Below are 126,786 nucleotides of genomic sequence, written 5' to 3' on the forward strand. Positions count from 1 at the left end.
CACTTCCTCTCTCCTCACCGTCCAAGGGCCCAAACACTCCTTTCAAGTGAAGCAGCATTTCACTTGCATTTCCCCTAACTTAGTCTACTGCATTCGTTGCTCCCAATGCGGTCTCCTCTACATTGGAGAGACCAAATGCAAACTGGGCGACCGCTTTGCAGAACACCTGCGGTCTGTCCGCAAGAAAGACCCAAACCTCCCTGTCGCTTGCCATTTTAACACGCCACCCTGCTCTCTTGCCCACATGTCTGTCCTTGGCTTGCTGCATTGTTCCAGTGAAGCCCAACGCAAACTGGAGGAACAGCACCTCATCTTCCGACTAGGCACTTTACAGCCTTCAGGGCTGAATATTGAATTCAACAACTTTAGATCTTAAACTCCCTCCCCCAATCCCCACTCCGTTTCTTCCCCCTCCCTTTTGTTTTTTTCAATAATTCATATAGATTTTTCTTTTCCCACCTATTTCCATTATTTTTAAATCTACAACTAATACCTTGTCAATCTTTCCACCCCACCCCCACTAGAGCTGTACCTTGAGTGTCCTGCTATCCATTCTTAATTAGCACATTCTCTTAGATAATATCACCACCTTCAACACCTCTTTGATCCTTTTGTCTGTGACATCTTTTGATTATCTGCTCCTATCACTGCTTGCTTGTCCCTACAACCACCCCACCCTCAACTTCTCTCCCCCCACCCCCTCACCTTAAACCAGCTTATATTTCACCCCTCTCCTAACTACACTCAGTTCTGTTGAAGGGTCATTGGACTCGAAACGTCAACTCTTTTCTTCTCCGCCGATGCTGCCAGACCTGCTGAGTTTTTCCAGGTAATTCTGTTTTTGTTTTTGCTTTGGATTTCCAGCATCCGCAGTAGTTTTTTTGTTTATATTAAAGCGCTGCCCTGTCTGATGCAATCCCGCCCCGTTCTCGCCTCACTTTCTCTGATGCAATCAGCCGTGGCTGGCTTAGCACTGCGCAGGTGCGGGCTCTGACTGACATGCCGCGTCATGCCGAGGGGGCCATTCTATCTAATCAGAGACTCGGAGATGGGGCAGGGGCGGGGCTAGGTCTCGCCCCACCCTCCATTCTTTTCCTTGGTCGACGGCCGGCGAGACGGTCAGAGCCGGAGAGAGTCCGTTGTGGTAGCGTGAGGCTAGAGAGAGACCGTGGTGGTAGCGTGAGGCCGGAGAGAGACCGCGGTGGTAGCGTGAGGCTAGAGAGAGTCCGTGGTGGTAGCGTGAGGTCGGAGAGAGACCGCGGTGGTAGCGTCAGCCCGGTGTTCCTGAGAGCGAGTAAATCAGCAGCCCGGTGGGGACCCAGAAGGTTGTGGAAAGAACTGGAAGCTTTTAAAATGTCATCCGGGGACATCATTCAGGAGTCAGCCAACCTGTCGCTGGGTAAGGAGCAGATCCTCCGCGGAGCTTCGGAGACCCCCCACTCCCGCCCCGCCCTGCCCTGCCCAGCTCAGCTCATCAACCCCCCACTCCCGCCCTGCCCATCAACCCCCCCCCCCCTCACTCCCGCCCTGCACTGCCCATCAACCCCCGGTTGGTGCGGCGTGGGTGCCCCCCTCCCCCGGTTGGTGCGGTGTGGGTGCCCCAGATGGTATATTGTAGGACCAGACAATGCTGAAATGTTCCCCACGCCTGTCAGAGTGGAAAGCACCACCTGGAGTTTTGGTTTTGGTTTCGGTTCCACAGGGCGAACTGGGTGTGAGACCAGATGATAGGGCTGACGCTCGGGCTGTCACCCTCAGCACCAGATGGGATGACAAACACACATTGTGAAGTACATAAAATTATGTACTTTTTGGTCTACTCTATGGTCTAGATAGAGTTGAGGGGTACACTCATCCCACACAAACCAGGGATTGGCACCCACTTACCTGGCACAAACTGGTGTGCCCACCTAGCTGGCACAAACTAGGTGTGCCCACCCAGCCAGCTGAAGCTCGTTGGTGTGGTGTGGATGCCCCACTCACTTAGTGTGGTGTGGATGCCCCCCACCACCTGATTGGTATGGTGTGGGTGTCCCTCACCCCGGTTGGTGTGGTGTGCCTAACAAGAATCTATCTACCTCCGCATTAAAAATATTCAAGACCCCACCTCTAACACCACCTGAGGCAGCGAGTTCCAAAGTCGCACACCTGTCGAGAGAAAAAAATTCTTCTCACCTCTGTCCTAAAAGGACCACCTCTAATTTTAAAACAGTGTACCCTAGCTCTGGATTCATTCAGAAGGGGAAACATTCTTTCCACGTCCACCTTGTCAAGACTGTTCAGGATCTTACATACTTCAATCAAGTCACCCCTCGCTCTTCTCAACTCCAGTAGAAACAAGTCCATTTTATCTAACTTTTCCTCATAAGACAACCCACTCTCTACTGACTAGTTTCAATGTGTTTCCTTTTCCTGCAAAGTTGCAGATGGAAAAATTGCTTAATTTTATTAAATAATCTTAATTAACCTGCGCACTGATGCTGAATTTGGGTTCAGTCATGGCTGGTCAACTCCTGACCTCATTACACCCTTGGTACAAACGCAGACAGGTGAATTCAAGAGATGGATGAGAGTGACTGCCCTTGATATCAAGACATCAAGCTTGATCAAGTGTGTCATGAAGGAGCCCGAGTAAAATTGAAGTCAGTGGGAGCTGGGGGAAAGCTGTTCATTATTTGGAGTCATACCAAGTGCGTAGGGAGGTGGTTGGAGGCCAATAATCTCAGTCCGAGGACATGGCTGGAGGTAGTTCTTCATGGTAGTTCTTCATGGTAGTGTCCTAGGCCCAACCATCTTCAGCTGCTTCATCAGTGACCTTCTTTCCATCGTAAGGTCAGAACTCAGGATGTTTGCTGATGATTGCACAATATTCAGTACCATTTGTAACTCCTCAGACACTGAAGCAGTCCATGTCCAAATACAGCAAGACCTGGTAATATCCAGGCTTGGGCTGACAAGTGGCAAGTAACATTTGCGCCACACAAGTGCCAGGCAATGACCATCTGCAACAGAAAGAATCTAACCATTGCCGCCCCTTAACATTTAACGGCATTATCATGGCTGAATCCCCCACCATCAACATCCTGGGGGTTACCATTGACCAGAAACTGAACTGGATTAGCCATATAAATACTGAGGCTGCAAGAGCAGGTCAGAGGCTAGGAATCCTGTAGCAAGTAACTCCCAAGACTCCCCAAAGACTGTTGGCCATCTACAAGTCAAGAGTGTGATGAATACTCTGCACTTGCCTGTATGAGTGCAGCTCCAACAATTCTCAAGAAGCTCAACACCATCCAGGACAAAGCAGCCCACTTTGTCTGTTTGATTGGCACCCCTTCCACAAACATTCACTCCCTCCACCACTGACGCACAGTAGTAGCAGTGTGTACCATCTACAAGATGCACTGCAGAAACTCATCAAGGCTCCTTAGGCAGCACCATCCAAATCCATGACCACCACCATCTAGAAGGAAAAGGGCAGCAGGTACATGGGAACACTACCACCTGGAAGTTCCCCTCCAAGCCACTCACCATCCTGACTTGGAAATATATCCCTGTTCTTTCACTGCCGCTGGGTCAGAATCCTGGAACTCCCTCCCTAACAGCACTGTGGGTGTATCTACACCACGCGGGCTGTAGCTGTTCAAGAAGGCAGCTCACCACCACCTTCTCAAGGGTAAGTAGGGATGGGCAATCAGTGCTGGCCCAGCAAGTGACGCCCACATCCCATAAATAAAAAATTTGTCTTTGAGAAGGTGAGCTGCCTACTTGAACCACTGCAGTCTATGTGGTGTAGGTACACCCACTGCTGTTGGGGAGGAAGTTCCAATATTTTGACCCAGCAACTGTGAAGGAATGGTGATATTTTTCCAAGTCAGGGTGGTGAGTGTCTAGAAGGGGAACTTCCAGGTGGTGGTGTTCCCATGTATCTGCTGCCTTTGTCCTTCTAGGTAGTAGTGGTTGTGGGTTTGGAAGGTGCTGTTGAGAAGCCTTGGTGAATTCCTGCAGTGCATCTTGTAGATGATACACACTGCTGCTACTGTGTGCATTGGTGGTGAAGGGAGTGAATGTTCCTGGGTGTGGCGCCAATCAAATGGTTGCTTTGTCCTGAATGGTGTCAAGTTTCCTGAGTGTTGTTGGAACTGCACTCATCCAGGCAAATGGAGAGCATTTCATCAAACTCCTGGCTAGTCCAGTTCATTTTCTGGCCAAAGGTAACCTCTAGGATATTGATAGTGGGAGATTCAATGATGGCAGTGCCAGTGAATGCCAAGAGGCGATGGTTAGATTCTCTTATTGTGGATGGCCATTGCCTGGCACTTGCGTGGCACGAATGTTACTTGCCACTTGTCAGCCCAACCTGGACATTGTCCAGGTCTTGCTGCATTTGGACATAGACTGTTTCAATATCTGATGAGTCATGAATGGTGCTGAGCATTGTGCAATCATCAGTGAACACCCCCACTTCTGACCTTATGATGGAAGGAAGGTCATTCATGAAGCAGTTGGAGATGGTTGGGCCTAGGACACTACCCTGAGGAACTCCTGCAGTGATGCCCTGGAACTGAGATGATTTACCACCAACATTCACAACCATCTTTCTTTATGCTAGGTCTGACTCCAACCAATTCACTGGCATTACCATCGCTGAATCATAAGACCATAAGACATAGGAGCAGAAATTAGGCCATTCGGCCCATCGAGTCTGCTCCGCCATTCAATCATGGCTGATAAGTTTCTCAACCCCATTCTCCCACCTTCTCCCTGTAACCTTTGATCCCCTTACCAATCAAGAACCTACCTATCTCGGTCTTAAATACACCTGGCCTCCACAGCCTTCTGTGGCAATGAATTCCATAGATTCAACACTCTCTGGCTAAAGAAGTTTCTCCTCATCTCTGTTCTAAAAGGTCTTCCCTTTACTCTGAGGCTGTGCCCTCGGGTCCTAGTCTCTCCTACTAATGGAAACATCTTCCCCACATCCACTCTATCCAGGCCTTTCAGTATTCTGTAAGTTTCAATCAGATCCCCCCTCATCCTTCTAAACTCCATCGAGTATAGACCCAGAGTCCTCAAACGTACCTCATATGTTAAGCCTTTCATTCCTGGGATCATTCTCGTGAACCTCCTCTGGAACCTCTCCAGGGCCAGCACATCCTTCCTGAGATACGGGGCCCAAAATTGCTCACAATATTCTAAATGTGGTCTGACCAGAGCCTTATAAAGCCTCAGCAGCACATCCCTGCTTTTATATTCTAGTCCTCTCGAAATAAATGCCAACATTGCATTTGCCTTCCTAACTACTGACTCAACCTGCAAGTTAACCTGAAGAGAATGATGGACTAGGACTCCCAAGTCCCTTTGCACTCCAGACTTCTGAATTCTCTCCCCGTTTAGAAAATAGTCTATGCCTCTATTCTTCCTACCAAAGTGCATGACCTCACACTTGCCCACGTTGCATTCCATCTGCCAGTTCTTTGCCCATTCTCCAAATCCTTCTGCAGCCTCCCCGCCTCCTCAATACTATCTGTCCCTCCACCTATCTTTGTATCATTTGCAAACTTAGCCAGGATGCCCTCAGTTCCTTCATCTAGATCATTAATGTATAAAGTGAATCCCCATTATCAACACCCTGAAACTGAACTGGACTAGCCATATAAATGCTGTGGCTACAAGAGAAGATCCGAGGCTGGAAATTCTGCAACACAAAACTCACTTCCTGACTCCCCAAAGCCAGTCCACCATTTGCTAGGTACAAGTCGAGTGTGTGTTGGAATACTCTCCTCTTGCCTGGATGAGTGCAGCTCCAACAGCACTCAAGAATTTCAACCCCATCTAAGACAAAGCAGCCTGCATGATTAGCACTGCATCCACCACCTTAAATGTTCATTCCTTCCACCACTGACACACAGTGGCAGCAGTGTGTAACATCTACAGGATGCACTATAGCAACTTAGCAAGGCTCCTTCGACAGCACTTTTCAAAATGCAACCTCTACCACCTAGAAGGACAAGGGCAGCAGATGCATGGGGACACCAGCACTTGCGAGTTCCCCTCCAAGCCATGCACAATCCTGACTTGGAACTATATCATGTTTCTGCACCAAATGGACACAGCGTTTCAAGAAGGTATCTCACCACCACCTCCTTGAGAGCTGTTAGAGATGGGCAGCAAATGCTGGTCTTGCCAGCGATGCCCACATGCCGTGAAAAAAAATCTTTTACATTTTAAAATTAATAACGACTGCAATTATTTAATGTGATTTTGTTATCTATTCAACGAACCAAGTGTTGGGAAACATCTCGAGGGCGTTTGATTATGAGTTAGTACAGGCTTTTTTTTTAAAGCTCTAAAACAACTTGATAAAGCTGTCATATTTGGATACCCTTCCTTCAGAGGATAGTTATGTTGCAGAAAACATTAAGAAAAGCATAATCAGCATGAATCTGGGCTATAATGTGCAAAGTGTAACTATAATGATGTTCCCAGATGACCACGATCAAGGCATTTATTGTGGCAAAAACCTCAGACAGCCTACATCTATTGACACTATTTATTAAGTTATCACAGAAGTAGAGAACACCAGTGTTAAATTAACAAGCTACCTCAACTGAAAATAGTCAGTTTTATTTTTTATTTATTCTTTCATCTGGTGGCATTGCTGACTAGACTAGTATTTATTGCCCATGCATAATTGCCCTCGAGAAAGTGATGGTGAGCTGCCTTCTTGAAGCGCTGCAGCCCATGTGGTGTAGGTACACCCACAGTATTGTTTATTGAATTAAAAGGCAGAAGCTATCTGGAATGGCTATATGAAAGATTACCCTATTCTTTAAAAAAAGAGAAGGAACTCAAACATTGGATTGGAAATTGAAATGTTGACAGGAATGAAACGTGTTTTCTCTTGTTAAGACTGGGTATATTGTCTGTAGAATACATCCAGTCAGTGGCATGATCATTTAGAACATATGTTAGATTGGTACAATGGATTTAGTTCTGATCTTGGAGAGTCAAAGTAGTATCTCGGGGGTTTAGGTATGTTATTTAATAGTTCTCTCAAAGGACCAGCTAGTAAAGGGATAGTGAGTAACAGAACCATACAGACCAGAGGGAACCTGATTCAATGCTCAATCTGTTTGGTTTAGCTAGTTTCAATATGACTGGCAGCAGAGCGTTGCAGTTGTCTGGGTTTGCATATGAGATAGGGCCACTTGAGCGAAGAACCAAAGCACTGTAAGTACCTGTGAAAATGCATGTCTCTGTGAGAGGAGATCCTTTTAACCCATCAAACCTGCAATTTTAGAACATAATAAACTGATGTGACATGTTGTTTTCAGTTTTGAGTTGCTGGTGAACAATAGCATAACTCTGATTCATACTCTTTCCCTACTCCTATCATAATTATAATGTGATGAAACTTTTTTATAAATCAGCAAAAATGTTACGTACTGAAATACAGCATTTAATTAGACACAGACTTGCATTTACAATTCTCGGTCTGCAGACCTTCTGGAAGTGAAAAGGATCGATGATTTCCAAAGAGAATTCGATAGGCACTTATGGGAAATATACTTGCAGGGCTGTGGGGATAGAGCGGTGAAAAGGGCCTAACTCAATTGCTCTACGGAGTCTTGAACTGGACTCAACAGGCTAAGTAGGTTCCTTCTAGACCATTCTCTAGTGCATTGCAGCAACTCACCCAAGGTTCTTTCAACAGCATCTTTAAACCCCTGACCTCTATCACCTGGAAGAAGGACAAGGTCAGTAGATGCATGGGAACACCAACATTGCAGGCACTCTGCCAAGCCACACAACATCCTGACTTGGAGCCATATTGCTGTTCCTTCACTGTCACTGGGTCAAAGTTCTGGAACGCCCTTCCGAACAGCACTGTAAGCATACCTACACCGCATGGACTGCAGTGGTTCAAGAATGTGGCTCATTAGTACCTTCTCCAGGGCAATTAGATTTGGACGATAGATGCTGGCCTAACCAACAATGCTCATGTTCCGAAAGCAAATAAAAAACAAGTTGTTCCTGAAACATCCATTTCTTGTAGTGTACGTGTATTTTGAGAAAGTAAGCATAGAGGTTTTTTGGTACATTGACTGATTAACTTAGTTGGTTTATATTTGGGTTACAGTAACGATCGTTTATATCTCTTCAGTAAAATGTTTGATTCTTCCACAGCTTAACAGCTGTGGTAAGAAGAAGAGCAACCCAGTTATCATACAGACTTTGTGCTGCCCAGTACCTAGATCCAGGCCATTTCAGGGGTCAGTTCAGAGTCAGCCATATTGCTGTGGGTCTGGAGTCACATGCAGACCAGACTGGATAACAGATGGCTAAGGACAGCCGATTTCCTTCACTAAAGGAGATTGGTGAACCACATGGGCTCTTATGACAATCTTATAGATTCGTGGTAGCCACTACTGAAGCTAACCTTTTTCCTTCATTAATTAATTAATTAATTAATTGGGATTTGAGCGTGTCCTTTGATCATTAGTTCAAGCCTTTGAATTGCTTTAAGTCCAGTAATATAACTACTACGTTACCATATCCATTAACCATATAATCCAGACTGGTTTTAGTGCAGAAATAAAGGAATTTGCATCATTAGTGTTGTATCCCTTTGTTTTTAAATCGGGTGTTTTATGTGGCTGTTAAGAATCTCATGCACAATTGGAGGAAGAATTACTACTTCTCCAGTGTCCTGGCCATTATTTTTCCCTCAATCAACAGCAGCACAAATTGCCTCATTCATTATTCATCTTATTGCTGTTTCTGTGATCTTATTGGGTACAGTGTTGTTGCAAAACTTACATAAAAACAGTTTGAAGTAATTTATGGGACATGAAACACTTGGTGTTACTGAGGATGTTATTGGATACTATATAAATGCAGGCCTTTTTTCAGGTGCATGTTCACAAGGGTATAGGCCTCTGGCATTTCTATCTGCAAAAATAAGATTTTTAACTTTAATATATTACAGATGAATTGTATGTCTCTGGTAATGAAGGAGATGATGCAACTGGAACAGGAACAAAGGACAAACCATTTAAGACAGCCCTTCGGGTAAATTTTCAGTCAGTGATAGCTATTAAAAAAAATTCTTTGTTTTATTGAAAATATCTGTAGCTTGTGAATTGATTCTGTTTCTGCACATTTTTTTAGGCCTTACAAGCAGCAGGGAAGGAACCATTCCCAACTATCTATGTGGATTCCCAAAAGGAAGATGAGGTAATTCCAAGTCTAAAGGTGCTTTCATCAATATTTACATTCAAAATGATCTATCTGATTATTCAAGGTATTGAGGTTAGATCAATAGTAGCATTCATGTCCTGGAAACAAGCAGCATAAAGCTCCATGTTTGATTTCTGGCCTGTAATCTTGATTAGAGCAAGAGTTGGAGGCTGTAGGAAACCTGAAAGCATTTTGCAAATGGTGTATTGGGAAGGTCCAAGGTAATGCATGAGTTGAAGTGAATCAATGGATATATATATATTTATCTTTGAATCTATATGTCTTGTATATCTGCTTCATCTAATTTCTATTCTATTTTCATATGCATAATATGTGTGTTCTGCCCAAGATGGGTCCTTGACTCATTGTCCACTGATGCTTCACCCTGAGCCGTTTCCTTGGCAGCTTTTCTTAGTGGTGATTTGCCATTGCCTTCCACTCTCAGGAGCAAAGAAGGCAAGTCTCATATCTATCTCAGCTGGAATGGCATTCAAACTCGTGCTATTGGCATTATTTTGAACCACACACTAGACGTTTGGCCAACTGAACTAACTGGCCCTCAAAAATGATATATATCTTATGTATATTAAATTGAGATTAACCATTTTTCTTGAGGCACCAGATGATTCCCAATGCTGAGTGAAATGTGACTTAATTATTTCTTTCCAGAGACATTAAAGATTAAGCCAAAGGTGCATTACTGATGCTATTTGACTAACACTACAATAATATGATTTAAGCCATTGCTCCATTTCATATTGGTGATTTAAAATTTAGTGGTGATTAATATGTGAATAGAATCCAATCCCCAACTGTAAACTTAAATTTAAAAAAATCTGACTATTTTAGCACTAGCGAGGATTTGCTTAATTACAGTACAACAAGCTAACATTCAGTATGCAAAATTACAGTGAGCTTAAGTTCACTGTCTATTTGCAATACATTGGTCAACTTCTGATTTTTGAATTACTCCTTGGACAAAGTGTGTATAAAATTATATTACCTCTTTGCTTGGATAGTAAACTGAATGTGACTTTGGGTGTTGTGCTTTCCTCGGTGATGTTCTTGTTTCACCTTTTGACCTATGTTTGTGGTGATTGGTTGCTTTTTTTAGTTGGCATCTTCTCAACTGTATCTAACCTTTTACATAACATCTATTTTACTTTTTGACTGTTATACAGTATTTCTCTGCTTAGAGACTTGCCTCTTAAAATAACTTGGCATGTACAATCTTCACTTCTACTTGGATATAAAATAGCTTAACCTTTCTTCAACTTAATTCAATTCTTGAGCTTTTAAAAATCTTGAGCCTTCTAACCCACACCTTTAAAACTCTAAAACTTATTGAAAACATTCTGATTTAGATGAATTTAGGTAAACCACAGGATACAGACAAGTGCTTACCCTTCCAGGGTAAAAAAATTTCAAAGGAGAGGATTCAGTGGAGGCCCCTCTTTTGTGACATTCCACTTGGATGCAATCAATTCTCTTCCTTTAAAATGGTGGCGCTACTAAAATATACACAGACAAATTGGCCTAGCCAAAATGATTTTTACAACAAAAGTAACTAAAATAAAATTTAAGGGTTCAGGAATCAAAGCAGAAATTCCATGCCATTCCCACTGGTGGTGAAAGATCCGAAACGATTGTGAGTGATAATTGGTTATATGCCTGAAATCAGCTAGTCATTGAGCTGGATTTAATGAGACATCCTTGGCCTCTCCCATCCCCTCCCCAACCTTCTCAGTTAAAAGGTCATGGAGAGCCCACCCGCAATCCCACCAGCTGCCCTGCAGCAATTTGAAGTAGGAAACAGCCGTAATTGCTTCAAGGCAGGACTTCCATCCCTATGGAGGAAGCCCTGCCTTAGAGAGCTACTGGCCAGTTGGATGTCTGTCAGTTCTATAGTTCCAGCACCACCAGGCAGGAGAGTGGCCGCTGGTGCTGGGACTGCAGCCAGAGCTGACACCGAGGAGCCCAGACTCAGAGGTAAGTCTGAGATTTGGCACATCCAGACTGCGGCCCGGGTGAGGGGGGTGGGGGTTCAAGTTTGAGAAGCCGGGACAGAGGGTAAAGGAAGGAGTGGTGGGGTGGGGAGGTGGTGATTGAAACATCCAATAGGCTCAGGGGGGCCTGCAAAGAAAGTACCCCCCCTTTCCCCAGTAGCCTGTACAGCTAAAGCTGCTGACTTCTCACATAGTGTGAGCTGCCAACCCCCCTGCACTTTCCTTCCCTCACCATGGCTAAAATACCTGCAGAGGTGGAATGAGGCTCTTAAGTTTGCCATTAATTGGCCACATATGGGCCCCAGAAAGCACTTGAGTGGGCGAATCACCCAACACCTCCCCTGCCTCTGTAAAGTTTCAGACTGGGTGGGTGAATAAGTGGCAGGAATGCCACTGCTGAATTATACTTGCCCCCGCCTTCAAACCTGCCAGCGGGGGAGTGTAAAATGCAGCCCATTTTGAAGCAATTATAAGTCAAACTGGTGCTGACATACATCAGGAAACCATTGAACTACCAATCAGAGCAAATCATGCTGGCAATTTATAGATCAATTCCAGTATATTGCTTGCAGTTTTGGTCATCCACCTCTGAAAAAGGTAAAAATTAACAAGGATTCATTAACCAAGATGATTCTAGTCTTTAAATGACCAAGTTATAAGAAAGGCTCAAAGGCCTAAACTTATATTTACAGGAGAAACACTCGGGGGGAGGCATGAAAGTAGTCTAAAATCGTTAGCGTTTTTCAGGGTGTAGCAACTATGCTGTTTAATTTGGATAAAGGTTAGAGATTGGAAAAACTTTGTACCTTGGGGTATTTGTTTTGGTTTGCTTGGAAGTAATTAAGTCACTGCAGTTGCAGATTGAGAAGACGAGAAGCAATGGTTGCACTGCTGGAAATTTGTCCTTATACTGTGGTAACATCACTGTATTACTACAATAGTATGTAATCACATGATTGCATTTAACATTTTATTTTTTTTTTAAGCGCTGGGAAGTTATATCAAAATCACAGCTGAAAAACGTTAAAAAGCTCTGGCAACGGGATCAAATGAAGAATGAATCGAAAGAAAAAAGGGAGGTAAGAAAAATCATTATTTTGTGCTCTTCCCACTAGCATCTTTCCTGCATTGGATGCCCAAAATTTCAATTGATTCATGCTTGCCTTTGTATAACATCTTACTTTGTAAAGGTATTTCCCAAGTGCTTTTGAGGTGCCGTGATTTTTGTACAGGCAACTAACAGCCATTCTGTGCATTCAGCAAATAACAGGAACATATTGCAGAGGTAGGGCATGAGAATTGTTAGACAAGGTCCATCCAGTTCACTTTCTCTCATCCTGGCAGTTGCATGATACAATAGTGGAGTTGTCGTAGTATTAAATCTTTTATCAGTTAGTCTACAACAGACCCAGATATGAGATGAGGAAAAGCCCCAATGTAAAACTTAGACAACCATAGGTTCAAAGTCATGTGCTCCTCCCAAGCAGACTACACTTGGCACATCTCATGTGTCAAATTTCTTGCATACTGTTCTCCAAAATATTCAAAACAAGGTTATTTTTAGGGGGAGATAATTGGTTGAAGATGGAATTTGTGGCCAACGTAACTTGTTCAGACTTCAGCCTTTAAAAAAAATTCTAGCATTTACATAACGCTTTTCATAACTGAGGGACATCCAAAAGTGTTTCATGACAAATTAAATACCAACACTCATGTTTCAGATACTGAAGTGTAGTCGCTGTGGCAATGTAGGTAAATGTAATAACCAAATTACACACAGCTACGTTCCACATTCAGCAATGATATGAATGACCAGATAATCCATTTTTACTTGAAGGAAAAATATTGTCCAGGGCGCTAAGGGAATGGTGCCACATAATCTTTGATGTCTGCCTGGGAGAGAGGGCAGATCTTGATTTTAACATCTCACCCCAAAGACTGCAGCTCCGACAGTGCAGCACTGTGCTAGAGTGTCCATCCAGATATTGGCCTTGAGTCTCTGGAGTGGCACTTCATCCCATGATTTTCTGATTGAAGTGCATGGTCTACCACTGAGCCAAGCTTAATGCTAATACTTTTAATTTAGACAGAATATTGTTGAAGGAAAAATATTTAATCAGTGGTTGTGCTCATTTAAATTTAGCTTGTGCCCATAGGATGAAATTTATTGCTTTCATTAACAGCTGTGTGGATTTTAGATAGTGAATTTAGATAATTTGAACTGATGCCTTAATGGGTACGTGTCCACACTGCAAAATTCTCATAATTAAGTATTAATTGGCAGCCTTTTGCCCAGTAGGATGAATAATATGGAAAAAATTCATTAATTGTTTTCTTCTGAAGCTGGTTTTCCCTGCACTTCAGATGATTGTGCAAAAAATTGCTTTTTGTTTTCCAAAAGTCAGTTTTGCTGCAGCCACTACTCAATAAAACCTCTACGAATAATTTGATCTCTTAGAGCTTTTCTTTCTACAATTGAAGTTAGTTTCAACATTTATATTGCACTCCTGGGATTGGAGTGAGGAAAAATTGGAGAAATGCAACACAATGCTATGAGTTCACTTGTCTAGTTTTAGTAAAACACTTTTCTGCATTGTGTCAAGTTGAACAATTATGTTCTAACATTGTTTTGTGAAGACCCATAGAAAACTGTGAAAGTTGCAGCTGTGTTGTCATTAGATCTGTGTTTTAAGTTAAAGAATTCCAAAACTAAAAAATGAGGAGCAGATTATTTTCTTGAATCTGTTAAGTGAGACACAATACTTTGCATAAACAAAAAGTAGGTCTCAATTAACTCGTGTTTAAAGAAAAGATCTAGAATAAGACTCTGAAAAGGTCTTGAACTATCCTAAACATTAGTGTTGGATTGTGTTAATGTGGGTTTAATTTTGCTATACATGCTTCTTAAAGATAACAGTCTAATGCTCTACCCTGTGGCCTTTTCTCTCAATCAGAATTGTGACTTTCTTCACAACTTTACCTACTGTGGCTGCTCTCTAAGCAGGTAGCCATTTTTTTGCCTCACTGGTTTTGCATTTGCCCATCTCCTTTCTGCTAGATCAGAATATATGGCATCAGTGATGTGTTTTCTTTGTAGTTTAAATCCCAACATGATGTTCATTAAACGTTCCTACCCAACTAGTTTCTAACTTTATGAAAAACTTAACAAGACTGCCTTATTTCTGTAGCATAATTTTTGTCTTTCATGAAGATGGTGTGAAGAGGAGATTAAAGTTTTACAGTAACATTGTTGGAAATACTCTGCAATCTGCCCATTTTCCGTAATTTCCACAAGTAAACTAATATGCACAATAAAGAAGCTTTGGAGGTAGTTGCTATCTCAAGTCACAATAACTGTTGAGCAGCAGCTATGATGAATGTACATTATTGACTATGTTCCATGTCATATATCCTCTGTACATCTGGCTTGATGTCTCTCTTTGGTAGGAAAAGTAGGAACATCACCTGCACCTTAGAAAATAAGAAGCTGAATGGGGTAGAAGAGCAAAGAGATTCAGGTGAACAATTCATCAACAGCAACACCGCAGGTTCGCAAAGCAATTAAAAATGCTTTGAGATTGCTTCTTAGGGTTATGAATTCAAAAGATTGAGAGGATGGTAACACAACTGAGAGATTACCTCTATTGGGAAAGATTGAAAAGGCTGGGACCCTTTTCTTTAGAATAGAGAAGACTTTGGGGAAACCGTATAGAGGTCTTAAAAATTATGAATAGTTTGGATTGGGTAGTTCGGGAGAGAATGTTTCCACTTAAGAGAATCGAAGGCTAGGGTCAAATACGGAAATCAGGAGAAATTTCTTTATTCAGAGATTAACATGTGAAACTCGCTACTGAATGAAGTGTTTGAGGCACATAGCTTGGCTGCTTTCAAAAAGAAACTAGTAATGAGAGAAAAGGGAATAGAAAAAAATGCAAGTCTGAGGTGAGGTAGATGGAATGGGAGGAAATGTGTGAAATACAAACATCAGGACAGACGAGTTGGGCTAAACGGATGGTTTTTGTCTTGTATGCCCTGTGTAATATGTAGAACCCTAGAAGCTGGGTTAGGGTGTGGTGGGAATTTTGTGGAATTAATAGTATTTGCTAGCATTTAGAGGAGGAGAACTGTACACATTTTACTTTGTAATGAAATATCTCATTTCAAAATCTGTTTTCTTTTCAATAGCTGGAAGATGCATTGCGGCGGGAGAAGAATCTGGAAGAGGCTAAAAAGATAGCTATTAAACTGGATGTTAGTCTTGGAGAACCACATCAGGTAATTGGCAATACAAATTAAAAATTGACAACTCATCAGCTATAATGTATAATAAGTTAACAATGCATACAATAATTTGAACTAGGCAATACCCCTAGGTAATTTTATAATTGTCTGTGTGCTAGCATGTTGATATGTCATTGGATAAACTTTTTTTTAAGGGTAGGGGTTCTCTCCCACCCCCGATTTCAACTGAACAAAGTACGTAATAAATAAATTGTGTCCTCCAGTGCTTTTCATGTTTCAAGGAAATCAATGTTTATAATTAGAGAATTTAAAGCCTATTCAGCCAAACATTTTAGGAACTAATATAGCACTTGAGTAAACCAATGTAAAATATCAAACTGTCTCTTTATTCATGAGCTGCTCCAGACATGTACGACATAACCAATTTAACTTAAAGGGATTAATTTATCATGAAGGGTTTTTCATAATGGCATTTTTAGAAAATGCAATGAAAAAAGGTAGGGGTATTTTATGGATATTGGAGCATTGGGAGAAATATCTTGGTGGGTGTGGGTTTCACAGTGCTACTAAGAAAAGTCATTCATGATTGTGACAGTAGAACTGGATCTAGATTTTTTACAACACTTAGTCAAGATAGAAGAAAGGCACAAGTGCTTGATGTGGGAGAGGTAAGAGGGAGCAAGGATGGGCATTTAAGAACTTAGGAGCAGGAGTAGGCCTTTTGGCCACTTGAGCCTGCTGTACTAATGCTGTAAGTCCAATAACTTTTATTGATGTTCTGAGTTTCGAGTCAAAATTGGATATGTTTTTTCACTGAATTGTTTAATTTCTTTTTCCTTGCCATGATCATAGATAAAAATCCGAGACACAGAAGCACATAGAGGGCAACGAGTGAAGCTCTTTGGCTGGGTCCACAGGTTACGTAGACAAGGTTTGTGTTCTACCTTTTGGAATAATTTGCATATTAGTTAAGGAAAGGGTTTAGCAGAATAACAGTTGTTGCATTTGTAAGCACACTCTACACTGTTAACTATAAATGTTGTCACCAAAAGGTGTCTTGAGCCAAGTAGCAACTAATTTTGTTTACTTTTTTATCTGGAATATTTGTACTTGAGCTCCAATCATTTCCACTTTGGCTTTAAAGCTTTATTCATTAAAGTGTAGAATTGAAACTTGGTACCTTTTATTGTGTATGCAGTGGTTGAAATCTTATCTATTGTATGGGGAGCTTGTACACTTCAGATCCAAAAAAAGTACCATTTAACTTTTACTATTTTTCTAAAACATAATATAAGCTGTACACTTCTTAGTTCTCCTCTTTCTGTCAGCTAAAGGTTGGGGGAGATTTTTTTTTCTCCATGATATGCCCTATTGTATGTCATAATGGTGGTTCGGCAAATTAGTATTGCTGGTTTTGATCTGCCATTTAAGAAGCTGAGTAGCACATGATTGCTTGATTTTTTTTTTTCCCCTGCCATTTGGTGGGCATGAGTCTAGTTTTTGCTGAATGCTGGGTCAATCAGAATTCCTGATTAACAGTGTCACAAGAGCACCATCACCACGAGGACTGTAGTGGTTCAGGAAGAAGACCCACCATCACCATCTTTAAGTAATTAGGTGTTGGGTAATAAACATTTTCTTTCCAATGTCACCCACATCCCCAATACTTTTTTACATAGCCCTGAGAATAGTTTAGATCAGAGCTTACCAATTGGAGAATTGTGTGAACCCAGTTTACAGTAGGCTTCAAAAGTAAAAGATTATTCTCTTCCTGTGGTAAGAATTCTGTGTCCTTTACACTTTATTGGTTGCCTGTACTACACACCCCCTTGCAATTAAATGATTGCCCGGATTCAAGACGTCTATGTCTTTGCTTTGAAATAAATTGTTGAGAGATCTGGAAAAATAATTTTCTCTTTATTATCAGAAGTTTCAGGCCTTTTCCTCAGTTCCCAATGGTAACATGTCTAAGATAGGTATCTTATGACATGGGGAGATACTCCATGATGTTGTAGGTTGGAATTCCTCCCAATGTAGTGTGGCAGTGCAATATGTATTTTCAAGGGGTTAGAAGTTTGTTACTATGAGCATGCTGTAATTTGATGGCAAAGAAGACCCAAATGTTTCCCATTTCTGTTTTTTTAATAAAATAAGTTTTTATGCAAACGTACAATTAAATATAAAGTCCCATTTTTTGAAAGTCAAATCAGTAGTCTTATTGTTTTTGCACACTTCATCCTGTGTTTACTCCATTTTTCTGTGGCCTTGCATCTTAACCTGTATACTGGGCCTATAAAACAGAAATTATGGTTATGCCATTGACACGTGTGCTTCCTGTGCAAAAACAATCTATTTCCTTTAGTCAGTGTCAGACAAAATCAATTTTATTTCTATTGTTCCTTTAAACTAAGCAGAACAATAAACAAAATAATTCTTTATTGAAAATATAAATATGTATTTATCTTAACAGGGAAGAACTTGATGTTTGTTGTTTTGCGTGATGGCACAGGATTTCTGCAATGTGTCTTCAGTGATGAGCTGGTAACAAATTTTATTTTCAGTTATTCTTGTACAATTTATTAAATGTTCAATCATTGTTCTTTAAAGTGTGGGAACCCCACTGGTGGCCTAGGTTTTTACTACTGCTGCGTTATGAGTATTTAGCACTGATAGCATTGTTTGCATAATGCAGAATTTTGTTGCGTTGAAATGAATTACAGATTCACTTGAGCAATTCCCATCTCTTTCTCTGTTCACATTCAAGTTCTTAGAACAATCTTAAATTCCTGTTTCAATATATATACCCGATTCTAATATCTTCTCTTTCTCTTCAGTGTCAGTGCTACAATGGACTAGTGTTATCGACAGAGAGCTCCATTGCAGTTTATGGAAGCTTGAAAGTTGTGCCAGAAGGCAAAACGGTAAAGACATTTTCAATAAATAGGAGTGTAAGAATGTGGGAATGTAGAAAGGCAAATTAGCCTACCTTGCTCAACTGGAGCCTACGTCCATTTGTTTCAGGTTTCCTGTAGTACAAAGACTTGCTTCATTTTAGTTGATTCAAAGGATGAACTTCAATAAATTTAGTAACCTTCAAATATTAATGACATATTATGGCAAAGGAAAGCTCCAACATGAAGTGACAAAGTGAGTGAAAGAAAAAATGGACCTCAAAATATTTATGCGTACATTGTCTTAGCTGCAAATTATATAAATATTGCACTTAATGGACCATAATGCAAAAATGCTCCATTTTATATAATGAGTGTTTCACCAGTATGGACTTTTTACAGTGTCCCATTATAGAGGGGTGACACAACAGAACCAAAGGAAAGAGTATTCAAAAGCGCAAAAAATAGTTTTGATCTGCGAGATTGAAGAACAGCAAAGGAAGCCAAAGAATATCAAGAGCTGTAAAGAGGGAAAAAAATCAGAATCACAGAAATGTTAGAGTGCAGAAGGAGGCCATTCGGCCCATTGTGTCTGTGCTGGTTCTCCAAATGAGCAGTTCATTCAGTGTCATTCTACCACCTTCTCCCCATAACTCTGCACATTCTTCCTTTTTAGATAGCTGTCTAACTGCCTTTTAAATTCTTCAATTGAACCTGGCTCCACCATACACTTGATAGTGCAGTTCGACCTTAAATGTAAATTCCACCTGCTGCTAAGGTAGGATTTGAACCCATGTTCTCAGAGCACTAGCACCTCTGGATTACTAGCTCAGTGACCTTGCCACAACACCACCATCTCCCCTTAAAGGAAATAAACTTCTGTGGGATAATAAGATTAACACAGTTATTACAATTAAAAGAGGCAGGGTACTCAAAGATAATGTGGGTCCTTTAAAAATGGATGCAGGTAATATTTCAAATGAAAATAAGGAAATGGCAGACTTGTTGACTAATTTTGTAGACCAACGGAAAGCAGTAGTAGAGGAGCACAATGTAAGTGATATTCAAGGGTAACGGAGAAGAGCAGTGGGAAACCAGGAGATTGGGAAGCCTACAAAGACCAACAGAGGACAACTAAAAAAGAAATAAGGAGGGAGAAGATTAAATATGAGGGTAAACTAGCCAGTAATATAAAAGAAGATTGCAAGAGTTTTTTTTAGATATATAAAGGGTAAGAGAGAGGCAAAAGTGGACACTGGGCCGCTGGAAAATGACGCTGGAGAAGTAGTAGTGGAGAACAAAGAAATGGCGGAGGAACTGAATAGGTACTTTGCGTCAGTCTTCAAAGTGGAAGACACGAGTGATATCCCCAAAGTTCAAGAGATCGGGGGGGGCAGAGGTGAGTATGGTGGCCATTACCAAGGAGAAGGTGCTAGGAAAACTGAAAGGTCTGAAGGTGGATAAATCACCTGGACCTGATGGATTACACCCCAGAGTTCTGAAGGAGATAGCTGAAGAGATAGTGGAGGCGTTAGTGGTGATCTTTCAGGAATCACTGGAGTCAGGGAGGGTCCCAGAGGACTGGAAAATCGCTAATGTAATCCCCCTGTTTAAGAAGAGAGTGAGGTAAAAGACAGGAAATTACAGGCTGATTAGCCTGACCTCGGTCGTTGGTAAGATTTTAGAGTCCATTATTAAGGATGAGATTTCAGAATACTTGGAAGTGCATTGTAAAATCAGGCAAAGTCAGCATGATTTCATCAAGGGGAGGTCATGCCTGACAAATCTGTTAGAATTCTTTGAGGAGGTAATGAGTAAGTTAGACAAAGGAGAGCCAATGGATGTTATCTACTTGGACTTCCAGAAGACCTTTGACAAGGTGCCGCACATGAGGCTGCTCAGTAAGATAAGAGCCCATGGTGTTAGATGCAAGGTACTAGCATGGATAGAAGATTGGCAGTCTGGCAGGAGGCAGAGAGTGGGGTTAAGGGGGTCCTTCTCAGGATGGCGGGTGGTGACTAGTGGAGTTCCGCAGGGGTCAGTGTTGGGACCACAACTTTTCACTTTATACATTAATGATCTAGATGAAGGAACTGAGGGCATCCTGGCTAAGTTTGCAGATGATACAAAGATAGGTGGAGGGACAGGTAGTATTGAGGAGGCATAGAGGCTGCAGAAGGATTTGGACAGGTTAGGAGAATGGGCAAAGAAGTGGCAGATGGAATACAACCTGGGGAAGTGTGAGGTCATGCACTTTGATAGGAAGAATAGAGGCATAGACTATTTTTTAAATGGGGAGAGAATTCAGAAGTCTGGAGTGCAAAGGGACTTGGGAGTCCTAGTCCATGATTCTCTTCAGGTTAACTTGCAGGTTGAGTCGGTAGTTAGGAAGGCAAATGCAATGTTGGCATTTATTTCGAGAGGACTAGAATATAAAAGCAGGGATGTACTGCTGAGGCTTTATAAGGCTCTGGTCAGACCACATTTAGAATATTGTGAGCAATTTTGGGCCCTGTATCTCAGGAAGGATGTTCTGGCCCTGGAGAGGTTCCAGAGGAGGTTCACGAGAATGATCCCAGGAATGAAAGGCTTAACATATGAGGAACGTTTGAGGACTCTGGGTCTATACTCGATGGAGTTTAGAAAGATATGGGGGGATCTGATTGAAACTTACAAAATATTGAAAGGCCTGGATAGAGTGGACGTGGGGAAGATGTTTCCATTAGTAGGAGAGACTAGGACCCGAGGGCACAGCCTCAGAGTAAAGGGAAGACCTTTTAGAACAGAGATGAGGAGAAACTTCTTTAGCCAGAGAGTGTTGAATCTATGGAATTCATTGCCACAGAAGGCTGTGGAGGCCAGGTCATTGAGTGTATTTAAGACCGAGATAGATAGGTTCTTGATTGGTAAGGGGATCAAAGGTTACGGGGAGAAGGTGGGAGAATGGGGTTGAGAAACTTATCAGCCATGATTGAATGGCGGAGCAGACTCGATGGACCAAATGGCCTAATTTCTGCTCCTATGTCTTATGGTCTTACTAAAGTTAATGGGAGCAAAAAAAAAACTTGGACAAAATGATGGCTGTAAAGACTGATAAATTCCTTGGAACTAGTCTGGCAGCTCCACCACAGGGCTGTTAGTTGGGGAATTCCAAGATTTTGAGCCAACAACTATGAGGAATGGCAAAATATTTCCAAGTCAAGATGGTCTGCGACTTGGAGGGGAATTTGTAGTTGGTGGTGTTCCCATATTTCTGCCCTTGACCATCCAGGTGGTAGGGATTGTGGGTTTGGGAAGTGTTGTCAAAGAAGCCATGCTGGATCCTTGCAATATATATTGTACTTGTTATTCAATGCAGTTGCGTTGTGTCGGTGATGCAGAGGATTGAAAGTTTGAGGTGGATGAGGTGCTTATCAGCAGTCTGCTTCATCCTGAATGGTGTGAGCTTCTTGGTTGGTGGTGGGATCACCTGGCTCTGTCTGTTCCATGCTACTTTTGCTTTTGACAATGCACGTAATCCTGTGTTGCCTTGACTGGTTGGCACCTCATGTTTCAGTACACCTGGTGCTGCTCGTGGCATGCTCTGCTACACTCTTCATTGAACCAGGGTTGAACCAGCCTGGTTTGATGGTAATAGTAGAATGAAGGATTTGCCTGGCAATGGGATTATGAATTGTGGTTGAATACAACTCTGTTGCTACTGTGCATATTGGAGCTAATTGTTTGGCTGAGAAATGGAGAATTTTAGATAGTCAGTATTTAGTACTTTTACCCCATTTGATGTGTATGATTTCACTTGTCTTTTCCAGGCTCCCGGAGGGCATGAATTGATTTGTGATTACTGGGAACTGATCGGTTTGGCTCCAGCAGGGGGTGCAGATAATTTGCTTAATGAAGAATCTGATGTAGATGTGCAACTGAACAACCGTCACATGATGCTCAGAGGAGAGAGCTTGTCCAAAATCTTCAAAGTGCGCTCTGCTGTGGTGCAGTGCTTTAGGGACCACTACTTTGACAATAGCTACTTTGAAGTACGCTTTTTTTTGTTTCTTCCATGCTTTGTTTGTAATAGTCTAAAGGGTGTAAAATTGAATGTAATCATATTGAATTAAGACACAAATATCTTTGGTGTCACTTTTATGGGGTTCAAAACTTTACTGTGGAAAAACTCCATGAAAAGTGACTATTGAAAGCAGGTCATAGTGTGATTTACTCCTCAAGTACGATATTTTAGAGTAAGTTGAGGTTTTTGTTTGTTGCGTTAATACAATCATTAAGCAGAAAGGATTATTATGTGATCACAAATTATTTAATTCTGGTAATCCAATTACTACCAATTGTTTTGAGTGTTAATTTGAGAAAATAGATAGACTTGAAAATTTATATATTGGCCTAAGTTTTTTTTTGTCTCATTTTGCTTTCCCTTCTTTCTACTGTATACTGTCCCCTTAACTGAGATAGGTAGATGCTACTCGATAGGAAAATTATCAGTTGATAAGTGGGAACTGTCTCGCATCTGTTAAGTTTTTCTCCAAGTAACTCAGTTTGTGGATTTACTCACATTTCACATCCCTTTGTAACATGCACTTTTCTGACTTGTGATCAGAGTTTTAGCTACTATGACCAATATAAACAGTCACAGTGAGCTAACATGTGGAGGACGGTGATGTTTATTTTACCCCATGTACTAATGATTTTGTGAACTTCATAATTGCAGGTCACACCACCTACCCTGGTCCAGACACAGGTTGAGGGAGGTTCTACACTATTTAAATTGAATTATTTTGGTGAAGAGGCCTTCCTGACGCAGTCTTCTCAACTGTATTTGGAGACTTGTATCCCTGCACTTGGAGATGTTTTCTGTATTGCTCAGTCCTACCGTGCTGAACAATCTCGGACACGCAGACACCTTGCAGAGTTAGTACTGTTTCTTCTCTATGTACATTAGCAAGCTAACAGGGACCAACCCTGATTCTCATCTAGAGACTGTGGGATGTAAAACCCAGTAAAGTGATGCAAGTATAATTTATGTAAAGATGGAGCCAGGAACTGAAACTAGTGGCATTTCTGACTGGTGTGTAACATGGGTGAATTACAAAAACTTTATAAACCTTTCTACCACTGTTCTGCACACTTAGAATATTGTCTTACCTAAATGTGAAAATTATTTCACCACAAATCAACGTTATCTATGTAACAATTTGCCCTGTAAGAGATTGACTTTGAATCCTTTATGATTAGACCATAGTAGGTCACTAACAATGTTAATTCATTTTTCAAGTCTATTTATTGCACAAAGTAGTTGCCTGTTGTGGTAAGTGGGTCACTTTGAATTGTTTGCCTAAACCATGCATTTAAAATCATGTAAAGTTAACATGCGGGGAGAAATAAGAATGTCATGAGAATAATATGATTGGTATCCAACAATAATACTTATAAAAAGTGAGCATTCATTTATTTGATTCCAGGCTATGTCATCGAACACATTGCTTAGTGTTTGAAGATGCAACATTAAAATTGGAGGTTTCCCAAGTGCAGAGCCTGACTAATGCCTGAGTCTTTGGGGATGTGCATGCAGTCTTAAAACATGCCAAATCTCACTTGCTTGTTCAGCTTTTCTTAATCTAAGTGAGCACGTTTTTGTGATATCTCATTTTGGCCTTAGGCCAAACATGGATACGAGTCATATAACAGCCCATGAGCTTGAGGTTTAATTCGGTCGAGTCTGGCAGCAAGGAGCACTAGTAAAATTGAAGTTAATGACGTTTGAAGGACATTGCTGCAGGTAATCCTCAGGGCTAGAGATCAAAGTCCAACAGTCTCTCTGTTGTGGTATCTCAGGCAACGATCCTTCCCCAGATCAGTTCGTAATAGCCAGAACATTGCCCAGCTAACCAAACATATATTCACTGGATAGACACTTTAACAGTTGGGAGAACTAGAAATATAGGAGAATTGAATCAATTTTGTTTTGTTAAAATTTCTAGATACTCTCATGTTGAGGCAGAATGTCCATTCATTACTTTCAATGAACTTCTCAACCGCTTGGAAGACCTTGTCTGTGATGTGGCTGAACGCATCCTGAAGTCACCTTATGGGGATCTTGTGCGTGAATTGAACCCAGTAAGTAAACGTTTGTTATATTTTGTGTTGCTAGTACCCTGTATTACAGGGAGCTTTATACTGACATCTGTATAGAAGTAGTAAGCTTTCAAAAAAAAAGTGCATATTAACTTAAAACAATCAGTTTTGAAAAATTATGTTTAAAGCTTCATGTGTTTAGAAAATAATTTAGATGAACTGAAATGATATTCAGTTCATCGTGAAATTCTGTTCTTTTAATCCTTTTCTTTATGTTAATTTTTTTTAAATTAGGATTTCAAGCCTCCTCAACGCCCTTTCAAAAGAATGAACTACACAGATGCCATCATTTGGCTGAAAGAACATAATATTAAGAAAGATGATGGCACTTTCTACGAATTTGGAGAAGTAATTTTTTTTTCTCCAGTTTGATCATTTTTCTACTGCGAGTGGGCAAATGTTTCACAGGGTAGAGATGTTTAGACAATAACTCATTGAAATGCTGTCATACATGTTTTGGAATCCTTATCCAAGAACTGTTGTTGAACTTGAGTTATGAATTTAGTAGCTTCTGCTTGAAATTGCATTCTTATTTAATTTTTCATAATGACACATTTTAATATAGAAAATTTGTGTTTAAAATTTGACTTTACTGAATGGCTCACAAATAGTGTATAATAGTGTAAATAGCTGATAAGATTTTTCATCTAGGTGCTGAATTCAATACATTCCTCTACATTGCTGCTGTAAGCATTTCTTTTGCAAATTGAGTACTCAGGTTTGTAACTTATTAGATTATAATCAACCAAAGATGGAACAAACAGGAATTCAGGATGCAGCATATTGGTGTCTTTTGAGGCCATTAACCTTTACACTCCTGAACTAATGCTTTTGTTACAATTTTATTCCACGCAATGAAAAGTGCAGGAGTGCATGCCAGGAGCAGCGCCAGGCATACCAAAAAATGAGGCGTCAACCTGGTGAGGCTATAACACAGGATTACTTGCGTGCCAAACAGCATAAGCAGCAAGTGATAGACAGGGCTAAGCGATCCCACAACCAACGGATCAGATCTTAGCTCTGCAGTCTTGCCACATCCCGTCGTGGATGGTGGTGAACAATTAAATAATTCACTAGAGGAGGAGGCTCCACAAATATCCCCATCCTCAATGATGGAGGAACCCAGCACACCAGTGCAAAAGATCAGGCTGAAGCAGTTCCAACAATCTTCAGCCAGAAGTGCCGAGTGGATGATCCATCTCTGTCTCCTCCGGAGGTCCCTAGCATCACTGATGCCAGTCTTCAACCAATTCGACTCACCCCATGTGATATCAAGAAACAGTTGAAGGCACTGGATACTTCAAAGGCTATGGGCCCTGACAATATTCCAGCAATAGTACTGAAGGCTTGTGCTCCAGAACTTGCCACACCCCTAGCCAAGCTGTTCCAGTACAGCTACAATACTGGCATCTACCTGGCTATGTGGAAAATTGCCCAGGTATGTCCTATACATAAAAAGCAGGATAAATCCAACCTGGCCAATTACTGCCCCATCAGTCTGCTCTCCATCATCAGTAAAATAATGGAAGGGTCATCAACAGTGCTATCAAGCAGCACTTGCTTAGCAATAACCTGCTTACTGATGCCCAGTTTAGGTTCTGCCAGGGCCACTCAGCTCCTGACCTCATTACAGCCTTGGTTCAAACATGGACAAAAGAGCTAAAACTCCTGAGGTGAGCTGAGCGTGACTGCCCTTGACATCAAGGCAGCATGTGACCAAGTGTGGCATCAAGGAGCCCTAGCTAAACTGGAGTCAATTGGAATCGCGGTGGAAACCTCTCCGCTGGTTGGAACCATACCAAGCACAACGGAAGATGGTTGTGATTGTTGGAAGTCAGTCATCTCAGCTCCAGGATATTATTGCAGGAGTTTCTCAGGGTAGTGTCCTAGGCCGAACCATCTTCAGCTGCTTCATCAATGACCTTCCTTCTATCATAAGGTCAGATGTGGGAATGTTCACTGATGATTGCACAATGTTCAGCACCATTCTCAACTCCTTAGATACTGAAGCAGTCCTTGTCCAAATGCAGCAAGACCTGGACAATATCCAGGCTTGGGCTGACAAGTGGCAAGTAACATTCACACCACCCAAGTGTCAGGCAATGACCATCTCCAACAAGAGAGAATCCAACCATTGCCCCTTGATGTTCAATGGCATTACCATCACTGAATCACCCACTATCAACATCCCGGGGGTTACCATTGACCAGAAAGTGAACTGGACTGGCCATATAAATACTGTGGCTACAAGAGCAGGTCGGAAGCTAGGAATCATGCGATGAGTAATTCACCTCCTGACTCCCCAAAGCCTGTCCACCATCTACAAGGCCCAAGTCAGGAGTGTGATTGAATATTCTCCACTTGCCTGGATAAGTGCAGTTCCCACAAAACTCAAGAAGCTTGACACCATCCAGGACAAAGCAACCTGCTTGATTGGCACCACATCCACAAACATTCACTCCCATCACCACTGACGCACAGTAGCAGCAGTGTGTACCATCTACAAGATGCACTACTGGAATTCATCAAGGCTCCTTAGACAGCACCTTCCAAACCCATGACCACTACCACCTAGAAGGACAAGGGCAGCAGATAGATGGGAGCACCACCACCTGGAAGTTTCCCTCCAAGTCATTCACCATCGTGACTTGGAAATATATCGCCGTTCCTTCACTGTCGTTGGGTCAAAATCCTGGAACTCCCTCCCTAACAGCACTGTGGGTGTATCTGCACCACATGGACTGCAGCAGTTCAAGAAGGCAGCTCACCACCACCACCTCAAGGGCAACTAGGAATGGGCAATAAATGTTAGCCTAGCCAGTGAAGCCCACATGCCGTGAAGGAATAAAAAAATATATAAAACCTGGTAATTTGAGAGCTAGCACAAGGAAATGACCATGCAAGCAACTGGATTGTTGTTTAAAAACCCACTTGGTTCACCAATGTCCTTCAGGGAAGAGAACCTGCCACCTCCATTCAACCTATGTTACTGCATTGTGTGATTGACTCTGGCAAAAGGCAGTAAATACTTCCCAGTCAGTGTGCCCCACATCTTAATATGAAATTGTTTTTAAAAGTACACGGTCTATAGATGGATGGAGCTCTTTTTTTATTTCAAAATTTGTCCTTAAGTTGAGTAGATCACAGCAATTGTACCAATCTCGCAGATTCTAAACAAAAATACCTGGAAAAACTCAGCAGGTCTGACAGCAGCTGCGGAGAGGAACACATTTAACGTTTCGAGTCCGTATGACTCTTCAACAGAACTAAGGAAAAATAGAAAAGAGGTGAAATATAAGCTGGTTTAAGCTGGTGGGACAGGTAGAGCTGGATAGAGGGCCAGTGATAGGTGGGGATAACCAAAAGATGTCATAGACAAAAGGACAAAGAGGTGTTGAAACTGGTGATATTATCTAAGGAATGTGATAATAAAGGTACAGATAGCCCTATGGGGTGGGGGGAAGGGATCGAAATAGGCTAAAAGGCAGAGATAAAACAATGGATGGAAATACATTTAAAAATAATGGAAATAGGTGGGAAAAGAAAAATCTATATAAATTATTGGAAAAAAGGGGGATCAGAAAGGAGGTGGGGATGGAGGAGAGAGTTCATGATCTAAAATTGTTGAACTCAATAGGAAATTTAGTCTACTGCATTCGCTGCTCCCAATGCGGTTTCCTCTACATTGGAGAGACCAAACGCAGACTGAGTGACCGCTTTGCGGAACACCTTCGGTCTGTCCGCAAGCATGACCCAGACCTCCCTGTCGCTTGCCATTTCAACACTGCTCCCTGCTCTCATGCCCACATGTCCGTCCTTGGCCTGCTGCATTGTTCTAGTGAAGCTCAACGCAAACTGGAGGAACAGCACCTCACCTTCCGACTACACTTCCGGACTGAATATTGAGGAACACATTTAACGTTTCGAGTCCGTATGACTCTTCAACAGAACTAAGGAAAAATAGAACAGAGGTGAAATATAAGCTGGTTTAAGATGGGGTGGGACAGGTAGAGCTGGATAGAGGGCCAGTGATAGGTGGAGATAACCAAAAGATGTCATAGACAAAGGGACAAAGAGGTGTTGAAGCTGGTGATATTATCTAAGGAATGTGATGATAAAGGTACAGATAGCCTTAGCGGGGGTGGGGTGGGGGGAGGGGATCGAAATAAGCTAAAAGTTTTTTTAAAGAGTTTTTCCAGGTATTTTTGTTTTTGTTCTGGATTTCCAGAATCTGCAGTTTTTTGCTTTTATCGCAGATTCTAAAGCCCACTTTGGTCTTCCTGAAGTGCAGTTAACTTTTAATGTTTTGATTCCGCCCCCCCCCCCAAAAATGTCCTTCGAGCCCAATAGAATAATGTTCTAACAATCATATGTATCTATGCAAATATCCAAGTCGCTTCAGTAGAAGCATATTCATACTTTGGATGAGCTGAACCCCATCTGGCTTTTTGTCACAGGATATCCCAGAGGCTCCAGAGAGGCTGATGACTGACGCAATCAATGAGCCTATACTCCTGTGTCGTTTTCCTGCTGAGATCAAATCCTTCTACATGCAACGCTGCCCAGAGGATCGCCGGCTGACTGAATCTGTGAGGACACTTTAGATTTTGCAGTGGTATGAAGTTACTGTGGAGCTGTATTTGAAGCCAATCCTAAAATTGCTTGGTTACATGTGTATCTAAACGAGGAATTATATTTAAGATGTTATCATTGCTGTCATTTGTCCACCAATAGTAAAATATTCAGCCTGGAGAAATAGCTCAAGAGTGCTTCACAAGATTGTATGACAAGTCCAAAAGGAAGCCCAAGAAGCAGAATTTGGGAGGGGTAACCAAAGACTTGGTCAGAGATGTGGGCTTTAAGGAAGGTAGCGAGGCCGAGGAGTTTGGAACAGGAATTCCAGCCCGCGGGGCTAGGGTGGATGAAAGCATCACCATTCCTGCAATGCTGAGACAAAGAGGAAGTGGAATGCACAGAGGAAAGAGGTTGGAGAATTTAGGAAGGGTTGTAGGGCTGAAGGAGATTTCAGTGATGCGCAAAGCAAGGTCATGGAGAGATTGAAAACAAGGATGAAAATCTTAAGTTTAAGGCATAGGGGAACAGGGAAGCGATGGGTATTCAAGGATGTCTGATAGGTGAACATGAATGGGTATGGAATGGGATACAGGAAGCAAATTTTTGAATGAGTCAGTTCATAGAAGGTGGATAATTAGATCCTACTAGGAGAGCACTGGCGTAGCTGAGTCTAGAGGAGCCAAAGGCACCAACGAGAGGTTTCAGTGTCTTATGTACGCAGAAGCAGATATTGATATTATAAAAGTGGAGAAGATGTGGGAACTGTTAAGTGAATGTTTGAATGCATTGGTGACATTTTTTATAAGGTGTACAAATTAATTTCTTTGGAAAGCTTTTCATTTGCACGCTTCCATTTTCTTTCTTGAAGGTATTTGTTCAAGCGATGTCAGCTTCCTTCTGTTCACTTTAAGTAGTAATTCTTCATATTTGAAACTAGGCAGTGTGGACATGGCCGTTGAGACTGATCTTGTTCTTACCCACTTGCCATACACGAACACACTCCAGCAAGTGTCACTGTATACCAACAGAATCAGTAAGGGGGAGATGGTGGTGTAGTGGTTTTGTCACTGGACTAGCAATCTAGAGGCTCAGGCAAATGTTCTAGGTGCACAGGTTCAAATCCCACCACATCAGCTGGAATTTGAATTCAGTTGATAAATTTGGAGTATAAAGCTAGTCTCAGTAATGGTGACCATGATGACAGTTATTATCGATTGCTGTGAAAACCTATCTGGCTCACTAATGTCCTGGTTGACTAAGGTCAGAAGTGGGGATGTTCACCAGTGATTAGTGTTGAATCCCATTTGTAACTCATACTGAAGCAGCAAGACCTGGACAACATTCAGGCTTGGGCTAACAAGTGAAAAGCAACATGATATACAAGTGCCAGGCAGTGACCATCTCCAACAAGAGAGAATCTAGCCATCTCCTCTTGATGCTCAGCAATATTGCCATCGCTGAATCCCTCACCATCAATACCCTAGGGGTTGCCATTGACCAGAAACTTAATTGGATCAGCCACATAATTACTGTGAGTACAAGAGCAGGTCAGAATTGTGAATTCAGTGGTGAGTACCTCACCTTCTGACCCCCTAAAGCCTGTCCAACACCAAGCACAAGTCAGGAATGTGATGGAATACTCTCCACTTGCCTGGATGAGTCCAGCAACTGCTTGACACTATTTAATACAAAGTAGCCGTCTTGATTGGCACCCCATCCACCACATTAAACATTCACTCCCTCTACCACAGCACACAGTGGATGCAGTTGTATCATAATATGCACTAGAAATTTTCCAAGGCTCCTTCGATAGCATCTCCCAAACTTGTGACCTCTACACCTAGAAAGAAAGGGCAGCAGATGTGTGGTAACACTACCATCTGCCAGTTCCCCTCCAAGTCTCTCACCATCCTGACTTGGAACTATATCGTCATTTCCTTCACTGTCACTGAGTCAAAATCCTGGAACTAACTCCCTTTGTAACAGCACTGTGGGTGTACCTACAGCACTCGAGCTGAAGCAGTTCAAGAAGGCGGCTCACCACTACCTTCTCAAGGGAAATTAGGGAAGGACAATAAATTGCCAGTAACATCCACATACCTTGAACGAACAAAGTCTTTTTTCAGATTTAAAATGCTGTACTAATAACAAATACTTTTTCTTTAATTTGTGAGGTTGATGTGTTAATGCCAAATGTTGGTGAAATTGTGGGCGGGTCAATGCGTATCTGGGACAGTGATGAGCTGTTGGATGGTTACAAACGTGAAGGTATTGATTCGACTCCATATTACTGGTACACTGACCAGGTAAGTTGGAACAGTATTTGTTAATTTATCGAAAGAAGCTCATAGCCTTTCCGTTTCACAGGGAAATTTAAGGGACTGTCCTTTACATTTCTTGTTTTGGTTAGATACATAACCCTTCTGAGAGTATCTGCAGGCATCTATTTTCTGCACATATGTGCAAGTGGTACTTGTGGAACCTCCCAATGTCTATATTTCTCGATGCAAAGCCTGAGAACCCCTTGGCCTGTTTAGGTTTGTATTACCCAATAAGTATATTTAGCAATCTCAGCCATCATAGGAAAAACAAAAGTCCATTCTCCTGCACTCACCACTCACCTCTCCCCACCCCAAACCAAGGCTTGCTGTGAGATTAAAAGATTTGGTCGGTGTAACTGTGTAATTGTTTATTCCTAACTTTGATAAACGCTTGTAGTGATACACTAATTCTGAATTTTTTAATGTGGACTATTCAGATTCTTCATTTTTAGTGTCTAGATTTTTCTGACATTTTTGTAACATGGAATTTTCACCCTAAAAGTTAATTTGATCTCCCTAATTTTTAGATTTTTTTCCCCAAATTGTTTTTCTTGTCAATTTTCCCTTCCTGTCTCCTGATGTGGGTTCTTTTCTTAGGCCCAGCTTTATGGGAGTAGGTTACCTTTTGATACCTTATATAAAAAAAAGTGGCCATTATTCCAGGCATATTTAATACAGGCAACAGGGTTCTTGCCCGCCAGCTGGTGAGCCAGCGAGAACCATGTGTCGCCTCCTTTGGGAAGGCCCGCCACATTAAGTGCCAATCAGGCACTTCAATCAGACCCACACCCTCCCCCACCTGCCTGGAAATGTGCAAGTAAACATAAAAACGTGACAGGATTTGCTTTGCATTAATTGCTCACTTCAGGACCTCAATTGGCGGCAGGCAGAAAAGCCATTCCTGCGTCTTGCAGCTCCGGACTTGATCAGGGCAGAGGCATGAAAGCAGTGGAACCCCCACCTGGCACCTTTCTGCCAATTAAATGACCCCCTGCCTCCAAATTTACTTCAGAAGCATGCATTAAATTCTGCCAATCATGTGTGATGTGTACACAATGTCAGTTTGGTTCACTTGTCTTTTACTCAGAAAGTTGCAGGTTAAAGCTCCACTCAAGGATTTGAGCTTATAATTCAGCCTAAATCACTAATGCAATACTGAAGGAGTGCTGCACTGTTTGATGAGTGTCTATTTCTGGTTCCTGTAGTGTAAGTGGGTGGTGCTTTTTAGCAATGAGTTCAATGTCCTGGGCAACATTCCATCAGCAAAAATAAATCAATTATTTGCCTCATTGCTGTTTATTGTTAGAAAGGAAAATTTAGCAGCCAATTTGCACACACAAGATACCGCAGACACTTCAACGTAACTCATTTAAGAACTTTAAGATATTGTGATAAGGTGACACATGTATGTAAACCTTTTTTGTTTGCACCATGCCCATTGGTAGCTGAGGGGACGCTACAACCGACATGTGTCCTGTTGCACCGAGTCCGGTGCACTTTTAGAACTGGTCGCTGGACAACAACTAAATACCTGGGCCTTTTTCCAAATCCTGCAACCTAAGAGCACTGAGACTAAATGTGAAAGAAAGTGCACCTTCTGCAACCCTTGGAACTCAGATTCAAACCCCACCCTATTTTCCCTATCACCTTCCTAGCCTTTTTGACTTAATAGGAAAATTAACTTGCATTTCTGTATTGGATCTTGCAGCATCCCAAAACATTTCCCAGCACACGAATTAATTTTGAAGTGTATTTGCTGTTATATTGGCAATCATTGCAACCATAGGTGCTATTTAAATGCAAGTTATTGTTGTAGCTGGCAAGTTCCTACAAGCTTCAAGGAAACAGGGAAACCAGGAGCAGCCATTTGGCCCTTCCAGCCTGCTCCACCATTCAATATGATCATGGCTGATCTTCTATCTCAACGCCATATTCCCGCTTTCTCTCCATACCCCTTGATGCCCCTTTTATCCAAAAATGTATCAGTTTCCTTCTTGAATATACTCGGTGACCTGGCCTCCACAGCCTTCTGTGGTAGAGAATTCCACAGGTTAAACACCCTCTGAGTGAAGAAATTTTCATCATCTTAGTCCCCATATCCTGAGACTGTGGCCCCTGGTTCTAGACTCTGCAACCAGGGGAAACATCCTCTCTGCATCCAGTCTGTCTAGCTCTGTTAGAATTTTATATGTTTCAATCAGATCCCCTCTCATTCTTCTAAACTCTAGTGAATACAGGCCCATTCGAACCAATTCCTCCTCATACGACAGTCCCGCCATCCCCGGTATCCGCCTAGTGAACCTTCGCTGCACTCCCTCTATGGCAAGTACATCCTTTCTGAGGTAGGGAGACCAAAACTGCACGCAATACTCCAGGTGTTGGCTCACCAAGGGCCCTGTATAACCACAGTAAGACATCCCTACTTCTGAACTCAAATCCTCTTGCAATGAAGGCCAACATACCATTTGCCTTCCTAATTGCTTGCTGCACCTGCCTGTTTACTTTTATTGACTGGTGCACAAGGACACCCAGACCCCTTTGTACATCCACATTTCCTAATATATCACCATTTAAATAATACTCTGCCTTTCTGTTTTTCACACCAAAGCGTATAACTTCACATTTATCCACGTTATGCTGCATTTGTCATGTGTTTGCCTGCGCACACAACTTGTCTAAATCACCCTGAAGCTGCCTTGCATCCTTCTCACAACCCCACCCAGTTTTGTGTCATCTGCAAACTTGGAAATATTGCATTTATTTCCCTCATCCAAGTTATTTATATATATCGTGAATAGCTGGGGCCCAAGCATTGATTCCTGCGGTACACCACTAGGAACCACCTGCCACCTGGAAAAAGACCCATTTATTCCCACTCTCTGGTTCCGGTCTGTCAACCAATTCTTAGTCCTTGCCAGTATATTACCCCTAATCCTATGTGCTTTAATTGTGCTCACTGTCCTCTTACGTGGGACCTTATTAAAAGCCACCTTGAAATACAAATACACCACATCCACCAGTTCTCCCTTATGTATTCTACTCGTTACATTCTCAAAAAAACGCCAGTAGATTAGTTAAGCATGATTTCCCTTTCATAAACCCATGCTGACTTTGTCTAATCCTATTAATGCTTTCCAAGTTTTCTGTTACCACATCTTTTATAATAGACTCTAGCATTTTCCCCACTACTGATGTTAGGCTAACTGGTCTGTAATTCTAAAATAAAAGCAAAAGACTGCGGATGCTGGAAATCGAAAACAAAAACAAAAATACCTGGAAAAACTCAGCAGGTCTGGCAGCATCTGTGGAAGGGAGCACAGTTAACGTTTTGAGTCCGCATGACTCTTCAACAGAACTAAGGAAAAATAGAAAAGGGGTGAAATATAAGCTGGTTTAAGGGGGGGAGGGGCAGTAGAGCTGGATAGAGGGCCAGTGATAGGTGGAGATAACCAAAAGATGTCACAGGCGAAAGGACAAAGAGATGTTGAAGGTGGTGATATTATCTAAAGGAATGTGCTGACTAAGGGTAGAAAGCAGGACAAGCAAGGTACAAATAGCCCTAGTGGGGGTGGGGTGGGGTGAAGGAATTGAAAAAGGCTAAAAGATAAAGATAAAACAATGGATGGAAATACATTTAAAAATAATGGGAAAAGAAAAATCTATATAAATTATTGGAAAAAAAACAAAAAGGAGGGGGAAAAAAATCAGAAAGGCGGTGGGGATGGAGGAGAGAGTTCATGATCTAAAATTATTGAACTCTGTAATTCTGTTTTTTTTCTCTCCCTTTTTTAAATAGTGGGATTACATTTGGCCACCCTCTAATTTGTAGGAACTGCTCCAGAGTCTATAGAATTTTGGAAGATGACCACCAATGCAACCAATATTTCCAGGGCCACTTCCTTTAGTACTCTGGGGTGTAGATTATCAGGCCCTGAAGATTTTTCAGCCTTCGACCCCTTTAATTTCTCTAGCACCATTTTTTTTTCACTAATACTGATTTTCTTCAATTCCTCCCTCTCACTAGACCCTTGGTTCCCTAACATTTCTGGGAAATTATTTGTGTCCTCTTTAGTGAAGACAGAGCCAAAATGTGTCAAATTCTTCTGCCATTTCTTTGTTCCCCATTTCTGATTGTAAGGGACCTACATTTGTCTTTGCTAATCTTTTTCTCTTAACATATTTATAGAAGTTTTTACAGTTAGTTTTTATGTTCCTTGCAAGTTTACGCTCATACTCCATTTTCCCTTTCTTGATCAACCTTTTTGTCTACTTTTGCTGAATTCTGAACAGCTCCCAATCCTTAGGCTTGCTGCCTTTTCTGGCAATTTTATGTCTCCTCTTTGGATATAATACTATCCCTAATTTCTTTTGTAAGCCATGGTTGAGCCACCTTTCCTGTTTTATTTTTGCACCAGACTGGAATGATTGTTGCAATTCATGCATATGTTCCTTAAATATTAGCCATTGCCTATCCACTTTTTAGTATTTTAGTATCCTTTTTAGTAAGGTTTCCCAATCCACCATTGCCAACTTGCGCCTCATACCGTCGTAGTTCCCTTGATTTGGATTCAGGATCCTAGTTTCGGATTCAACTTCTTCACTCTCCATCCTAATGAACAATTCTATCATTTTATGGTCGCTCTTCCCCAAGGGACCCCGCACAACAAGATTGTTAATTAATCCTTTCTCATTGCATAATACCCAGTCTTGGATAGCCTGCTCTTTAGTTGGTTCCTCAACATATTGTTCTAAAATACCATCACATACACTCTCCAGGAAATCCTCCACAGTATTATTGCTAGTTTGTTTTGTCCAATCTATATGTAGATTAAAGTCACCCATGACTACAGTTATTCTATGCGTCTCTAATTTCCTGCTTAATGCCTTCCCTTACATCTTCGTTACTGTTTGGAGGCTTATAGACAACCCCCACCAAGGTTTTCTGTCCCTTGGTGTTTTTTAATCTCCACCTAAACAGATTCCACATAATGATTTTCCAAGCCAATATCCTTCCTCACTATTGCATTGATTTCCTCCTATGCTAACAATGCTACCCGACCTCCTTTCCTATTTGTCTGTCCTTCCTAAATATTGAATACCCCTAGATGATCAGTTCCCATCCTTGGTCACCCTGCAGCCATGTTTCCGTAATTGCAACTATATCATAACCGTCTATATCTATTTGCGCTGTTAATTCATCTACCTTATTGCGAATGCTCTGTGCATTAAGATACAATGCCTTTAGACTTGTCTTTTTAACCTTGTTAGTCATCTTAGCTTTATTTTGCACTATGACTTCATTTATTTCTCGCCCTTGTTTTTTTCTGCCTTCCACTTTTGCTTCTTTCTTTTCTGTCTTTTGTTTCTACCCTTGTTTTCCCCCTCCTCTGTCTCCCTGCTTAGGTTCCCATCCCCCTGCTATTCTAGTTTAAACCCACCCCGACTGCACTAGCAAGCACCTCTTCCCCCCCCCCCCCCAAGAGGACATTGTTCCTAGCCCTGCCCAGATGCAACCTGTCCTGTTTCTACTGGTCCCACCTTCCCCAGAACCGGTCCCAGTCCTGCTCTGGGGGACCACCAGCTGTTTTACCTGCTCCCTCCTCTCGCGCTGGAAATCCAATTATATTTTTGTTGCTTGTGATAAATGAGATGTAAATATTATCCCGGTATCTGGGAGAACTCACTGCTGTTCTATGAAAAGTATCATGGAATCTTTCACATCCCCTTGACTAAGTTGATTGGATCTTGCTTTCGTGTCTCATCTGAAAGATGGTAGCTCTGATCATGCATCATTGTAGTAAAATGTCAGCCTGGATCAATGGCTTAAGCCTCATGGTGAGGCATGAATTCACCACCACCTGACTTGGGTAGATCAAGCTGAAGCTTAAGAAATTTAGTGAACTATATTCATGAAAATATTTTACTGATTGATAATGAAATCTAGGCTAAAAAGGCTTTGAGTACTGTTCTTCAATGTACATACTTCAGAATTCTTTCTAGTAGAGCCTTGTGGCTACTTGAAGAATTAATATCTTGTTTAGCTGACTTTGATTTTTGAATTTCCATCTACACTCTTATGTGTATTCTTATTCCTTCTAGCGTAAATATGGCAGTTGCCCTCATGGTGGTTATGGTCTGGGTCTGGAACGGTTCTTAACATGGCTTCTCAACAGACATCATATTCGTGATGTATGTTTGTATCCACGCTTCGTTCAACGTTGTAAACCATAACATCTGCTTGGTGTAACGCTGGAATAAAACAAATTTCATGTCCTTTATCGCTTGCGTAAAAAAGAGAAACTGCTAAATGATCAGCTGATCCATCAGCATCTGAAAGTACAGGCCATTATTTCAGGTGGAGACTCTCGGCTGTACCACTGATTTCGGTTATCTATATTTTAAGAATTGCATAAATACTGTACTGTAATGCGACATACCTCTGCCACCAGTGAGTCTTGTGTAATTATGATTTTCAGAATGCTTGTGTTCATAATTTACAGCAACAATAAATCATTCATAAAAATACTCTGTCCATTAGTTTTATTTTTCTGTGAATTCTCCTATCCCTGCAAAGTATTGTAAGGGAATAGAGAAATTTTTAAGTAAGTTATGTCTGTTTGGGTGTGTTTCGGAATAAGGGCTATCTTTTAAGTTTAATTTGTATTTCTGTAGTTTTGGTTTAAAAGGATAAAACCTGAGTTTTAGTTTTACTTTAAAAGATGTCTGCATTTTAATGAGATTTTATGACTCTTGAAGGGGACTTAAAACAATCAATGTATGAAAGGGGTTCAGAGAGAGACCCCACACAGACAAAGAAATCAAAAGCAGTTTGAGTTCAGTTGCAAGCAGTTGCCAGCAGAAGCAGCATTGGAGAGGGACAGATAGCAAGTCCCAAACTAAAGCTGAAGCCAGCTGCCAGAAGAAACAGGACACAGGAGAGGAAATTGCAAGGAGCAGGTTCCAAAAACAAAAGTCCCCAAATCCAGCAGAGTAGAACAGGAAAGGTTCCAAGAGGACAGTTAAATCAAAGGACAAGGACGGGAACCTGGAAAAGGTCCTGTTAAGAGCGAGGAGCAGAGAAAGGCTCCAAGTTTAAAGGGAGAAAGCTGCAGGGCATAGACTTAAAGCAAAATAGGCTTGCAAGAAGCCAGAAGATCCGAGGATACAACCAAAGGCCTGTAACTTTTTACTATGGGCATGTGAAGCATTAAGTTCTGTTGGCACAGCTGACTCAGTGAGGGAGAGTTTGTGGAAGGAAGCTTGAATGCATGTGGCAATCCAGGAGACTTGGTACCCTGGAGGTGGACCCTTGTGGAAGGCGTCTGAGAGAGAATGTCAGTTTGGGAGAAGATTCCAAAGCAAGTTCTTTGAGAGTAGAAATTGGAAATCCGTGTGTGAAAGACGGAGTTCAGTGGGAATGGTCGGTTCATCTTGTGACAAGCGTTTGGGGGGAGTTGATGAGAGATCCATAGCATTTCACGTTTGGGGGTGGCATCTGTCACTTGGTTTCAGAGTGTGGTGTGGCTGACCGCAGGTTGCCTATTGGTTTACATGGACCGAATACTTACTGTGAACATTAAGACTATAAGATAGCTTTTGTATCTTGTGTCATCCTTACAAATCTGAATATATCTGTAAAGCTATAGTTGTGGGTGAATGAGGATTGTAATATAGTTCATCTTTTCCTGTTTCATAAATGTTTTATTCTTTTGCTAAAAGTTCAGCTGACTCCAGTGACTCTGTTCAGTAGGCACTCCATGTATTGAAACAAAAAATAAAAGTTAGGATCTATCAAGCCGGCTTCCACCCTGGGATCTGGCTTGTCCAGTAGTAACAGCAGCTGGGATCATAACAATATGCACAGTTAATACTAATGACTGTAGCAAATAAAGGATGTGATGTGTTTGTTGCTTCAGCCCCCTAAACCTGATATATTTACAGCATGTGAAAGGTGCCCCCATTTCAGCATCATATATACTTTTTTTGGGTTTTTTTCAAGTCATTCGGAAAGAACCTGGTGCCAGCTACCAGGGTAAATGGACTGGTAAGTAACGGCACTGCCAGTATAATGTTAAATCATACAGACCAGATGGTCTCGAGTTGTGTTCCTGGTCAGATCAGGCTGAGCTGATCTCATTCTAGAGTTAAGGAAATGCATATATGTGGGCATTGCCTGAAGACTGGGCTTCCTACGACTTGCTTAATGATTGAGTAGCTTGCCAACACACACTACCAGCTGACACATAAGGACAAGGCATTGAAGACTGCTGATGTCAGTGGAGCACATTTCAGCAAAAGTGGATGAAGGCTGCTTAAATGATTTGTCTCGGCATTCCATACAGTATGACAGTTTTTGACGTTTTCCTTAAAACATTTCTAACCAATCACTGGTCATCTGTCCTAATAGCATCTTAAGTGGCTTGGTGTCAATTTTTTCTTATTCCACGGGGTGTGGGCATTACTGGCAAGGCCAGCATTTATTGCCCACCGCAATTTCCCTTGAGAAGATGGTGGTGAACCACTGTAGTTCATGTGATGTAGGTACACCCAGACTGCCATTAGGAAGGGAGCTCCAGGATTTTTGACCCAGCAACGGTGAAGGGAGAACAATACAGTTCCAAGTCAGAATGGTGTGTGGTTTGGAGGGGAATCTGCAGGTGGTGGCATTCCCATGCACCTGCTGCCTTTGCCCTTTGTGGTAGTAGAAGTCATGGGTTTGGATGGTGCTGTTGAAGGAGTCTTGGTGGTCGCTGTAGTGCACCATGTAGATGTTAGACACTGCTGCTACTGTGCATCAGTGGTGAGAATGAATGTTGAAGGTGGTTGATGGGGTACCAATCAAGCGGGCCGTTTTGTCTTGGATGATGTTGAGTTTCTTGTGTTGTTGGAGCTGTGCTCATCCAGGCAAGTGGAGAGTATTCCATCACACTCCTGACTTTCTTTTAGATGATGCACAGGCTTTGGAGTCAGGAGGTGAGCTACTTGCTGCACAATTTGAAGCCTCTGACCTGCTCTTGTAGCCACAGTACATGGCTGGCCCAGTTCAGTTTCTGGTCAATGATACTGATAGTGAGGGATTCAGCAATGCTAATGCCATTCAATGTCAAGGGGAGATGGTTAGATTCTCTCTTGTTGGAGATGGTCATTGCCTGGCACTTGAGTGGAGCGAATCTAACTTGCTATTTAGCCCAAGCCTGAATGTTGTCCAGGTCCTGCTGCATATGGACATAGACTGCTTCAGTATCTGAGGAGTCATGAATGGTGCTGAACATCTGCAAACATCCCCACTTCTGACCTTATGCTGGAGGGAAAGTCATTGCTGGAGCAGCTGGCAATGGTTGGACCTCAGACACTACCCTGAGGAACTCCTGCAATGATGTCCTGGAACTGAGATGGCTGATCTCCAATGGCCACAACCATCTTTCTTTGTGGTGGTGTTGATGACACTCCTGTAAAGTAGCTTGGGAAATTCTTCTACGTTAAAGGTGTTATAAAAATGCAAGTTGTTTTCCTGGAATGTTTGGATATAAAGTTTCTAATTGCCTAGACATGGAAGGTTTGAAGTAATCATCTACACTATAATGTCAGACAATTCAGTTCTTAATTTAAATATTTTTTATCATGTAGTGAAATAACAGTGACAGTGTTTGTAGTACAAGGGCACAGAAGTGCTGATGAATACAAAACATACAGTAAATATGCCTGCAATTGATATTATGCAGACCCATAACGATATTATTTCAAAAAGAGCAGGGGAGTTCTGTCTCATTCAATATTTCTCCCCTCAATCAATGTTGTTATTTACCTCATAGTGTGTGGGACTTGCTGTACGTTGGGGGAAGCTGTGGCATCGTGGTATTTTCACTGGACTAATATTCCAGAGACCTAGGGGTAATGCTTTGTGGACCTGGGTTTGCATTCCACCACAGCAGATGGTGAAATTTGAATTTTAAAAAAATCTGGAATTAAAAGTCTCATGATGACCTTGAAACCATTGCTGATTGTTGTAAAAACCCATCTGGCTCACTAAATGTCCTTTAAATTAGGAGTTGAGATGACCGCTGTTAAATTATTGACATTTTCTGACATTCTTAATGCACTGGAACATTCATTCTCTAATCATAGAACAAATCATTTGAAACTAATCATTGAAGAACATGTACAATTGAATGAATTTTTCATTTGTTAATGCCTGGAGTTTACTGGGACCAGCTTCCAATGAAATTGGCAGACTTCCGAGCATTAGAATCATGGAATGATAGCAAGGGCAGGCCATTTGGCCCATTGTGTCTGTACAGGTGCTAGTCCCAGACCCTTGCTTTTTTCCCATAGCCCTGCAAATTTTCTATCTTCAAGCATTTATCTAACTTCCTTTTGAAAACTTATTGAATCTGCTTCCACCACCCTTTAAGGCAGTGCATTCCAGACCATGATAACTCGCTGCTTTTACGATCTCAGTCAAGACCAGTGACTTTTGTATTTAAAAAAAAATCTGAAATCCCAGTATTTACTGAAATAATGAAGTCTCAAGATTCTACAGTTTAAAATGTAACTCCTCTATTCAAGAAAGGAGGGAGAAAGAAAGCAGTGAACTGCAGGCCAATTAGCCTAACATCTGTCATAGGGAAAATGTTGGAATCTATTATTAAGGAGGTTATAGCAGTGCACTTAGAAAATCTCAATGCATTCAGGCAAACTTAATATGGTTTTTGTGAAAGGGGAAGTCATATTGATTAATTTATTAGCATTCTTTGAGGAAGTAACGAGCAAAGTCGATAAAGGGGAAGTTGCAGATACAATGTGCTTAGATTTCCAGAAGGCATTTGACAAGATGTCACATCATGCTAAGGCCTCAACAACTTGCAATCTACATCAATGACTTGGATGAAGGGTTCAAGTGTATAGTTACTAAATTTGCCTACGACACAAAAACAGGCAAGAAGAGTAAGTTGTGAAAGAACATAGAAGCAGGAGTAGGCCATTCAGCCCATCCAGCCTGCTCTGCCATTCAGTTACATCATGGCTGATTATTACCGCAATGCCTCTTTCCTACGCTATCCCTATAACCCTTGATGTCATTAGTATGCAGAAATCTATCGATTTCTGTCTTGAACATGCTTGATGATTAAGTTTCCACAGCCCTCTGAGATGGAGAATTCCAAATATTCACCACCCACTGAGTGAAGAAATTCCTCTCATCTCAGTCTTGAATGGCTTACCCCTTGCCCTGGTTCTAGACTTGCCAGCCAGGGGGAACATCCTATCTACATCCACCATGTCATGCCCTGTAGAATTTTGTAAGTTTCAACGAGATCATCTCTCATTCTTTGAAACTCTAGAGAATACAGGCCCAGTTTCCTCAATCTCTCCTCATATTTAAGAGTCACCCACATTGGCCAGGCCAGGTAAGGACCACAGATTTCCTCCCCTAAAGGACAGTTTTTACAACAATTGACAATGGTTTCGTGGTCATCAGACTTTTAATTCCGGATTTTTATTGAGTCTGCCGTGGCGGGATTCGAACCCTAGTCCCCAGAGCATCACCCTGGGGCTCTAGATTACTAGTCCAGTGGACCATGTGCTGGAAAATGGGATTAGGCTGGGTGGCTCATTTTTCAGCTGGCGCAAACAGGGTGGGCAGAGTGGCCTCCCTTTCTGCTGTAAATTTTTCTACATTTTCTGAATAACTGGAAGGGAGGGATGTGAGGAGAGGCAGGGGAGTGGCAGTACATGAATTGCTCCTTAGGAGAGCCAGCACGGACTTGATGGGCCATATGGCTTCCTTCTGTGCTTTAACAACTCTATGATTCTAACCCTCCGATATATCTGTGCTCGTCTTATTCTGCTCTCTTGTGCATTCCCAATCATAACTGCTCCATCATTGGTGGCCACGCCATCAGTTGCCTAGGCCCAAAACTCTGGAGTATCCTCCCTAAACCTCTCTGCCTCTCTACCTGCCATTTCTCCTTTAACACACTTCTTAAAACCTACCTCATTGACCAAGTTTTTGGTCATCTGACCTAATATCTCATGTGGCTCAGTGTCATACTTATTGTTATGCTCCATTGAAGTGCTCTGTAATATTTCATTGTGTTAAAGGTGCTACATAAATATAAATTGCTGCTGTTCTAGACCGTGGGACAACTCTCCCAATTTGGACATACGTCTCCAGATGTTAATGAAGAAAACTTTGCAGGGTTGTCTCAGTTGGGTGTTTTTTTCATTCATTCTTTGGATGTGAGCATTACTGGGAAGTTCAGTATTGATTGCCCATCCCTGTTTGCCTTTGAGAAGATGGTGGTGAGCCGTCTTCTTGAACTGCTGCAGTCCTTGTGGTTTAGGTACAACCACAGTGCTGATAGGGAGGGAGTTCCAGAATTTTGATCCAGTAATAGTGGAGGAACTGCGATATAGTTCCAAGTCAGGATGGTGTGCGACTTGGAGGGGAACTTGCAGGTGGTGTTCCCATGCGCCTGGAGCCCTTGTTCTTCTAGGTGGTAGAGGTCATGGGTTTGGAAGTTGCCATTGAAGAAGCCTTGGTGAGTTGCTGCAGTGCATCTTGTAGATGGTACGCACTGCTGAGAAAGTGCACAAGTGGTGGAGGGAGTGCTGATGAAGCAGGCTGCGTTGTCCTGGATGATGTTGAATTTTTTGTGTGTTGGAGTTGCAGTAATCCAGGCAATTGGAGAATATTCTATCACACTCCTGACCTATGCTTTGTAGCTGGTGGACAGGCTTTGGGGAGTCAGGAGGCGAGTGGAACAATGCTTTTGTCATGTCCAGATCTGATGCCTGGATCAATGCTGGGTGGTCCATCAACTTTAGCCACCACTTTCGGACACTGAAAAGTGCCCGGTCTGCCTCAAATTACCCTGGAAAGGCAAAACAATGCAAAAATTTGAACAACATGCCAGGAAGATATAATTTTCATAATGTTAATGGAATTTATTGTAAAGTAGAAATAGTGCCTGTGTGTGGGAGTTAATTGAATTAGAGACAGCTGGTCTGAAGGCTTTGATGTATCAAGAAGAGAAGCTAGGTTTGAAATGTTAAATAGGTAAACATGGCTGGAGTGTTAGAATGTGAGGTGTAGCAGCTCGGCCTAAGTGGAATGCTCCTCCTATGCGATGTGGGAAGTCAGGGACACTTCTAGTGCCCAGGGTGACCATGTATGCAAGAAGTGCAGAAAAACACCTTTGACCACAAGTCCATCAGGCAGTGGTCAGCACGTAACGTCCTAGAGGCCCTGAGGGATAAGGAGAGGGTGGACCCTGTGGGATGGTTCCCCGAGCAGACTGTCAAAGTCATTTGGCAGAATGCCTCATCGCCAGAACTTTCCAACAAGCACCAAGACGTAGCTTGGCTGGTGGTGAGAAAGGCCCTCCCCGTCAGATCCTTCCTACACGCCAGGAAGCTCACCCCCTCTGCACGTTGCCCTCGAGGTGGCTGTGGTGGGGAAGAGACCGTTGTTCACCTCCTTGTGGATTGTGCCTTTGCAAAGAAAGTCTGGAGAGAGATGCAGTGGTTGCTGTCGAGGTTCATCCCGAGCAGTTCTGTGACACAGGACTCTGTGCTCTACGGGCTGTTCCCAGGGACACACACCGAGACAAACATCAACTGCAGCTGGAGGATCATCAACTCGGTGAAAGAGGCGCTTTGGTCTGCCCGAAACTTGTTGGTCTTCCAGCGCAAAGAGTTGTCCCCGACCGATTGTTGCGGACTGGCACAATCCAAAGTCCAGGACTACGTGCTGAGGGACGCACTAAAGCTTGGGGCAGCTGCCGCAAAGGGGAAGGGTCGCTGTCTAAGACCTTTCTACCACAGCGCACCGAGAGACTGGGAACTGTTTAGAGCCCCTCGGGCTGTACAGATCAAAATGAAAGGCTGTAATTGATTGTAATATTGTTTGTACTGATGCACCTGGTGATACATTTTGTAAAAGTTTAACCTGGATTGTACCCTTGTAATGTTGTTTTTGAAATGGTTTTGAATGTGATTGAAGATATTTTATGAATAAAGTATATTTTTACAAAAAAAAATGTATGCAAGAAGTGTCTCTAGCTGCAGTTACTGGAAATCCATGCTTTGGAGCTGGAGCTGCGCTTTGAGTCACTGTGGCGTATCCGCGAGGATGAGATCTTCGTGGATAGCATGTATAGTGAGCTGATCACGCTGCAGGTAAAGTGTGCACAGGCAGAAAGGGAATGGGTGACCGTCAGAGTAAAAGCACTAGGCAGGTAGTGCAGGAATCCCCTGTGTCCATCTCCCTCTCCAACAGATTTTCCGTTTTGGATACTGCTGGGGGGGATGGTTTCCCAGGGGAATGCAGCAAGAGCCAAGTCCGAGGCACCACAGGTGGCTCAGCTGCACAGAGTGGGGGAGAGAAGAGTGGGAGAGCAATAGTGATAGGGGATTCTATCGTAAGGGGAACAGATGGACATTTCTGTGGCCTCAGACATGACACCAGGATGGTATGTTATCTCCCTGGTTCCAGGGGCAAGGATGTGGAGCAGGTGAAGCTGGACAGAAGGCCAGTGATAGGTGGGGACAAAGGAGAGACTGACAAAGATGTCATGAACAAAAGGACCTTCCACCACCCTGCCCCACGCCCCCTCTCCCCTTAAACAGTCTAAATTTCATCACATTTTTACTTCTCTGTAGCTCTGAAGAAGTCATTAGGGCTCGAAATGTTAACTCTGTTTTTCTCTTCCACAGTTGGACCTGCAGAGCTTTCCCAGCATCTTCTGTTTTTTGTTTTTGTTTCAGATTTCCAGCATCCGCAGTATTTTGCTTTTCCCCTTACTGACTACACTTCAAAAGCACTTAAAGCGCTTTGAGACGCCCGGCAATGGTGAAAATCACTCTATTAAATGCAAGTCTTTCTTTTTGAAAGCTTCTTTTGACAGTATGACTGGAAAGGTGAGAGAGAGGGGGGAAAACGGCAGGAGGCGGTATTCCCATGCCCTGTGTGATGTTGCAGAGTGAGAGAGCGGGACTGGCTGGCTGGCTAACCTGTTGCTGCGCATTCCCAGCCGGGTGGAACTGAAGCGGCGGAGTCCGCGCTGAGGCCAGGACGGGATTTAAAGTTGCACAACATGGCGCTGCTGAGGCTGTGCGCTCGCTTCTGCGTCGGTGAGTTTACTGTTAAATTCATCTATTTAGTTATTTTTTTTTATATAAAAAAGAGGAGCAAGGTGGTTAGACGGTGGCGATCTTCCGGTTGGGAAAGGTCTCCCCCCCCCCCCCCCGTCACCCGCCAGCGCGGGCGGGTTCAGTCGGGAATGTGAAGCCCGCTCTCGGCGGCTGTTGTGTAACTTTGTTACCGACAGGAAAAAGATGCCTTCACCGGCAGGAAAACCGCACGTCGGGCTCTTAAAAACACACACACGATGTCGGATTTGTTTTCGAGGGGAAGGGAAGGCAGGTATTTAGCGAGTAAGAGTCTCCTTTGCCCTGTTGCATAACCCACAGGGCTGGCGTCAGGCCGAGTTTACATTATTTTGGACAGGAGCGGATCTGCGTTGACCACAAGCTGGGAAACCCGAATGAGCGGGGGGGAGATTTTTAGGAGTCCATGTTGTGCACAGATGCAACAACAAAACAAAAACACACACACTGTACAATTGAAGGGCAAGGATATGTTGGCCATTATCTTAAGGTCCGCCGTAAGGAAGTTGTGTCACAGTCGTCCAGAGCTATATATATATATATATATATATAGTTGGACCCGAACTGAAGTAGGAGTTCCTTGGAGTGAAGTACAGATTCGACATGATTAAAGGATTTGCTCGGCTAGAGAACCTTTCCTCGGGTCTCTCCACCGGCCCCCACCTCCCTCCAAAACCTGCTGAGGCTAAGCCAATTAAAAGTTTCTGAATTGAGGTTTGCAGATTTTTGTTAGGTATGGATATTAAAGGATACGGAACCAAAGTGGATAAATGTTGTTGAGGTACGGATCAGCCATAATCTAATTGAATGGTGAGACAGCCCGAGGGGCTGAATTGCCTACTCCTGTCCCCCGGGTTCTTACGTTCAGCCGATGAAGTGGCCTTCACGTCCCTAGAAGAAATTTGATTTCATAGAATCATGAAAACTTAACACACGAGAGGAGGTCATTTTGCCTATCCCTGAATTGCCTTTGAAAGAACAATCATGCTTAGTCCCACAGCCTTGATTTTTTTTGCCCATAATCCTGTAGATGCTTCATCCTCAACTCCCTGCCAGATCGCTTTTTAAAAGCATTTATGGAATCACCTCTTCAGGCAGTGCGTTCCAGATCCCGGCAACAGAGTGAAAACATTTCTGCCCATTTCCGAAGATAAAAACAAAAAAGACTGCGGATGCTGGAAATCCAAAACAAAAACAAAGATACCTGGAAAAATTCAGCAGGTCTGGCAGCATCTGCGGGGAATTTCGGACTCGAAACGTTAACTGTGTTCCTCTCCGCAGATGCTGCCAGACCTGCTGAGTTCTGCCCATTTCCTATTTAGGTTTAATTTTGGTCTTTCCAGCTTTATTATTTTTATTATTTATTAAAAGTTTCTAACCCTGCTGAGTTTTGTGTAAAATTCTTGTCGGAAGCTGTCTATGCTTTGATAGAGCAATGTATGCTTTCAGACAAAGTACTGTGGTGCTGGAAATCTGAAATTAAAACAGAAAATGCTGGAAACATCCAGGATGAATGGCTGCATCTGTATTGGGAGAAGCAATTTGTGTTTCAGGTTGATGAACTTTCAAATGGTTTTCGCCTCAATTTTGTTTAATGTACTTTCCAGCCTGAGTCATAGTTGCTTCCTGATATAGTATTTTTTGTTTCCTCCTTGACTCTCTGTGCCTGACACTTAGTGCAACATTTGGTGTATCCACCATGATTTGCCTGTTTGCACATGAACCTGATTAGCAAGATTTGGAACATGCAATGAGATCATGGCTGATCTGATAATCCTCAATTCCACTTTCCTGCCTTTTCCCATAACCCTTGATTCCCGTACTGATTAAAAATCTGTCTGTCTCAGCGTTGAATATACTTAATAATCTGGCCTCTATAGCCCTCTACGATAAAGAATTCCACAGATTCACTACCCTCAGAGAATAAATTCCTGCTCATCTCTGTCTTACATGGACAACCCCATACTCTGAGATTATGCCCTCTGGTCCTAGACTCTTCCACAAGGGGAAACAACCTCTCAGCATCTACCCTGTCAAGCCCCTAAGAATCTTATATGTTTCAATAAGGTCACCTCTCATTCTTCTAAACTCCAATGAGTACAGGCCCAGCTTACTCAATCTCTCCTCATAAGAAAACCCCTCCATACCCGGGATCAATCTAATAAACCTCTGGACTGCCTCCAATGCCAGTATATCTTTTCTTAGATAAGGGGACCAAAGCTATTCACGGTATTCTAGGTGTGGTCTAACTAGTGCCTTGCATAGTTTTAGAAAGACTTATCTATTTTTATGCTCCAAATGCCTTTGAAATAATGGCCAACATTCCATTTGCCTTCTCTGTTACCTGCTGAGCTTGTATGTTAGCTTTTTGTGATTCATGCATGAAGACTGCCAAACCCCTCTGTGCTGCAACTTTCTGCAGTCTTTCTCCATTTAAATAATATTCAGCATAACCTCACATTTTCCCACGTTATATTCCATCTGCCAAGTTTTTGCCCACTCAACCTATCTATATCCCTCTGTAGACTCTGTGTCATCCTCACCATTTGCCTTCCCACCTATTTTTGTGTAACCCGCAAACTTGGCGATAGTACATTCACTTCCCTCATCCAGGTCATTAATATATATTGTAAATTGAGGTCCCAGCACTGATCCCTGTGGCACTCCACTAGTTACAGGTTGCTATCCTGAAAATGCCCCCCTTATCCCAACTCTTTTATTAGTTAGCCAATCCTCTATCCAATATACTATCCTCGACACCATTTGCTCTCATCTTATTAAGTAGCCTCATGTGCGGTATCTTATCGAACGCCTTTTGGAAATCCAAATATATTTTATCTACTGGTTCCCTTTATCTATCCTGCTTGTTACCTCCTCAAAGAATTCTAATCAATTTGTCAGGCATGATTTCCTCTTCATGAAGCCATGCTGACTCTGCTTGATTATATTATGTATTTCTAAATACTCTGCTATTACATCCTTTATAATAGACTCTAACATTTTCCCAATGACATATTAACTGGCCTATAGTTACCTATTTTTTGCCTACCTCCCTTTTTGAATAAGGGTGTTACATTGGCAGTTTTCCAATTTTCTGGGACTTTTCCAGAATCTAAGGATTCTTGGAAGATTACTACCAGTCCATCCACACTCTCTGCAGCTACTTCCTTTAATATCCTAGGATGCAACCCATCAGGTCCAGGCCTTTAGTCCCCATTAGTTTCCCGAGTACTTTTTCTCCAGTGATAGTTATTGTAATTATTTCCTTCACCCCCACCTCCCCTTTTGCCCCTTGATTATTTAGTATTTTTGGAATGCTATTAGTGTCTTCTACCATGAAGACTGATGCAAAGTATTCAACTCCTCTGCCATTGACTTTGAATTGTTTATCAATGACCTGAACACACTGGTGAATGATGTGGAAAACTTATGCTGTTTCCTATGCAGTTACAAAGAACAACTCGAATAAATTGTGCCCTCGTGTCCCAAGGCAATGGCATTCAACCTCTGCAGCAGCAACTGGGCAGAGAGCTGATGTGAAAGAAAAGCCTCAGCTAGATGAAAGGTAAACTGAAATTGTAACTGTGTGGAAAACTGTTGGCACAGATAAGCTATAGGTGGGAGGGGATGGAAGTTGTTGCATTCATTTCTCAATGGACATCCCAAATGTCCATTGTTTTGAGTATTTATTAGAACTGATGGTACCCTGGGTAAGGAAATGAGCCTCATTGGGATAGTTAACTTTTTGAAAGCTCTTGAAAAGCATCATTGCCTGAAATGGCACAAGTTGACTTTTGAAAGTCTTTAGTCTATGGTGAATAGAGATATCGGATAAGGAATCTTTGAAACTTGTGGCAATGCCTGCAGGCTGGGTGTGGAAACGTGAGCTGATAAACTGAGTTTGCTGCATGTGACTGAGTTGCTGAAGTTCACATTTCCAATTGGTGGCATATAGTTTGTGTTTGTCCTGTGGTTAAAAGACGGTTGCAATGCAATGTGTTTTACGATGACCAACAGCTAACTTAATTATATTCTAGTGACTGCCCTCTCTTGGGCAAGTATTCCAGGACCCTGATGATTGACCATTGAGTCTAGCTTACAGTTTGAACCTAGAGGGTTAAACTTTGCCACTGAAAGCTGCAGTGTTTCTCATTGAGCTCCAGAATAGTCATCTCAGTTAGTAGCTTAATTGGTAAATGCTCTGATGTGATGGTAAGCTAATTCTGGCTGGACAAGTAGTTGGTAAAATGTGCAGATTTAAACTTGAGTCATACTTGGGGATCTCTGAATGCTTAACTTTTGCATTTGTGCTCTTTAAAGCTCTGGAGTTAATTAAGAAGGGTGTACACTCTTATCAGGCATGTAGAAACTGTATTTTTGTAGATTTCTCAGTTACTTGTTGGAGATTTTTAAAATAATCTTGCATTTAAACATGGTGAAAAATTTTTGTGTACAAAACAAAAAAACCAGGACCCCTCCATAGAACGCTAAAATCTAAACTTGCTCACACTTGCACCAAACAGCATTAAAAATGAAATCAGTTTAAACTATATTAACCCATATTACAGTGTGGTGATTGCTGTAATTTATGCACAAATGTCACAGCAATTTCAGGTAAGGGCAGATGGGTGGTCACAGAAATTGAAAAGTTGCTGTCAGTTGCGCAACTCTGCCATTATCCTCACAAAACCAGCAACTCACTGTCTGGTTCCTCTTTCAAATGCATGTAGTACTGCCAGTAAATTCCTACATTTGCAGGGTGGATACAAAGTAATCTTGCTCCAGAAAGTTAAGTCAAGCTAGTTCATGTCTAACTACCTTTTTAAAAGACTTTGATTGCATTTATATAGTGCCTTTCACCACCTAAGAACACCTCAACGTGCTTTACAACCAGTGAAGTGCTTTGAAGTGTAGTCACTGTTGGAATACAGGAAATGCAGCAGCAAGTTCCCAAAAGCAGCAATGTGATAATGACTAGGTAATCTGTTTTGTGATGTTGATCAAGGGGAAGATATTGGACAGAACACTGGGTATAATTCCCTGTTCTTCTTTGAAATAGTTCCATGGGGTCTTTTCCATTCACTCCAGAGCAGGCGTCACCTCGGTTTAACAGTTCATCAGAAAGGTAGCACCTCCGAAAGTGGTAGTGCACTGGGGTGTCAACCTTGATTTTTGTGCCTTTGTTCTGTAATTAGACTTAAACCCACAATCTTCTCATTCGGGAGACTGCTACCAAGAGAGCCATGATGCACAGCAATATGTTCAGTGTTAATTATTGCCGCTCTGGCACTGAAAATTAACTATTACAACTGTCCTGTCTCGTTCCTTTAGATCTTAATTGTTATGGGAGTTTTTAAAGATAAAAAATTGCTTGTTCTTTTGTAGTGTCTCTCTCTCAATCGAATCTTTGCCTTTTAATTTCTCTTTCTGTATCTGTTTTTAAATTAGAATGGTGAATTCAGTGTCAACTTGTTATAGCCCTTGCTATGGTAGTTTCACAATTCTTCAATCTGATTGGTTAAGGAGATACATAGCTGCTTGCCCCGTTAACTTAGATCCCAGATGTCTTGTAGAGGGTACTGTGCTGTTTCAGCTCTAGTTTTAGGAAACAAACCTCCTTTGTTAACTTAAATGTTAATTACTTTTTTCACAGGTGATGGGCAACAGTATCGTTAGCTTTTAAGTATAGGAGTATTGTAAGTTCACTGCCCTCCTATTCTCCCTTAATCTCTCTCTCCACAGCTGCTGCTTTGACCTTGCCATCTCATGCAGCCTTGGTACTCCCATCGTGTCTGTTACGATAAGGCCATCTCTGATCACTTTCCTATAAAGCTCTCCACCTACATTCCCTTCCCCCTCCCAACCATGCTTCCTTCTGTGCCTGACCCTGCAAAAACTCGCTCACTTTCAAACTCTATCCTGGTTCCATTCTTAACTATCCAGTTGTATCCAAGAATCAGCTGCAGTGGATTTTCTTCCTGCTCCTGCACCATTGCCTCTCCTGTCCCCTAAGAACCTATCTTTGACACCCTCCTATTTCTAATCTACATGCTGCCACGTGGCAACATCATTCAAGAAAACTGCGTCAGTTTCCACATATGTTGATGACACACAGTTCGTGTTCATTCTAATTTATTTTTGAAGTGCATGGGTGATTTGTTTTTTATATGCATGTAACCTTTTAAATTTTTTTTTGCATGGCTGTGCATGCAGGGTAACTTAAAGGGGCTGCTGAGTGTGATGCCTGCACAACTGACTGGAAACATTACTCACGGTCAACTCTCTTGACTGTCTCGAAATTGCACGATTTCTTATTTGATGAGGAAAAATTCATCGAACTAAATATTGGGAAGGCCAAAGTCATTGTTTTTGGTCCTTGCCACAAGCCCTGCTTCTTAGCCACCTACTCCATCGCTCTCCCAGGTAACTGTATTGAGGCTGAAACAAACTACTGACAATTTTTGCCGTATTTGATCTTGGGATGGGCTCCCAACCACATATTTGCACCATCACTAAGATTGCCAATCTCTACCTCTCTAACATTGTTTGACTCTACCCCTGTCTCAGCTTACCTACTGCTGAAATCCTCATCATGCCTCTGTTACTTCTAGGCTTGATTGCTACTGACTTCCACTTTCTACCCTTTAAGCTAAGGTCATCCAAAACTTTGCTGCTCATAGGAGGAAATAGCAAATACTCTGAGGATCATTTTCCAATCCTCACTAGATACAGGTGAATTACCAGAGGATTGGAGGCCTGCGAACATTTTACCAATATTTAAGAAGGGTGCAAGGGGTTGGCCAAATAATTATAGGCTGGTCAGTCTGACTTTGATGGTGGGCAAATTATTAGAAATAATTCTGAGAGACAGGACAAACTGTCATTTAGAAAGGAACAGATTAATCAGGGAGAGTCAGCATGGTTTTCTTGGGGAAAGGTCGGGTTTTACTAATTTAATAGGATTTTTTGAGGAAGTAACAAGAAGGATTGATGAGGGTAGTGCAGTGGATATTGTCTACATTTACTTTAGTAAGGCATTTGACAAGATCCCACATGGCAAACTGGGCAATAAAGTAAAAGCCAATGGGATACAGGGGAATGTGGCGAGTTGGATCCAAAATTGGCTCAGCGACAGGAAACGAAGGGTAATGGTCGCTGGACGTTTTTGCGAATGGAAAGTGGTGTTCCACAGGGCTCTGTGTTGGGTCCCTTGCTGTTTATTGCATGTATTAATGATTTGGACTTAAATATGGGTAGTATGATTGGGAAATTTGCAGATGATACAACAATTGGCCATGTAGTTGATAGTGAAAAGGATAACTGTTGTCTCCAGAATGTTATAATTGGTTTGGTTGAGTGGACGGAAAAGTGGCAGATGGAATTCAATCCAGAGAAGTGTGAGGTAATGCATTTGGGGAGGACAAACAAAGCAAGGGAATACATAATAAATGGGAGGATATTGGGAGGGATAGAGGAAGTGAGAGATCTTGGAGTGCATGTGCACAGGTCCCTGAAGGTGGCAAGACTGGTGGAAAAGGTGGTAAAGAAAACATAAAGAATGCTTTCCTTTATTGGACGAGGCATTGAATACCAAAGCAGGGATGTAATGATGCAACTGTATAAAACGCTGGTTAAGCCACAGCTGGAATTTTGTGTACAGTTCTGGTCACCAAATTACAGGAAGGACATAATTGCTCTGGAGAAAGTGCAGAGGGGGTTTACAAGAATGTTGCCAGGGCTTGAACATTTCAACTATGAGGAAAGATTGGATAGGCTGTGGTTGTTTTTCTTGGGACTGAGGGTGGCCTGATTGAGGTGTTTGAGATTGAGGGGCCTAGATAGAATAGACAGAGGTGCCCTGTTTTCCCTAGTGGAGAGGTCAATTACCAGGGAACACAGATTTAAGGTGATTGGTAGAAGAGTTAGAGGGGACATGAGGAAAACCTTCTTCACCCAGAAGAAGGTAGGTGTTAGGAATTCACTGCTTGGATTGGTGGTTGAGGCAGAAACCCTCAATTCATTTAAAAGCTACCTGGATTTGCACCTGCAAGGCTACGGACTGGGTGCTGGAAGGTGGGATTAGAATGGGCAGCTATTTTTTAAATTTTTTTCTTTTTCAGCCGCCAAAGACATTATGGGCTGAATGGCCTCTTTCTGTGCTGTAACTTTTCTATGGTTCTATGTCCTAGCTCATTCTCAAGTCCCATTCAGCCATCACCCCAGTGCTCAATGATCTACATTGGCTTCTGATTAAACACTGCTTTAATTTTATGATTCTCATCTTTGTTTTCAAATTTCCTCCTTGGTCTCCACCTCCCAATCTTTAATCTCCTCCAAACCCTCCAAGATACCTCTGCCCTCCACCAATTCTGGCTTCTTAAGCATCTCCAATTTTAATTGTTCCACCATTGATGGCTGTGCCTTCAGCTACCAAGGCTGTTAAGTTCTGGAATTTCCTCCTTGCACCTCTTCACCTTTCTACCTACCTCCTTTTCCTTTTAAGACTTGCCTTAAAACCTACTAAGTTTTTGGTGATCTGCCCTAATATCTCCCTAAGTGGCTCGGTGTGAAATTTTGTTTGATAGCGCTCCATGAAGCATCTTGGGGTCTTTTACAAAGTAAAAGACACTAGATACATACAGCTGTGTATGTTAAATGGTAAAAAGTGAACTGTGATGACCTATTAATATGGTGGCCCTACAGATGTCTGAGCCTGCCGGAAGTTCAGAGTTCAAAAGTGTGTTCATAGTTCTCAGGTAAAGAGTTAATGCAATATGTGTGCCTTGTGCCAGAGCACCTCTAGTGAGTCATTTTTTTTATACTGTTGCAGTGCCAAAGCAATAAAGGGCAATAGAGCCTTGGTCTTCTGGCCTGAGTTGATGGGCATTGGCTGAACTGCTCTTACAGTTGAAAGGGAGGAAAATTTATGAGCTGTGTTAATAATCCTTCTGTCCATTGAATTCCACTGACAATACACAGCATGCTTGTACGTAAGTAAGAAAATAAATTCTGGGCTGTAATTTGTGCTGAGGCTAATGAGGCAGCATTTATATAGTGATCATCAGTATATTGGGGTTCTGTCAAATCGTCCTTTTTTTTTTGAATTTGTAAAAACTAAGTGGTTTTCACTGTTTAACTGCTCTATCTTAAATAAGGTTGCAATTTCTTGTCAGTTGCATTTTTGCAAATAGGCTTGCCAGCAAAGTCCATGCAATCAAAGGAAAACTGGTAGCATGCATGTGTAGTCAAGTGGCAGGAAATCAGGAGTAGTGGTAAACGGTTGTTTTTCAGACTAGAGCAAGGTATACAGGAGTTAGTACTAGAGTCATTGCTCCTCTTGATATACATGAGTGAATTAGACTTGTGTGTCGATGGTACAATTTCAGAAATTGCAGATGACAAAAGCTTTGAAGTATTGTGAACCATGAGGAAGATAATGATAGACTTCAAAACGACACCAACAGGCTGGGAGAATGGGTGGGCACGTGGCAAAAGAAATTTAGTGCAGAGAAGTATGAAACAATACACTTTGGTAGGAAGAATAAGGTGAGGGAATATAAAATAAAGGGTACAGTTCTAAAGCTGATTCAGGGACAGTGAAACCTAATGTGCACAAATCATTGAAGGTGGCAGGACAGGTTAAGAAAGTGGTTAAAAAGGAACATTGGATCTTTGTCCTTATAAATAGAAGCATAGAGTACAAAAGGAAGGAAAGTGTGAAGAGTTAGTAAAGTACTAGTTCAGTATCAACTAGAGTATAGTGTCCAGTTCTGGACACTGCACTTTAAGAAGCTTCTGAAGGCATTAGAAAGGATGTAGAAAAGATTTACAAGAATAATTCCAGGATGAGGGACTTCAGTTACGTGGATAGATTGGAGAACCTGGGGTGGTTGTCCTTAGAGAAGAGAAGGTTGAGAAAAGATTTGATAGAGGTGCTCAAACTCATGATGGATCAGGGCAGAGTGAATAGGGAGAAACTATTACCGCTGGCAGAAGGATTGAGAACCCGGAGAACACAGATTTAAGGCAAAATAACCAAAGGCAACACGAGGAATAACTTTTTTACACAATGAGTGGTTAGGGTCTGGAATGCACTGCCTGTAAAGGTGGCGGACACGGATTCAGTTGTGGCTTTCAAAAGGAAATTGAATAAGCATTTTGAGGGTTAAAATTTTTAGGACAACAGGAAAACGGCAGGAGAGTGTTATGATCCCAGCTGATGTTATTAGTGGACAAATCAGATCCCAGAATGGAACCTGGCTTGATAGATCATAATTCTTATTTTTTAAACCATGAAGAGTACTTACTGAACAGATTCACAGGAGCCTGCTGTTGACTTTTCAACAACAAGATAAAACATTTATTAAGCTAGAAACAGTAACTACATTACACTGGACAACAAAAGGTTGGAAAGATTTCAACACCAACGCCAAGGAAAAAAATATTCAAACACACGCTATCACTTTTATCCCAGCAATACCCTTACAGACCCAACACTCCAGTGAAGAGCAACCACCATTTCCACAATAAGGCTAGAGCTGTTTCAGTTGCGAAGAGGTTTCTTTCCCAGTAGACTTCTGAACATTCACTAGAAGTCCTTCCACAATTGGTATCTCCATTGAAATAGTAAACTCACAGTAAACTCACGCTAAATTCACTATTACTTTAACTTTAGAACAATACATATGAGTTCCTTAAACTCATTTTCATAGCGAGAGGATTCGAGTACAGGAGCAGGAATGTCTTGCTGCAATTATACAGGGCCTTGGTGAGACCACACTTGGAATATTGTGTGCAGTTTCGGTCGTCTTATCTGAGGAAGGATGTTCTTGCTATAGAGGGAGTGCAGCGAAGGTTTACCCGACTGATTCCTGGGATGGCGGGACTGACATATGAGGAGAGATTGAGTCGGTTAGGATTATATTCGCTGGAGTTCAGAAGAATGAGAGGGGAACTCATAGAAACCTATAAAATTCTAACAGGACGAGACACGGTAGATGCAGGAAGGATGTTCCCAAAGGTGGGAGAGCCCAGGACCAGGGGTCACAGTCTGAGGATACGGGGTAGACCATTTAGGACTGTGATGAGGAGAAATTTCTTCACCCAGAAAGTGGTGAGCCTGTGGAATTCGCTACCACAGAAAGTAGTTGAGGCCAAAACATTGTATGTTTTCAAGGAGTTAGATATAGCTCTTGGGGCGAGAGGAATCAAAGGATATGGGGAGAAAGCGGGAGCAGACTATTGAGTTGGATGATCAGCCATGATCATAATGAACGGCAGAGCAGGCTCAAAGGGCCAAATGGCCTACTCCTGCTCCTCTTTTCAATGTTTCTATGTTTTTATTTCCTCAGCAGTCTGGCATCATTTCCAGCCAGAGAGAGTCCTGGACCTTTTTTCAGTCTTCACTCTGTGGTGTACCCGTACCAACTGAACGAAACTGCTTTTCTGTCTCTCCCCATGTCTCTATGGGTGTCTTTCTGGACCCCTGTTGTGAAGCAACAGCAGTTTTTTCTCTACTTCATGTTTTTGTTTTAACTGCACTCAACTACTAGCCCCTTAGTAACCCACCATCTCTTCACTTCAAGAGTATAAAACCTTATTAAAAATGCATGTATACAATCAGACCCCCAGACTTGCTGGCTCCATCTCACAAAAACTCTAACTTGAAACCAAACCCAGGTTTCACCTTAACACATAAATTAAAAAAGTATAAATTAAACTTTAAAGCTATAGCTTGTTACTAACACTCACAAATACAAATATAACTTAAAAACTATATCTAGTTCCTAACAAGTGGGACTAGCTACATTGTTCTTGCAGAGAGCTGACAGAGGCTTGACAGGCCGAATGTCCTTCTCCTGTCCTGTAGCAATTTTATAATTATCTGTTGAAGAAATCGCTCAATATGTGTTACTGTTCTAAACACTTATTCTTCGTCCTCCTATTTCAGGAAACCTAAGACTGGCATCCTCATGTTAAACATGGGAGGACCTGAAACTTTAGATGATGTTCATGACTTCCTACTTCGGCTTTTCACAGATAAAGACCTTATTCCACTTCCAGCTCAGAGGTAAAACCTATTGTTGTACTTTAATTCTGTTTATTGTTCTTTAAAGTTATCATTTGTTACAGCAGAAACTGCTTTTAAACAAAGCATGCTTCTCATAAAAGTAAAAAAGCAAAATACTGTGGATGCTGGAAATCTGAAATCCTCCTGCGGAGGTCCCCAGCATCACAAATGCCAGTCTTCAGTCTATTTGTTTCACACCACACAGTATCAAGAAGCAGCTGAAGGCACTGGATATTGCAAAGGCTATGGGCCCTGACAATATTCTGGCAATAGTACTGAATACTTGTGCTCCAGAACTGGCTGCACCCCTACCCAAGCTGTTCCATTACAGCTATAACACTGGCATCTACCCAGCAATGTGGAAAATTGCCCAAGTACGCCTTGTAGACAAGAAACAGGACAAATCCGACCTGACCAATTACCACCCCACCAGTTTACTCTTGATCATCAGTAAAGTGATGGAACGGGTCATCAACAGTGCTATCAAGCAGCACTTGCTTACCAATAACCTACTCACTGACGCCCAGTTTGGGTTCCACCAGGGCCACTCAGCTTCTGACCTCACTACAGCCTTGGTTCAAACAAGTGTGGCATCAAGGAGCCCAAGCAAAACTGGAGTCAGTGGGAATCGGGGAGGGAAATTGTCCACTGATTGGAGTCATACCCAGCGCAAAGGAAGATGGTTGTGGTTGTTGGAGGTCAATCATCTCAGCTCCAGGACATCACTGCAGGAGCTCCTCAGGGTAGTGTCCTAGACCCAACCATCTTCAGCTGCTTCATCAATGACCTTCCTTCCATCATAAGGTCAGAAGTGGAGATGTTCGCTGATGATTGCACAATGTTCAGCACCATTCGCGACTCCTCAGATACTGAAGCAGTCTATGTCCGAATGTAGCAAGACCTAGACAATATTCAGACTTGTGCCAGCAAGTAACATTTGCACCACACAAGTGCCAGGCAATGACCATCTCCAACAAGAGAGAATCTAACCATCGCCCCATGATGTTCAGTGGCATTATTACCATTACTGAATCCCACGCTATCAACATCCTGGGGGCTACTATTGACCAGAAACTGAACTGGACCAGCCATATAAATGTTGTGGCTACAAGAGTAGGTCAGAGGCTAGGAATTCTGCGGCAAGTAACTCACTTTCTGACTCCTCAAAGCCTGTCCATCTACAAGGCACAAGTCAGGATTGTGATGGAACACTCTCCACTTGCCTGGATGAGTGCAGGCCTGATAACACTCAAGAAGCTTTGACACCATCTAGGACAAAGCAGCCCGTTTGATTGGCACCTCCTTCCACAAACATGCACTCCCTCCACAACTGATGAACAGTGGTAGCGGTGTGTGCCATCTACACGATGCACTGCAGGAACTTAACCAATGCTTCTTAGGCAGTACCTTCCAAACCTACAACCGCTACCACCAAGGACAGCAGATGCATGGGAACACCACCACCTGGAAGTTCCCCTCCAAGCCACTCATTACCCTGACTTGGAAATATATCGCCTTGACTGTTGCTGGGTGGGTCAACATCCTGGAACTCTCCCCCTAACAGCACTGTGGGTGTACCTACACAGGGACTACAGCGGCTCAAGAAGGCAGCTCACCACCACCTTCTCGAGCAATTATGGATGAGCAATAAATGCTGGCCTCGCCAATGATGCCCACATCCCATTAATGAATAGTTTAAGAGAAAAGCACAAAATGCTGGAAAAATGCAGCATCTGTGGAGAGAGAAACAGAGTTAATGTTTCTAGGCTTCTCTTCAGCTCTGAAGAAGAGTCATACAGACTCAAAGTTAACTCTGTTTCTCTCTCCAGACCTGTGTTTTTCCAGCATTTTCTGTTTCTCGTTGATATAAAAGTATCTGATTCCTATTAAAAACATGATTAATTCTTACAGTTATGTTAACATACATGTATAGTGGCATTAATTCCAACTTTTAATCATAATTCAAATACTTTCTCTAAGTATGCTTTTCTCTAACAGTTTGCTGTGGCTTCCCTGACTCTGCATGCCGCCTTTTGCTTTCCTTCACTTGGAGGATAGTGAATCTTTGGAATTCTGTACCCCAGAGGGCTGTGGAAGTTCAGTCATTATGTTCAAGATGGATTGATAGATCTCTCGATACTATGACATCAAGCGATATGGGGATAGCATGGGAAAATGGCGTTGAGGTAGACGATCAGCCATGATCTAGTTGAATGGTGGAGCAGGCTCAAAGGGCTGAATGGCCTACTGCTCCTGTGTTCACTTACCAGGTAATAATGTGTGGTGTCTCAGATCATAACTTGCATGAAAAGAATAAAATATGAGAAAAAGACCAAACGAAATATGAAAGAAAGCTGGGGATTTATGACATAAATTTGTCACGTTCTTTCTTGGAACGTATGGTTATGGTTGGTTAAACCGTGCCTGAGTTATGGTGTCAGCAGGGACACAGTGTAGGCAGGGCCGTGGGATCCTGTGCTTGGGGGCCAAAGTCCCCTGTGGGGAAGGTAAGATGTCAACCCCCCATACGACATTACTCTTTGGTCCAAGGTGTCATCCCACCAAGTTCAGTTGAGATTGGCCCAAGGTCCTTGGAGTAGCTTTTATATCATACAAATATATCCATATGTGCATATATTTATATTATATTTATATTTGTACTTTTACATATATAGGAACATAGAACTTAGGAGCAGGAATAGGCCATTTAGCCCTTTGAGCCTGCTCCGCCATTCAGTAAGACTATGATTGATCTGATTGTGGTCTCAACTCCACTTTCCTGTCTGCCCATATAACCCTTGACTCCCTCGTCAGTCAAGAATCTATCTAAGCCTAGAGTAAATTCAATGACCCAGCCTCCCTGCTTTGTTGGGAAGAGAATTCCACAGACTAATGACCCTCTAAGAGAAAAGAATTCTCCTGATCTCTGTCTTAAAAATGAGACCTCTTATTCTTAAACTGTTTCCCCAGTTCTAGTCTCCCCTACAAGAGGAAACAACTTCACAGTATCCACCCTGTCAAGTCTCCTTAGGATCTTGTATGTTTTAATAAGATCACCTCTCATTCTTCTAAACTGCAATGGGTAAAGGCCCAACACGTTCAACCTTTTTTCCTAAGGTAAGCCTTTCATTCCAGGAATAAGCTGCGTGGACCTTTGAACTACTTCAAACACAATTATATGTGGAAAGTACTCCAGATGTGAGCTCATGGCCAGGAACAGCTGCAGCAAAGATTTCCCTACTGTTATATTCCATTTGCCTTCCTAATCACTTGCTGTATCTGCATACATCAATCATCATGTAACTTTGTTGATGGTGAATAAGCAGTAGAGACTCATGCCCCGTACTCCCTTTTGGGCTGTAAGAGTGAGATCCTCCAAGAAGCAGTAGTGAGGAAGGAAAACAGCAAATTAATTTCTGGGATATTTTTCAGCAAACTTGCTCCTTTTATTGCAAAACGCCGTACTCCAAAGATCCAGGAACAGTACCACAGAATTGGTGGAGGGTCTCCGATTAAAATGTGGACGGCCATGCAAGGAGATGGCATGGTGAAGCTGCTCGATGAATTATCTCCAGAGACAGGTATTGCTTCAGCTTATAATGTTTCACTAGCAGATGGTGATTAGTTTAATACACCATAATGTTATGAGTGTGTCATCAATTTTAATGTATCTAATGAACAAGATGTGTATTGTAGGTGTTTATCAGAGCACCTGTTTTCTGCCATAAATATAGTTTTTAACTTCTTAATTGCACTAAGAAAATGGACTTCCCTGAATAAGCCGAAGTCATCAAGGACCTGTGAGATTTGTTTTTTTGGTGTCTCTATCTTCAGAGCTCTGTAAAATTTTCATCAATTGGGAACCCAACCCCCCCCCCCCCCCCACATCCTATAAGAACATAAATAGGAGCAGGAGTAGACCTTATGGCCCCCTTGAGCATGCTCCGCCATTCAGTATGAGGGTGATCTTCTGCCTCAACTCCACTTTCGCGCCCGGTCTCCATATCTCTTGATTCCCAGAGAGACCAAAAATCTGTCTATTTCAAACTTACATATATTCAACACTGGAGCATCTACAACCCTCTTGGATGGCGGATTCTAGTGGTTCACAATTCTCTGAGTGAAGAACTTTCTTCTCATCTTGGTCCTAAATGATCAACCCCTCATCCTGAGCCTCTAACTCCATGTTTTAGATTCTGCAGCCAGGGGAAACCACTTCTCAACATCTACCCTGTCAAGCCCCTTCTGAATCTTGTATGTTTCAATGAGTTCATCTCATTTTTAAAAACTCCAGAGAGCGTAGGCCTCTTTTACTCAACCCATAGGACAACCCTCTCATCCCAGGAACCAATTTGGTTAACCTTTGCTGCACTGCCTCCATGATAAGCATATCCTTTCTTAAATATGGAGACCAAACAGTGCACCGTATTCCAGGTGTGGTCTCACCAAAACCCAGTACAATTGTAATATAAAAGCAAAGTACTGCGGATGCCGGAAATCTGAAACAAAAACAGAAAATGCTGGAAAAACTCAGCAGGTGTGACAGCATCTGTGGAGAGAGAAACAAAGTTGACGTTTCGAGTTTGTATGACCCTTCTTCAGAGCTCTGAAGAAGGGTCATGTGGACTCGAAACGTCAACTCTGTTTCTCTCTCCACAGATGCTGTCAGACCCAGTACAATTGTACTAGACTTCTTTATTCTTGTACTCCAATCCCCTTGCAATAAAGGCACATGTACAGTTGCCTTCCTAACTGCTTGCTGTATCAGCATGCTAACTTTCTTTGTCCCTTGAATAAGTACACCCTAATCCCTCTGAACATCAGCACTTACAAATTTCACACCTTTTTAAAAAAATATATATATACTGCTTTTCCATTCTTACTACCAAAGTGAATAACCTCACACTTGCCCACATTATGCTCCACCCTGGTGCCCATTCACTTAACCTGTCTATACCTCTTTGAAGCCTCCATGTCCTCCTCAGAACTTAAATTCCCACCTAGCTTTGTATCATCAACAGCTCTGGTTCCCATTTATTTCAAGACATGAAAAATTCCATCTAGTTTTAGTGCTCTCATAAGCCAAATTTCTTATTGCATGCCATTACTGATTCTCCCGCTTGAATTAACTCCTTGACAATAACAATAATATTTCCATAGATTTTATTGCAGAAAATGTTCTGTGATACTGTTGCTCCACTCATTCTTAGGGGGTACCACTTGTTCTTCAATACTGTTCCTGCTACAAACATACTGAGGCAATATTTTACTTTCGCAAAAAATCGAAGAATGATAAAACTGATCACTAATATCATAGAATTGCCTCATGAGGAAAGTCTAGGTTTTGCCATAAAAGGAGATGGCTTTTCACCAACATTCAAATTTGACAGGCAAGAAAAGACCAGCTGGCCTATCAAACCTGGCAATACCAAGATGGCCAGATGATCCTGGGTTAACATTTTGTCTCCTGGGAGTGACAAAAAAGCCCATAGCCAATAAGAGGGAGAAAAAAAATGGGAAATTGCTCCCTGACCCCCACAGACAATCGAAACTAGTTCAGGCGATTGCTTAAAATGTATACAGATATTAAATGACATTGAAAAGGCATTTTTGGATCACTACTTCAAGGCAAACCTTGGGCAAAGGAGTGTAGGTCCACATTGGTAAAATGCTTTTCACTCCATTGGGTTTCCATCGCTCCAACGCATTCTACATTTTGTAATTTGTAATTTCATTTTCCTGGCATGTTAGATAAACTAAAACCGTAAACCGTTTGACTTAAAATTCTGAGAATTGAATAAAGAAGCACGCCCTTATCTTATCCTGCCACCCCTCCTTGCTTATGTCACACTGTGGTTAGGGCGATAACCTGGAGATGGGCAGCAACTGAACATACTGTGTATTGCTGAACTACTCTTGGTGGTTGGTCAACACTTCTGTCCAAAAAATGTAGCAATTGATTCTGTTTAATCTGTGAGGGTTTAGCATTTAAACGTAATTTTTTTAAAGTAATCTTTTGAAGATTGTTGCATTTATATGACAGCTTTTAATAAGACATCCCGAGGTAATTTGCAGGGAAAAAATAGGTCAAAATGGTGGATTTTGAGATTTTTTTTTAAGAGAACTGGAAAGTAGAAAGGCAGAATGGCCTCTTCTGCACTGTGATTCTGTGATTAGAGAGGGAGATCCAGAGTCAAGTCAAGGCTCTGCTGCTGATAAAAAAAGGTAAAGGGGAGGGGGTTGCACAGGCAGCCATAGCAGTGACAAGGAGTCTTGGGAGATACATTTCTGTGGGTGGTTGCATAGATAGGATGCTATGGGGCCCGTTGCCAATTCTTTTCAAGGGCTGGAACATATTAGTAAAATGTATGCTGTGAGAATCTTGTTCCATCTCCAATTCCATTAATGAAAATAACCCTTAAGTTGTTTGTACACCTTATTTTTCAGCACCCCACAAATTTTACATTGGTTTCCGATATGTTCATCCGCTAACAGAAGAAGCAGTAGAAGAGATGGAGAGAGATGGGATTGAGCGAGCAGTAGCTTTTACGCAGTATCCTCAGTACAGCTGTTCTACCACAGGTACTGCAGTGTTGGGTGTATAAATGGATAACACTGTTCACCAAAATCTACATGTTAAAATGTAGAGATTCTATTCTAAGTGTTAGACTAAGTTCAGGATTTATTCTTCATTAAAGGAATCATTTATACTGGTTCATACCTTTTATATACATTTATACCTTTTCCCACTTCCTCCGTTCCCTAAGGACAGAGCACACACATGTTTGGACCAAGAATATGACTGTTAGCAGACTGTTCAGTCGCTGATGTGCTCATAGATAAACTTGTCCTTGCTTAATGGCCACAATGTATTTGCACACCACCTTGCCTAGTTTTGTGATTAGCACCACTTAGCATTGTTGAGTTTTCTTTGGCCTGGCACGGCTGTATTCAAAGGGCCCCCTTCGAAGCTGGCTTCCTAACTGAAATTCATTCCATTCTTTAACCAAAAGGTTCCATCATTGGACAAGAGTTGAGTTTGGGAAGCCAGTTGATGTGCTCTGAATCCATTTGAGCGTTTACTTTGATTTTTGACTTTGTTCAGTTTTGTCAATATAAGTGTTTGCTTTGTAAAGTACGATTGCACTGTTATCAACCTGCATGCTTACACTGGTGTGAGTACCCAACTTTGCCTTGATAAGGTTAATTTGGTGGTTGTATACCAGTTGCACGTTATTGGAATAGAATCCATTTCGAGTGAATACTCCCGGTTGATGTTTTGAATGTGCTTATTCTTTGACTCCCTGATCCTGTGGCAATTCAGCCGGAGTAGGAAACCCGAGCATTGTCTCTTTCAGACTGACCTCCTCAGCAGCGAGATGGTGACCTTGGTAAACATGACATTCTGCACCTGGAAGATGTGCTTGTAAGCAGCATGAGAACATAAGAAATAGGAGCAGGAGAAGACCATGCAGCCTGTATAGCCTACTCCATCATTCATTACGATCATGGCTGATCTTCAGCCACAGCTCCACTTTCCTGTCCACCCTCGATTCCACGGGAGATCAAAAACCTGTCTATCTTTGCCTTAAATATCATCAACAAGACAGCATCCACACTGCTCTGGAGTAGAGAATTCCAAAGACTTACAACTACGTTTTGTTTTTATTTATTTGTTCACGGGATGTGGGTGTTGCTGACTAGGCCAGCATTTATTGCCTACCCTAAATTGCCCTTGAAGGTGGTGGTGAGCCACTGCTTTCTTGAACTGCTGCAGTCCATGTGGTGTAGGTAGGAATGTTGTTGTTTATTGCAAAAAGAATCCAGTATAAAAGTAGGCAAGTTGTGTTACAGTTGTACAGGGTGTTGGTGAGACCACATCTGGAATACTGTGTACAGTTTTGGCCTTTTGAGCAAAATATATAATTGCATTAGAAGCAGTTGCAAGAAGGCTCACTCGACTGATTCCTAGAATAATAGGGTTATCTATTAGGATAGATTGGGCCTGTATTCATTGGAGTTACATGGATACAAGAAGAATAAGAGGTGAATGCTGAGAGGATGTTTTGCCTTAGGGGAGAGACGAGAAATAGGGGACACATTTTTAAAGATAAGTGATCTTCCATTTAAGATGGAGGTGAGGAGAATTTTTTTTCTCAGTCTGTGGAACTCTTTTCCCCAAAGAGTAGCGGAGAATGTGGGTCATTGAATATTTTTAGGACTGAGTTAGATAGAATCACGACTGACAAGGGGGCCTGACAAGGGCGTTGAAGGTTACAGGAAAGTAGAGCTGAGGCCACAATCAAATGAGCCATGATCGTATCAAATGACTGAGCAGGTTCAAGAGGCTGAATGGCCCACTCCTCCTAATTCGTATTTTGGCCAGGTCTTGTTGTGTACATGCATGGATTGCGTCCATATCTCCGAAGTTGCAAACAATGCTGAACATTGTGCGATCACCAGCGAACATCCCCGCTTCTGACCTTATTATGGATGGAAGGTTATTGAAGCAGCTGAAGATAGTTAGGCCAAGGACCCCATCCTGAGGAACTCCTGCAGCAATGTTGTTCACCTCCAACAACCACAACCATCTTCCTTTTGTGAGAGGTATGACTTCATCAGCAAAAGAGTTTCCTTCCGATTGTCAGTGGCTTCTATTTTGATAGGCCTGCTTGATGCAACACTTGGTCAAATGCAGTTTTGATGTCAAGGGCGATCATTTTTACTTCACCTCTAGAATTCATCTTTCTTGTCCATGTTTGGCCTAAGGTTGTAATGAGTTCTGGAGCTGAGTAACGCCAGCAAAGCCCAAACTGAGCATCGTTGAGCAGGGTATTGCTGATTGTCGCTTGATAGCACTGTCGGCAACATCTTCTATCACTTTGCTGATGATTGAGAGTAGACTGATGGGCCTGTAGTTGACCAGATCTGCCCTACTTTTTGTGGACCTGGGAAATTTTCTACATTGTTGGGTAGATGCTTGTAGCTATGCTGGAACAGCTGGGCTTGGGACGCAGCTAGTTCCGGAAGACTGCCATCTGTAATGCTGAGGACCTCAGGAGGAGGATCATCTGTTCAACATTTCTGGCTGAGGATGGTTGCAAATGCTTCAGCCTTGACTTTGGCATCCATTTAAAAAGAAACCTTCACCCAATTCAGAAATGTATTAATTGCAAATGTTGCCTGTAGTTTGCAGCTATAGAATTCCTATTTCAAATACCCCAAATCCTTTGTTACTGTATTATTGAATTTTCCAAAGCCTTTGGTGGAATATAGCACTGTGCACCTCTAAGTAAGTTTGTATTATGCAGTCTCCCATTAAAGCTACGTTAATGGATATCACCTTTTTACATTGTGAACTCACTTTGATGTTTCCCTCCATTAACTCAGGAAGCCCTTGAGGCTCTCTTTCTGTTTCTCCTTCATAATCAATGACCTCCTCTCCATTGTCTTGCAAACCCAGCTACTCTTCTTCTGATGCAACCACCAACATTCGCCAATCGCGGAATCACATCTAACAGTAGATGTTTCGCAAGTCTACACTTGCAAAACCCAAAACAAAATGTGTAGTGTTAGATGTGTTTCTACGATTGGACAGCAATTACTGTTCTAAAATCTACACTAACTACCAATTTAAGCTAATCAGTTGAATTCATAACATAGCTCATTTACGCTTGCATAAAACGACATACATTCACATGTAGGGACCCGTTCTCAGCAAACATAAGGAATTCATGCCTTGCACCTTTATTTGAATTACCAGGGAGATTGGGGAGCCTATAGTTCCCTGTTGCTTTCTCCATGGTAGCACCTCAGCCAATCAGAATCTACTTGCCAACAAAACTGCAACCTCTTCTCCTACAGCATAAATTGTTGGGATCATTTGAAATTTGGCATTCTTGTATTTGCCCTTCTGAATCCAAGCCGAAACGCTTCTGCAGCATGTCTCTTTTCAGCAATATTCAGCTTGTCAACTTCTTTCACCCTACGTACTCTAAATGCACACAGCTTCCAGTGCAATAGGTGAACCATTACATCATCTTCTTTGTACCATTGTGACGATTGAGAACTTTGTTTCTATCAATTTTGTAAAGCCACAGTTCCTTCATTTCTCTTAGAAACCTAACCAATGGCTGCCACTGCTTGCCTTTACAGATGCACTCTTGTCGTTCACATGTTAGTGTTTTTGGTTTTGCTAACTCTTCTGAACTCAAATGGAAATAGTGTTGTTAAATCTACCTTCAAGAAGCTTGTTTTCCTTATTCATGCCAAACATGTGACTAGTTACTCATGAATAACTCAAATCTTTATAAAAAGGCCAAATGTGCCCATGGTTTGAACTTGCCTACATTTTGGGAGACATTTCTATCTCACTGGATTCAAGAAAAAGTTTGTGGGCAAATAGGTAACTACTCTCCCATCTCTAGTGTCCATATTCTCTCCCCCATTCATTGATTGTACTATGGTCATTTTTCTTCTAAACTCTTGTCTCATTGTTAAGCTATGAATATCTGTTTTAAATCCTGCATTCTGGCTATACTGAAATCAAGACTCAGAGCACAGACTCCAAGCCTTGGATTTGGAGAGCAGAGAACAGTGGAACTCTTCACTTTCCTCAACTGTTTTTTGTCATAGTCTTCAGGCTTTTACAGTGAACATTTGACATCATCTAATCATAACTTCATCTTTTACCCCATTGTGGTTTTTTTTACTCTTTGTTTGTGAGGGTACATTTCATCTCAAAATAAAACGCATATCTTCCATCTTAGTGCAACATATCATTTACAGTTTCAGTGGAAGGTGATGGTGAGAATTGATTAACTAGAGTGAAAGCTACCTGAGCAAGTAGTTTCTTTGATTATTCACTTTCTTTTGTAGGAAGTAGTTTAAATGCAATTTATCGATACTACAATGGCAAGAGAGCAGCACCAAAGATGAAATGGAGCACCATTGACAGGTGGCCAACGCATCCATTATTAATTCAGGTAATGTTGTTTGTGATCAATAAGTTGTAAGATCTCTTACTTTGGTAGAGCATTCTGTATCATATATGGTTCCCATACGAATGCTGATCTCAGCAATTGGTTATTGTAGTACGCTTGTTGGGGCGGAAGATTTAGGAAACTTGTAAATTTTTTGTGGGTTTTAGTTTTATTTTTCTCTGTATTTAAAGTAAAAGCTACCTTCCAGCCTTGTGAAGTGCTTCTTTCTAGTACTGCACATCAGCCTGGTTTACGTGAGGAAGCTAGAAGCATGAGATGATCTGCCCCCTTGTCTACAGGTCATTCCATCAGAGACTTAACATCGTAGTTATGCTTTTGAAATGGTGTACCTTAATTTAGCCTGCGTAATAGTGCTGCTAATGTTAAGGTCTATCACTGACAATCTGCCTAATATTTACATGTAATTTTTAGGGTGGCTTGCCTTTGAAAATAAAATACTTTAGATGATCTCAGAATCTAGGATTATTTTATAATAATCTTAGCCCCTAGCTAAGCTGTTCCAGTACAGCAACAACACAGGCATCTACCCGACTATGTGGAAAATTGCCCAGGTATGTCCTTTACACAAAAAGCAGGACAAATCCAACCCAGCCAATTACCGCCCCATCATTCTACTCTTCATCATCAGTAAAGTAATGGAAGGGGTCATTAACAGTGATATCAAGCAGCACTTGCTTAGCAATAACCTGCTCACTGACACCCAGTTTGGGATCTCGTCAGGACCACACAGCTCCTGACCTCATTAAAGCCCCGGTTCAAACATGGACAAAAGAGCATATGAGGACCTGAGGTGAGGCGAGAGTGACTGCCCTTGACATCAAGGCAGCATTTGACTGAGTGTGGCATCAAGGAGCCCTAGCAAAACTGGAGTCAATGGGAACCAGGGGGAAAACTCTCCTCTGGTTGGAGTCATACCTAGCACAAAGGAAGGTGGTTGTTGCAGGTCAGTCATCTTAACTCCAGGACATCACTGCAGGAGTTCCTCAGGGTCGTGTCCTCGGCCCAACCATCTTCCTTCCATCATAAGGTCAGAAGTGGGGATGTTTGCTGATGGTTGCACAATGTTTAGCACCATTCGTGACTCCTCAGATACTGAATCAGCCCATGTCCAAATGCAGCTAGATCTGGGCAATATCCAGGCTTGGGCTGACAAGTGGCAAGTAACATTCGCACCACACAAGTGCAAGTAATGACCACCTCGAACAAGAGAGAATCTAGCTACCACCCCTTGACATTCAATGGCATTACCATTACTGAATCCCCCACTGTCAACATCCTGGGGGTTACCATTGACCAGAAAGTGAACTGGACTAGCCATATAAATACTGTGACTACAAGAGCAGGTCAGAGGCTAGGAATCGTGTGACAAGTAACTCGCCCACTGACTCCCCAAAGCCTGTCCATCATCGACAAGGCACAAGTCAGGAGTGTGATGGAATACTCCCCACCTGCCTGGATGAGTACAGCTCCCACAACACTGAAGAAACTTAACACCATCCAGGACAAAGCAGCCCTCTTGGCACCACATCCACAAACATTCACTCCTTCCATCACCGATGCACAGTAACAGCAGTGTGTACCATCTACATGATGCACTGCAGGAATTCACCAAGGCTCCTTTGACAGCACCTTCCAAACCCATGACCACTACCAACTAGAAGGACAAGGGCAGCAGAAACATGGGAGCACCACCACCTGGAAGTTCCCCTCCAAGTCACTCACCATCCTGACTTGGAAATATATCGCCGTTCCTTCACTGTCGCTGGGTCAAAGTCCTGGAACTCCCTTCCGAACAGCACTGTGGTTGTACCTACCACATGGACTGCAGCAGTTCAAGAAGGCAGCTCACCACCACCACCTCGAGGGCAACTAGGGGTGGGTAATAAATGCTGGCCCAGCCAGCGAAGCTCACATGCCATGAATGAATAAAAAAATGAATTTTTTAAAAATGTAGTAATTGCATTTATGTTTGAGGATTCTAGGTTAACAGTTTGTATTTATCATTGTTTTCTGCAGTGTTTTGCAGATCATATACGGCAGGAACTTGATCGATTTCCACCGGAGAAAAGGGATGACGTAGTTATTTTGTTCTCTGCTCATTCACTGCCAATGTCTGTAAGTGCCTTAGAGCAACCTTGTGAATTTTATCCTTTCAAATACTAGAAGCACGCCCTCACGGATCCTGAGTTTTTATGCAGCTCTTGCTACCAAGTATTATTTACCTTAGGTCCACTTTGGAATCTGTGCCTGAGGTTCATTATTTTGCTTAGTCTACCCAAATAAAGGCCATTCTATTATTTTTTCTTGATTGTGTTAATTAACTATTTACATCACTGGATCAAAGCTTTTTTGAATTTTTTTTAAGTTGGGAGAACAACTGAAAGGTTAAAGACAGTCTGTGTTTCAAAGGCTCCTCTCATTCCATGTAGAATGGAAACCTAGATTTGTCAAGGTGCTTATTTTTCACCTGCAGAAATGAAACTATTTTGAGACAGTCATCGTTTACCTGATCATGTCAATTTATGATGTAGGAAGCAATCAGTTACCTTTGGTAGGTTTGATGTTAGATTGACAAATCAGTAGCACTGACAATATATTTTTTAATTATTCATTCATGGGATGTGGGTTTCGCTCTCTAGGCCAGCATTTATTGCCCATCCCAAATTGCCCTTGAGAAGATGATAAATCTGATCTTAAAATCAGGAAATGTTAGCACTTGAAGAAGAAATGACAGGCTCATGTTTTGTATAGAGATCCTTCTTGAAAACAGGTTAGCATTGTCTGGGGAACCCTTTTATAACATTGATCAGAGCCTGGCGGAGAGAAGAAAATGGGACAAGATCTGGAGTACAGATGTGGCAATACTGTCATGCAAGGGAAAGAAGAACGTGCATTTATCTGGTGCCTTTCTCAAAATTAGGATATCCCAAAGTATCTCTCAGCCAGTGACTTTTGAAGTCACTTGTTATGTAGGTAAATGTGACAACCAGTTTTCCATATAAAGACCCCACAAACATCAAAGGGATATTTAACTGTTATAGTTGTGTTGGGTGAAGAATAAATGTTGGTCAGGATATCAGGGATCAAGTATCCTCACTCCTGAAACTGCATGAGCTCCTCAAGACCTTTTGCTGTGTTAGAAGAGGTTTGGACACGGATTTAATCTTTTCAAAATGTCTACCTTCTCAGAAAATGTTTTTCAAGGTGTTGGGGAAAAGTTTGGCCTTCTGAATAAAAGCAGACATTTTTGTTGCGATGACAAAACATGTTTATGAATTACTTTAAACCCTAACCCATTCATATTCTAGCTGGAACTGATGTGAAATTTTGTACCTAGGGACATAATTGTGTATAATGTTTGTCTTGTAACTGTGAGGATGGACTCAAGTTTCAGATTGGGCTGGGATCAAATATTGATTTTTGGATAATTGAATTGGCAGTGGAGAAAATACTTTTGTAATTTATCCTTTGGCAGTGTGAGATTTATGGGCCTTTACACAAAAAATATCCATGGTAATGTGTTTAGACGTTAAGCTTGTATTGGTTGACATGTATGCAATCTTATTGTAAAGATTGTTTCTGTGCCATAGGTAGAAAATAAATATACTTGTTTTGGAAGGCAAAAAGAGGTGCTGTGAAGAGGATCTGGCATTCTATATATTTTTATCCGATTTTGGAAGGTTGGAAATAAACTATACTGTGAACAACTGGACTAAAGTGGATGGAAACTTTGTGAGGTCCTTTATAACGGGCTGACTAGAATAGTTTTTTTTTTAACCAAATATGGTGTTAATTAGGGATATTTTTATTTAATTCATTGGATGTGGATGTTACGACAAGCCTAGCATTTATTGTCTATCCTGCATTTTAAAAACCTATATGGCGTCCATTAGTGCACTTTTTAAATTTAGCACTGTTTGTACTTCAGGTTGTGAATCGAGGTGACCCCTATCCTCAGGAAGTGGGGGCAACTGTCCAACGAGTCATGGAAACACTAAATTTCAGTAACCCATACAGGCTGGTGTGGCAATCTAAGGTAACTTCCACTAGTGTGTGCAGTTATTTTTCTTTACTGGAAGTTACATAACTGAAGTAGGTTATTTAGCCCCTTAAACTTGTTTCACATTCAAACAGATTGTGACTGAACTGTACCTCAATTCTATTTACCTGTCTTTGTTTCATATCCCCTTAGATATTATTTTTGTACTGTACCAGATACTACTGTTTGCTTACGCAAAAACAATTCAGCCAGTTTATTGTGGTCAGTTTATTTCCCATGCCTACGCAGCTTGCTTTTCTTAAACCCAGGTTGAGTAAGCCTGGATGGTTGAACCTTTTTGTAAGCAAACCATTTAAAATGCCATTTGAGGAAATCACCTCGTAATTAAAAGAGTAGACACCATTGCATCAATAGACCTTGGTGGAATCCAACTGAATGCTTATCATATCGCTTGTAACTCTGTAGTTCAGTTTAGAAAATTTTAGGAGCCCTGGATCTTTTCCAGACAAAATAAGGTTTCATACGTTAGTTCCCCCTTGCTGTGTATTTTTGGTGCCTATCCAATTTCAGCTATTTTTGTTTTGCCTTTTCCCAGTTGGAAATAATTTTGAATACATTTTCATTGGTCTTGTTGTATTTGAATTGGTTTTTAATACAGAAGTTATAAAATAAAGGTACTGTAGAGTAGTTGTTAAAATTATGTGATGGGAAATTGTTAGAATAGAATGGTATTTCATTTTGAGGTGACATGACATTAAATGCTGACATCAGGTGACACCTACTGGCATTTGACATTCACTGCAACTGTTCAAGCTCATTTGGTTCAGTTAGGTGTATCTTTTATGACCGATGCAGTTGGTAAAGTGGAGTTATTTAAAAATCCCAAAGGGAAACTTTAAACAACTGTCATAACCTATAATTTTAAGTATTATATTTAAGATGCAACTCCAAATTCAGGAATCAGACCACCAGTTTCAATTTTATTAGTAATATAAACAGATTTCTTGCTAGCTGCTCGAAAGGCGTCACTTTTCACCCCACTTCCTGAATGCTCTATTCAAAAATTGCAAATGCACGCTACCTCTCTTACATATAAAAACTAGTACACATCAAAGAACCCAGACTAGCTGGCTTTAATCCAATTAAAAAACACCCACAGACTAAACCTCAATTTTAAAAGAAAAATGTTTTCCAAAATATTATATACATTAATAGCTTCATGACAGTATCTGCATCTGATGGCATCATCAAGTTTGCTGTCTGGTACAGAAGGTAAAGTCGCATGGGATCAGAGGTGAGCTGGCAAGATGGATACAGAATTGGCTTGGTCATAGAAGACAGAAGGTAGCAGTGGAAGGGTACTTTTCTGAATGGAGAGCTGTGACTAGTGGAGTTCCGCAGGGATCAGTGTTGGGACATTTGCTGTTTGTAGTATACATAAATGATTTGGAGGAAAATGTAACTGGGCTAATTAGTAAGTTTGCAGACAACACTAAGGTTGGAGGAGTTGCAGATAGTGAAGAGGATTGTCAAAGGATACAACGGGATATAGATCGATTCGAGACTTGGGCGGAGAAATAGCAGATGGAGTTTAATCCGGACAAATGCGAGGTAATGCATTTTGGAAGGTCTAATACAGGTAGGAATTATACAGTAAATGGCAGAACCCTTAAGTGCATCGACGGGCTGAGGGATCTGGGTGTACAGGTCCGCAGGTCACTGAAAGTGGCAACGCAGGTGGATAAGGTAGTCAGGAAGGCATATGGCATGCTTGCCTTCATTGGCAGGGGTATTGAGTATAAAAGCTAGGAAGTCATGCTGCAGCTGTATAGAACCTTGGTTAGGCCACACTTGGAATATTGTGTGCAATTCTGATCACCACATTACCAGAAGGATATGGAGGCATTGGAGAGGGTGCAGAGGAGGTTTACCAGGATGCTGCCTGGTCTGGAGGTTATTAGCTATGAGGAGAGGTTGGAGAAACTCGGATTGTTCTCACTAGAGCAACGGAGATTGAGGGGCGACTTGATAGAAGTTTACAAAATTATGAGTGGCATGGACAGAGTAGATAGTCAGAAGCTTTTTCCCAGGGTGGAAGAGTCAATTACTAGGGGACATAGATTTAAGGTGAGAGGAGAAAACTATAGAGGAGATGTGCGGGGCAAGTTTTTTACGCAGAGGGTAGTGAGTGTCTGGAATTCGCTGCCAGAGGAGGTGGCGGAAGCAGGTACGATAGTGGTGTTTAAGAGGCAGCTTGACAAATACATGAATAGGATGGGAATAGAGGGATACGGACCCCGGCAGTGCAAAATGTTTTAGTTGACGGGCAATATGATCGGTGCAGGCTTGGAGGGCCGAAGGGCCTGATCCTGTGCTGTACTTTTCTTTGTTCTTTGTTGTTCTTTGATAAGTGTGGCAGCAGAAAGTATAAGTAAACTGAACGGATTGCATTGAAGATGATGAGAGCGTACTTTCATTAATGCTATCTGTGATGTTTTCTTTGATACAGGTTGGTCCTATGCCCTGGCTTGGCCCTTCAACGGATGATACCATCAAAGGATTGTGTGAGAGAGGCAACAAAAATTTACTACTGGTTCCTATTGCTTTCACCAGTGATCATATTGAAACACTGCATGAACTTGATATAGAATATGCACAAATCTTAGCCAATGAGGTAAGTTGCCAGGCTGTTTGTGATGGATGATCTTTATGACTGAGATTTCCTTGTAAAAACGGTTGAGGAAGTTAGACATTTTTTGTTTGCGGTGGAAGGAGTTGAGGCGATATACTGTGCAAACCCTGTACTGCTATAGATGGAACTTCTGTGAAAAACATGGGTCCACAAATCCAAGTGTAAATCTCAGTCATGGCAACTTACTTTCATTATAAAACACTTACCTGAGTGTATTCTTAGTCCCTAGTGCATGGACTTGTTACAAATTACGTTCTGTGCATAATTGAGGTATGATAAGGGGATGGCATTAGTTTTCTTAGTCTCTTTTCAGTTGACTAATGAAGTTGATTTCATCGTAAAAGTACACTGCATGCTCTCAATAATGAATTTTTTTATAACAATTGGCTGCACCAAACCTAAATCATTCCTCCACCCACCTAATGATATTCTGCAGCCCTTAGTACTCTTAATTGACAAGTCCCCTGGGCCTGCTGGCTTGCATCCTAGGGTCTAAAGGAAGTGACAGTAGAGATAGTAGATGCATTGATTGTAATCCTCCAAAATTCCCTAGGTTCTGGGAAGGTTCCAGCAGATTGGAAAGCCACAAATGTAACGCCACTATTCAAGAAAGGATGGCGATAGAAAAAAGCAGGAAACTATAGGCCAATTAATCTAACATCAGTCATTGGGAAAATGCTAGAATCCATTATTAAGAAGGTAGTAGCAGTACGTTTAGAAAATCATAATACTATTGGGCAGAGTCAACATGGTTTTGTGAAAGGGGAATTGTGTTAGACAAATTTATTAATTGTTCGAGGATGTAAAAGTAGGGTGGATAAAGAGGAACCAGCATATGTTGTATATTTGGATTTCCAAAAGGCATTCGATAAAGCGCCACATAAAGGCTTACTGCACAGGTTAAGAGCTCTTGGTGTTGGAAGTGGTATATTAGCATGAATAGAGCATTGGTTAAGTATCAGGAAATAGTGTGTCGCAATAAATGGGTCATTTTCAGGCTGACAAACTGTAACTAGTGGAGTGACACAGAGTTCAACGCTGAGGTCTCCACTATTTACGATCTATATTAATGACTTGGATAAAGGGACTGACAGTTGCAGCCAAATTTGCTGATCATACTAAGATTGGTAGGAAAGCAAGTTGTGAGGAGGATATAAAGAGTTTGCAAAGGGATATAGAGAGGTTAAGTGAATGGGCAAAAAATTGGCAGATTGAGTATAATGTGAGTTTGTCCACTTTGGGAGGGGGAATAGAAAAGCAGAATATTATTTAAAGGAGAAAGACTGCAGAATGCTGCAGTACAGAGGGATCTGGATGTCCTCTTACATAATCAAAAACATTAACATGCAAGTACAGCAAATAATAGCAAATGGAATGCTGGCCTTTTATTGCAAGGGAGATGGACTATTAAAGTAGGGAAGTCTTGCTCCAACTGTACAGGGCATTGTTGAGACTGCACTGGAGTACTGTGTACAGTGCTGGCCTCTTTAATTTAAGAGGGGATATACTTGCATTGCAAGCAGTTCAGAGAGGGTTCACTTGGCTGATTCCGTGATGAAGGGTTGTCTTATGAGGAAAGGTTGAGAAAGTTGGGCCTATATACATTGAAGCTTAGAAGAATAAAACATATAAGATTCTGAAGGCGCTTGACAGGGTAGATGCTGAAAAGATGTTTACCCTCTAGATCTAGGAGGCACAGTTTAAAAATAAGGAGTCTCCCATTTGAGACCGAGATGAGGTGAAATTTCTTCTCTTGGAGGATTGTTAGTCTTTGGAATCCTCTACCCCAGTGAGCAGTGAAGGCTGGGTCATTGAATATAATCAAGACTGAGTTATACGTATTTATGATTGACAAGGGGGGTCAAGGGTTATGGGGGGACAGGGAAGAAAGTGAAGATAAGGGCTTAAGCGGATCAGCCATGACCTTATTAAATGGTAGAGCATTCTCAATAGGCTAAATAGCCTACTCCTATTTCTCATGAACTAGGTTAGGGGATAGATCAATAGAGAAGCAGTGGCAGACATTTAAGCAGATATATTTCAGAATACTCATAATAAGTATATTCCCACTATAAAGAAAAATTCTAAGGGGAAGACCATCACCCATGGTTAACTAAAGACGTTAAGACAAGCATCAAACTTGAGGAAAAAGCTTATAACTGTGCAAAGATGACTGGCAGGTCAGATGATTGGTCAGAATCTATAGAACAGAGAATAACTAAAAGGCTAATCAGGAGAAAGATATTAGAATATGAGAGGAAGCTAGCTAGAAATGTAAAAAATGGATAGCAAGAGTATTTTAAAAAGGGAAAGAGTAAGTAAAGTGAGTGTTGGTCCTCTACAGAGTGAGAATGGGGAGTTAATAGTAGATAATAAGGAAATGGCAGGTGAGATGAACAAATGTTTTCCTTCTGTCTTCACTATAGAGGATACAAAAAACATTCCAGTAATAGCTATAAATCGAGAGGTGGAAGGGAGAGAGGAACTTGGTGAAATTAAAATCACTAGGGAAGTAGTACTGAACAAACTGATGGAGCTGTGGGCTGACAAGTCGACAGGTCCTGATGGACTTCATCCTGGGGTCTTAAAAAAAGGTGGCTAATGAGGTCGTAGATGCATTGGTGTTAATTTTCCAAAATTCACTAGATTTTGGAAAGGTCCCATCAGACTGGAAATATAACCCCTCTTTTCAAGAAGGGAAGGAGGCAGGAAACCAAAGGCCAGTTAGCTTGATGTCTGTCGTAGGGAAAATGTTAGAATCGATCATTAAGGAGGTTATAGCTGGGCACTTAGAAAAACTCAAGATAATTGGGAAGAATCAGCATGGATTTGTGAAAGGGAAATCATGTTTAATTAATTTATTGGAGTTCTTTGAAGGAGTAGCATGTGTTGTAGATAAAAGGGAGCCTGGAGGTGTACAGTACTTGGATTTCCAGAAGGCATTTGATAAGGTGCCACATCAAAGGTTATTGCGGAAAATAAAAGCTCATGGTGTAGGGGGTAACGTATTAGCATGGATAGAAGATTGGCTGGCTGGCAGAAAACAGTATGCATAAATGGGTCTTTGTCTGATTGGCAGGATGTGATGAGTGAAATTTTGCAGGAATCTGTGCTGGGGCCTCAACTTTTTACAACTTACATCAATGACTTAAGTGAGGGGAGTGAAGGCATGGTAGCTGAATTTGCAGATGACACAAAGATAGGTTGTGAAGAGGACAGATGGATATAGATAAGTTGAGTGAATGGGCAAAAATCTGGCAGATGCAGTATAACGTGGGAAAATACGAAGTTATTTACTTTGGCAGGAAGAATAAAAAAGTGGAGTATTACTTAAACTGAGAGCGGCTGCAGAATTCCAAGGTGCAGCAGAATCTAGGTGTTCTAGTGCATGAGTCACAAAAAGTTAGTATGCAGGTACAGCAAGTAATTAAGAAGGTAATGGAATGCTATCCTTTATTGTGATAAGAATTGAACATAAAAGTAAGGGTGTTATGCTTCAGATATACAGGGTATTGGTGAGACCACATCTCGAATACTGTGTGCAGTTTTGGTCTCCTTATTTAAGAAAGGATGTAAATACATTGGTGGCGGTTCAGAGGAGATTTGCTGGATTAATAGCTGGAATAAGCAGGCTGTCTTATGAGGAAAGGTTAGATGTTCTTGATGGTCTCAATGGTCTTGACAAGGCAGACGTGGAAAGGATGTTTCCACCTGTGGTTGAGTCCAGAACGAGGGCACTGTTTTAAAATTAGGGTTTGCCCTTTTAGGACAGAGAATTTTTTTCTGAGGGTTGTGCGACTTTGGAACACTGCTTCAGAAGGCAGTGGAGGCAGGGTCATTGAATTTTTTTAAGGCGCAGGTATATAGATTCTTGTTAGGTAAAGGAATCAAAGGTTATCGGGGTGGATGAGAATGTGGAATTCGAAATGCAAACAGATCAAGCATGATCTTATTGAATGGCGGAGCATACACGAGGGGCCGAATGGTCTACTTCTGCTCCCATTTCGTATGTATGTATGCTCATATCTTATTATTTAATTATTCCCTTCCTATGAATTTGTATACCTCTTAACTCTGGATACAAGTTGAATACAGAACTTACCAGTGTACCATTTAATGCTGTATCTGAACAATGAATGGGTCCCAGTCAGGGATGAGTACAGAAATTCAGTAAAAGTAGCAACACGCTATAATAAACTTAACCTGTCCCCCAAGTGAAGTATAACAAAGCTGCCGTGTAGAGTAGAAGTGAGCTGTTAGAAGATTTCCTTTCGTTTGATGTAAAACTGCAGAAAGTATCATTCTGTTTAACTCATTTTCCTTTTCTCCTCTCCATTGCCCCAACAAATTACTTCTATGCAATGAACCCTTCTTGACATAAAGCAGGCAGATGAAATTGTCTGTCATTGTTGCTTTGTACCCAGTCACTTGGATGGAAATGAAACTAGTCCAAAGTATTAACTTGGCTTGTGTTCATCTTGGACAAGCGATTGGTCTTTACTCAGTTGGTTTTGACAAAACAAATGAGATCTAGAGCATCATTTGTGCTTGTTTTGGTTTAAGAATTTGATGGATGGTTCTTATGCTCATTGAGATGAATATAGGAAATTAAATACTTTTTAAAAAAAATCTTGTCAGTGTCATTGGACAATCTCCTGTCACTTAATTCAGCTGTAGTGTTAAACCTCCTGTTGTTGTGCCCTGTCATTGTTACTCTCACCCCAACCTCAAAGATATGTCCTCCTACACATATATAAATTTCATTAAAGCCTGTGAGTGAGATGAATATTATATTAGGGACACTTTTATGCGGCGGGATTTTGGATTAAGTCTGAACAAATCCATGTCATGTGCAAATCTGGAAGCCAGTAGAAAAAAAGATTTCCATTTTATCAGTCTGAGCTGGATTTGACCTGAGTGGTGTAAAGGCTATGTGCTGAGCCACTGCTCACCTTAGATTGCTAAAAATGAGGTGTGTGTAAAATTGCAACTGAATGGTGCGATGTGTTTCAAAGTAACTTTAACTTTTTTGCTTTCCATGGTATCTGTTACAGTGTGGTGTTGAAAATATTAGGCGAGCAGAGTCACTAAATGGAAATCAACTTTTTATAAAGGTGATGTATTTTTATTCTGTATAACTTTCTAAAGCAATTTATATTAACCCTGGTGCGATTATTTTTGTGAAAGGGACACTTGGCAGATTACAGGTCCATTGCCAGTTTAACAAGGAAAATAAAGTTGTTTTATTCGTTAATGGGATGTGGGCATTTATTACCCATCTGTAATTTCCCTTGACGAGGTGGTGATGAACTGTTTTCTTGAACTGCTGCAGTCCAAGTGGTGTAGGTACACCCACAGTGTTGTTCGGGAGGGAGTTCCAGGATTTTTCCTAGTGTCTTAAACCAACTAATCGTTTTGCCAAGTCCAGTGCAGTACAGAATTTGATAATTGCCTAGGCTACAAAGTAACTAATACCAGTATACTAATAATAAATCTTTGGATATCAGCCATACTGCATCACTGGGTATCGATATCACTAGTTTGAAATTAGGGTTTTTCTGAGACAGTATTTTCTTGAAAGCTGGATAACATAAGGATAATAGTTAGTCCCAAGTCACTTTTACTGGACTGTGTTCTTCATTGAGAGGTCTTCTAAAATTCCATATTGATTTTGATGCAGTTTTCATGCGCATTCTCACATCACATTATTGAATAAAGGCCTAATGGACAGTCAATAAATTGGCTTTAATAAAAGACTGGTGTCAATTTGTAATCAATTCAGTTCAGTCTCCCTGATTTATGTACAACTATATTTTGTTAAAGAAGTTAATTATCTATGATCTTTTAAATAAATTACAAAATAAGCACAAGTAACTTTGTAGTGTGTGCACGTGCGCATATAACACCTTGTCTACGATAGTGCATTAAGGAAAAGAAAGACTTGCATTTGTTCACAATCACCAGACGTCTCAAAGCACTTTACAGCCAATATAGTCACTGTTGTAATGTTAGAAATGTAGCAGCTAATTTGTGCACATCAAACTCCCACAAACAGCAATGTAATAATGATAGTGATGTTGATTGAGGGATAAATATTGACCGGGATACTGTGGATAATTCCACTGCTCTTCTTTGAAATTGTGCCAGGGGATCTTTTTATATCTACCCGAGCAGGAAAATGGGACCTGAGTTTAACATCTCAACAAAAGATGGCACCTCCAACAGTGCAGCACCCCCAAAGTACTTCACTGGAGTGTCCACCATGATCTGTGCCTAAGCCATACAGTGAGACTTGAACCTAGAATCTTATGACTTGGGAGCAAGAGTGCTACCAACTGAACCACAGCTGACATGTTAACGAAGTTGAGAGTTTGTTGGACGTTATCTCACACTGTGTACAAAAGCCGTAATGCATAATAGCATTTTCATTCTCCACTGAAGTGTAGAAGTAAAATGGAAATAGAGTGTATGGAATCTAGGGAACTACACCATTAATATATTGCAGTAGCTTTGAAATGGGTAAATTATGTGCTGTATGTTACTTATATCTTGAGCTTCTTTTAGTTAGTGTGGAGGGGGTCACAAGACCATGGTGAGAAAAATAATTGAAATTAAGCAATCAGAGATCCAATAGAAATTGTTAGTCTTCCATATGCAGAATAGCTTTTGAAGAAATTAGACAATGCAGACGTTGCACTATTCTTATTTCATGGCCTCTGCTGAAGCCATATTAGGAGTTTGTTCCACAAATATCATCAGCTAAATTGGTATCTGTCATTTATAAAGCTGATTAGCGAGTGTTAGGTGACTTACTCATACAGTGCCACAGCTGTGCTCAGTCATCTCACTGGGCAATTGTTTTTCAATGCAGTTTTTGGCATCCCTACAATACAACAGTGACTGTTCTTCAAAAGTACTTCATTGGCTATAATGTGCTTTGCGGCATTGAGGTAGTGAAAGTATATTGTAAATTCAAGCAGTTTCGTTCTTTCCAGCAGAGGCATGGCTGTCAACGAAAAACATTTTACCTTTTGTTAGTTCAGGGATTTTTTTTAAAATTCATTCATGGGATGTGGGATTCACTGGCTGGGCCAGCATTTATTGCCCATCCCTAATTGCCCTTGAGAAGGTGGTGGTGAGCTGCCTTCTTGAATCGTTGCAGTCCAGGGGTACACCCACAGTGCTGTTAGGAAGGGAGTTCCAGGATTTTGACCCAGCGACAATGAAGGAATGGCGGTATATTTCCAAGTCAGGATGGTGAGTGACTTGGAGGGGAACTTCCAGGTGGTGATTTTCCCATCTATCTGCTGCCCTGGTCCTTCTCGATGGCAGTGGTCATGGGTTTGGAAGGTGCTGTCTAAGGAGCCTTGGTGAATTCCTGCAGTGCATCTTGCTGATGGTAAACACTGTTGCTACTGTGCATCAGTGGTGTTAAACAGAGATCATGAGGTCATGAGATCAGTTGAAGCATCTCAGCTACTGCACTGCCTAAGATTAACTTAACCAGCAAAGAGCAGTATCAGGCTGGAGATCTTCTGGGTCAATATGGCTCTGTATCACAGCTACACGTTTTGTATAAAGGCTTACATGTAGTTACTTAGCAACTCATTATAGTTCTATCTCACTCGACTCAAAGATCACAAGTTCAAATTTCATCATGGCAGGTTGGTGAAATTGAATTTAACAGTTTTGGAAATTTGTGAGAGGGTAGCAGAAAAATTACCATGAAAGCTGCCAGATTGCCATAAAAGCCCAGTCGATTTGTTAATACCCATTAATAAGGGAGCCTACCACTCCCACAGTACAAGCAACTCTGGTCTGACATTGTGTTCGCCTCCAAATGCCCTCTGGATTGGCCTATTAAATCAGTGTTGTAAACAAAATTCAGCAATGAAGAAAAAAATTGTGTGGATCTATGACATCATAATAAGACAATAGTGGGGTTAGGTTAGCCCAGTTGACCCTCTTGAAGTCCTTTCCCCTAACCTTGGGGTCCGGTGTCCTGTTTGGGAGAGATGTCCCACAAACTAACAAAGTGTGACACTATAGCTATGTTAAATGGGACAGACTATTTAGCAGCCTAAAACTGGGATCATCAGTTGAATTTTGTACCACCACCACCACCATTCATGACCTGACACATACCTTATTTGGTAGTACATGTGTTCTTATTGACTGATACTGATGGTTCTCTGAGTAAAAGTATTTGTTTGTCCTAATGAATTACCATTTCTTATTTTCTAGGCTCTGGCAGATTTGGTAAATACTCATTTAAAATCAGCAGAAACGTCTTCAAAGCAGCTGAGTTTACGTTGTCCACTCTGTGTTAATCCAATATGTGGAGAAACCAAGGCATTTTTTGCTAAACAGAGTCTCTGAAATGGCACTTGTCCTGAAATCTGTCCTTCAGAAGATGGTTGATCGAATTGTCATCTTGGTTGTTTGTTTTCTGCTGTGATAACATCTGAAATAGCATCTATGTTGAATTTAAATCTCAATCTAAAGATTGTCTTCACTTCTGAAGCTGCATCTTTTATTGCAGTAATAAACAGATTTTTGAAGAGATTATGAATAAAACAGCCTACATTCTCAAAGCATTGTGCATGGATAAAGAAGTTTAATTTCCACCAGTTCCTTAGCATATTTTTCTTATTTGGCTCTTCACTTTTTAAGGAGGGCTAAAGACTTAAATCTTTGAATGTGATTCATATGTACTTTGGTAGAGTTTATCTTGTCTTGTTTGCTCTTCAAGGCGAAGATGACCACGTTCATCATTCAGGTGTTTTGTAGGGTTCTGGTGGATATGTATGTGGCTGCTTAGACTAATCTGTGCCGATAAGGTTCTTCTGCAGATAAGACAAGATATGGCAGGTGATTGAGTTTTGGACAAGTTGCTGGCTCGGGATTGCTTCTTGTGTTTTCTCTCTGCCTTTGAAATGCGCTTACTGTCAAAGGAGGCCACGCATTTTACATTTAGTTGTCCCAGGTCCAGCGATCCTTTGTGAGTTTTTCTCAAAGCTTGAAGTCGATATCAAAATCCTAAATGAAGATTTCAGAGTGTCCTTGTAGCGTTTTCTTCAATCACCATGACAGCACACGCCAGACTTGAGTACTCTAGAAGGTTTGGTAAGCGTGTGTCAGGCATTCTGGCTACATGACCAGCCCAACTCAGTTGTGACTGTCAGTGGGGTGTGGATGCTTGGTGTGCCAGCTTGGGTGAGCACCTTAACAGTCATACACTTAATTTTTCCCAAGATAATGTTGACACATTAATTTGCGTTTCTGACTAAATCCATTTGAGTACAGTCACTTGAAGGGAAGCATCTTTGAGAAACATTGGCCATTGAAAAACCAAAATAAAATGGAAACCGCTAACAATCAGAAATTTAATGCTAAAATCGGGCTTTAAAACTAATAAGTGGATGAAAAAGTGGAGCCCACCTCCAATCTCCTGACCAGACTATCTAGACTGTTCACATCATTTTTTGGGGTTGGAGTGGAGGAGAGAGAGAGATCAAAACACATTTTAAAGCTTAAGATCATTTTAAAAGCAGCCAGATATATGAAACACATGGAAACTCATTTACCATGTTTAAGTTCTGGATCAAGCTGCTGGGAAACTTACTTGTAAAATGACTGTTTACCTAATAGTGTGCACACACTTTCCCTATGGCACAAGGTTCAGAGAGATTAATTGTGGGTTGGTAAAGCCAAGCTTTGGGGACCTCCAGCAGACAACAGAGTATTACTAGGAATTTACCAGCTGTACTTGCAGCCTGCCAGTTTTGAGCTTCCTGCCGCTTGTCCGGTCGGGATCAACTTAATTCATCCAATCTCTCTCTTCCTTTACCTTTTATCGATTTCATGAAAATTCCTTTCCAGGAAATGGCAAGTTTTAATGTCTATACATGCAGATTATGTTTCTGTAATTGATCATCCATTGAGGGTAGTCTGTTCTCACTATGATGTGTGCTGTATGTCATTTTGCTTGCACAGAAACAAAATGAGAAACATCCCACGTGTGTGTTATATGAAATGGTGAGAGGAACAAAATCGATGCCTTCACTGGCCTTGCACCTTGGCCTATATCCTGTGAAATTCATCCCTTTTTTATGTTATACTTAGATCCTTATGTTTATGAAACAGTGCCTCATGTTGCTGTGAAATGTAAAGGGAACAAATAAAATGCTATGTAGTGCGATATAATGGATAATAGAGCTGAGATTGTGGTACGAATTAGGATAAATTAGGAAATATATTTCCATGTTGTGGATATACTTCATTAAGGTTTCACCTCACAGACTAACTCAGTAGAGAAGGAAATGCGTCGTTAAACATGTTAAAGAATTTGTGTATTGTCACCTGTTTAAATTCAAATATACAACAAGCTGGACTAGTTTAACTCTTCCTTTTAGACTTGTTTTCCTAACCCATGTGTTTTACGTTATTTCTAACTATCAAACTCTTTCGAGTTATCAACAGTCACAACTCTTTCGAGTACAATCACAGTTCTTGGTTTTCCGGGAGTGGGACATGAACCCACAACCCTGATCTGGAAAGTAGTTTTATTTGCCCATCAGTTAGCAGATGGGATTGATTGGTAGCAATAAGTTACCCTGTGATAGCAGTTCTCTCCTATTGGCTTTGCTTAAAGGCTAATGAGAAGCTACAAAAGTAAGCTGGAATGTCAAGTTGTCCCTGACTTACCATTCCATGGTTGTATGTGTTGAGATTGAGCAAGTGACTATTGGATTTGGCAGTTAAGACTATTATTTCTTTCCCTTAATTTTAAGCAAAGTTAATCATGGAATTCTAAAGCACAGGCAGAAGCCATTTTGCCTGTCATGCCTGTGCTGGTTCTCTGAAAGCTATCCAATTAGTCCCACTCCCCCCACCCACCCCCCCCAAGCCTTCTCTGACAAAATCTTTCACTTTTCCAGTCCCCTTTTGAAAACTTACTGTTCAATCTACTTCCACCCCTCTTTTAGTCTGAATTCCAGATCATAACTCGCTGTGAATTTTGAAAAACTCTCCTCTGCCCCTTTTTTTTGCCTTAAATCCGTTTCCTCTGGCGCTCCTACGGGGAAATGGTTTCTCCATATTTACTCTATCAAAACCCTTCCTGATTTTGAACAACTCTATATTGAATCTCCCCCTAACCTTCTCCACTCCATGGAAAACAATCCCAGCATCTCCTAGTCTCTCCACATGAATGGAGTTTCTTATCCCTGGTACCATTATAGGAAATTTATGCACCCTCTCCAAAGCCTTGACAGCCGACCTAAAATATGGTGTCCAGAACTGGACACACTACTCCAGCTGAGGCCTAACCAATGATTTATAAAAGTTTAGCATAACGTCCTTGCTCTATATCTCTATATACAAAGACTAGAGTGCTTTAGTATCAAATTGTTCTGCCACCTTTTAAAGATTTATGTATATAATTCTCTAGGTCTCTATTCCTAGACCACCTTGCAAACCACATGCATTAGCTTATATTGTCTATCCTTTAATCTTTCTTCCAATATTGAATCACTCCATAGTTCCATAAAATTTCATTTGTCATGCAACATTCCTTCTAATTTTTCTTCTGTTGTTCACGGTCAATTCATAAGTTTGAAGAAATTTTTTCTTTGTGTCCATGTGCACACAGTAGCTTAAAGGCCTGACTTGTACTAATCCTGGGCGGGAATTCCGAATTGCTGCATGCCTTACAGTGAATTTTGCTCCGAGCTATTTTTGCATTTCACCGGTCTGTCCAGGACCTCTTGACGTCTGTTACTATCCTTATGATTGTTTACTACAGTTATAAGTTTTGTATCATCTGCCTTCTATACCCAAGTCCAGGTCATTACTACATATCGAAAAGAGCAGTCATCCAAATACTGACTTCTGGGGGTTTCATGACCCTTCAGCCTGAACAGCAGCCATTCATCACTACTTTCTGTTTCTTAGCCAGTTTCACATTCGCATTGCGACTTTAATCCCTTGGTCTTCATTTTTGCTTGTGAATCTATTATGTAGCACCTGTTTCAAACAACTTTTGGAAGTTCATATACATAACATCAACCATATTGCCCTCATTAAACCACTCCATTACTTCATCACAGAGTTCAGTTTGTGGCAAATAATTCCTAATTTGCTCATTTTATTCAGTTCCATTAAATTCTCCTATGGCAACATTAAGTGCAATTTCTGATTTTAAAAGAAAAAGAGCAAAGAAAATTAATCCTAATTTTCTAAAGCAAATGTCAGGGTTTTTTGTTCATCCATCATTCTTCCATTTAGTTTTTTTGGGGGAAGGGGGGTTTCCTTAAGCAAAAGTTTGTGTTGATGCATTTTCTTTAGTTAAAGGTTATAACAATCATTCTTGGCACCAATTGTTTGTATTTTTTTGAAAAGAGGTGAGGATCTGTTCAAGTTATAAACTATTTCAGTTGAAAAGAGGGATGTTTGATGTTCTGCGTTGAATGAATGATGTCGATGCAATTTCCTGCTAATTGATACTCCTGTAATGTAACAGGTCTACTCAAAAGATCTTTTCTGCTTCTGCAGAATCTGAACTAGATTATTATCCATAATTTACAAAGTGCAATTTATAGGTTATTTTCACTTACTGGTGTGGACTGAAAAACACTTTGACTTTATTTCAGCGTTTAGAAAAAACACTAGTTCAGATATGGAAAGAAAACTACATGAAACAAATCGATATATATATATATATATATATATTTCGAGAGATATATATATATATATATAATTGGCTAAAGTGAGTGAATCTTTTGACTTGAACTCTGGAAAAATGTAATAGTGAACTTAAGCAAAATCATTGTAACTCTTTTAATAACCTGTTTTGTAATGCTTGAAAAAATACATTTTGTCAAAGCTTCTCATGCACTCACCAGCACAATTGCAAGAATACAATTTAACGGAAAGCAACAATCTTTGCAGACAGAAAGAACATGTAAACACATTACACCTGTTTCAGCTAAACAAAATATGTGACAGCCATTCAGTGGTTCATTCCTCAGAGCAATGCCTTGACCAATCAGAGTCAAGCTGCCTGGTTTAAATTTCAAACAATGCTTGGCAGTTAACTGTCAGTCACCATCAATTGGTTCATTCTCCATGGCAATGCCTCTACCAGAGTCTACTTACCAACCAATCAGCACACACTTCTCATACAATATAAGTTTGTTGTTTTCCCTTACACGGCATTCTTGCGAATTGTCCTGATGAGTGCAAGATGAAAAGCTTCGACAAAATGCCTTTTTTTCAGCAATACTCAAGTTCTGTACTACCAAATGGCAACCTGTTTTGTATGAATTAATATTGTGTTCTGATACAGCTGTTAATTATGGAACCCATGAAGGCTATTTGAGCATAAAAAGGCTTGTTCTGTGGTTGAGTTCTTGTGCTTCTATATAATTTTTTTGATGGAACATTGAACTTTTCCTCACTGGCACTCCTCCCCTCAAAACCCAGCTCCCTCCACTCTGCTAATTTTGCCTATTGTTACAGTTCTGAATTATGCAATGCACAGTTTAAAAAGGTTCACCATTGTTTTTATTTATTAACAAATCATTGTGAAAAGTAACTTAGTAATATAACAGGTAACATTTGATCCACTTTGCCATTATAGATCGAATACATTATAAATCAGGAATACCCTTAGTCTTGTATCATTGAGCACTAATTAACATGCTGAAATAACACTGTAAAAGAAACACCAGGCCAGACTTTACAGTGGTAAGGGAAGCAGTATAAAATAAAAAACTAGAATCTTATAAACCATGGCAATTTATCAATTGCCAGATGATGATCAAGTTGGTATGGGTGATCAAATGGTATTTCAAGGCTATTGTTGCCTGTCAGCCCTTCATATTGAATAAATACCTTGTATTCACTTAGATATTTCCATGCAGTTAAAGACAATGCAGCTCCTCTCGCACCCTCTCACTGTTAATGACCACACTACTACTCTCACTCTCTCACTGTTAAAGACCCCGCTGCTCCTGCACTCTCTCACTGTTAATGACCACACTGCTCCTCTCGCACACTTTCACTGTTAAAGACTACACTACTCCTCTCACACTCAACGTTAAAGACCACAATGATCCTTTTGCCCTCTCTCACTGTTAAAGACCATGCTGCTCCTCTCGCAATGTCTCATTATTAAAGACCACGATGCTCCTCTGGAATCCTCTCACTGTTAAAGACCATGGTTCTCCTCTCACTCTCTCTCATTGATAAAGACCACACTGCTCCTCTCGCGCTCTCTCTCACTGTTAAAGACCACGCTGCTCCTCTAACATTCACTGTTAAAGACTACACTGCTCCTCTCGCACTCTTTTAACGATAAAGGCCACAAATATCCTCTCGCCTTCTCTCACTGTTAATGACCACGCTGCTCCTCTAGCACTCTCTCACTCTTATGACCATGCTGCCCCTCTCGCAGTCTCACTGTTAAAGACCACGCTGCACTTCTCGCAGTCTCTCACTATTAAAAACAACACTGCTCCTCTCGCACTCTCTCACTCTTAATGACCATGCTGCTCCTCTCGCACTCTCTCACTCTTAATGACCATGCTGCCCCTCTCGCACTCTCTCAATGTTAAAGACCACGCTGCTCTTCTCGCACTCTCTCACTGTTAAAGACCACGCTGCTCCTCTCTCACTCTTTCAATGTTAAAGACCATAATGATCCGCTTGCACTCTCTGACTCTTAATGACCATGCTGCCCCTCTCGCGCTCTCTCATTGTTAAAGACCACACTGCTCCTCTCGCGCTCTGTCACTCTGAAAGACCATGCTGCACTTCCCGCAGTCTCTCACTATTAAAAACAACACTGCTCCTCTCGCACACTCTCACTGTTAAAGACCACGGTTCACCTCTCGCGCACACTCACTGTTTAAGACCACACTGCTCCTCTTGCACTCTCACTGTTAGTGACCACACTGCTCCTCTTGCGCACTTTCACTGTTAAAGACCACACTACTCCTCTCGCACACTGTCAACGTTAAAGACCACAATGATCCGCTCGCACTCTCTCATTGTTAAAGACCACACTGCACTTCTCGCAGTCTCTCACTATTAAAAACAACACTGCTCCTCTCACGCGCTCTCACTGTTAAAGACCAAGCTGGTCCTCTCGCACTTTCTCACTGTTAAAGACCATACTGATCCTCTTGCACTCACTCACTGTTAAAGATCACGCTACTCCTCTCGCCCTCTCTCACTGTTAATGACCGCACAGCTCCTCTCGCGCACTTTCACTGTTAAAGACCATACTAGCCCTCTTGCACTCTTTCAACGTTAAAGACCATAATGATCCGCACGCACTCTCTGACTCTTAGTGACCATGCTGCCCTTCTCGCTTTCTCTCACTGTTAATGACCACCCTGCTCCTCTCGCACTCTCACTATTAAAGACACTGCAGCTGCTGTCGCACTCAATGCTCAAGACCACATTGCTCCTCTCGCACACTTACACTGTTAAGGCCAAGCTGCTCCTCTTGCATGCTCTCATTGTTAAAGACCACACTGTACCTCTCGCATTCTCTTGCAGTTAAAGACAATACAGCACCTCTCACACCCTCTCACTGTTAATGACCACACTACTGCTCTCGCACTCTTTCATCGTTAAAGACCACAATGATCCTATCGCACTCTCTCACTGTTAATGACCACACTACTTCTCTCGCACTCTCTTACTGTTAAATAGCACACTGCTCCTCTTTCACTCACTCACTGTTAAAGACCCTGCTACTCCTCTTGCACTCTCTCACAGTTAAAGACCACGCTGCTCCTCTGGCACCCTCTCACTGTTAAACACCATGGTTCTCCTCTAACTCTCTCTCATTGATAAAGACCACGCTACTCCTCCTGCTCTCTCTCAATGTTAATGGCAACACTGCTGATCTCGCGCACTCTCACTGTTAAAGACCACACTGCTCCTCTCTCACTGTTAAAGACCACACTGCTCCTCTCTCACTCTCTCACTGTTAAAGACCACGCTGCTCCTCTCGCCCTCTCTCGCTGTTACAAACCACACTGCTCGTCTCACACCCTCTCACTGCTAAAGACCACGCTGTTCCTCTTGCACTCTTTCACTGTTAAAGGCCACTCTGCTCCTCTCATACTCTCTCAATGTTAAAGACCACGCTGCTCCGCTCGCACACTTTCACTGTTCAAGCCAAGCAGCTCCTCTCGCTCTCTCTCCTTGTTAAAGACCACACTGTACCTTTCGTATTCTCTTGCATTAAAGACAATACAGCTCCTCTCGCACTCACTCACTGTTAAAGACCACGCTGCTCCTCTCGCACTCTTTCACTGTTAATGACCACGCTGCTCCTCTCGCACACTTTCACTTTTAAAGACCACACTACTCCTCTCGTGCTCTTTCAACGTTAAAGACCACAATGATCCGCTCGCACTCTCTGACTCTTAATGACCATGAGGCCCCTCTTGCTTTCTCTCATTGTTAAAGACCACACCGCTCCTTTCACACTCTCTCACTGTTAAAGACCACGCTGCTCCTCTCGCACTCTCTCACTGTTAAAGACCACACTGCTCCTCTCGCCCTCTGTTAAAGTCCACGGTTAACCTCTCGCTCTCTCTCACTGTTAAAGACCACGGTTCACCTCTCGCTCTCTCTCACTGTTAAAGACCACGCTGCTGCTCCTCACACCCTCTCACTGTTAATGACCACACTGCTCCTCTCGCCCTCTCACTGTTAATGACCATGCTGCTCCACTCGCACCCTCTCACAGAGACCACACTGCTCCTCTCGCTCTCTCTCACAGTTAAAGACCGTACAGCTCCTCTAGCACTCTCTCATTGTTAAAGGCCACACTGCTCCTCTCGCATTCTCTCACTTTTAAAGACCACGCTGCTCCTCTTGCTCTCCCTCACTGTTAAAGACCACGGTGCTCCTCTCGCTCTCTATCGTGGTTAAAGAGCACACTGCTCCTCTTGCACTCTGTCACTGTTGAAGACCACGCTGCTGCTCTCGGACCCTCTTACTTTTAAAGACCACGGTTCACCTCTCGCCCTCTATCTCACTGTTAAAGACCACGCTGCTCCTCTCGCAACCTTTCACTGTGGAAGACCACACTGCTCTTCTCGCACTCCTTTACTGTTAAAGACCACACTGCTCCTCTCACACTCTCTCACTTTTAAAGACCACGCTGCTCCTCTCGCTCACACTCACTCTCTCACTGTTAAAGACCACACTGTACCTCTCACATTCTCTCACTTTTAAAGACCACACTGCTCCTCTCACACACTCTCACTGTTAAAGACCACGCTGCTCCTCTCGCTCTCTCTAAATGTTAAAGACCACGGTTCACCTCTCGCTCTCTCTCAATGTTAAAGACCACGGTTCACCTCTCGCTCTCTCTCAATGTTAAAGACCACGGTTCACCTCTCGCACTCTCTCAATGTTAAAAATCACGCTGCTCCTCTCACACTCTCTCACTGTTAAAGACCACGCTGCTCCTCTCACACTCACTCACTGTTAAAGACCACGCTGCACCTCTCACACTCACTGTTAAAGACCGCACAGCTCCTGCTGCGCACTTTCACTGTTAAAGACCACACTACGACTCTCGCAGTCTTTCAACGTTAAAGACCACAATGATCCGCTTGCACTCTCTGACTCTTAATGACCATGAGGCCCCTCTCGCTTTCTCTCATTGTTAAAGACCACACCGCTCCTCTTGCACTCACTCACTGTTAAAGACCACGCTGCTCCTCTCGCACTCTCTCACTGTTAATGGCCACACTGCTCCTCTCGCACACTTTCACTGTTAAGGCCGAGCTGCTCCTCTTGCACGCTCTCATTGTTAAAGACCACACTGTACCTCTCGCATTCTCTTGCAGTTAAAGACAATACAGCACCTCTCACACCCTCTCACTGTTAATGACCACACTACTGCTCTCACACTCTTTCAACGTTAAAGACCACAATGATCCTCTCGCACTCTCTCACTGTTAATGACCACACTACTCCTCATGCGCTCTCTTACTGTTAAATACCACACTGCTCCTCTTGCACTCACTCACTGTTAAAGACCACGCTGCTCCTCATGCACTCTCTCATTGATAAAGACCATGGTTCTCCTCTCGCACTCTCTCGCTGTTAAATACCGCACTGCTCCTCTCGCACACACTCACTGTTAATGTCCACACTGCTCCTCACGCACTCTCTCACAGTTAAAGACCACACTGCTCCTCTGGCACCCTCTCACTGTTAAACACCATGGTTCTCCTCTCACTCTCTCTCATTGATAAAGACCACACTGCTCCTCTTGCACTCTCTCATTGTTAAAGGCCATGCTGCTCCTCTCGCACTCTCTCACTCTGAAAGACCACACTGCTCCTCTCGCACACTCTCACTCTGAAAGACCACACTGCTCCTCTTGCACTCTCTCACTGTTAAAGACCACACTGCTCCTCTTGCACTCTCTCACTGTTAAAGACCACACTGTACCTCTCGCATTCTCTCACTTTTAAAGACCATGCTGCTCCTCTCGCATTCTCTCACTTTTAAAGACCACGCTGCTCCTCTCGCATTCTCTCACTGTTAAAGACCACGGTTCACCTCTTGCTCTCTCTCACTGTTAAAGACCACACTGCTCCTCTCACACTCTCTCACTGTTAATGACCACGCTGCTCCTCTCGCACTCTCTCATTGCTAAAGACCACACTGCTTTTCTTGCTCTCTCTCTTTTTGTTAATGACCACACTCCTACTCTCGCACTCTCACTGTTAAAAACCATGCTGCTCCTCTCGCACCATCTCACTTTGAAAGACCCTACTGCTCCTCTCGCACCTTCTCAATGTAAAAGACCACACTGCTGGACTCGCACCCTCTCACTGTTTAAAGACCACACTGCTCCTCTCGCACTCTCTCACTGTTATAGACCACGCTGCTCCTCTCGCTCTCTCTCACTGTTAATGACCACGGTTCACCTCTCGCTCTCTCTCATTGTTAAAGGCCACACTGCACCTCTCGCTCTCTCTCACTGTTATAGACCACACTGCTCCTCTCGCTCTCTCTCACTGTTATAGACCACACTGCTCCTCTCGCTCTCTCTCACTTTCTCACTGTTAAAGACCACACTCTACCTCTCGCATTCTCTCACTTTTAACGACCATGCTGCTCTGCTTGGACCCTCTCACTGTTAAAGACCACACTGCTCCTCTCGCACTCTCTCACTGTTAAAGACCACGCTGCTCCTCTCCCTCTCTCTCGTGGTTAAAGACCACACTGATCCTCTTGCACTCTGTCACTGTTAAAGACCACGCTGCTCCTCTCGCTCTTTCTCACTGTTAAAGACCACGGTTCACCTCTCGCTCTCTCGCTGTCTCTCACTGTTAAAGACCACGGTTCACCTCTCGCTCTCTCTCACTGTTAAAGACCACGCTGCTCCTCTCACACCCTCTCACTGTTAAAGACCACGGTTCACCTCTTGCTCTCTCTCAATGTTAAAGACCACGCTGTTCCTCTCACACACTCTCACTATTAAAGACCACGGTTCACCTCTCGCTCTCTCTCACTGTTAAAGAACACGCTGCTCCTCTCGCACTCTCTCATTGTAAAAGACCACACTGGTCCTCTCGCATTCTCTCACTTTTAAAGACCATGCTGCTCCTCTCGCACTTTCTCACAGGGACCACGCTGCTCCTCTTGCACTCTGTCACTGTCATAAACTACGCTGCTCCTCTCGCACTCTCTCACTGTTAAAGAACACGCTGCTCCTCTTGCATTCTCGGATTGTTAAAGCCCACACTGCTCCTCTCGCTCTCTTTCACTGTGATAGACCACTCTGCTCCTCTTGCAATCTCTCACTGTTAAGGACCACACTGTACCTCTCGCATTCTCTCACTGTTAAGGACCACGCTGCTCCTCTTGCATTCTCGGATTGTTAAAGCCCACGCTGCTCCTCTCGCTCTCTTTCACTGTGATAGACCACTCTGCTCCTCTTGCAATCTCTCACTGTTAAGGACCACACTGTACCTCTCGCATTCTCTCACTGTTAAGGACCATGCAGCTCCTCTCCCATCCTCTCACTGTTAATGACCATGCTGCTACTCTCGCACTCTCTCACAGGGACCACACTGCTCCTCTTGCACTCTGTCACTGTTCAAGACTACGCTGTTCCTCTTGCACTCTCACACTCTTAAAGCCCACACGGCTCCTATCGCTCTCTCTCACTGTTATAGACCACTCTGCTCCTCTCCCACTCTCTCACAGTTAAAGACCACACTGCTCCTCTCGCACTCTCTCACTATTAAAGACCACACTGCTCCTCTCGCTCTCTCTCACTCTCTCACTGTTAAAGACCACACTGCACCTCTCGCATTGCTCACTTATAAAAACCATGCTGCTCCACTCGGACCCTCTCACTGTTAAAGACCACAGTTCACCTCACGCTCTCTCTCACAGTTAAAGACCATGCTGCTCCTCTCGCTCTCTCTCACTGTTAAGGACCACACTGCTCCTCTCGCACTCTCTCATTGTTAAAGGCCACACGGCTCCTCTCGCTCTTTCTCATTGTTGAAGACCACGCTGCTCCTCTCGCCCTCTCTCACTGTTAAAGACCTCACTGCTCCTCTCGCACTCTGTCACTGCTAAAGACCACGGTTCACCTCTCGCTCTCTCTCACTGTTAAAGACAACGGTTCACCTGTCGCTCTCTCTCACTGTTAAGGACCACACTGCTCCTCTCGCACTCTCTCATTGTTAAAGGCCACACGGCTCCTCTCGCTCTTTCTCATTGTTGAAGACCACGCTGCTCCTCTCGCCCTCTCTCACTGTTAAAGACCTCACTGCTCCTCTCGCACTCTGTCACTGCTAAAGACCACGGTTCACCTCTCGCTCTCTCTCACTGTTAAAGACAACGGTTCACCTGTCGCTCTCTCTCACTGTTAAGGACCACACTGCTCCTCTCGCACTCTCTCATTGTTAAAGGCCACACGGCTCCTCTCGCTCTTTCTCATTGTTAAAGACCACGCTGCTCCTCTCGCTCCTTCTCACTGTTATAGACCACGCTGCTCCTCTCGCTCTCTCTCACTGTTAAAGACCACGGTTCACCTCTCGCACTATCTCACAGTTAAAGACCACGGTTCATCTCTCGCTCTCTCTCACTGTTAAAGACCACGCTGCTCCTCTCGCTCCTTCTCACTGTTAAAGACCACGCTGCTCCTCTCGCTCTCTCTCACTGTTAAAGACCACGGTTCACCTCTCGCACTATCTCACAGTTAAAGACCACGGTTCATCTCTCGCTCTCTCTCACTGTTAAAGACCATGCTGCTCTTCTTGCACTCTCTCACTGTTAAAGACAACGGTTCACCTGTCGCTCTCTCTCACTGTTAAGGACCACACTGCTCCTCTCGCACTCTCTCATTGTTAAAGACCACGCTGCTCCTCTCGCTCTTTCTCATTGTTAAAGACCACGCTGCTCCTCTCGCTCTTTCTCACTGTTAAAGACCACGCTGCTCCTCTCGCTCTTTCTCACTGTTATAGACCACGCTGCTCCTCTCGCTCCTTCTCACTGTTATAGACCACGCTGCTCCTCTCGCTCTTTCTCACTGTTATAGACCACGCTGCTCCTCTCGCTCTTTCTCACTGTTATAGACCACGCTGCTCCGCTCGGACCCTCTCACTGTTAATGATCATGCTCCTCCTCTCGCACTCTGTCACTGTTACAGACCACGGTTCACCTCTCGCTCTCTCTCACTGTTAAAGACCACGCTGCTCCTCTCGCACTCTCTCACTGTTAAAGACCACGGTTCACCTCTCGCTCTCTCTCACTGTTAAAGACCACGCTGCTCTCCCACACCCTCTCACTTTTAATGACCATGCTTCTCCCCTCGCACTCTCTCACAGTTAAAGACCATACTGCTCATCTCACACTCACTCATTCTTAAAGGCCACGCTGCTCCTCTTGCACTCTCTCACTGTTTAAATCCACACTGCTCCTCTCGCTCTCTCTCACTCTCTCACTAATAAAGGCCACACAGTTCCTCTTGTATCCTCTCACTTTTAAAGACCAAACTGGTCCTTTCGCACCCTCTCACTGTTAAAGACCACGGTTCACCTCTCGCTCTCTCTCACTGTTAAAGACCATACTGCTCCTCTCACACCCTCTCACTGTTAAAGACCACACTGCTCCTCTCACACCCTCTCACTGTTAAAGACCACGGTTCACCTCTCGCTCTCTCTCACTGTTAAAGACCATGCTGCTCTTCTCGCACTCCCTTACTGTTAATGACCACGCTGCTCCTCTCACCCTCTCTCACTGTTAAAGACCACGCTGCTCCTCTTGCTCTCTCTCCTGGTTAATGGCCACGCTGCTTCTCTCACACTCTCTCCCTGTTAAAGACCACACTGCTGCTCTTGTTCCCTCTCTCTGTTCATTGCCACGCTGCTCTTCTCGCACTCTCTCACCCTTAAGGACCACGCTTCTCCTCTCACACTCTCTCACTGTTAAAGACCTCACTGCTCCTCTCGCACTCTGTCACTGCTAAAGACCACGGTTCACCTCTCGCTCTCTCTCACTGTTAAAGACAACGGTTCACCTGTCGCTCTCTCTCACTGTTAAGGACCACACTGCTCCTCTCGCACTCTCTCATTGTTAAAGGCCACACGGCTCCTCTCGCTCTTTCTCATTGTTAAAGACCACGCTGCTCCTCTCGCACTCTCTCATTGTTAAAGACCACGCTGCTCCTCTCGCTCTTTCTCACTGTTAAAGACCACGCTGCTCCTCTCGCTCCTTCTCACTGTTATAGACCACGCTGCTCCTCTCGCTCTCTCTCACTGTTAAAGACCACGGTTCACCTCTCGCACTATCTCACAGTTAAAGACCACGGTTCATCTCTCGCTCTCTCTCACTGTTAAAGACCACGCTGCTCCTCTCGCTCCTTCTCACTGTTATAGACCACGCTGCTCCTCTCGCTCCTTCTCACTGTTATAGACCACGCTGCTCCTCTCGCTCTTTCTCACTGTTATAGACCACGCTGCTCCTCTCGCTCTTTCTCACTGTTATAGACCACGCTGCTCCGCTCGGACCCTCTCACTGTTAATGATCATGCTCCTCCTCTCGCACTCTGTCACTGTTACAGACCACGGTTCACCTCTCGCTCTCTCTCACTGTTAAAGACCACGCTGCTCCTCTCGCACTCTCTCACTGTTAAAGACCACGGTTCACCTCTCGCTCTCTCTCACTGTTAAAGACCACGCTGCTCTCCCACACCCTCTCACTTTTAATGACCATGCTTCTCCCCTCGCACTCTCTCACAGTTAAAGACCATACTGCTCATCTCACACTCACTCATTCTTAAAGGCCACGCTGCTCCTCTTGCACTCTCTCACTGTTTAAATCCACACTGCTCCTCTCGCTCTCTCTCACTCTCTCACTAATAAAGGCCACACAGTTCCTCTTGTATCCTCTCACTTTTAAAGACCAAACTGGTCCTTTCGCACCCTCTCACTGTTAAAGACCACGGTTCACCTCTCGCTCTCTCTCACTGTTAAAGACCATACTGCTCCTCTCACACCCTCTCACTGTTAAAGACCACACTGCTCCTCTCACACCCTCTCACTGTTAAAGACCACGGTTCACCTCTCGCTCTCTCTCACTGTTAAAGACCATGCTGCTCTTCTCGCACTCCCTTACTGTTAATGACCACGCTGCTCCTCTCACCCTCTCTCACTGTTAAAGACCACGCTGCTGCTCTCGCCCTCTCTCACTGTTAAAGACCACGCTGCTCCTCTTGCTCTCTCTCCTGGTTAATGGCCACGCTGCTTCTCTCACACTCTCTCCCTGTTAAAGACCACACTGCTGCTCTTGTTCCCTCTCTCTGTTCATTGCCACGCTGCTCTTCTCGCACTCTCTCACCCTTAAGGACCACGCTTCTCCTCTCACACTCTCTCACTGTAAAAGACCACACTGCTACTCTTGCACTCTCACTGTTAATGGCCATGCTGCTCCTCACACTCTCTGGGCTTACCATCACCATAAAAATTTGTTTTTGTTCATCCTCAGGATTTGCCCATCATTGGCAATGCCAGAGGTGAAGGAAGTGGATGTTTGTCCTCATGGATGGGGTGTCAACTAAGTGAGCTGCTTTGCCCTGGATGGTGTTGAACTTCTTGACTGTTGCAGCTGCACACATCCAGCCAAGTGAAATGTATTCCATCTCACTCCTGCCTTGTTCCCTGTAGCTGGCAGAGAGATCTTGGGGGTTCCGAAGGTGAACCACTGACTGCAGAATATGTAGCCTCTGAACTGCGATAGTAGTCATGGCATTTGTGGCAGGTTCAATTGAATTTTTTGTCAGTTGTGATCCTAGGGTGTTGATGAATGTTTCTAAGGTGATAATTGAATGGTATGGGGAAGTGGTTGGGCTCTCTTGTTGGTGACCATCATTGCCTGAACCTTGTGTGGTGCAAATGTTACATGTCACTTAAAAACCTGGATGTTGTTCAAGTCTTGCATGCTTGTGAATCCAATCCATTGTGATGTCTTGTGCATCGTAGTATGTACATTCCCCACCCTACCCTGAATGTGCTGAATATATATATATATATATATATATATACACCCTTCAGAGGACAGTATTGAAGATGATGAAGAAAGAAAGACCTGCACATTCTAGTCTATGGATCTTCATGAGTGATGTTATGAAGTGATAGCTAAAACAAATAGGGTTTAAAGCACAATTACAGGGCAATTGACTATTAGACGAATCATGGTATTTTTGTCCTTATACAAGAATTTGGTCAGGCCTCAGAACACTGTCCAGTTTTGGTCCCCTCATATGGTTAATGATATTGAGACTTTGAAAAGGGTGCTGAGGAGATCCAATAGATCAATTTTCCTTTTGAAGCAGCCCAGGCATCAAGAAAGGCTAAAAGAGCTGGGATTCTAGAGAAGTGCAGATTTTTTTAAGTGAGTTGATTGAAGTTTACAAGATGATCAAGGGTTGTTCGAATTTATTCTAATGCTGGGAACCAGAGATTATAATTTTAAATTGAACAAGGCTGGATCTAGGTTAGATATTAGGAAGTGGTCCCTTTCCCAGGGAAAAGTGAACCTGTGGAACAGTGCTCGTGCAGTGAATACTGATTTGCTGACTTCTTTCAGATGAGCTGGTTACTGACTGGGGTGGGGAGATCACTTTGTACAAAGGGTAGGTATTGCTCAGAATGCTCAGAGCCAGTGTGATCCGACAGGAAAGGAGTATCCTAGTGATGTTAGAAATTATGAACATTTTTTGTACCTTCGCAAATAACTGGCCACACATTCCCGATTAAAGAGTACATAATTCCTCACTTAGTGTTGTAGTTGGGTTCTTGAAAGGTGCAACTTTAAATGGAACAACTTTAAGCGAATCAATTTTCGTATTACAACCAATGTAAAAGCTTAAAGGCCTATAGGACCTCTCCCATCAGAAAGAAACATTATAAATATTATAGCCTGTAAGCTTAAACACTAAATTGCTAAAATACTATAGTTGTAAATAACTTTTAAAACAAAATAAAATTAAAAATATAAAATATGCTATGTTTTCCTACTCCTGGCAGAATATTATTTAAATGGAGACAGACTGCAAAATGTTGCAGTCAGAGGAACCTGGGTACCCTTGTAAATGAATCACAAAAAGTTAGCATGTAGGTACAGCATATAATTAGGAAGGCAAATGGAATGTTGGCCTTTATTGCAAGGGGGATGGAGTATGAAAGTAGGGAATTCTTGCTAAAATTGTACAGGGCATAGCTGAGACCATTCCTAGAGCATTAAGTGCAGTTTTGGTCACCTTACTTAAGGAGGGACTTACTTCCATTGGAAACAGGCTAGAGAGGTTGGATTGATTCCTGGGATAGGGGTTTGTCTTGTGAGTAAACGTTGAGCAGGTTGGGCCTGTAATCATTGGAGATTAAAAGAATGAGGTGATCTTCTTGAAACCTAGAAGACTCTGAGGCGACTTGACAGGATATGTGCTGAGAAGATGTTTTGCTCATGGGGAATCTAAAACGAGGGGACATAGTTTCAAAATAAGGTGTCTTCTATTTAAGACTGAGATGAGGAGGAATTTCTTCTCTGAGGGTTGTTAGTCTCTGGAGTTCTCTTCTTCAGCAAGCTGTGGAGGCTGGGTTATTAAATATATTTGAGGCTGAGATGGACAGACTTTTGACTGACAAGGGAGTCAAGGCAGGAAAGTGGTGTTAAGGTCACAATTAGATCAGTCATGATCTTATTGAATGCCAAAGCAGGCTTGAGGGGCTGAATGGCTACTCCTCCTCCTATTTCTAATGTTCTTATGTTCTCTCATGGAAAGACAGGGTCCTTTGTTTTTTATCATTCTTTCTCGGCATGTGGGCTTCACTGGCTAGGCCAGCATTTATTGCCCATCCCTAGTTGCCCTTGAGAAGGTGGTGGTGAGTTGCCTTCTTGAACTGTTGCAGTCCATGCAGTGCAAGTACACCCATAGTGTTGTTAGGGAGGGAGTTCCAGGAATTTGACCCAGCGACAGTGAAGGAGCAGCAATATAGTTCCAAGGTGAGTGGCTTGGAGGAGAACTTCGAGGTGGTGGTGTTCCCATGTATCTGCTGCTCTTCTCCTTCTAGATTGTAATGGTCATGGATTTGAAAGGTGCTGTCTAAGGAGCCCTGATGGGTTTCTGCAGTGCATCTTGTATATGGTACACACTGCTGCCACTGTGCGTCAGTGATAGAGGAAGTGAATGTTTGAGGATGGGGTGCCAATCAAGCGGTGCTTTGTCCTGGATGGTATCAAGCTTCTTGAGTGTTGTGGGAGCTGCACTCATCCAGGCAAGTGGGGAGTATTCCATCACAGTCCCGACTTGTGCCTTGTAGATTGTGAACAGGCTTTGGGGAGTCAGGAGGTGAGTTGCTTGCCGCAGGATTCCGAGTCTCTGACCAGCTCTTGTGGCCACAGTATTTATATGGCTAGTCCAGTTTGGTTTCTAGTCAATGGTAACCCCAGGGTGTTCATCACAGAATCACAGAAGGTGGCCATTCGGCCCATTGCATCTGCACTGGCTCTCCAAATGAGCATTATGACCTCATGCCATTGTCCTGCCTTTTCCCTGTACCCTTACACTTTGTTTCTATCCAAATAATCATCTAATCCCTTCTTGAATGCTTCAATTGAACCTGTCTCCACCACACTTCCAGGTAGTGCATTCCAGGCCTGAACCACTCATTGTGTGAAAAAGTTTTTTCTCACGTCACATTTGATAGTGGGGATTTTTTTTATTGATTCATGGGATGTGGGCTTCACTGGCTGGTCCAGCATTTATTGCCCATCCCTAATTGCCCTTGAGAAGGTGGCTGTGAGCTTCCTTCTTGAACCACTGCAGTCCATGTGGTGTAGGTACACCCACAGTGTTGTTAGGAAGAGAATTCTAGGATTTTGACCCAGCAACAGTGAAGGAACGGTGATATATTTCCAAGTCAGGATGGTGAGTGACTTGGAGGGGAACTTCCAGGTGGTGGTGTTCCCATGTTTCTGCTGCCCTTGTCCTTCTAGTTGGTAGTGGTCATGGGTTTTGAAGGTGCTGTCAAAGGAGCCTTGGTGAATTCCTGTATTGCATCTTGTAGATGGTACACACTGCTGCTAGTGTGCTTTGGTGGTGGAGGGAGTGAATATTTGTGGATGTGGTGCCAATCAAGCGGGCTGCTTTTTTCCTGGATGGTGACAAGCTTCTTGAGTGTTGTGGGAGTTGCACTCATCCAGGCAAGTGGGGAGTATTCCATCACACTCCTGACTTGTGCCTTGTAGATTGTGAACAGGCTTTGGGGAGTCAGGAGGTGAGTTACTCATCGCACGATTCCTAGTCTCTGACCTGCTCTTGTAGCCACAGTATTTATATGGCTAGTCCAGTTTAGTTTCTGGTCAATGGTAACCCCTAGGATGTTAATAGTGGGGATTCAGTGATGGTGATGCCATTGAACATCAAAGGGCGATGGTTGGATTCTCTCTTGTTGGAGATGGTCATTACCTGACATTTGTATGGCGCGAATGTTACTTACCACTTGTCAGCCCAAGCCTGGATATTGTCCAGATCTTGCTGCATTTGGACATGGACTGCTTCAGTATCTGAGGAGTCACGAAGGGTGCTGAAGATTGTGCAATCATCAGTGAACATCCCCACTTCCAACCTTATGGTAGAAGGAATGTCTTGATGAAGCAGCTGAAGATGTGGGCCAAGGACACTACCCTGAGGAACTCCTGTAGTGATGTCCTGGAGCTGAGATGACTCACCTCCAACAGCCACAACCATCTTCCTTTGTGCTACATTTGACTCCAACTAGCAGAGAGTTTTCCCCCTGATTCCCGTCGACTCCAGTTTTGCGAGGGCTCCTTGATGCCACACTCGGTCAAATGCTGCCTTAATGCCAAGGTCAGTCACTCTCACCTCACCGTGAGAGTTCAGCTTTTTATCCATGTTTGAACCAAGGCTGTAATGAGGTCAGGAGCTGAGTGACCTTGGCGGAACCCAAACTCGGCATCAGTGAGCAGGCTATTGCTAAGCAAGTGCCGCTTGATAGCACTGTTGATGACCCCTTCCATTACTTTACTGATGATTGAGAGTAGACTGATGGGGTGGTAATTGGCCAGGTTGGATTTGCCCTGCTTTTTTTACACAGGATATACCTGGGCAATTTTCCACATAGCCGGCTAGATGCCAGTGTTGTGGCTGTACTGGAACTGCTTGGCTAGAGGCGCGGCAAGTTCTGGAGCATAAAGCTTTAGTACTATTGACGGAATACAGTCAGGGCCCACAGCCTTTGCAGTATCCAATGCCTTCGGCTGTTTCTTGATATCATGTGGAGTGAATCAAATTGGCTGAAGACTGGCATCTGTGATGCTGGGGACTTCTGAAGGAGGCTGAGATGGATCATCCACTCAGCACATGTGACTGATGATTGTAGCAAATGCTTCAGCCTTATCTTTTGCACTGATGTGCTGGGCTCCTCCATCATTGAGGATGGGGATATTTGAGGAGCCTCCTCCTCTAGTGAGTTGTTTAATTGTCCACCAGCATTCGCGACTGGATGTGACAGGACTGCAGAGATTAGATCTGATCTGTTGGTTGTGGGATCCTTTAGCTCTGCCTATCACTTGCTGCTTATGCTGTTTGGCATGCAAGTAGTCCTGTGTTATAGCTTCACCAGGTTGACACCTCATTTTTAGGAATGCCTGGTGCTGCTCCTGGCATGCCCTCCTGCACTCTTCATTGAACTAGGGTTAATCCCCTGGTTTGATGGTAATGGTAGAGAGGGGGATATGCCGGGCCATGATGTTACAGATTGTGTTCGAGTACAATTCTGCAGCTGCTGCTGATGGCCCACAGTGCCTCATAGATGCCCAGTCTTGAGTTGTTAGATCTGTTCAAAATCTATCCCACTTAGCATGGTGGCAGTGCCACACAATACGATGGAGGGTATCCTTGATGTGAAGTCAGGACTTCACCTTCACAAAGACTGTGTGGTAGCCACTCCCACTGATATTGTCATGGACAGATGCACCTGCAGCAGACAGATTGGTAAGGGTGAAGTCAAGTATGTTTTTCCCTTGTGTTGGTTCCCTCACCATCTGCCGCAGACCCAGTCTAGAAGTAATGTCCTTTAGGGCTCTGCCAGCTCATTCAGTAGTGGTGCTACCAAGCCACTCTTGGTGAAGGTCATTGAAGTCCTGCACCCAGAGTACATTCTGAGCTGTTGCCACCCTCAGTGCTTCCTCCAAGTGATGTTCAACATGGAGGAGCACTGATTCATCAGCTGAGAGGGACGGTATGTGGTAATCAGCAGGAGGTTTCCTTGCCCATGTTTGACCTGATGCCATGAGACTTCATAAGGTCTGGAGTTGATTTTGAGGATTCACAGGGCAACTCCTTCCTGACTGTATACCACTATGCCACCACCTCTGCTGGGTCTGTCCTGCCGGTGGGACAGAACATGCCTAGGGATGACGATGGTGGTGTCTGGGACATTATCTGTAAGGTATGACTATGTCAGGCTGTTGCTTGTCTAGTCTGTGAGACAGCTCTCCCAATTTTGGCACAAGCCTCCAGATGTTACTAAGGAGGACTTTGCAGGGTCGACAGAGCCTAGTTTGCCATAATTGTTTCCAGTGCCTAGGTCAATGCTGGGTAGTCCATCCAGTTTCATTCTTTTTAGACTTTTTAGCAGTGGCTGAGTGGCTGCTCAAAGAACTGAGTGACTTACTAGACCATTTCAGAAGGCAGTTAAGAGTTATAGATCTGGAGTCACATGTAAGCCAGATCAGGTAAGGATGGCAGATTTCCTTCCCTAAAAGACTTTAGTCAACCAGATGGTTTTTTTCCAACAATCGACAATGGTTTAATGGTCAGTAAAGTTCTAATTCCAGAATTATTCTCTGCTGTTGTGAGATTACCCTCAATCTCTGGATTACTAGTCCCGTGACAATACCGCTGTGCCACCGCCTTCCCCGGTTGTGGGAGTGCTCAGCTCTGTCTATCGCATGTTGCTTATGCTGTTTAGCAACAGTTCTGTGTTGTAGCTTCATTGGGTTGGTACCTCATATGAAGGTGTGCCTGATTCTGGCCGTGACATGTTCTCCTACACTTCTAATTGAACCAGGGTTGGTCCCCAATTTGATGATGATAAAGTGAGGGATATGTCTGAGGCATTGTCGTTGAATACAATTATGCTGCTGTTGATGGTCCACAGCACCTCATTTATGCCCAGTTTTGAGCTTCTGGGCAGAATCTTCTGGCTGGCGTGTGGATGGCGGAGCCCACACGCCAGCGCTTAAAATGTCGCGCGAGCGTCCCGACATCAGTGTGTGGCGTCACGATATTTCAGTTGGCGGGCGCACTATGCAGCGGGATGCGCGCCCGCCATTAATTAAAGGCCTCGTTAAGGCCCTTAACTTGCCAATGGTCGACGATTTTGAGGGGCCTGCGCGAACTTCGGCACGGCGCACGGGCCCAACGGGCAGGCGGGTAGGTGATTTTTTTACAAACCTTATCCAGTGGCGGGATGAGGTTTGATAGCGGTTTTAAAAAAGTTTAACAAAGTTTTTGTTTATTTCATTAACATGCCCCATCTCGTGTGACATTTTCACATGAGGGGGACATGTTAATGAATTTTTTATTGTTCTATTTTTTTATATTTGCCAGCCTTTCAGCGATCTCCCTGAGACAACACTTAGTCTCAGGGAGATGTGCGCTCTTTTGCTCGCATGCGTGAAAGAGCGCACTCTGACAGCTGGGGAATCCTTCCCCCCACCCACCCCCCCACCCCCCCCCACCCCCCCACCCACCCCCCGCACAGGAAGTGCATAGCACTTCCCGTCGGGCGGCCCGGCCACTTAAAATGGCAGCGGGGCCCGTTTCGGCAGCGGCGATCAGCTGCCCACCCGCTGCCAAGCCGGTGGGGCCCGCCCGCCCATCAAGGGCAAAATTCTGCCCTCTAGATCTGTTCTGAGTCTATTCCTTTTGGCACGGTTGTAGCACCACACAAGATGGAGATTGTCCCCAGTTTGAAGATGGGGCTTTGTCTCCAGGGCGTAAGGGAAGACACGGAGAGGAGACTATGCTAGAGTGAGACATGGACAGAGTGTGCAGATGGGAACTTGTTTCAGATGGGAATTCAGTGCAGAGGGTCAAAGTGGTGCTTTTTTTTCTACTATTTTCCAACCTCCAGTGGTTGCTGAGTTTTCTTCCTTTGTCTCCAAGCTAGGTGAGTGCAACTTTCTATTAGTTTATCTGTGTAAATTATTAACTAACTAATTAAATAAAGAAGGTTGGACAGAAATGGCAGGGCTGGTGGTGTACCCTGACTGCAACATGTGGGAATCCATGGAATACACTGCAATCCCTGACAACTACATCTGCAGAAAGTGTCTGCAGCTTAGGCAACTTCGGCTCCAAGTCGCTGAGATGTGGTCCGAGTTGTGGATATTGTGGGGCATCAGGGAGGGGGTGACTTACCTGGACACTTTGTTCTAGGAGGCAGTCACACCCCTTAGGTTAGGCAGAACTTTAGAGTTGGTCAGTGTTCAGGGACAAAGGGTGTGACTGTGGGTCAGGCAGCTATTACTTGTATTGGAGGCGGTACAGCAAAGTTTCAATAAATTGGTTCCTGGGATGAGAGGCTGAGTAAATTGGGCTCCTATTCTCTGGAGTTTAGAAGAATGAGAGGCGATCTCTTTGAAACCTACAAAATTCTGAAGGGGCTTGATAGGGTGGACGCGGAGAGATTGTTTCCACTGGTTGGGGAATCTAAAATATGGGAGCACAGTCTCAGGATAAGGGGCCGATCGTTTAGGACTGAGATGAGGAGAAACTTCACTCGAAGGGTTGTGAATCTTTGGAATTCTCTACCCCAGAGGGTTGTGGATGTTCCATTGTTGAATACATTTAAGGCTGGGATAGACAGATTTTTGGTCTCTTAGGGAATTAAGGGAAATGGGGAGTGAGCAGGAAAATGGAGTTGAAGCCCAAGAACAGTCATGATTGTATTGAATGGCGGAGTAGGCTCGAAAGGTCTACTTCTGCTCCTAGTTCTTATGTTCACAAGGACTGTGTGGTGGTCAGTCCTATCAATCCTGTCATGGGACAGTTGCATTGTGACAGGTATATTAGTGAGGGTGTGATCAAGTAGGTTCATTGTTAGTTGGTTGTTTGCTCTTGTAGGTTCTCTCACTACATGCCACAAGCCCAGTCTGACAGATATGCCCTAGAGGACTAGGCTGGATTAGTCCATCGTGGTGCCACTGAGCAGCTATTGGTGTTAGACATTGAAGTCCCCCACCAATAGTACATTCTGTGCCCTTGCTCCCCACAGCGCTTCTTACAAGTGGTGTTCAACAAGGAGGAGTACTGATTAATTAATTGAGGGAGGTTGATAGGTGACAATTAGCAAAATGTTTCCTTGACCATGTTTGCCCCGATGCCATGAGACTTTATGAGGTGGGGAGTCAATGTTGAGGACTTCCATGACCACTCCCTCTCGATGATATACTACTGTGCTCGCACCATTAGCAGGACATACCCAGGAACGGTGATGAAGGAGTCTGGCTGTAATCTGGCTGTAAGGTATAATTAAGTGGGTGTGACGATGTCATGCTGTTGCTTGCCTAGTCTGTGGAACAGCTCTCCCCATTTTGGAACGCCCCCTCAGATCTTAGTGAGGGAGACTTTACGGGTTTGACTGGGCTGAATGTGTCTTTATCATTTCTAGTGCCTAAGTCGATGTCAGGTGGTCATCCTTTTTTATTCTCGTTCAGCTTTTCTCTAGTGGTTTTATACTACTGAATAGCTTGCTAGGCCATTTCAGAGGGCAGATAAGAGTCAACCACATTGTTGTGGGCCTGTGTCATATGTAGACTAGAACGGGTAAGGATGGCAGATTTCCTCCCCTGAAAGTCATTAGTGAAGCAGATGATTTCATAATCATTGTTAATAAGAATAGCATTATATTCCAGAGTGCTTATTTGACAAATTTGCCAGTTCTCAATCAAGCCAATTAGAAAGGAATTATGCTCGAGCATCAACCTTCCCATGTCCTATTACTAATTCCAGAAACTACAATCTTTTCCCGCTGGGATTTTGTGCATCACTTGTAATTCGGTTTTAATGCAGGTTCTTCACAGCCAGTACACAGTGGTTACAGTGTATATGACTAAAGGGATTCACAACATTCATTCATCACTGACCAAACTTATTTTGACAGCACCTCTCAGCCCTGCAATTTGTACCACTGCACAGAATAACAGCAGCAAATCCAAGGGAACATCATCACCTCCAAGGTCAGAAACTATCCTGATAGATCATTTGGACATATTGCATTGTTCCGGGTCTAAGTCCTGGAATTCTTCACTAACACAACTGTGGGCGTACCATCACCACAATGACTGCGGTGGATACTTCTCAGGGCAACCAAGAATGAGCAATAAATGCAGCCTTGCCAGTGTTCCTCAGATCCTTCGAAAATAAAAAAGAATTTTGAAACAAAGTCGCATCACTATGGCATTGTTAATCTATAATTTGTTTTCTCCTGTTTGCTCTGTAAAGTCAGGGATGTTGCAAATGCGTTTGTCCTAGTTTCACTTATTTAAAAAGACCTTTTTTTCCTGATTCAAAGGGACCCAACCTCCCCACGTTGAAAATTCATAATTAGTTAACTCTTTTGAAGGTAGCAAATTGTCTTCAACAAAAACAAATGGACCTGGTCATTATCACATTGCCGTTTGTGGGAGGTTACTGAGCAATATTTGCCGCCATATTTCCTACAACAGTGACTACACTTTAAAAGTATATCATTGGATGGAAAGAGCTTTGAGGTGTTTAGTGGTTCTGAAAAATGCTGTATAAATGTGAGTCTTTTTTATGGCGTAAAAATTATATCATGTCACAGCTAACAATTTTGTGTGCCTGGAATTTTTTTTTATGATGTTTGATGGCAAATTGTGTTGGACCAATAAATACTGGACGGTGTGCATGGAAATCTGCAGGTGATATGCAGTTGTAAAAATAGCTCCTAGTAATGCGTGTATGCCAACTTATTAACATTCCAGAGAAATTTCTCCAGTTAGAAACATGTGTGGTATTGTTTCTATGACCTTGATGTCACTGTCTTCAATACAATCAAGCAGAGAAAACAAAATACCCTTCACTGTTCAGCATTTTAAATGTAGCCATTGATATCCATTCACATAAACAACTGGACTCACACCTGTACCTGAAGGATTCATTTCATGGCTGTTTTCTGTTTTCCAAGAGGAAAGAGAAGGCTCATAACGTTTCAACAAGAAACTGTTAAAAAAATAGGAAGACGTTTTCTTAATAATAAAATGTTCACAGGATTTTGGCAATACTGGCAAGATCGTATTTATTTCCCATCCAAAGTTGCCCTGAGAAAGTTGTAAAGGCAAAAGGGAAGCTACAATCTGCAGATGCATCTGCCCATGACAGTATTGGTAGGAGTGACCATCACACAGTCCTTGTGGAGACAAAATCCCATCTTCACATTGAGGATACCCTCCATCGTGTTGTGTGGCACTACCACTGTGATAAATGGGATAGATTTCGAACAGATCTAGCAGCTCAAGACTGGGCATCCATGAAGCGCTGTGGGCCATAAGCAGCAGCAGAATTGTACTCAACCACAATCTGTAACCGCATAGCCTGGTATATCTCCCACTCTACCATTACCACCAAGGGGATCAACACTGGTTCAATGAAGAGTGCATGAGGGCATGCCAAGAGCAGCACCTGGGATACCTAAAAATGAGGTGTCAATTTGGTGAAGCTATAACACAGGACTACTTGCATGCGAAACAGCATAAGCAGCAAATGATAGACAGAGCTAAGCGATTCCACAACCAATGAATTAAATCTAAGATCTGCAGTCCTGCCACATCTAATCGTGAATGGTGGTGGACAATGAAACAATTCACTGGAGGAGGAGGCTCCTCAAACATCCCCATCCTCAATGATGTGGGAGCGCAGCACATCAGTGCAAAAGATAGGCTGAAGCATTTGCAGCAATCTCCAGCCAGAAGTGCCGAGTGGATGATACATCTCAGCTTCCTCCAGAGGTCCCCAGCATCACAGTTGCCAATCTTCAGCCAATTTGATTCACTCCACACAATATCACGAAACAGCTGAGGGCACTGGATACTGCAAAGGCTATGGACCCTGACAATGTTTCAGCAATATTACTGAAGACTTGTGCTCCAGAACTTGCCATGCCACTAGCAAAATTATTCCAGTACAGCTCCAACACTGGCATCTACCTGGCAATGTGTAAAATTGCCCAGGTATGCCCTGTACACAAAAAGCAGGACAAATTCAACTTGTTCAATTACCGCCCCATTAGTCTACTCTTGATCATCAGTAAAGTAATGGAAGGGGCCATCAACAGTGCTATCAAGCAGCACTTGCTTAGCAATAACCTGCTCACTGATGCCCAGCTTGGGTTCCACCAGGGCCACTCAGCTCCTAACATCATTATAGCCTTGGTTCAAACATGGACAAAAGAGCTGAACTCTAGAGGTGAGGTGAGAGTGACTGCCCTCGACACCAAGTCTGCATTTGACACAGTGTGGCATCAAGGAGCCCTAACAAAACTGGAGTCAATAGGAATCAGGGGGAAATTGCTCCACTGGTTGGAGTCATACCTAGCACAAAGGAAGATGGTTGTGGTTGTTGGAGGTCAATCAACTCAGCTCCAGGACATCACGGCTGGAGTTCCTCAGGGTAGTGTCCTAGACCCAACCATCTTCAGCTACTTCACCAATGACCTTCCTTCCATCATAAGGTCAGAAGTGGGGATGTTCGCTGATGATTGCACAATGTTCAGCACCATTCACAACTCCTCAGATACTGAATGTCCAAATGCAGCATGACGTGGACAATATCCAGATTTGGGCTGACAAATGACAAGTCACATTTGCACTACATAAGTGCCAGGCAATGACCATCTCCAACAAGATAGAATCTAACCATCACCCTTTGATGTTCAAAAGCATGACTATCACTGATTCATTATCAACATCTTGGGATTACCATTGACCAGAAAGTGAACTGGACTAGCTATACAAATGCTGTGGCTACAAAAGCAGGTCAGAGGCTGGGAATCCTGCAGCGAGTAACTCACACCCTGACTCCCCAAAGCCTGTCTAACATCTACAAGGCACAAGTCAGGAGTGTGATGGAATACTCCCCACTTGCCTGCATAAGTGCAGTTCCGACAACACTCAAGAAGCTTGACACCATCCAGGACAAAGTAGCCGCTTGATTGGCACCCCATTCACAAACATTCACTCCATCCACCGCCAATAAACAGTAGCAGCAGTGTGTACCATCTACAAGATGCACTGCTCACCAAGGCTCCTTAGCCAGCACCTTCCAAGTCCTCGACCACCACTATCTAGAAGGACAGGACAGCAGACACATGGGAACACCACCACCTGGAAGTTCCCCTCCAAGCCACTCACCATCTTGAACTTGGAAATATATTGCCATTCCATCATTGTCACTGGTTCAAAACCCAGGAATGCCCTACCTAACAGCACTGTGGGTGTACCTTCACTACATGGACTGCAGCGGTTCAAGAAGGCAGCGCACAACCAACTTCCTAAGGGCAATTATGGATGGGTAATAATGCTGGCCTAGCCAGTGACGCCCATATCCCATGAATGAATGAAGAAAAAGGTTTAGGGAGGCAGTTCCAAAAAGTAGATGAAGGTCACTGAGGGCAGAGGGAATCGGATTGAGGGCTGGATTGTTGAGTTCGCATTTGATAAGGTAGAACTCAGGAGATCATTGTGAAGATCATTAGCAAAGGCTTAAAGTAACAAAAGGGAATCAGTGGTTGGGGTTTGAAGTTGGGGTGGAGGTAAGTAATATTGTGGATGTAGTGTTATACACCAGAAAAGTAGTTGGTGAAGGGTAGAACTGGAGCCAATCTTTACTCACTTCTATTTGGAGTTACACATTACATGTACACCATATTTAAAAATTCATTCACAGGATGTGAGCTTCGCTGGCTAGGCCAGCATTAATTGCCCATCCCTAATTGCCCTTGAGAAGGTAGTGGTGAGCTGCCTTCTTGAACCGCTGCAGTCCATGTGGTGTAGGCACACCCACAGTGCTGTTAGGAAGGGAGTTCTAGGATTTTGACCGAGCGACAGTGAAGGAACAGCGATATATTTTCAAGTCAACTTCCAGGTGGTGGTGTTCCCATTTATCTGCTGCCCTTGTCCTTCGAGGAGGTAGTGGTCATGGGTTTGGAAGGTGTTCTCTAAGAAGCCTTGGTGAATTCCCACAGTGCATCTTGTAGATGGTACACACTGCTGCTACTGCGCATCGGTAGTGGAGGGAGTAAATGTTTGTGGATGGGGTGCCAATCAAGCAGGCAGCTTTGTCCTGGACAGTGTCAAGCTTCTTGAGTATTGTGGGAGATGCAGTCATCCAGGAAAATGGGGAGTATTCCAACACAATCCTGACTTGTGCGTTGTAGATGGTGGACTGGGGAGTTAGGGTGTGAGTTACTCGTCGCACGATTCCTTGTCTTTGACCTGCTCTTGTAGCCACAGTATTTATATGGCTAGACCAGTTCAATTTCTGGTCAATGGAAACCCCAGGATGTTGTTATTGGGGGATTCAGCAATGGTCATGCCTTTGAACATCAAGGGGCAATGGTTAGTTTCTCTCTTGTTGGAGATGGTCATTGGCTGACACTCGTGTGGCGTGAATGTTACTTGCCATTTGTCAGCCCAAGCCTGGATATTGTCCAGATCTTTTTGCATTTGGACATGGACTGCTTCAGTATCTGAGCAGTTGTGAATGGTGCTGAACATTGTGCAATCATCAGCAAATATCTCCACTTCTGACCTTATGATGGAAGGAAGGTCATTGATGAAGCAGCTGAAGATGGTTGGGCCAAGGACACTACCCTGAGGAACTCATGTAGTGATGTCCTGGAGGTGAGATGATTGACCTCCAAAAACCACAACCATCTTCCTTTGTGCTAGGTATGACTCCAACCAGCGGAGAGTTTTCCATCTGATTCACATTGACTCCAGTTTTGCCGGCGCTACTTGATGCCACATTCTATCAAATACAGCCTTGAAGTCAAGGGCAGTCACTCTCACCTCACCTCAGGAGTTCAGCTCTTTTGTCCATGTTTGAACCTCCTAACTCATCAACCACAGTTTCACTTTCTGTCTATTTATGAGCGCATAAGTGGATCCCCAGTTTATACCCACCACCAGCATATAATTAATATGCAATGAATGGATTCCCTTCTCTCTCTTTAAATAAATAATAAAGTTTACATGTACGACCAAATTTAGAAAACAAATTAAATTAATAACCCCCATATTCTGTACAAAGCATTGTGAGACACCCCTCCTCTTAGACCATTTCGTTTTGTAAAACAGTCAGACAGCTGATGACTTGCATCCACCGATTTCATTTTAAAGATTTCCTTTCTCTCCAGCCTCCAAGCCAGCGAGGTCAGCCTGTAGGCTTTATTCACTTACATTTTTCATTGAGTATACAGTATATTATCCCCAATGAACAATTACCTATTTAAAATTTGATGGGCATACTACCTTCAGCACTCTCATTGTATAGAATCTAACTTTAAAAAGTTGACAAATAGAAACTCATATCCACTGTCACCACAAGAGCCAGGGTTTCAGTGGCCAAAGTATTTTTAAGCACATTTTTTTTTACTTTCTTAGCTTCCCAAGCTAAAAGACAGCATTTTTACCCATATGAAATATGAAACTCGCTGCACTGGAATACCCATCGGGAAGATTAGCATGTGCAGCATCAGAAAAAATGACTAGTTTCAAGCTTTTTGGGCCACATAAAGATGGGAAGTTAAGTATGCATTTCTCCTTTTTTAAGTCAGCAACGAATACATTCATCACAGGACTAAAACTTCTTGTGACCGGTGTAATTTGCTCAGGTTCATCATTATATTCAACCTGTTCCTCAGGATTCTCTTCATCATGTGTCTGTTTGAGGACCCTGCATCTTCCCATTGGGCAGTTCACCTCATCATGATCATTCGAGTTACCCCTGAAGCACCTATTAACTGTTCCTTGGGCATTTCTGGGAATCATTCACCTTATTCTTTTCCAATTTTGTCTTATGCTGTAAATGTCAGATCTGCTAAAGGTGCCATCACCCTTTTTTATGCCTGTCCTTAATCCTTCCTTTTTATTGAAGCCTGAGACAAGCATCTGGGTCACTTTGAAATCTGGCAGTCATTGAGTTGACTATTCTTTGTTCAAATATGGAATGTTCCATTTGTTCCATGAAGGCTGAAATAGACGCTTGTTTCCCAGGAATTTTGTCAAGGCAGCAGATATCTGATCCAACAGAGTCTCCTTTTCTAAGAACTGAACAGCAGTTAGAATAGCCTGTGCACATGAGACACCTTAGCACAATCCAGCAATTTAAATGCCAGGACTGATCCAGGGATCCCAAAATTGAATTTTTTCAATCTTTTATACAATGGCCACTAATATTTTAGTTTTATCTGGAGTGCTGCGTCCAATTCTGAGCGCCATACTTGAGGAAGGATGTGAAGGCATTGGAGAGAGTGCAGAGGACATTCACAAGAATGATTCCAGGGATAAAGAACTGTAGCTTTGAGGATAGATTGGAGAGGTTGGGTCTGTTTTCCTTGGAGAAAAGAAGGCTGAGAGGAGATTTGATAGAGGTATTCAAAATCCTGAGGAGTATGGACAGGGTAAATAATGAGAAACTGTTCCCACTCAAGAGAACATCAAGAAATAGAGGGCACAGATTTAAAGTAATTGGCAAAAGGAATAAATGTGATGGTGAGGAAATACTTTTTCACCCAGAGGGTGGTTGGAGTCAGGAACAAAGGGTAATGGAGGCAGGTTCAATCAAAGTATTCAAAAGGGAATTGGATTGCTACCTGAAAAGAGAGAATGTGCAAGGTTACGGGGATAAGGCAGGGGAGTGGGACTGGGTGGAATGCTCTTTCAGAGAGTCAGTGCAGACTTGATTGGCTGAATGGCCTCCTTCTGCATTGTAAAGATTCTGTGATACTGTGATTTTTTTTCTTAGTTTCCAACCTTCAGATTTAGGCAACCATCTTATATCTTGCCATGTTGTATACCAGAAAGCTTGTTGGTGAAAGTTAGAACTGGAGCCAATCTTTACACATTTAAAAAAAGAGCTGCACTTTGGTAGGGAAAATCAAAAGGCAGACTATTATTTAAATGGTGAGAGACTCCAAAAAAGTGCAACACAGAGGGATCTGGGTGTTCTTGTGCATGAAACACAAAGAGCTAGAATGCAGGTGCAGCAAGTAATTAAGGTGGCAAATGGAATTTTGGCCTGTATTACTTGGGGTTTGGAGTGTAAAAATAGGGAAATCTTGTTACAACTGTACAGGGTGTTGGTGAGGCTGCATCTGGAGTACTTCATACAATTTTGGTCCCCGTATTTAAGAAAGGATATACTGGCATTGGAGGCAGTTCAAAAGAGATTCACTAGGCTGATTCCTGGGATGAAGGGGTTGACTTAACAAGAACGGCTAACCAGGTTAGGCCTTTATTCATTAGAGTTTAGAAAAATGAGGGATGATCTTATTGAAACATACAAGATTCTGAGGGGGTTTGACGGGGTAGATGTTGAAAAGATGTTTCCTCTAGTGGGGGAGTCTCGAACTAGGGAACATAGTTACAGAATAAGGAGGCACTCCTTTAAAACTGAGATGCGAAGGAATTTCTTCTCTCAGAGGGCAATGAATGTCTGGAATTCTCTACCCCAGAGAGTTGTGAAGGCTAGACCACTGAAAGTATTTAAAGAGGAGGTAGATAGATTTTTGAAATATTGGGGAGTTGAGGGCTATGAGGAGCTGGCACGAAAGAGGAGTTGAGGATTGGGGCAGATCAGCCATGATCTTATTGAATGGTGGGGTAGACTTGAGGGGCAGAATGGACTACTCCTGCTCCTATTTCTCATGTTGTTATGTTCTAAACATTCCAAACATGCGCCTCCTAATCCACCAATCACAGTTTTAGGCCAGGCCTATCTATAGGGGCACAAGTGAATCCCCAGTGATTGCCCAACAACTGCATATGATTAGACACAATTAATCTACAATTAGCAGTAGTAGCAGTTGGTCTTTGAAAAGATTGGATTTGTGTTTGAAACTCAGTTTAGGATTAAGCAGGACAATCAGGTTGCAACTTATCTGGTTCAGCCTGAGTGAGCAGCTGGAGATGGGGAAAGAGTACCGAGATTTTGGTGGGAACCAAGTACGATGGCATTCATTCTTCTCATTTTCAATTAAAGACATTTCTGGCCAATCAATGATTTGATATCAAATGGAATCTGACAAAACTGAGATGGTTGTGGAACTGAAGGTATCGGCGCAGACTTAAAACTAAGTTGTTTTTGGCATGCTTACAAAATCTGATGCCTGTTGTGAGAGTACTGTCTCTGTAAAGAAAGAACAACATGAGATGGAACCTTGAGGTACTCTGGAGGTGACTATGAGGCGATGGTGACAATGACAGAAACAACTCACATGTATATAGGACCTTCAACATAGAAAAACATCCAAAGGTGCTTCACAGATGACTGATCAATAAAAACTGACATCAAGCCAAAGATGAAAATGTTGGGTGAGGAGGCTAAAAGCTTGGTCGAGCAGGTGGGCTTTACAGAAGCAAAATACTGCAAATGTTGGATATCTGAAATAAGTTCGGAAAGGCCATTGACCTGAAATGTTGACTCTGTTTTTCTCCACAGATGACCCGACCTGCTGAGCAGAATCACAGAATTGGCACAGTACAGAAGGAGGCCATTTGACCCATCATGTCTGCTCCAGCTGTCCATTTCCAGCATTTTCTGTTTTTATTTTAAACGTGTTTTAAAGATGGTCTTAAAGCAGGGGAGGAAGAGGTTTAAGGAGGGAATTCCAAGGCATTGGGCCTTTACATCTGAAGGCATATTCAGTGGGCCATAGGTAATGGGGGAAGCCCAGGAAGTTAAGGCTGAGAGGCAGAGCTGAATGTTGTCACTGGACATGTGGAACATAATCCCATGTTAAGCCATATCTTGGATACAATGGGACAGGTATGAAATAAATTAAATGAGAGGGATGAATGCAAGGGAATAGAAAAGAATAGAGAGGCTTGTGTTAAACCCTGTGGCAAGGTCAAGGACAGACAACATGGCATGGTTACAGTCACAGAGAATACCAATGATGACATTGACCCAGAGCCCTAAGCAGGATGAAAGCCACAATAAAGGGATTTCAAAACTTCTGGTAGAGTTAAGCATGGAGGCTGGGCAATAGTGAATTTGAGGATCTTGAGGAGGGCAGGAAGATTAGAAACAGGATGATAGTTGGAGAAGATACAAATATACTTGCTGGCAGAACAGTGAACAAGGCAGCAAAGTAACTGTCATTAACAAACTACTCCAAATTCAGTCTGGAATGAATAAAAGCAGTTTATTGGACATTAATTGCAGAATTTACAGCACTACCATTTGATGATAGCGGAAATTTAAAACATAATTTTAAAAAAAACATATTCCAGCATGATGCAGACAGAACATCTATGCGCCTGATGGAGGGCATACGTTTAAACAGCAAGAAAACAGTGTACAAACAAGCAACTGAAACTCGAAAGGACTGGGAACCTTGCAAAGGTTTTTAAAGTGCCCGGATACGTCAACATCAACGACAATAAAAGCTTAAACTATGCAATAGTTGAAACACGTAACACTGATACAGCAGGTTGTAACTCGCGTTTTACACAGCTACGGATATTGCACGGCGTCAGGCGCAAACATTAAGCTTAATAAACAATAAAAACATGAGAAGAAGAATCTAACCAACAATGAACATTGTATGTTTTTTAAATACTATTAAAGGAGTATGTGAGTTTACGCAAAAAATTGTAACCCTATTCAGGCAACTGGAGGAAAGAAAAGTTATTGTCAAAATTTGCTCCGACCATCCACTTTTTTTAATACTGACAGGGGGAATGCAGTAGAATTTAGCACAATTTTTAATTATAGTCCTTTTCCCTTGCATAGTCTTTAAAAACATGCTTTAAATGTTGTTTGTGATCCCGTGCACTATGACTTTCACGTAAAATTAAACCATAAAATTCAGTTAAAACCTATTTGAATACTGAAAGCTGAACAGCTCAAAGTTAGCATGGACTGAGGATGTCCGTGAGGTGGCTGCTACAGTGACAGTGATATAATGATATTCTGTTGGTAGTGCAGATACCAGATTGATACTATTACCAGCATTAGAATTGAGTGATACTGGGGAAGGGTTGTTTTGGATCACCAGCTGCAATTGCTTCCTTTCAAATCATTTAAGCAGTTTTTAAATATAGGGGCAGATAATGTGGCCTGGGCACTGAGCTACGTGAGGAATGATCTAACTTCACCAGATAACGTTAGGTTAGACCATTGGTATTGTTTACTCATAAACAAAAACAGAAAATGCTGGAAAAACTCAGCAGGTTTGACAGCATTGGTGGAGAGAGAAATAGAGTTAAGGTTTCGAGTCTGTATGAACCTTCTTCAGAGCTCATACTCTGGGTGCATCTCTCACAATATGCCGAGAAGCTTCAAGGCCACATTATCGGTGTCAGCCAGTGAAGAGCTGTCAGTGTGTGCTGGTGTATGAGGGCACAGGGAGCATGGAAGCACTAGTACCTGAAAACCAGGGTTGCCAAAAGGGAAAAAAGGCAATTATTTGTTTTAAAAGTTTAACATCAGCTCCTTTTCAATACCCATTCTAACAGGGCAGCAACAGGGCAGCTGCTCAATTAACCTAGAGATTGGGGGTCTTATGAGCCTAACACAGCATGTGTGCAGGCTCCCAGTCACCTCTGCACTTGTTGGCTACATAAGGGGAAGGCTGGGCACCTCAGTGCTTTGCAGATTTCAGGTATCCATCTGCCTTCAACTTTCTCAGGAATAGACCCCAAGCATCAAGATAACAGATGGCTGCCATCATATTATCAACTACATGGCACAGAGACATGCTCACCGAACCCCACCACCCCTCATCTGCTGCTCTGTGTTGCTTTGTGTTCAAACACAGAACAACACTTATCACCATCTAAGTGCCAGTAACATTTCTAATTCAGGAAACAGAATGCTGGAACAGTTGCCATTTTGATAGCATTAAACAAAAAAAAGGTTAAAAGATATTTCATAATTAATTTTTTTCAATAATCCAACAGATATTACATACACTGCAGCTGATGGAAACCTGCAGACGAACCTCCTCGGGATGGTCTCACACTACTTCTGTCATTGCAGAATAGAATTCTGGAAATGTAGTCCTTGTATTCCACAGATAGTGAGGAGGGTTCTACATAAGTAGCATAGTTATATAATAATGGAATCATAAAATGGTTACAGCACAGAAGGAAGGCATTCAGTCCATTGTGTCCATGCTGGCCCATTGCAAGAACAATTCACCTAGTGCCACTCCCCTGCCTTTTCCCCAGAGCCCTGCAGATATTTCCCTTTGCGGATAATGATCCAATTTGGTAAAACAAAGTGTAAATGAATTTTAATACCAAAAAAATTGAACAATAATAAATACATGAAGAAATGTATCTAAAGAGGTTTTATCCTAGAGAACTATTGTTATTTCAATGCCCAATTGTGTTTGTTTTATTATTATTATTTCAAGGAGAGAAATTGATTTTGCAAAAGTAATTTGAAATATGGATGATCCTATACTCATTAGGACCCTCCACTTTTTGCTATACTTCTTGGTTTAAGAAGATGCTGAGACTCCAAGGTACTACGTGCCAGCATATAATATATTGTTCAAAGTCACTCAGCCTATCCCAAACTCCAATTAATTTTCAGGTGCATTCCACACTCAAAGAAATGTTTTCTCAGTCACTAACTGATACAAATCTGTGGCAGGAACTTAAAAGAAGACGTAGTGTTTCCCACGTGTATTTTTAAAAAATGAACAATGCATCCCTCACCTTGTACAAGGCAACATTGATTTAGGGAGCCCAATCTTCCCCTGCAGACTCACCATCTGTTCTGAAGATGTTGATTAAAGGCGTGGAACACATTCTGGAGTGGCTCCATTCACTTAGGGGGAACTGGGGCTTTGAACTAGCTTGGATGCTGATCTGGAGAAGCTGAGAGGAACTAATGTTTCCCACCTAGGATTGACAAACTTGCCAGCTCATGGGATGACTTTCTTATTAGTGAATGAAATCATTTTGGGATGAATACACAGCTTAGAACAGCTTTGGATGTGAGAAGACATCTGAAATTATTAGAGGAAAAATAATGCAATAAATCAAGATTATACAACAAGGAAAGAAAATTGATAAAAACAAAAAGCTACTGCGGATGCTGGAAATGCAAAACAAAAACAGAATTGCCTGGAAAAACTCAGCAGGTCTGGCAGCATCGGTGGAGAAGAAAAGAGTCGATGTTTCGAGTCCACATGACCCTTCAACAGAACTGAAGTATAGTTAGGAGAGGGGTGAAATATAAGCTGGTTTAAGGTGGGGGGCGGGGGGAGATAAGTTGAGGGTGGGGTGGTTGTAGGGACAAGCAAGCAGTGATTTCTGCTCCTATCACTGCTTGCTTGTCCCTACAACCATCCCACCCTCAACTTCTCTCCCCCCGCCCCCCCACCTTAAACCAGCTTATATTTCACCCCTCTCCTAACTATACTTCAGTTCTGTTGAAGGGTCATGTGGACTCGAAACGTCGACTCTTTTCTTCTCCACTGATGCTGCCAGACCTGCTGAGTTTTTCCAGGTAATTCTGTTTTTGTTAAGAAAATTGGTAACCTAATTTCTTTTATTTTCCATTATTTTCCTTTATGTTAAGTAACTTGAACCGAAATTACTCTTTCCGGGCTTTCCATTTTGATGTTCCAATAGACTGCAGTAGTTGGACCAGAATACATATTTATTGTTAACTAATTTTTCCACCCAGTCTGGAGGACAGTTAATACTGTAAATAGTCACAGGGAGTTCTTACCTTAAGGGTTTCATAAGAAGTTAATAGATGAGAGGCAAGAAACATTGACTAAGTGTTTCAATGTGGTGATAACTGCTGTAAGTGAATGTGTTTCAGGAAATGAGAATAACATTTTCATCATGCCATTAGCAAAATAATTGAAGACAAAAAGGTGCCTTTTTGTTACAAAGAGAAGTCCAAGAAGTGATGAGACTTATACTGATTTATTCTTGTTAAAAAAAAAAGCAATCAAATACCAATGATGGGCTTCTTGAAAACAGCCATACCAATCAGAGGTTAGCCCACACAACTGAAAAACTCAACTCTCCTAATTTTTCAATTTTAGCGCATCTTTGATTTCAGGGGGTGGCACACGGGCATACATGAGGAACTGGTTTCGCAGCAGGAAGTTGGTTGAAATGGGGTGCGTCGGCAACATTGAACTATATCACTGGCTCCACACCACTCTCAAATGGGGAAGTAGGAGGAAGCAGAACTCTGCAAATACATACTTCAACACTAGCGGTATTCTTCTACAGGCTGTCCAAATACTGCTGAAAGGGCCATGTCTTGTTGATAAATTAGAAATCAAAATTTTTAAAAAGGCTTTAAGTTGGTTGCAATTATACTGGAAATTGAATGAATTTAGAATTAAACTATCAAATCTCAGATTGGCGTCAGTTTATTGTATATTTTGTAATGCAGTCTTGATATTACTAGCCTGTAATTTTTTTACCCTTATATTTAACTTTTAACAAAATGCACATGGGGAGCTGTTATTGTTCGTAATACTGAAATATTTTGCTGTGAGATAATCAAATTCAATAAGAATAATGCAGTCTTGACTATAGTGAACATAATTTCAAACATTGGTAAGATTCTTTTTAATTATACTATCCATAATTAACAGACAAAAGCAATATTCAATAGTCATTTTTATATAATCATGTCTGAGTAGAGCATTCTCAGAAATGATGCACGATTATTACCTAAATAATGAAGGTTTGCATTTTATGAATGAACTGGAAATTAACAAAATTATCTTCATACATGTAACTACATTCATAGTTTTGCCAGTTTAAGTACATTGGTATTGCTAACAATACCTTTAAAATATTTCTCAATATTTAAAAAAAAATTCTAAGTGAACTCAGTTTTCAAGTGTTTGAAAAGAGGACTTATTCTTGCTCCATTTTACCTTTATAATGTTTTACAATTAGAGTTGAATAAAATTATGTTAAATCATTTTTATTGGTATAATTGGCCCATCATTGGTTGAGCCATCATGTTGACCATGAAATACAACTTTGAAAGTTATAACAGTTCAATTCAGATTTATCAGGTGCAGCAACGGTCAGAGAAAGCTATTTAAAATTCTAGAAGCCTTGGTTATATAGCGAAACTCAGCCATTTTTGAACTGTCATGTCCCATAAACACAACTGGTGGAACTTTCAACTTTGGCAAGCATGTAAAATAAATGATACTAAATTGGAAATGGAAATTAGAGGGGAGCATAATGTGCAACCAATCCAAAATCACCGTCTTACACCCCAGCTGAAATCAAAAGTTCGTTCTATTGTTTTGAATTCTAGAAACCAACAAGACTAACGTTTGGCTGAACCCTGTTAACAAGAGGCTAGTAAAAACTGCAGCATAGTGACATCATTGACATAAATCTACACCTGGAGCACATCTGATGGCTTAATTGGCAAAGACGCAACCTGATATTTACTGAGTCATTTAAATCAAGAATATCTCAAATTCAATCTCTGATCTGTGCAAAGCTAATCTCAAACAGCATTTGGCTGAGGCATCAGAAAGCTGCCGGTGCCCATGGTACCATGATAACCCAGGAAGAGCCACTATTGATTTCAAGACATGAGGGATAAAAAGAAAACCAAAACGTGCACTCAGAGTAAACATTTATCCATCTGGATAATGGTTAGAAACTACAATAAATATATAAGTTAATGGATAAAATTTTTGTATTTGTTCCCTGGACTTAACCTTTGCTTAAATTTGGTTGAGTTCATTTAGTGATTGCATAACACAGTTCTCTATAAATTATTAAACTTTGAATGCTTCCTGAATGCAAAGGTATACAATGAGTAACTTTTCAAATCCACAGAGAAGTATATTTGTGTCTATGGCACCAAGATATGAGGATTTAAATTTCCAGAGTTCACAGTGACTAGACGCTCTCTCGAGATACTCAACCCACAGCTTTCAAAACCTATTTCATAGGCCCAGCTGCCATTAGTGTTCTAAAGATGTACAATTTCCCCCATTTTGGCATCTTGCTCTTGAACTCTGCAGCATGGGTTACTGCCTCTGAAAAAGCCTGCGCTGGTGCTTGAGCCCAAAGTTAGGAAAAGATTGCACCTAATGTAGTAATGCTATGGCCTAAAGTTGAAAGAATTTGTGCATAGGGTTGCTCTTATCCAAAAACATGGGAACATTTTAGAAATGTATGGATAGTCCACGAAAACTGGTCTCACCAGACCATATGATTATCTGGATGCCTTTATTTTCTCCTTATCACCGAAAGACTGAATCAAGGCATGTAGTTATTTCATTTTCATCAATAAAATGTTAAACCATTTTGAAAATTATTTTCCGTATTTTGTCTAAATGGGAAGCATTGTGTTGATTAGACAGAATCCTAAGTGAGTACTTGACATAATAAACTGGAGGCCATGCAGGTTCTCACCCAACATATCCAAATCCTTGTATGGCAAGCTTGACCAAGCAATGGGCTTTGATTTTTGAAAATTTGGCAGATATCATAGAAAGTATCCTATTGTTAAATTAATAGAAATTTAGGAGCAACTCTCAAGTATAGTGTTGGGTCCAAGAAACCTTTACGAAGAAATAAATAGGATGCCAAATCTGTGACATAAAGTTAAAGGTTTTTGAAATGAAATACATGTTGGGAAATTGTTCTTACACTTATCCATTGTGTTGACATAAACATTTCCATTAAAGATTTGCTCTGTAGGGGATATTAATGTGCTAAATTACACCGTAACGGACTCTATCAAAACACCGGCAGTGACCTGTCACCTGACAGAATTTCAAAAAGCTTTTTTAGATCAATTAAATGTTTAATTGTATTTTTAATATATTTAAGATTATTTTCGATATTCCATAATATCAAATAATAAAAGTAATGAGTTTGAAGAGAATTGAATTTCCTGGGAATGTAATAAACTAAAATGTCATTATGGGACATAACAAGAATTCATGATTCATGTCCAGAAGCAAAAATCGTGACATCAAACAGCAATGGCGTCAATATACACAGCTTTTGATGTCACAATTGAACTTACTCTAAGTCCCAAAAGATTTGGTAAACCACTTATTAATTAACTTTTCAACATAACCTGCCATTCCTGGCATTGTACTTGTTTTTAGATTTAATATTACTCATAAAATTTAAACAAGTTAAAGCTTACTATTAAATTAATGGATCTCCTAAGAACCAGAACCAGTGGAGTCAGTGAGATGATGCTGAGGTCCACAGTGACCTACAGTTAGCCGTCTATTTTCACAAGGTTGTTATGATCCAGGTTTCTAAAACTTTTCAGAAATATTAAAAGCTAGTTTGTAAACTTATATTGACTGACGATTAAATAATCTACACCTTATTAGTCCCACTATATCATCTGCAAATAAGTGTAATTATCTTCTGAAAATACTTTTGAGCACAAAGCAAGTTTTTGTAGTATTTATAAAGGAAAAAAACTATTTCAGGTTAGCAGAATTGGAGATTAGAAGATAAGGGGCAAGGAGCAAAACCAAAAGGAGCCAATAGAATAGACAAAAATCAAGAGTCAGATATGCTAACTACAATCACCAAGATGCAC

The 126,786-nt window shown here is 42.3% G+C and overlaps 2 protein-coding genes across 2 annotated transcripts; both read left to right on the forward strand.

The window, feature by feature from the left end:
* The first annotated feature begins 1,252 nt into the window (after nucleotides 1–1,252).
* On the forward strand, nucleotides 1,253–37,944 carry nars1 (asparaginyl-tRNA synthetase 1). The gene is made up of 15 exons (XM_078552067.1): nucleotides 1,253–1,399; nucleotides 8,993–9,075; nucleotides 9,175–9,240; nucleotides 12,236–12,328; nucleotides 15,435–15,524; nucleotides 16,344–16,422; nucleotides 17,962–18,032; nucleotides 18,326–18,412; nucleotides 22,192–22,413; nucleotides 23,100–23,299; nucleotides 24,370–24,505; nucleotides 24,758–24,871; nucleotides 28,981–29,112; nucleotides 31,273–31,404; nucleotides 37,519–37,944. The coding sequence occupies exons 1-15, from the start codon at nucleotides 1,354–1,356 to the stop codon at nucleotides 37,648–37,650; spliced, it is 1,683 nt and encodes a 560-aa protein (XP_078408193.1). The 5' UTR covers nucleotides 1,253–1,353; the 3' UTR covers nucleotides 37,651–37,944.
* Nucleotides 37,945–46,411: 8,467 nt separating this feature from the next.
* fech (ferrochelatase) lies at nucleotides 46,412–84,946 on the forward strand. Its single transcript, XM_078552127.1, has 11 exons — nucleotides 46,412–46,551; nucleotides 50,035–50,152; nucleotides 58,538–58,657; nucleotides 62,090–62,238; nucleotides 65,105–65,239; nucleotides 69,536–69,642; nucleotides 71,677–71,775; nucleotides 73,589–73,696; nucleotides 76,170–76,334; nucleotides 81,407–81,466; nucleotides 84,597–84,946. Exons 1-11 carry the CDS (start codon nucleotides 46,515–46,517, stop codon nucleotides 84,729–84,731), a joined length of 1,233 nt encoding a protein of 410 aa, XP_078408253.1. The 5' UTR covers nucleotides 46,412–46,514; the 3' UTR covers nucleotides 84,732–84,946.
* The last annotated feature ends 41,840 nt before the right edge of the window (nucleotides 84,947–126,786 follow it).

The sequence above is a fragment of the Cetorhinus maximus genome, chromosome 1 (genome assembly GCF_964194155.1).
Source record: "Cetorhinus maximus chromosome 1, sCetMax3.hap1.1, whole genome shotgun sequence".
NCBI lineage: Eukaryota > Metazoa > Chordata > Chondrichthyes > Lamniformes > Cetorhinidae > Cetorhinus > Cetorhinus maximus.

Bases quoted from the DNA above. Each gene is read 5' to 3' on its own strand.
- fech (XM_078552127.1), top strand. From the start codon at position 46,515: ATGGCGCTGCTGAGGCTGTGCGCTCGCTTCTGCGTCG. The intron at 58,658-62,089 runs GTAAAACCTATT...GATATTTTTCAG, and splicing joins ATTCCACTTCCAGCTCAGAG to CAAACTTGCTCCTTTTATTG. The intron at 69,643-71,676 runs GTAATGTTGTTT...TGTTTTCTGCAG, and splicing joins CGCATCCATTATTAATTCAG to TGTTTTGCAGATCATATACG.
- nars1 (XM_078552067.1), top strand. From the start codon at position 1,354: ATGTCATCCGGGGACATCATTCAGGAGTCAGCCAACCTGTCGCTGG. The intron at 12,329-15,434 runs GTAAGAAAAATC...TCTTTTCAATAG, and splicing joins AATCGAAAGAAAAAAGGGAG to CTGGAAGATGCATTGCGGCG. The intron at 15,525-16,343 runs GTAATTGGCAAT...CCATGATCATAG, and splicing joins GTCTTGGAGAACCACATCAG to ATAAAAATCCGAGACACAGA.